This window comes from Doryrhamphus excisus, chromosome 1 (assembly GCF_030265055.1).
Source record: "Doryrhamphus excisus isolate RoL2022-K1 chromosome 1, RoL_Dexc_1.0, whole genome shotgun sequence".
In the NCBI taxonomy this organism is placed as follows: domain Eukaryota; kingdom Metazoa; phylum Chordata; class Actinopteri; order Syngnathiformes; family Syngnathidae; genus Doryrhamphus; species Doryrhamphus excisus.
Genome location: NC_080466.1, coordinates 32,998,136 through 33,142,314, shown reverse-complemented (window position 1 = coordinate 33,142,314; position 144,179 = coordinate 32,998,136). Strand labels below are relative to the sequence as shown.

General features: G+C 43.2%; 4 protein-coding genes and 1 long non-coding RNA gene across 13 annotated transcripts; 2 read left to right on the top strand and 3 right to left on the bottom strand.

Annotated features, from left to right (window-relative positions):
* The first annotated feature begins 82,242 nt into the window (after positions 1 to 82,242).
* Positions 82,243 to 84,328, top strand: LOC131131836 (frizzled-8-like). Its single transcript, XM_058076784.1, has one exon. The coding sequence runs from the start codon at positions 82,357 to 82,359 to the stop codon at positions 84,100 to 84,102; it is 1,746 nt and encodes a 581-aa protein (XP_057932767.1). The 5' UTR covers positions 82,243 to 82,356; the 3' UTR covers positions 84,103 to 84,328.
* On the bottom strand, positions 84,228 to 97,463 carry LOC131131821 (ATP-dependent 6-phosphofructokinase, platelet type-like). Of its 4 annotated transcripts, XM_058076772.1 has the most exons (23): positions 97,250 to 97,463; positions 95,476 to 95,549; positions 95,058 to 95,135; positions 94,781 to 94,970; positions 94,360 to 94,525; positions 94,240 to 94,284; positions 93,985 to 94,093; positions 93,620 to 93,715; positions 92,876 to 92,968; positions 92,662 to 92,787; positions 92,510 to 92,574; positions 92,368 to 92,437; positions 91,169 to 91,315; positions 90,078 to 90,148; positions 89,874 to 89,961; positions 88,909 to 89,061; positions 87,053 to 87,205; positions 86,448 to 86,612; positions 86,223 to 86,284; positions 86,000 to 86,111; positions 85,823 to 85,922; positions 85,632 to 85,737; positions 84,228 to 85,511 (listed from the first exon to the last, which is right to left on the bottom strand). In XM_058076772.1, exons 1-23 carry the CDS (start codon positions 97,347 to 97,349, stop codon positions 85,355 to 85,357), a joined length of 2,526 nt encoding a protein of 841 aa, XP_057932755.1. In that variant the 5' UTR covers positions 97,350 to 97,463; the 3' UTR covers positions 84,228 to 85,354. The 4 variants fall into 4 exon arrangements, with proteins under 4 accessions (XP_057932755.1, XP_057932734.1, XP_057932745.1 ...); XM_058076751.1 differs by lacking the exon at positions 88,909 to 89,061 and having other exon boundaries at positions 84,229 to 85,511; XM_058076743.1 differs by lacking the exon at positions 87,053 to 87,205 and having other exon boundaries at positions 84,231 to 85,511.
* A 978-nt stretch (positions 97,464 to 98,441) lies between these two features.
* Positions 98,442 to 137,379, bottom strand: LOC131127213 (nuclear receptor coactivator 2-like). 6 transcript variants are annotated; one of them, XM_058069459.1, is made up of 22 exons: positions 137,221 to 137,379; positions 119,910 to 120,023; positions 118,762 to 118,934; positions 117,589 to 117,692; positions 116,071 to 116,248; positions 114,553 to 114,750; positions 113,805 to 113,906; positions 113,581 to 113,721; positions 113,364 to 113,511; positions 110,536 to 111,694; positions 108,868 to 109,105; positions 108,589 to 108,774; positions 108,305 to 108,508; positions 108,125 to 108,230; positions 107,844 to 108,012; positions 106,393 to 106,707; positions 106,208 to 106,285; positions 105,600 to 105,789; positions 103,004 to 103,211; positions 102,764 to 102,899; positions 102,349 to 102,414; positions 98,442 to 102,273 (listed from the first exon to the last, which is right to left on the bottom strand). In XM_058069459.1, the coding sequence occupies exons 2-22, from the start codon at positions 120,002 to 120,004 to the stop codon at positions 102,262 to 102,264; spliced, it is 4,206 nt and encodes a 1,401-aa protein (XP_057925442.1). In that variant the 5' UTR covers positions 120,005 to 120,023; positions 137,221 to 137,379; the 3' UTR covers positions 98,442 to 102,261. The 6 variants fall into 6 exon arrangements, with proteins under 6 accessions (XP_057925442.1, XP_057925443.1, XP_057925444.1 ...); XM_058069460.1 differs by lacking the exon at positions 137,221 to 137,379 and adding an exon at positions 137,172 to 137,220; XM_058069461.1 differs by lacking the exon at positions 137,221 to 137,379 and adding an exon at positions 134,254 to 137,112.
* Positions 137,080 to 141,146, top strand: LOC131127296 (uncharacterized). Its single transcript, XR_009129507.1, has 3 exons — positions 137,080 to 137,301; positions 140,740 to 140,938; positions 141,096 to 141,146. It is a non-coding gene; the product is annotated as an uncharacterized LOC131127296 (long non-coding RNA).
* Positions 139,852 to 143,128, bottom strand: lactb2 (lactamase, beta 2). Its single transcript, XM_058069464.1, has 7 exons — positions 142,912 to 143,128; positions 142,309 to 142,469; positions 141,478 to 141,598; positions 141,219 to 141,397; positions 140,733 to 140,881; positions 140,559 to 140,646; positions 139,852 to 140,475 (listed from the first exon to the last, which is right to left on the bottom strand). The coding sequence occupies exons 1-7, from the start codon at positions 143,031 to 143,033 to the stop codon at positions 140,432 to 140,434; spliced, it is 864 nt and encodes a 287-aa protein (XP_057925447.1). The 5' UTR covers positions 143,034 to 143,128; the 3' UTR covers positions 139,852 to 140,431.
* Between the last annotated feature and the right edge of the window lie 1,051 nt (positions 143,129 to 144,179).

The following is a 144,179-nucleotide window of genomic DNA, read 5'->3' as shown; positions in this document are numbered from 1 at the left end:
AAACATCTACGCTGAAGTTCGTAAGCTTGGTTGAAGTGACACTTTAAAACTTGACACAGAAAGGTCAACGCTCCCATAGACCACCCCCCAGGTCCATGCAGCGTTCCTCTTTAAAGGTCGGCTGTGTAAGTGTTGGCATGCCACCCCATCGCTTGTGTGGTACATGAAGGTTGGTGGAGAGCTTTGGAAATAAACTCCATTTTAATGAGACGCCTCATGTCCTCAACAGATTCAGTAGGCCTGGCGGCCACAAGAACTAATCTAATCAGAAATCAATTCATAAACTATCATCATAGAAACAAGAGTCCATCAGCTTTCGCAACGCGCCGCAGAGCTCCACCATCAATGATTGTTGCATAATGTTGCCCCCCGTCCTACCGTACTGAGGAGACCCTGAGAGTCAAGTCAGTAATTGAGACCCATTAACACATAACACCTAACAGACTGCCTCAATTACCACAATGGCTAATAAAATTATATTGAAGGGGGAGGAAGTGGAGGCGGTGGCTTCATTACGAGAACGACCAGCTGCATTTTTCCGTGAGCTAGCCCTCGGCTTTAAATAAACTTAAATAAAGCTGCCACGGCGTGCAGACGTTGGCTCACGGCAGCGGTTTTCTGGGGGCCTCTCGATCAAATCAAATTAAATCGTATTTTAAAGTCTTGTTTTTATTTAAATAATTTTCTTTTGCCTTGTCGGAATGCAAATAACGGAATGGTGTAGAGAAATGAAAGCATGGAATCTGTCATAGATTGATCCTCCATTGACTATGCAGGGATTGTGACAGCAGTGAAAGAGTTATATGCATGGATTATGAAATATTCATTCATTTAAAAAGTCAAATGATAATTTCATTGAAACATTTAAAGGTTTGAGACACATTTCAGAAGCTTCAAACTCACTGACCTCAAGATAAATGAAAATGAAAGTATTATTTGTTATATTGTGGCGCCCCCTGTTGGGAAAAGTGTAAGCTGTCATAGCTATTATATTATATTATACAGAACAGTACAATTGACAAACAAGGTCATTCAAAGCGCTCTACAGAGAAGACGGCCAGAATCTTTCTGAATAATTCCAGAATAATTAAAAGTGAAAAGTGCAAATAAAATACTTTCAGTTGTCAAATGCAAAGTTGAATAGAAGTGTAAGGTACATAAAAGATAAGGTAACATTGTTTAAAAAAACTGCTTAAAATGTATAAATATGGTTAGAGCATTTAAAAGTAGTAATAGTTCATGTCATACATATAGTTCCACATTCAGTTGTAAAAGAAAAAAAGACGTCCTGCAATTTTTTTGTATATGTTTGTTTCTAAAATAACCAAATCTCCATTGTTGGCGTTTGGGTGTAATACTGCAAGGTCCACTAGGGGGTACTAGCAGCGATGGTGGTATAGAGTCGGTGAAAAAAAACGACAGAAGAAGAATAAATCCTGAGGGTGAATATACGTCAAATCATCGTGGATTGTCTTCCTTATTCTGTACCACAGGTTAGTACAAAGTAGAGATAATTTATATTTTAATGACTGTAAAGAGTTTAGAAAGTTGCTAGAGTAAACAGCTGACTGCTAAAAGTTTGTTACAAAATGTGTTGTAGAGCATTTGAACATAAGCGAAATGGCTAATGCTAGCCAGCTTTAATGTACAGTTAATAGCATGAAGCAGGCTAACTGAAAAATATGAAATGTGTCTGGAAACAAATTGGTAATTGTTGATGTTATCATCTTATGATTTCTGAAGTGTTGTTATTTTTGAGAGGAAGAATAAATCCCGAGGGTGAATATACGTCTTCCTTATTCTGAACCACAGGATTTTGAAGGCATACAACCCCTCCAAGTGGTGGAGGGGCAACAGAAGTCTAGATTTTGACTTTGCTAGGGTTGAGGATTGTCGCACATCTTCTAGATTCTGGAAGCATAAAACTGAAACGCGGCCTCACCGTGTTTAGTCCCGACTGTGGGCACCCGCAGCAGACCACTACCTGAGCTTCTCGGAACCCGGGATGGTTCATGTGGTTGTAACATGTCAGCGATGGACTTGGGCACGAGAGCTGTTTTAAAGTCTATTCTCTCAGCAACTGCACAGATCTAAGCACTGGACTAATATGGTCATATTTCCTGGTTCTAGTCAGGACTCGGGCAGCAGCTTTCTGGACATGCTGCAGCTTTTTTACAGCTTGTTTACTGAGTAATGGTAAGATACATTGTAGCTATTAGCGGGCCTAAAGGAAGCATGTACAGATTGAACAATTGTTGACCAGTAGTTTACAAAGCTGCACACAACTTTTTCACAATTTTCACATTTTTATGAGATACTTAATTTAGGGGTTTTCATGAGCTGCAAGCAAAATAAAAAATGATTAAGAAATTAAGACATACTTTCAGTTCTACGGCGCAATCATTCAGGCTGTTATATATGCACTTCTGTCATATATATATATATATATATATATATATATATATATATATATATATATATATATATATATATATATATATATATATATATATATATATATATATATATATATATATATATATATATATATCCACTGAATGCAGACTTGAATCCTTTTCCAATGTTTTTTTAATGCAAATGCTGTTTTTTAATTTTTTTAAATCACACATTCCCCTTTATTATATTTTCATTATATTATAATCCTTTCTTAATCTTACTTTTTAAATCATTTTTATTTTTCATGCATTATGGAAGCAGTGTCAACAGGGAACATTTTCGAATAAAAGGGCAAGTCTATCTTGAAGATGTGGTGCTGCATTTTACACAATCACCGTTAGAGGGCAGCACCTATCAACATACAGTACAGTAGTCTAGTGATGTGTGATACCACTGATTTTGTCAAATTCAGGCGACTGATCCGATAATTCACCTAATGTGTCTGGTAAATTTAAAAAAGTTGTGTATTTCATATCATAACATAAAGAATATAAGGCAGTTCAATAATTTATTGATTAAATGCATTATTAATTTAAAAACATTTTAATAATAATTGAAGTACTGTATTTTTTTAAAGAAAATAAGTCAAACAATGAAACAATTTAAATAAATTATTTGGTGACTCCAAATTGTCCATAGGTATGAATGTGAGTGTGAATGGTTGTTTGTCTATATGTGCCCTGTGATTGGCTGGCCACCAGTCCAGGGTGTACCCCGCCTCTCGCCCGAAGACAGCTGGGATAGGCTCCAGCACCCCCGCGACCGTCGTGAGGATAAGAAAATGGATGAATGGATTTATTCTTAAGAACTACTGTCGGAATGAAAACTTCCATCCATCCATTTTCTATAAAGCTTATCCTAAGAATGAAAACGTAATTCACAATTGACACATGGCTCCGTTTACGATCGGTCATCGCTTCAACAGACCAACGTTTCCATTGCCTCAAATGACTGAAGTATCGAAAGTACCAATATTTTGATTTGAGAATGGAGTTTAGAACTAGAGGAGCTGGTATCGCTACTTCAATATGGTTCAGCACATCACTATAGTATTCCCTTCAGGACTAAAACCTGAGCTCATCAGGGAGATCAAGTGTTTATGGGGAGAGACACATAGAAGTCCTCTTAAAGTCACAGTAACACAACACTAACTTTTCCAGATCTTCAAACGCATGAATGCTTTATATTGTAGAAGTTGGCCTCCATCATTTGACATTTTTCGACTTAAAATAAACATTACAGACTCAGTGGTGCACACGTGTCTATTTTGCAACCATGATGTCCCCATGAGGACGACAACTGCTGATAGGTTGATAAATAAGTGTCTGCGTGTCCGCCTTGTGTTTCTGCTGCAAAACAGTTCATAGCAGTGGAAATGTGTCCAGCAGGTACAAAGTTGTCATCACCTTGTCAGCTCTTCCAGCCAACTGGAGGAGAACAGATGGGGGGGGGGGATTAAAACACCAGCTATGAAAAATATAAAAATGTGTCAATAAAGTTACAGAGACAGGAAGTGCTTGTTGAGAAGCAACGTGAATTTACAAGCTGATGGTCTCAGGTGTCTCGCCTCCATTCATCACAAATATCTCCTCACGATAACCTCAACGCTGCACGTCCGGTCTGACACAGCCTGAAGGTGTCTAGCAGCTGTGTGTTTATGCGTAGGTTGTTGGATGGAGCAGTTCAGCTCAGCAGACAATAAACATGGCAACACGACGCACAAAAAAGGGGCTCAACAAACCCAAGCTTTGTGCTGAGATGCGGCTCATGGTGGTGATCAACTTACATTGTCTAGTTACAGAGTCCAGTTCTCGGCTTTGTGCTCAGAGCGGGTTCACATAAAAGTGGTCGTTTGCCGTCATATTATTTTACTCCCACTCGGAAGCAAAGTGATCTCGGCAAGTGTATTTTACGCAAGATGAGCAAGTCATTGTTATGGAGCACAACAAGGAGTTGAAAAAGATTTACTGCCAAAAGCAACACCACCCCACCCCAATAGAGCGAGGAAAGACCTTTTTCCTTAGTGACAATTTTTCCTTTTCTTTTATTAGAATAAATAAGTGTTTTGTTGCAGTTGATTGCATCCGAGTGCTTATTCCTTCCAGAAATGATCAAATCTATCAAATTATTCTTGCTACTCTCGCCTGCTCTTGATGTCACAGGGAACCGGACTTCCTTATATGGGCTCTGATTTCACAGAGTTAGCACGGAGCAATGGCTTCCAGGATATATTTGTTCAGGTTTGAAGGCGAGCAGAAGTGGTTGGAGTTGCAGATTCCATGAAGAGAAAAATATGGGACTGTTTTGGCAAAGCTGGGCTATCCGCCAAACTGTTGCTATGACGTCCGATGTCTTTCCAATGTTACTTGGACTCAGCAGTGCAAGCTATAAGTAACAATTCATCAGTGTCCTAACTGTGTTTATTTTAAGTAAGCAGTTGTCTGTGTAGCACTATAGAGTGTGCAGACAACTGACAAGCTGACTGATATCTGTATTTGCTAATAGCATTTTTCATAATGGACGTGCTTTGAGAACCACTGCAAAGTGTATGAAATGATGGCAGGTGGGCACGTTGCCCGCGCGGCCGTGCTTTGAAACCCGCCGAAAAGTGTATTAAACTCCCTCCAGAAATGTCAAAAATAATGCCCGGACTGCCTATGCCCCGGGCCCGCAGCGCAGCAGACCTAGAGCCGCTCAGTGTCAAATGAATGGCGGTCAATGAGGAAAAAATATCTGAAAATAAGACAAAGTGTCAAATGAATGGCGGTCAATGGGGAAAAAATATCTGAAAATATGACAAAGTGTCAAATAAATGGCGGTAAATGAGGAAAAAAAATATTTATATATAGAAAAAAAATTTACCGACAAAATAAGAAAGTGAGGTAGTCTAGACGTGTTTGGGAAAATTAGGGAGCGTGACCAATCACAGTGAAGAGGATGTGCCTGGAGGAATAAATAAAAACAGACCATTTGAAAATCCAAGGAAATACAGTCGGAATAGGTGCAGATGCTGGAAGATCTAGAAAGCTTTCTGTGCGGGTTATCGTGTGTAGCTGCTGTATAGGAGTTAAACATGTTAAAAATGCTTTCAATCAATTATCATTAATATGCTGAAGCATATCGTATCCCATATGCATGTCTGAAACAAATAAACCATAACCAAATGATGTTGATGTCCAGTCTTCTAATTGGCCAGTAGCTTCCATCTGGTGCCAAATGAAAGTCCAAATGTTTGGAGTTTGTGCTCCTACACGCCCCGTCCACACTCAGCCTGTTGTTTACTCTGCTAACCATCCTTGACGGCACACCCAGCCGTCAATTTTCATCATCTCATGTGGTTTCAGTCGTGCTCTTCACCAGCGACTGGCAAGATGTGGCCAGAGCAGCGACCGAGCGCTAGCGAGGGTTTTTAAATTAGAAAGCGCTCTCCCGGCTGGGAACGAGGCGGCCCTCTGCAGAGTGTTATTAAAGACTCGTTCTGTTTTCCTATCCCCTGAAATGGATCCTGCTCACAGTTTGTTTGCGTCTGATTCACAACTGGCGAGGGCGGCTGCGTCGGCCGAGGATTAGCTTTGTTTACCACAGGGGGCGCGGCGGGGTCACGGGCTGTCAGACAAAATTAAACACGCAACATCTTCATCTGCTTTGGGTCCACACGTCAACTGCACAGATTCACGGCTTCATCAATGTGATAAGAGTGTCCAAAGTGCGGCAAGGTGGCCAATTGTGACCTACAATCCATTTTTATTGTACTTGGGCATATTTTAAATAAATGACAATAACCATAATACAACAGTGTGATGTATGCTGTGTTATCTTGAGATATATTTACTTAGACCTCCATTACTTTGAACATGTAGCTAGGCTGAATACGGCCCCCAGTGGAAGACGCTTGGACACTGAAATAGGCTATATATGTTCCCAAGAAAAAAAGGTCAGAAGGAACAGATGGAAAAGACATTTTAAGGTCAGTTTGTACTTCTTCAATAGCAACAAAAGGATTAGTTAGAGTTTGATCACAATATGGTCAACAAGAAGAGTTTGATCACCGAGTGGGTTAAAAGGAGGACATAAGGAGGATGAAGAAAGAAGACTGCAACTTAGTGTGTAAAAATGGCGAATGATTAACTAGTCGTCATGTATTCATTCCATCACAATTTAGTCCTGCGTTAACCTGATCTCCCCCAGCTCATAAATCCGTCACATCCCACTCAGGGCTTCAGTAGGACCCACGGGGCGGCCCGGTGTGCTGACATTTATGCGCCTGTCAGCAGTGGTCGCTTAATCCAGGAAGGTGCTAATGGAGCCTGCAGCTCCTCGTCGTCTGCCAAAGGAATCGACATCAAGAGTTCCCCACTGGGCCGGAGAAAATTCATGGGTACGGATCCTATCATTTCCCCTCAACGTTTTAATGTCTTCAGCAGGGGAGTCTGTCTTCCATTAAGTCCACTCTTGTTTGTGTCATGTGGACCTCAGGATCCTCACAGGATGCTGGACAAGCAAGGACTTGGACTACCACGGTGGAAAGATAAACTAGGTTGGAGGCTGTCCTCTGACCCTGAAGCTGACAAATTGAATTTATAATAATGATGACTTTTTAAGGGTGGCACGGTGGGTGAGTGGTTAGCACGCAGACCTCACGGCTAGGAGACCAGGGTTCAATTCCACCCTCGGCCATCTCTGTGTGGAGTTTGCATGTTCTCCCCGTGCATGCGTGGGTTTTCTCCGGGTACTCCGGTTTCCTCCTATGAATGTGAGTGTGAATGGTTGTTTGTCTATATGTGCCCTGTGATTGGCTGGCCACCATTCCAGGGCTGTGATTGGCTGGCGACCAGTCCAGGGTGTACCCCGCCTCTCGCCCCAAGACAGCTGGGATAGGCTCCAGCACGCCCCGCGACCCTCGTGAGGAAAAAGCGGTAAAAAATGAATGAATGACTTTAACTGGTGGGCTGTACTGACCTGTTATTTCCTTTCTAGCCGCTAGGGGCCACTGTCTAACCGGAGAACTGATTTTCTTTTTTTGTGTCCACCCGCCATTGTTTTGCAAGTCCTCTGCTGTGTGGTCACTTCTACTTCTGGAGGTAGTTTGTTTTTAAAGCTTTGCGTGCAGATGTGGCCCGCAGTTCGATGCCGTGACCTGCATGGGAAGTTAATCCAGCTTGTTGTCTTGGATTTGATACCAGCCAGGCTTTTTCTCTCCTTCTTTTTCTGACCCAGCAGGTCTCTTTTAGCACATAAAAGTGCATTCTAATCTTAGTGCACGTAAGCCACATTAGTGCAGCGACGCCTCCATGATACTCATCTTTCTTTGAGTCAGGATGATACCTCGGCCGTCTGCCTCAAAAGCGGTTGAGTAACTAATCAGTCTGGAGCGGCAGGAAGCTGCATGACAGCCGCCACATCAGCAAGTAGTGGAAACAGTTTTTCAAGGGTTATTGTAGTAGACTATTTAGTAGATTTAAAGCCGAACAAAAACACAAACCTGCATACTTTTGGCCAAAGAGGTGGAATAGCGTGCATCAGCCGATCCCCATTTTTTGCATCTAATTCCCAAATCAATTGTAAAAAACAAAAATAATAAATTACAATTTTTTTGATATTATTAAATGCATTTTAAATTGAGAAATACACAAATACTCGCCACTCCGAGTTGACACACGGAGACAAGCAGAGACAAGCATTCACATGGTGAAATATTGAGCCCGGCAAAATGAGCAAGTTCATTTTCATTTGTGTGATGAATTCATGTATTTATTTCCATCTAGTCAACTACGCCACCCTCGGCCATCTCTGTGTGGAGTTTGCATGTTCTCCCCGTGCATGCGTGGGTTTTCTCCGGGTACTCCGGTTTCCTCCCACATTCCAAAAACATGCTGGGTTAATTGGCCACTCCAAATTGTCCATAGGTATGAATGTGAGTGTGAATGGTTGTTTGTCTATATGTGCCCTGTGATTGGCTGGCTACCAGTCCAGGGTGTACCCTGCCTCTCGCCCCAAGACAGCTGGGATAGGCTCCAGCACCCCTGCCACCCTCGTGAGGAAAAAGCGGTAGAAAATGAAAAATGAATGAATAGTCAACTACGACATAAAAACACACATCGCACCGAGCAGCGGGTGCCACTGCGGGCCCCTCCCTCTCTATTGTCTGTGACATGTTTGGGTGCATGCCGTAACCTCGTCCATGCACACAAGCCTGGAATTAAAGTGGACTAACACCGCCCATCACAGGGCAGGTGAGAACCAGCAGGGATTTACCCACAGGTGCACTTAATCCTTCCTAAGGAGAGGCATAGCATAGCATAGCATAGCATAGCATAGCATAGCGTAGTCACACTGCAATGTTCCACCAGAAGTGGGCAGGACTAGTAAGTAAGTTGTACACCACTATTTCTACTTCTATGCCTTTTTTTATTTGGAACGCTTGACGTTCCCGGCTACACGACTTCATGTGTTCCGCCGATGTTGCTGAGCTGCTCTGGTAGAACCAGAGAGATTTTGTTTAGTTTTTTCCATGACAGTTAAAATACCGTACATGAAAAATCCAGGACACTATGAAAAGAGAAAGATGGCCAAAATATGATTGACAAGTATGCTAAATTGTGCTAACTCTCTCAGGCCGGTACAGAACCTTCATTCCGTGCTTTCAAAGTGGACCGCTGCACCGGGAGTGTTCAGGCGAGTCTTTCTAAAATGCCACTTGTTCGCCCGGCGTCATTAAGGCTCGGCCCAAAGCAAACCTGGAAAACATCGGGCCCAGGATTATAATTAGGCTCTTTCTTCTGCGCCCATGACGTCTTCTGAGCGTGTATGCCGCACAGCGGTGCGCTTCTGGCCCCCACAGATGTGAGGATTCATTAGGCGCCATGATGACAGACCCGGAGAGGGTCAACCCGGCGCTGGTTCTGTTTTACGAGCTGCTCTGGTCTCCGAGGGAACAAGGAGGCGGAAAGTGCAAGCGCAGTAAAAGGCCGCAGTCTTCAACTCTGGTTGTGTTTTGCTGCAATCACATGTTTTGCTGATGTTCCATCACTGCTCTCTTTGTGCTTTTTATGATTCCTTCCTTTTTTGTTGCTGGAAATGTTCCATCGAGTGTTTTATTTATGTCCTTCATGCTCTGTTGGGGTCGTGTTTGGAGTCTATCACCAGTTTTCACTTCCGGTTCCATCAAAGTCATCCATGATAGTTCCATCAGCGCTCCATCAGGGTCGCGGTTCCTTTAGCTCTCCATCAGCCTTCTGCTGCATTCTTATGACTACTTTCACGTTGCCATTGTGCTCAGTTAGCGTTCTATCTATGTTCTTCCAGCATTCTGAGTTATTGCATCTGCTCATGTTGAACATGACCGTTCTCCAATGTTTCAGAAATGAAGAGCCTAGGCAAGACATGTCTCGAACTACGTCAATATTGGTGCCTGGATTTTTGTTATTAATTCATTCCAAAATGTTCAACGAAATCTTTTTCCGATATTCAGACACCCGGAAATATAACCAAAAACACATTTTATAGAGACTACTATAAAAGTAGTCTAGAGACTATAAACTACTAGAGACTAGTTTTAATGCAGACAACAATGCAAGATAATTAGAAATGATAAATGGATGGAACCCGTTGATACTGACTTCCCGTACATCCTGGCCAGATTGAAGTCAATAGTGTTTTTCACTCTCTGTATCACAATGCTGGCATTGGTAATGATCTTTGGCCCCATGGCAGATTATTTCACTGTTACACTCAATAAAGGTAGAGACAGTGTGTCAGAAATGTGGAGGGAGGGCACACAATTTCACTAAACAATACAATACAGGACTCACGGATGAATTTGTTACGTGAAATACTGTCCAAAAACACACATTTTCAACAAAAAACTAATCATACGAAAACTAAGATTTGACGCGATGCTTAACCACAGAGTCAATTAGTGCAATTCTGTATCTAACAACATATCTCATTAATAATCTATTACATTTTTACAATATGCCAAGAGCCAATAACAACAAGCTGGGGTCTGAGCATGGCCACCGAGCCACATTTTGGACACCCCTGGTCAAGAGCGTTCTTCACAGCAGTCTTTCCTTCAAAGCTCTTACTTTGTTCATGTCAATTAAGTTTTGTTAAAAAAAAAAGCAGCTGTGCCGGTGAAAAAAAAGTGTTTATAAACATTGTAATTGTTTATGCGAGTCTTGTTCTAAATATACCCCACACAACATGACGACGTGCACTCCATCAGCGCAAGTGTAAACGTTTGAACCAATGTTTGACCCGTCTGGTTCAGAGGTTGTCGTTTTAATGCAACCAGTCATTTTTTTCACCAAACGTGAACCTCTTTTTCGTAGCGGCGAGGTCAGGAGTAGACATGGAGGAGATGAGCTAATGTGTAAATGTCATCCGTAAAGAACTTTTTAAAAAGAGACGATCATCTGGTGTTAGCAGTCCGTTATAAACAACGTTAACATTCAGGAGACACAGCCCACACATTCACACACACCTGCTCACTGAGTAAACACGTACATATATTTACCACTGACTGTGTGTGTGTGTGTTTTTCTCGGCGGTGCAACTAAAACAAGTCATTAAATATGGACCGCTGTTGGTTTGTTTAGAGCAGAGCTTTACAAACTTTTTCCAGTGAGGGCTGCATACATAAAAATGAAAGGATGGTCGAGCCACTTTGATACATTTTGGACATTAAGGATGCTGAAAGCAATCCAATGTGAGTCACTAGCCATGTTTACATGACTTTTTTTTCTTTCCGAATGACCTTTCCAAAAACAATGGTAAGGAATATTCCAATCCCTTGTCTACATAATAAAACAGAATAGTCAATGGGGAATGTCCAGTAAAACGTAAACATCAACATCACGTGATACCGGCTTCAATTAGTTTTTCTTTCACTTGTTGGAATAACTCCGTATTGCCAGTTTTTCCTTCGTCCAGTCTTGAAATTTAGTTTGAATCAAAAACAAGGTTTCTGCAGCAGTCCAGTGCCGATTGCTGGCCTCCATTTTTAAAAGTGAAGAACGTCTGGATCTGCGTGTTACGTCATATCGGAGCATGCGCTGAAAGAACGCACCCGGGATAAATTTAAACAGGAAAAGATCAAATTCAATCTTGCTAATATTTTATAATTAAACTCGGCACATGTTTTATATAGATATATATTTTCTTTTTTAATAAAAGTGGACTTGTGAATGGCGTATAGAAGGGTTTAGATTCTGTTCCACAGATGGCGCTAATGCACACCAAAGCTGCTTGCCAACCGCCAATAAACAACAGAAGAAGAAAAACACCACGAAGAAGAAGGCACCCTGACAACTTTCCGTTTGAGCGGGTACAAGATACCTCAATCGGATTGGTTAAAGGAATATTCCACCTTGGGAATATTCATTTGGATTGTCAGTTTTCTTTGGGAATGAGGTGTATACAAAGGTTACATTCTTTCTGTTTGAGCAAATAAACCCAATGCAATTGGCTCCATGTATACGTGGCTACTATATGCCAAAACATCTGAGTTTGGACGTTTGGTTGAATTGTGACTTTTTCTGCCATAATTTCTCGGCATAATATATAAATAATCGGCATATAATTAGACATGGGTTCATATCAGTGTTGGCTTTCCTGCCAACAATGACGCTGACGTTATGGTGATGTGCTCCACACCTTGCAACAAGCTTGCTATCTTGCTCGGTCCTAAGTTTGGCCTTTGGATTGTAAATATATGTAAGGGTCAAGGGTCAAGGGTCTTTGTAAGTCCACGGACGTTGTGCAAACTCAACACGACAAAAGGACGCCAGCCATGAAGCTCAGAAGTACTTTTTAGCTTACTACTGTTCGTCTCAGCGCCAACATTAACAGCATTCCTTTGAATCTCTGTGAGCGTTTTTCCTGTCTTCTGTCATCGTATGGCACTGGTTCGCAAGCAGGGGGGCGCGTACTCCTCGTGGTACGCCAGCAAATTGTGCAGGGTACGTAGAGACATTTCATTTCCAAGATGATAAGTAAATATTCTCAGTCATCTCAGATCATGTCATCTTCAATATTTATCCAGGAAGTACTTTGGCTTCCACCAGTCCTCCATTTAACTTGATGGTGGATTTTGCAGCATCAGTCTCCTTCTCTTGCACATTCTTGTTTTCCCACCACCCATGGTGAGTTTCGTGCTTGCCTCGGCTGAACATCCATTATTTTGGTAATGTGTCGTGTCGTTCTAGCTTATCTTTTGTTCATGAAAGACGTTATTGAACCAAGCTGCCATCATATCCTTTCATTCCAGGCGGAATCCCAGTTCTACCCCTTCCTCCGTATCTTAGCCCTTACCCCTGGGATTTGCACATTCACAATAATCAAATGTTGTCCCAACTCTCCTTAAATCAAGGTGTGCTAAGTGCTAAGGTGTGTACAGCCTTAGGGACCAAGCGTGGTCGGGGACCAGACTTTAAACGAATGGATAAGCGGATGGGGCTACCACATCCCAGTGGCACAGCAGAGACCAGTGAAGCATATTAATGTCGGTAATTACGCAATTATTGATTTTCACTGTAATGTCACTGATATTCAGTCATTTGCTTCTCCAAATACATTTTTAGAATTGAAATGTTCTGAATTGTTGGTCATAGCTAAGACTGATATCTATTTACTGCATTTCATCATGATTAGATAATGATGACATATTAAAATGACATATTACCCACATTAGCCTGTTCATTGCAAGTTGTATTTTCAAATTGCTCGCTAGCAAGGGGAAGCTACAGTACGTTACATTACATAACTGTTCACGTTTTATATTAGCTCTCTAATAATCCGACCCCCCCCCCCCCCCCCCCCAGTCCAACTGCCACAAGTCCGACAAGCCACCAATATTAATTATTGTGACCAAGCGGTTGCTAGCCTCGGATTGAGACAAAAAAGTATTTTGATACATAATATTATTTTGTGTTTTGTTCATATTATTTTGCAACCCCCATTTGCAAAAATATGCCCCAAGACTATGTTACCCAGCTATTTGCAGCTACCCCCTAAAGCCCCTAAACACGGTGAGGCTGTGTTTCACTTTTAAGCTGCCAAAATCTGGAACGGTCTTCCAGAAGATGGAGCCAACTAAGGTTGTTATTTTGGTTGTTATTTTGGTTGCTAAGATGGAAGAGCAAAGGCTAAGGGATAGAAGTGGGATTCCTAGTGGAATGTGACACAAACATCTACATCGAAGGTTTGTGTTATAAGCGAATTAGTGAATTTAATAATAGATTACATTCATAATCATTTATACATTAATAAATTCCATATTTTTAACAATATGCCAAGGGCCAGGTAAGAACGAGCTGCGGGCCAGAAAATGGCACCTGGGCCGCACTTTGGACTTTATGGTGTGTTTGCTGTGACAATGTATCATTTCAACCATAAACAAAAAGATTTGGTAAATCCATGTCCAGATTTAAGGATACAAATCATTGCAATCGAGAAAATAAAATGTAAATGCTTAAAAAATGAACTAAAAGTAAATCAATATAAACAGAGTACTAAAAAACACCATTTTAGCCAATTAGCCAATGATAATTCTGAGGAAAGTCATTGTGGAAAAGGCGCTCCAATTAGAGAATGGAGGAAAAGGGGAATTAAGGACATGGAATCATCCCAACTTAAGAGGTTACTGTGACATCACAGGAAAGAGAAAGCCTAAAACAAAGTAATCCCGAATTGAACACCAAGTTGGGTAAAAAAATAGCAATTGTTGAGTTAGCGTATGAAGAATAATAGACATGAAGGAACGTTCCCACTGCCTTATTTATCATTTTGGTTGAATTCGGTGTTGTGTAATATGACAAGTTTGTGTTTCTAAGTTGAGTGTGTTTGTGTGTGTTGCGCTTTAAATTGTGCTGGAAATGTCTGGAACAGTAAAAGTAGATTGTGGGAATTCTGGGAAGCGTGTAGGCGAGCGGCGTGCACGTCCCCGTGGAAGGTTGAAACATTCCACGGGGAGGTGACGACTTGACCCAGACGGAACCCGGTGAAACCGCCGACCCCAAGACAGGCTCGCAGTAAACCAAGACGGGCTGACCAGAACCACCGTGGTGGGACAAAGCAAACAGCATGCTTGTCAGGCAAGCAGAAAACCCAGAGTTCCTGCCAGGAGATTGAAACAAAACATTACTGATATGACCTTTCACCCCCATCTACCTCAAGAATGCGGCATTACAGAGCTTGAAAAAATCAATAGTGCTCCTCCTTTAAACTACGCCCACCATCTCTGAATGATTAATGGTATGGTAATGGTAAAGGTAATGGTAATGGTAATGGTTATATTTCATTTGAACATGCATCAGATTACAATTGAGTGCATCCCATAATCCAGGGGTCTCAAACTCGTGGCCCGCGGGCCAAATGCAGCCCGCTAGTTTGAGGCCCCCACCTCGATACCAAAGTTTAATGTTGAAATGACAGCTTAAAGCTGTGTGCACACCGGACACAATTAACATGATTTTGCCCCGCCCATACTGTTACCCTACCCTGTTACCCCGCCCTGTTTTGCTTTGGATTAGCAATGAAGCTAAAGGCTTATGACGCTGGGTACAAATAAATGCAGGAAATGATTTGGAATAAAAGGGAAAATACACGTCAAGATAAAGCATCTCATCAAACATGTTGTTAAAGTTACCACGCTGCTCCCGGATGGAACTGAGTAACTTGCTAATTGGGGAAAATTATTAAGTTTCATTAATGTTCATGTTAAAGGTTAAATAACTATTAATACTGTACATTTGAATCTGAAAAAAATAATTTCTCTACCAACTGTATGTGGTTTCTTACGTTTTTCTTATTTGCTGTTTTATTATTATTTTACTTATTTATTACTGATTGATTGATTTATTGTCTTTGTTCTTAATTTGTTTATTTATTTTTTTTATCTTATTTTGTGTATAGAAAAATAAAAATTAAGATATTTGAGAACAGTGGAATGTTTTATCAGATATTTTGGTGTGGAAAACCGGAACCAAAGTATTGAAAAAGTGTAGGGTATAGCAGAAGCAAAAGCATTGAAGATAGTTTTTTTATTTATTTTTTTTCCAGTTTTTAATAAATGCGTTTTGGGTTTTTTTGAAAACCTGATGCGGCCCGGCTTCACCCAGAACCTAGCTCCGGTGGCCCCCAGGTAAATTGAGTTTGAGACCCCTGCCATAATCAGTTCCCAGTTCCACATGTCCAAAAGGAGTAGGAAGAAGCAAAGCTTATTAAATCCTACCCCTCCATCTGGTACTTTTACAATCACTGTTACATTTGTTCACTTCCTGCTTTCCTTAATACAGTTTAAGGTTTTTTATTTATTTATTTTTTACTTTTTTAAATAATGTACCTGGTACCGAAGTAGGAGGTGATATGAGCATCCAATGCCATAATGGGTACCATAGTAAGTGTCAATATAGTGATATATATAGCACATCATGACTGGTTCAAGACTCTTCATCCTTGTATTTAGCAAACATCAACTGCTTGTATTGTTTCTTGAATTGGCTCATCGTTGTGCATTGTTTGATTTCCTTACTCAATCCATTCCATAGTTTGATTCCACATACTGAAATGCTATGGCTAGCATAACGTAGTCCTAGCATAGAAGTGTTTCAAATGTACTTCTTCCCTGAGATCATATTTCTCCTCTCTTGTAGAGAAGTATTGGATGACATTTTTAGCTAATTGCTTATTTTTAGCCTTATGCATTATTTTAGCTGTTTGAAGATGAACTATATCAGCAAGTTGAAGTATTTGTCATTTTACAAATAAGGAGTTAGTATGTTCTCTGTAGGCGGCATTATGAATTATCCTTACTGACCTTTTTTGCAGTACATTTAGCGAGTGAAGATTGCTTTTATAGTTATTAGCCCATATTTCCACACAATAAGTAAGATATGGTAGAACCAGAGAGCAATAAAGAGTGTGGAGTGATTTCTGATTGAGAACAAATTTTGCTTTGTTCAATACTGAAATATTTCTGGCCACCTTATGTGCTAAAGAGAAGTCGGACCTTTAGCTACCTTTGGCCATCTTGCATTAAAAACATTCTTAAACATTTAAATATAATCCTTTTAAAGTTGCAGAAAGATTTAACCTTTTACCTCAACTATAGGACGGTCATCTTGAAGGCTACGGACACGGGCCACTCCAAATGACAACATAACAATCATCAGTCTCACAGTACGTTGTGTTGATAAGCGTGCTAGACTGGCGTCTTCTTAGTCGAGTGTGTAGAAGCTCCTGGCGCATCGCTGATAAAGTCTGCAGCGACACGTAATTAACCTTCGCTCACCTCCAATCAGCCTGACAACAGGTGTGCTTTAGTGCAGCGCCCAGTCAACATTCGGCCTTCATTAGTGCCATAGATAGAGATGGCAGCCTGGAGACGGACGGCTGTGTGTGTGTGTGTGCGTGTGTGCGTGTGTGTGTGTGTGTGCGTATGCAACGTCAGTCAGCAACAAGTAAAAGTGAGCTCGTCCATCTAGGGAGCCAAAACCAAGAATGTTTTCACACGTCTGCGAGAGTTACACAAAAACTATCAGGAGGGGCGGAGCTTTGACAAGTGTGATATTTACAAGAGGCATTCCGTGTCTCAAATGGAATACTTCCATCAGTAAGTATACTGTGTGCACTGTGTACTTAGTTCCTGAGTGTGGGAAATTTGACAGTGTAGTGTTGTCGCAAATCTGGACGTAAAATCTGAGCGGTAAAAAACATCTGGATCGTACCATAAAATATATGTGCCCCCCCTCCCATTATACAATAATTACAAATTAATTTTTAATGACTCTTTTCATTAGTATTTATTGTTTCCACTACTGCTCATTAGCCGCCATTATTTCAATTTAGCCCCTCCCCTCCCTTAATGCTGTGTTTCATGTGGCGCACTTGTGTACTTACACTTCTTTTGAGTGCATAAGTGCTTTCACACTGAGAGGTATGGCAAAATGCAGTACATGATGTTGCACTCAACACTTAAATTGAAATAATGGCGACTGAGGATAAACATAAACTGAGTGGTGGAAACTACAGAAGAAGAAATATCGCCGTGGTAAGTGAACAACGACAGCACAAACATTGCGACAGCACTACTCTGTCAAAACCGGCACCCACGGGAACAAAGTACACAGTGTACATCAGGGGTCTCAAACTCAATTTACCTGGGGGCCACTGGAGCTAGGGTCTGGGTGAGACTGGGCCGCATCAGGTTTAAAAAAAAAAAACGTATTTATTAAAAACAGAAAAATGAATAAACTTTTGCTTTGGTTCCGATTTTCTACAATAAAAGCTCTGATAAAACATTCCACTGTTCTCAAATATCTTAATTTTTATTTTTCTACACAAAATAAGATGAAAAATAAATAAACAAATCAAGAATAAAGAAAATCAATCAATCAATCAGTAATAAATAAATATAATAATAATAATAAAATGGCAAATAATAAAAACTTAAGAAACCACATATAGTTGGTAGGTAGACAAATTATGTTTTTCAGATTAAAATGAACAAAGCATTATTAGAGCCCTGTAGACATGACAAAACACGACTATAGTCACATTTATACTCTTTTTATTTACAACATATTGCACAACTGCAGGGTCTTGAGACACATGCTAACTCGCAAACAAAAACGGTAGCCTTCAAGTTATTTCCTTTCAATTTAAATAGCCAAAAACTTACCACTTCCACACGGATAGGGAGGATAACTATTAACAGTTTTTTAACCTTTAACATGAACATTAATCAAACGTAATAATTTTTTCTGGGTACATGATACCATACAGCATCCATATCAAACATTAAACTTTCATATCAAGGCGGGGGCCTCAAACTAGTGTCCTGCGGTCCACATTTGGCCCGCGGGCCGCGTGTTTGAGACCCCTGGTGTACTGGCTGAAGTACAACATACCATTTGAGTGTATTGGTAGTTTGAGTGCAACATCCAGGTGCTGACAGTGCACTTCTTTTTGCCCTACTCAAAAGACTAAGTGTACACTTAGGTGCAGCAATTGATACACAAAAACATTCTGATCATCGTTAATCTTTATGACAGTCCTCCTATGAATGCGCCTGTTTCAACTTTGACTTCCTGGTGCCATTTCCCGCCTAAACCTCTCAAAAGAGGACTTTGACCCTTAAGCCCCGCCTACAAAGGTCACACGCAGCAAACGCTCCAAGTGTGGAGACAGAAAACCAAATACATGACACCTTTTGTCCCGTAACGCAATGCAAACATCTCAACTCGCCCACACGGCGACCCGCTAATCTAAGCAGTGAGGGTAAACTGTTTGGTTTCCATGGTAACAAAGTTTTTTTCAGGAGGGGGGTTTAGTTCAAATACTCAGTGGCCACCTCATTGCTTACACAGAGAATATACTTTTACACAGAAAATACCCAGTAGAGAGGTATTGATTTGACAATATGTAAATATATATTTGACACATGGTGAAATATTGGAGGAAGTCACCTGGGACACAAGTTGGACACGAGAATAATGCAACATTATTAAGTTTCACCAATCACGTGTTAGCACCGGTCACGCAGGATGTCTGCTCCGGCGTGGAGTTGGGTTTCGCCACGGGGACGGGCGGAGCCTACGGTCTCAGTGGGGGCTCCCATGAAGGTGTACATTGTTGCCAGCTCTGGGGAGAAAACTGAGCAGTCTGGCAACACAGGCGGAATTTCCTCTACTGCGATGTTATCTGACGCAAGACACTTAGCTGCCGCCAAATCAGGGAGGGGACGGGAAGGAGAGGAAGGTGCACAAGCGATACAGGAGAGGGATGATACACTGTTAATCGTTTGCATGTGAACGCTGAAAAACTTTCATATATTTCACGTATCCCACACAATCACATGACTTACATATCACATAACCACAGGAGTTTACATTCTAGATCAGGGGTCACCAACGCTGTGCCCATGCGCCCACGTGGCCCACTTAAGGCGCCCGCGAGGCATCTTCTAAAAATAGCACTGGTCACAAATTAACATTGTTATTTTGTGCTTTAAATTTTGAATCAGAATTGCTTACATTAATGTATTTTTTTTATCATCTTATAACATCAAAAATTAAAACCAAAATATTTTATAACAAACTCTTACCTCAAGTCAAAGTTCATGTGTGCGCACGCGTCCGCTCACCGCTTTTCCGATATAGTGCAGCGGTGATGAGGAGTTAGCTTACTCGTGCAGTTTAGCCCCCAAAAACATGGCAGAAAAGCGAAAAAGGACTTACATTTTCCACAGTGATTGGGAGGAAGAATTTTTCTTGACGTATTTTGAAGAAAAAATTATGTGTCTTATTTGCGGGACGACTGTTGCAATACCAAAGCGGCACAATGTGGAGAGACACTTCAAAACTTGTCACGAAAGCTTGAATGCGAGCTACCCACCCGGCAGCGCATTAAAAGGATGGAAAAGGCCCGTTTGTTAAAGGCAGCTTTGGACAAACAAAGGACTTTTCACTAGGCAGGTGAAAAAATCACAGAAAGGTGTTCCCTCTGACTTTCAAATATGTGAGCACATAAATCAATGTTTCTTGTTAAAAAATATGTTTTTGTTACCATTATTGTGGAAAATAATGAACATTGATATGTGAGCAGTCGCTTCACAAAGTGTTACTACAGTAAATCGGATATTAATCGGATATTAGTAAATCGGATAGTATATCGGATTCAATTGTTCCCACTGGTTTTGTCCGATATAAATCCGTTATATGCGTATACCGGAAAATGTCCGTTTTACACATATATCGGATTTATATCCGGTATATGCGTAAATCGGATTTTATCTGTTATAAAAAGGCCTTGACTATGTTTCCAATGTACCTGGACTGGGCAATGAAAAGAGACGTAAGGTAATGAGAATTTAACTTTATTGGACTCTGAGCATAACAAATTGTTAATTAAGCTAGGCCCTGTTACGCCCGTCAGGCCTACGTTATTTCCAATAGTGAGGTTAAGATCTCATTCACTGCTGTGCTAGTATTATTGACGTCACTCACTTTTATATTTGTCCTAAATCTGGAGCCAGGAGAAAGACAATAGCCAGTGACATCAACAAGATTAGCATAACAATGCGGCCATCCGATATATGCGAGGGAAATTTAATGGAAATGCATTGGAACGGGACTGGAGATTTTGTCCGAAATAGGCGAAATCCGTTATAAAAAATCCGATATATGCAATGAATTTTTATTGGAAATGCATTACAGAAAAATCGGTTCTTTTTTATCTGTCCGCTGTGAGCGAATTTCCGATATATCCGAGTCCGATATATCCGAGGTTTACTGTACTACTATTCCTTTTGTTCTCATCACTAAAAAGTGATCCGTGCAGTTTTGTCATTTTGGAAGTTCACCGCAAACAGGTCATGTAGCCCTTCATACTATCCATGCTAACAAAGTAGCCCTCAGCCTCAAAAAGGTTGGTGACCTTTTCTAGACTCTAGATCTTACAGAATCTGCACCTATTCCAGCTGGATTTTTCCGAAATCGTTTTGTGAAGTCACAGTAACAGTTCACTTCCAAACTTTATTATTGGAAACTTTGGCATGGTTTAACACAAGAGTACAAACATTCTAAGTACATTTATAGGTCAGAAAAGTGGAAAAAGCATCATAGGTCCCCTTTAATGCCGAAAGGGACACAGCGGTCAGTGAGGGCTTTTAGATGAGACAGGAGCCCACAGCAGAACCAAATGTTCGTTGAGAAGGGTGATACGTGCTTTTATGTTAAAGTTAAAGTTTATGTTTTTATGTTAAAGTTCAAGGTTTTTTTGTTGTTGTTTTTTTTTTTTTTTCAAGATGGTGGCGCCCTATACGGCTGCGGCTGCTTTGGCTCCCGGTAACACAGAGCGGAGAAGATCATTGGGACCCCGCTCCCCCCCATTAAGGACATAGCAAACACCCGCTGCATATCAAGAGCCCGTCGGATCTACTCTGACCCCCCACACCCCCAGCATGGACTGTTTTCTCGCCTGGCGTCGGGGAGAAGGCTCTGCAGCATCCGCTGTAGGACGACCAGGTTTAGAGACAGCTACTTCCCATCCATCCATCCATCTATCTATCTATCTATCAGCTACTTCCCCCGGTCATCAGACTGCTCAATGCCAAATAAGCCCCTCTACCTGCCCACATGCACAACCAAAACTTTAAATTATTGTAATTTATTCTAAATTATTTAAATTATTTGTACAAATTATTGTTTACGCTGTACATTGTTGTTCATATTTGATGTCATCTATTTATTCTTCACATTGTTATTTATTATTTATTATTACACGGGAGCCAGGCAACGACATTTCGTTGGCAATTTCACTGCTGTTATTGTGCAATGACAATAAAGAAAGTCTATGTCTCTCTACGGGAGTTGTTGCTTTTTTGAGAGAGTATCTAGATGGCTCTACTTGCTAAATATAGCCAAGAAGCCTCTCCTGCTGGTCTTTTAATTCTCTGGCAGACCAGGTGGATATGAGGTGTATTATTAAGTAGTTACGTCTACTGAACGGAGGTGGAATGACAAAGTACATTGACCAGCAGTCCCAATATCATGTGTCTATGAGCCCGAGCCAACACAACAACACTGCATCTACTGTACGCTAATGAAGGCTATTCTGCAGACCGCAAGAGTAGCAATGTATGTTTATTTACAAAATGACATCCCCAGCTTGGGGCCTGACATGCACATTACCTTGTTTTTGTAGATCTGTGTGATAACGCCCTCGTAAAAATGGTCCGTTTTTTACTAGGTCATTTAAATGCACCATGAATAACAAGGTACTATCACTCGAGTAAAGACCTTTGAACCCATCATAAAGAGAGATTTCTGAAGGTGTTGAATGCAAGAAGTGACTGTTTTAAGAGCAACTAACACGGTCATAACTAACGAAAGTGAATTAATCCTGTGTTGAATTCACTGTCCCTGGTATTTTTACATTGCATGCATAAATAAGGACGCACTGCAGCAAACAAATTCAATAAAGACAAATATGCACGAGTGTGTTTGCGGTATAGTCGTGGATTTTTGAGTTGTGAAATGATGTTACAGGTTACATGGAGATGAAGATGCCGTTACCGTTACGGTATAGCCGTGGATTTTGGAGTTGTGAAAGGATGTTACAGGTTACGTGGAGTTGACGATGCCGATGACTGTGATGCATTGACACGAAGCTCAGGGTGAACGAGTCAATGTTTGACACATTCTACGCTCTGAGCCGGCTAATGGCCAACCAGGCCGGCATCTGACATTCCCAAATGCTGGATAATGATTATTGGGAAGGTCGGAAGCACTTCACACCACAGTGCCGCTGTTCTGGTTTCTTATTTAGAAAAAGACCAACCAAAACAAAGATTGTCTCTGTTGACGTTTATCAGAAGCAAAGCTGCTGTGACTTTTTAGCTCACATTTTGAAATACTGGAAACTTTCCAGTTGAGACTGACTTTATCAAGATGGAGGTGTTAAATATTTACATGTCATCTTTATTGCGTGTCATTTCATTCAGGCAGGAAATAAGACACCTGTAAAAAAAAATGGAACCATTAAGCACAACTTTCAATGCAGCATTTGTAGACATTAGTGACATTTATAGCGGTTCACCTTCATCACGGTTTGGTACGTCCCTGGCTTTCAAGGTCAAGGTTGGCTTCATTTTAGGTACAGTTACACTCATGGTTAGTTTGGCACTGACTTATTAAACCTTAATCTCTGTGGTAACTATTGGAAATCCTGTCCGCCTCCTCCATTGCCGTTCTAAGGCCTTGTCCACATGGGAATGGAAAAGAACACAGTGACAAATCAGTATATAGTCACATCCACACGGTAACGGGTCGTTCTTGGTGGAAACGATGTAATGCATGAGGCATGCCTACATGCACAACTGTAAACAGACACAAAAAAAAACAAAACAAAAGAAGAGGAATGAACGCAAGCACAAATGGTCCGGTGTCTTCCACTTTTCCGGCTTGTCTAGATTCACAATAAAGTAGAATTACTTCTGCGAGTCACTCTGGAGGATAAGACCCCCCAAAAGATCAACAGAGTTATTCCAATCTCAATATTCTGATTATCTTGACAGCAGTACACAACGTGTACACAATACAAATGTACACATTTGTACACAAATGTGAAGGTGACGGGACGGTGATGTCATCGTTTTCCGAGAGTAGCCATTCGCTTGTCCATAAGAGAATGTCAAGAAGCAGTTAGATGCGAAGGACTTTTTTTTTTTAGTATAAAAATAAAGTATAAAAAGTATTTTTGCTTCCACCACTGCAATATAGAGGCTGTGGTTTGAGTCAAATTTGCCAAAGTGAAAGACATTTTTTTTAATGTCATTTCAGGGCACCCAGAACGCCGTTGCCATGTAGATGAAACGCTGAAACAATAAAATATCGTTTTGAACTGAAAAGAAAAATGCACAAACACACAATCCCGGTTCAGCCCTATATAGGCTAGGCCTCACACACAAATTAAAGACATTTTAAAGTATAAAATGTATAGTTACTCACCACGAAGAAATGATAATGAAAGATGAATCAAAGTCAGAGTCTAGCCTTTAGCCTGGTTGTTAGGCTAGGCTGTTTCTCGAGGGGTCAATTCCGGCTGTTTTATGCTTTCTGCATCCGTGAGGTCGGCGTGGATCTGTACGGACAAATGATGTCCCTTTTCCGTTTTTTTGTTTTTCTAATTACGCGGACAGAGACACATGGAGAAAATTTGCTGAGGAGCAGGAGATCTTTAGTTTAGGACAGACATGTCCAAAGTCCGGCCCCCGGGCCAATTGCGGCCCGTGGACAAATTTTTACCGGCCCGCGGCCTCTATCATGAAATCAATAATATGCGGCCCGCCAGCACTGTTGACCACAGTATAAAATACATGTGTACAAAAAGCTATTTTTCATATTTTTCATTTCACCAGAAGATGGCAGTAGCCTGTGGCCGCACTCTGGCCGCCGTGACCCTTGACCTTGCGTGATCGTTTCAGCCCAGCCCATTTCTAACATGGCGTCTGTAAACAAAAAAAGGAAAGTTGACCGCGAGGGCCGCCGCTTCCAGGACAAGTGGAAATTTGAGTATTTTTTCACTGAAATACGAAACAACTGTGTCTGCCTAATTTGCCAAGAGACTGTGGCTGTTTTCAAGGAATTCAACATCAAGAGGCACTACCAGACGAAACATGCTAGCTACGACAAGCTAACTGGGAACAAACGCGGTGAAAAAGTGAAGCAACTGGAAGCTGTTTTAACGGCACAGCAAAGCTTTTTCACAAGAGTCCGTGAGTCAAATGAAAATGCCACAAAGGCAAGCTACGAAGTGGCAACGCTGATTGCAAAGCACTGCAAACCTTTCACTGAGGGTGAATTTATTAAAGACTGTGTAATGAAAATGGTTGAGAAAATTTGTCCCGCGAAGAAGCAAGAGTTTGCCAATATTTGCCTGGCTCGTAATACTGTGGTACGGAGAATTGAAGACGTTTCATTAGATATTAAGAGACAGTTAGAGGCAAAAGGAACTGAGTTTGACTTTTTCTCGTTAGCGTGCGATGAAAGCACGGATGCGTCCGACACCGCTCAGTTACTGATCTTTTTAAGAGGAGTGGACAATGACATGAACGTGAGTGAAGAGCTTCTGGACCTCCAGAGTCTGAAGGGCCAAACAAGAGGAACGGATTTATTTGTTTCTGTTTGTTCCACCGTAGATGACATGAAACTACAGTGGAATAAAGTCACCGGGATTATTACGGACGGCGCACCTGCCATGGCTGGCGAGCGGAGTGGATTATCAAGCCTTGTCTGTAACAAAGTCAGCGAAGAAGGAGGCAGCGCTATTAAACTCCACTGTATTATTCATCAAGAAGTTCTCTGTGCCAAATATATGAAATATGATAATGTTATGAAACCGGTGATAAAGACTATTAATTATATTCGCTCCAAAGCGCTGTGCCACCGCCAGTTTCAACAGTTTCTTCTCGACATCCAGGCTGAATACGGAGATGTTTTGTATCACACCGACGTAAGGTGGCTCAGTCGGGGGTCTGCGCTGCAGCGCTTCTTCTCTCTCACGGAGGAAATTGGACAATTCTTGACTAAAAAGGGACAACCCATGCCACAATTAAATGATCCTGTTTGGCTGGCTGATTTGGGATTTTTAGTTGACATAACGCGACATCTGAATGCGCTGAACACAAGCCTTCAAGGGCAAAATGCAGTGGTAAGCCAACTGTATTCACACATCAAAGCCTTTCGGACCAAGCTGCTACTTTTCCAAAGACACCTGTCACAGGCGCAGCCCAATACCGCACATTTCCCGTCGCTGCAGGAAATTGTGACCAGTTTCCCACAGATCAATATCAGTGCGCAAATGACAAAGTATGCAGCAGACATCTCATCTCTGGTTGAGGAGTTTCAGCAGCGCTTTCGGGACTTTGCAGCTATTGAAAAGGAGATCACGCTTTTTTCCTCTCCTTTCTCCGTGGACCCTGATGACGCTCCAGACCACCTGCAACTGGAGCTCATTGAGCTGCAGTGTGACGCCGAGCATCGCAGTCGGCACCAACAGCTCCCTCTTGTCAACTTCTACCGCCAGCTGGATGAAGGCAGGTTCCAAGCAATTCGGACATTTGCTAAGAAAATGCTGAGCTTGTTTGGCTCCACATACATGTGCGAGAAGACATTCTCCGTTATGAACATTAACAAGAGCCGCATGAGGACGAGACTGAGTGACTCTCACCTGCGTGACGTCTTGCGCATCAAAACCACTGCTCTTGAGCCAGACATGGACTACATACTGCAGTCAAGATCCCAGTATCACCCTTCACATTAGTGCAGGCAAGACCTTTGTTAAGTCCTCTGAGTTGAATAAATTCTTAAATCTCAGTTAATTAATTTTTTTGTGATGGTCAAAATCACAGTTTGAATATGCAGTGATCATTGTTTTGTTTTCAGCACTTTTCCTACAGTGAGCATATAATAGTGAATAATATGTAATGTTTCACATGAACTTAGATATCCTTTATAGTTTTCTTAATTTTTTGTGGTTTGTGATTTCGGTAAAAACCTAAATGTAAAAAAAAATGTAAAAGTAAAAGTATGCCATTTGTAATTTAAAAAAATCCCAAAAAGTTAATTTGTATTTAATGTTAATGGTTCAAAGAATGTCAGGCTAAATAGTCGGCCCCCACACATTTTCACCTTACCAAATCTGGCCCTCTTTGCAAAAAGTTTGGACACCCCTGGTTTAGGAGATCAGTAGTTTAAGCATAAACAAACCGTGGGTTTTTGATACACTGCCCCCTGCTGTTTGGGAGTAGACACTGCATGGAATTTGGTTATATGAGGTCTCTCGAGCAGATTTCCATGCGGTGGATTTCGGTGGAAGTACAACCCAGCCGTAATGCAGCTCTGCAAGCCACTGTGTTGCCCCCTCAAGCTGTAGGAGAATGCTCTCCTCCATGGCATGCTGAAATAATGCCTGTTGTAATTCTAGTATCAATTTACCATCATACTGCATATTAACTTGACTTCACCTTGCTGCTTTAAATGTATGAATTATCACCATGTACCATTAATAAGATGTGTTTTCTGTAGGAAAAAATCTTGACGGGTTGCAAATGCGGAATCGTGAATACGTAGGGATCCACTAGTGGTCCCGCTAGCCAAAGGCTGGACTGCACTGGATTTGTTTACCGTTAGACTCATGACACTTCGTGTCCCTCAATTAATTTGTACATTTGGGAAATCGGCACACCTCTGTACGCCATACACTCCAAGTGACATTACATGTTTGCATCGTGGCAAACTTCAAGTTGGACGTGCACAAAGCTGACGAAACCAACAGAGATCCATGTGAAAGTGACAAGAAGACTTTTGAGAAGGTAGACTTTAAAAAAGACATTTGGCGTCTCCAAAAATAAACCTTTGTCAACTTTGACTTTGATACTTGAAGAAAAAGTGGCAATGAGGTGAGATGAGCGCTCTGCAATGCAAATGGATGGAAATCAAATCAAGATTGGTGTTGCAGCGTGTGTCGTCATCCCGACACCTGCGATGGATTCATGACTTCTTTCTCATTTACTCACTCTTCAATGCCTGGAATAATATTGAGTACATTATTAGTCGTGCTCGTATCGACAAGCAGAGAAACGTCACTGCTGGTGATGGAAAGTAATAAGAACACTTACTATAAAGCAACGGTAAGAAAAAAAATATTTTAGGCTTGGGGGGTAGTCGATCTCAAAGGTACTGTGGTAAATCCAACTGCACGTATGAAGTAACGTCAGATCAGGCCAATGGTAAATTAATGGTAATGGTAATGGTTTAATTTCATTTGAACATGCATCAGATTACAATTGAGTGCATCCCATAATCAGTTCCCAGTTCCACATGTCCAAAAGGAGTAGGAAGAAGCAAAGTTTATTAAATCCTACCCCTCCATCTGGTACTTTTACAATCACTAACAAATTACAAATTTACATTTGTTCAACAAATTACAAAACACAAAACAAAAAACAACAAAACAACAAAAAACAACAAATTACATTTGTTCACTTCCTGCTTTCTTAATATAATTTGAGTTTTTTCTGTCTTTTTTAAAAGTTATTTTATGAATTATTTTATTTTTTTATATGTTCTTTTTTTATTTATTTTTCATTTTTAGTCACGTACCAAAATACGATGTGATGTGAGCATCCAATGCCATAATGGGTACCATAGTAAGTGTCAATATAGTGATATATATAGCACATCATGACTGGTTCAAGACTCTTCATCCTTGTATTTAGCAAACATCAACTGCTTGTATTGTTTCTTGAATTGGCTCATCGTTGTGCATTGTTTGATTTCCTTACTCAATCCATTCCATAGTTTGATTCCACATACTGAAATGCTATGGCTAGCATAACGTAGTCCTAGCATAGAAGTGTTTCAAATGTACTTCTTCCCTGAGATCATATTTCTCCTCTCTTGTACAGAAGTATTGGATGACATTTTTTACACAATTATTACACATTGATTTTTGTTTTTACAATATGCCAAGGGCCGATACAAAAATGAGCTGCAGGTCAATAACAGGCCCCCAGGCTGCACTTTGACATACCTGCCAGGCTCATACTTCATTGTTTCTGTTTGCAGGTTGCTAAATATTTAGCAACAGGGTATTGTCAGGACAAAGTATGAAAGTATAAAAAGTATTTTTGCTTCCACCACTGCAATATAGAGGCTGTGGTTTGAGTCAAATTTGCTAAAGTGAATTTTTTACGAGTTTGTTTTATACCCTCCACATCATGGAGGCTGAATGGAAACTGAAAGGTCCAACTTAACTTTGTTTACTTAGCTTTAGCAAGGAACACAACAGCTAAAGGTCATTGTTATACTGCAGTGACTTACGAGACCACGTCAGTTTTACGGCCTCGCTAACAGCTCGGGACACTTTTATGTGGGTCATGGCGAGCTAGCTAGAAAACGGCAGCGGTGGAACTCGGCACAAAGAAAAAGGCCGCTTGTGGCCAAGTCAACAGGCCCGGTCCCGCTCCACTTAACTGGCAGACACGCGATAGCGTCCAAATCCAATGTGGAATGGCGGCAGGCTGCAACCTGTGTTTCAGAGGGTCAACACTGAACAAAGACACGTTCTGTGGTCAAAACTTGGAGCTAAAAACTGAGTCGTGTAGCAGAAGATCTGAGCTGCCAAACGTCTAGTTTTTCTTAGCCTGGACTCCAATAAGTGTTGATGTTTGTGTCGTATGTAGGACGTGTCCTCACAAACCAGAATTCCTCCCCCAGCGCAGTAAAAATGTGTGTGAGGTTGCCAACTTGTACATCGCAATGTCATGTACAAATGTACAAATGTCATCCAATACTTCTCTACAAGAGAGGAGAAATATGATCTCAGGGAAGAAGTACATTTGAAACACTTCTATGCTAGGACTACGTTATGCTAGCCATAGCATTTCAGTATGTGGAATCAAACTATGGAATGGATTGAGTAAGGAAATCAAACAATGCACAACGATGAGCCAATTCAAGAAACAATACAAGCAGTTGATGTTTGCTAAATACAAGGATGAAGAGTCTTGAACCAGTCATGATGTGCTATATATATCACTATATTGACACTTACTATGGTACCCATTATGGCATTGGATGCTCACATCACATCGTATTTCGGAACGTGACTAAAAATGAAAAATAAATTAAAAAAAAAACATATAAAAAAATAATAATAAAATACATTTTAAAAAAGACAAAAAAAATTTAAATTATATTAGGAAAGCAGGATGTGAACAAATGTAATTTGTTGTTTTTTGTTTTGTAATTTGTTGAACAAATGTAATGTTGTAATTTGTTAGTGATTGTAAAAGTACCAGATGGAGGGGTAGGATTTAATAAGCTTTGCTTCTTCCTACTCTTTTTGGACATGTGGAACTGGGAACTGATTATGGGATGCATTCAATTGTAATCTGATGCATGTTCAAATGAAATTAAACCATTACCATTACCATTAGTACAATTTATTACTAACGGTAAACGCTGTCCTGCACCAAAAGATTATCCCCACCAGTCAGGGGGTCTAAGTTCACATGCAGTTTTGGGTCCCTCCATTTTTTGCCCAAAATGTACCCCCGATTGTTGTACACTGTCTTGGTTATCACACAATATTAAGATTAAGATAATTAATTAATTAATTTAAAAAACAACGTAACAAAGTCGTATCATTCTGTGGAACTGAGTGGCCAAGCAAAACAATCAATGACCTGTCAATGTCCATGCAGTTTTTTATAGAGTGAAACTGATGTATAACTCCCCATGGGAGAAAAGAAAACTGCGAGTGGCAGCAATTTTGACAAAGAAGGTGAGAAGCACAATTGAATTCAAGACAGAACTCATCGCTAAGTATAAAGATGCCATCCTATGCACCCTCTCCACTCCTTGCCATCTTCACCCACAAGAGTGGACAATAAGGGAAAAGTGATGTTAAAAGTACGGCTGTCAAAAATAATAAAAAATTAGTTTCATTATTTATTCATTTTCTACACTTCTTAATCCTCACTAGCGTCGTGGGGGTAAGCTGGCCCCCAACCCGGCTGACCACTTTGCACCATGTTTATTTCATAAATTACTTTGAATGTTTTTTCTGTTATGACAACAGACACGGGCCCGTTAGCTTGATTTAAATGTTCAGGTCATTTGGAGCTGTTAATTCACACAAATATACGTACATAATCATGTCCTATCATTTCTCTCGTTTCTTTTTCTTACAAAACATTAAAACTGGCCATATTTCACACAGTTGCAAATGGCAATTAATCATAATTAATTAAACAGATTCATCTGATTAAAAATCATTGGGCAGCCGCAGTTAAAAGTTTATTTTTCCATACATGCTAGGTTAATTGGCGACTCTAAATTGTCCATAGGTATGAATGTGAGTGTGAATGGTTGTTTGTCTATATGTGCCCCGTGATTGGCTGGCCACCAGTCAACGGTGTACCCCGCCTCTCGCCCAAAGACATCTGGGATAGGCTCCAGCACCCCTGCGACCCTCGTGAGGAAAAAGCGGTAGAAAATGAATGAATGAATTTGTCACTTTGAATATATCCCTTTCTTGCATGTAAAACTAAATTATTCTGTATAAAATGTATTTTTTGTTCATATTTGGGGTGTCTAGAACAGATAATGGGATTGACATTATTTCCTACGGGTGTATGCAGTATTCTGGTCTTGAATAATAATAATTCTGGTATCAGTAATGTTACATTGATGAGATATGACATGATATTACATGCATTGCACACGGACATATTATTTCATGTCCTCCCAACCCATGTACAAGTGGTAAGAAGTAGGAGTAAGTTTGTTTGAAACACTTTAGAATAAGTACTTTGGAGAGGCTAACTAGTTACCTCAGTAGCGTTGTATGTTAGCAGCAGCCGTTTCGTATGTCCCTGCAGTGATCCCGTAGACTACACAATGCGACGTAAACAAAGACTAACAGGAGTTGGTCACCGAATGCAAGACAGACAAACAAAAAGCAAAGCTGTGGTTCTCATGTTGCGGATCATTTTCCAAAATGGTGGCAGTAAACCAGACAGTTTCAAGAAATGTCTTTTTTTTGTGTCATCTTTTGTGTGTGCATCAGTCCCTAACATTGGGGGGGCTCCTGAGCTCCAACACGTGCACGCTTTCCCACACCAAATTGAGGATTGGAGCGCTGACAGAGAAAAGAAGAAGAGGAAAGTCCTGTGAAGTTTTTGAACATTTCCATGCCGAATGTGTTTTTTCACCTTTGTGTCTATTTGTGGCTTTCCTTTTCTCTCCTCCTCGTGGTCTAGCATGTCCTCTTTCCTCATTTGTAGCTGTAGGCCTTTCTCCCATTCAAGCCGCTGTCCTCTTCACTCCTTTGGTGCTCTCAGGGGCCTCATTATGAGCCCGCATTAAATAAAAACATTTAGATTTCTCTTCTATGTGCTCGCCGTGGACAATGTAGGCTCTGGATTGGCCCCCTCTCTCCTTCTAGCTCAGCGTCCATTCACCGAGGGTCTGCCGCTCTTTGTCATTGGCTGGCCCAGAACTCCTAGGGGGCAGTAATTGTGTCTCATTAAGTCGTACAGTCGTCGTGAGCAAAGGGGGGCGGCGGGGGAGGGGTCCTTAAAAGGCCTGGCAATTGGAAGTCCCAGAGAGCTTGAATGGGGGTCCTAATCAGGCCACAATGGTGGGGGTTCCCTGCCTATTAGGCCAAAAAGGAAGTGTTGCCATTGTCCAAACACACATGCATGCGCACACACACAAAGGCAGGAATGCAGGCGGCTCGGCGGGGAGCGATGTAGCGGCGAGGTGGCGTTATCCCGCGGGCCAATTTGGAAAAGATTGGAGGATTTAGGAGAGCTTTTCACTGCCTCAGTCACGACACACGCAGGCATTCTACACAACACACACACACAGGTGCACACACGCACACACACACACACAAGCTAAAACGAGCCTCATTAGCCACGTAGAGGACGAACTGGGAGTCTGTAGTGTGTTTGCTCATTTGTTGCTCTCTGATTCCCACTCACAACAGCTCACGTCTTCTTAAAAAAAACAACAACACATTCCCTGCAAGGAGCAGTCAACAAAATGAGCAGGCGGCGTCTGTGCAGGATACATAAATAATAACACAGCACGCCCAGCTGGGAATGCACTCAGTGTGTGTCAAATACAAACAATCATATTCCACTCAACGCTCTCTCGGAAAAGAGGGAAAGACTGGAAACTTTGCAAAGCCGCCCTCTTTTTGTTGTTATCTGCTTTAAGGAGCAGAAAGTGTCTCTCTGTTCCCACATTTATGCGAGCGAGCGGCATTCCCAGGAGAAACACTGGCTACTCCTCCTTATCTCTGTTAGCGCCGAGTGCTTGCGCTGGATTATGAAGTGGATTATGCAAATACGCGCCGATATATTCATGGTGACAAAGGTTGAGGTTCATCAGCCCATGCGTGGAATTTATGAATACGCACATGTAGGAGGAGTGGGGGGTGCGGGTAAAGAAAAAAAGCCAAATGTTATTTCATTAAAAGTGACGTTATTAAAATGTGTTGAATTAGCTGCAAGTGCCAAATGTACTTTTGTGTATAGTTTCCATTATTTATAATGGCCGATATGTCACAATATAATTTTGTGGTTTTATTTTGAAATACAAACAACAATGGTGTTGACTCCAGGCTAAAAAAAATGATCTCCAACCTTATTTACATTTGTTTGAAAACTAACTGGAGTGCTTTTTGGTGTTGTTTTATAAAGAATGTCAATGCTGGCATATTCCTGAAGGTCAGAGGAAGCGTCCACACATTCAGCGCCCGCTAACTAAATCCTTTAGTCCTACTTTTTCTGGTGATTTGCCTCATCAAAAGTGTGATGGTTGACTTTCAAAAAGCAAAATTCACTTGAAATGTGACTGATGCTACAGACAAACATGGAGTATATGAGGTCTGTACAGTGTGAGTATTTCACTCACATATGCGCCAAGAAATTAGGCTGTGAGTGGAAAAAAACAAAAAGGCAGCATTCGTGCAAGTACATTTTTCAACCCTTTTATTATCTTGATGCTCGATGACGTCCCAGCCAGGTTAGCTCGTGCTAACTGACTATGTAAACAGATAGATACTGGAGTGTTGCAGGAAATATGACTGTTCTCTGTGCTGTCCCACTAATGCTAAAAATACTTTTTTTTTGTTTGTACACATCGGAACTCCGCTCCGAATTCCCATGCGCAGTGCATTAAAAAAAGAAAGTGAGGAAGTGTTTCTTTCATTATGCATTTACTCCTTAACAAGCGGTCACAAGAGGCTTGCAGCTGGAGAGTGCCTCCATTAGCCCGGTATGTGTGCACTACTGTGGAAGCCTGCAACGAGCCTCTGCCTAATAGTCCCACGAAAACACAGCATGGACACACTAAAATGCTAACGCTCCCTGCTCCCTGTGAAATACTGTATATAAACCTCATTTATAAACCTGGAAAAATACAACCAAAAAGCATAACAAGAAGTAACTAGTAGACAAAAAAAAGTGTAGACATACAGAGTCCGAAAAAAGTACATTTTGCCCAAACCTGACACCAGCAAAATGTAAGAAATGTGTGTTGCTTTGTGTTGTGTTGCCCCATTAGTAATGTAATGTGATGTGATGTCCGTCATGTTATTTGAATGTAAGTATATCGTAGTACATGTGTGTACAGGATGTAGTATGCCAGGGTATGTATGATACATGACCATATTTCCTCACTATGAGGCGCATTTAACAGCCTCTAATTTAATCAATAATCAATGGTGAACCTAATGTGTGCACTTAGTTCCAAAAAGAATGGCGGCACAGTGGTCGAGTGTTCAGCACGCAGACCTCACAGCTAGGAGACCAGGGTTCAATTCCACCCTCGGCGATCTCTGTGTGGAGTTTGCATGTTCTCCCCCGTGCATGCGTGGGTTTTCTCCGGGTACTCCGGTTTCCTCCCACATTCCAAAAACATGCTAGGTTAATTGGCGACTCCAAATTGTCCATAGGTATGAATGTGAGTGTGAATGGTTGTTTGTCTATATGTGCCCTGTGATTGGCTGGCCACCAGCGCAGGGTGTACCCCGCCTCTCGCCCCAAGACAGCTGGGATAGGCTCCAGCACCCCCGCGACCCTCATGAGGAAAAGCGGTAGAAAAAGAATGAATAATAATAGTTCCAAAAAGTATCTGTATCTACTTGAAGTGTTGTCCGAGCTTTGGTGAAAGCCGGCATCATTGCCGAACAGCCACTTGAGAAGACAATGATGAGAGGGAATCTGACATTTTTGGTAGCAAAATTGACCAGCTGTTCAATTCAGATCCAGAAGATGAGGACCTTGATGGATTTGTGGGAGAAGATTAATAAAGAATACGGTGAGTGTATAGTATATAAGGTCAACTAAACTCACTGTTTTGCTTCTGATGTCTTTCCATTGCTAGGGGGGTGGTACATACAGTAATTCACCCCGGAACTACTAAACTTGAGGGTGTTGCCACATGAATGGTTCAAGCAGTAGAAGCAGAAGAACCATTTTGTTGAGGTTTTGGGCTCGCCTTTCTCTGAGTGTAAGTTCATGTTGAAGGACAAAATAAGGTTTGCTCCCGTCCGTTCTTTGACGTTTCAAGCGTATGTTTTAGCATGCACCTTATAATTAGGGTTGAATTTGAGTTATTCCGGTTCCAATTCCGATTCCTCATCTCGATTCTGGTTCCAAATGATTCTGACATCTCCACTCTGGATGCTTCTGTGAACTGAGTAACACTTCATGTGGTCTGTTCAACTTCCTAAATCTAGCATTAACCTCAGGTCGCTTGTCCGTGAAAAAGTCCATATCTTTACGTTAGCTGGACATTGAGTTGGCCATCATATTTGTTTGCTACCTCGATATTGGCATCGGATCGATGTAATGTATTGTTTAACTTACCTTACCTTAGTTGGAGGAAGTCTGACGTAGCGCATCAAACACAAGGTACTCACACAAGGTAATTTCTAGGTGTTTAGTCATGTTAGTGGCGCACACTGCCACTTCTTCTTTGTTGGTGTCATAAGGTCGTTTTTTTTTTATTCTGGGAGAAATAGACTGTTAGACCCAGTTCCCATTGATGCTCCATCCCAGCCCTACTTACACCTTATGTGTCTGTTGAGTACAGAAATAATCGGGTGCGCCTTATGGTGCGGAAAAGGCAGCGTCAGGTTGTCTTTCACATCTCTTTCCATCATCTGCCAAACTGATCCCAGATCCTAACAGCTAGGAACCAGCGTGCGGTGTTCGGGTTGTGGTTCTCTTGTTGTGGACATGGTACAAGCAGCAGAAGAGGGCTATCAGTTTATGGTCGGCTTGGCAAGGGAGCGTGGTCTCTTGGGGGACAGCGATGTTGACTAATTGGTCTTGTCAGCATTTTAAACACAATTAAGGACAGTTCCTTCCCTAATTGCAGCTGATAATTATTGTTTGGGACCTAATCTACGGCAATAATTAACAGATGTATGCTGACAAATAGCCCCACTTGATTCTTTGCAAATCCCAGCACCATTGTGTTGGTAATTGGGCCAAATGTAAGCAGATACTTTGACATGCACCACCCCTAAACCCCTCTGCCCCCTCCCTCGCTGCTCTTCATTGAATGCAATCCTAATCTCCTGAATCAACAGCATCTACCTCAGGAGGACACTGTGGTTTCCCCTCAGTCTACCGAGTCATAATGTAGCATTTACTCAACACGTTTTACTTGCTTGGTGTACAGTCATCTCTCTTTTATCGTGGTCAAATGGTTCCAGACCCAACTGGGATGAGGGAATTCCCACCAAGTACAAAGTCTGCATCCTTTTAAATGCAGTTTTTAACATTATTAGAGCCCTCTAAACATGAAATACAATCTCTGTGTGGCGTACCGCCCGGGTACTCCGGTTTCCTCCCCCATTCCAAAAACATGCTAGGTTAATTGGCCACTCCAAAACGTATGAATGTGGGAATGGTTGTTTGTCTATAGTATGTGCGCTGTGATTGACTGGCGATCAGTACAGGCTTTCAACCAAAGTTAGCTGGGATAGGCTCCAGCCTACCCCCACGGCCCCAGTGAGCATAAGCGGCATAGAAAATGGATGGAGAAACATGAAATAACATCCCAGTTGTCACTTTTACTCTTGTATAACCCAATGTAGTAGACAAGAGAAAGTAAGACATATAAGACATAAATAAGACATCATGTAAACTCCCATCTTCTTAGTATTGGAACAGTTCCTTCTTGTTGTTGTTCCTTTTTTACTGGTGGTTTCTTACTGTACTTTCTGCGGTGACAATTGTCTCATCAATGTTACATTACCACAACATGTCTTTGAATGTGTCTACTAAGTTAATATAGCCATTTTTATGCTTGAAATGTTTATTCATTCATTCATTCATTTATTTTTTACCGCTTTTCCTCACGTTCTCGCGGGGGTGCTGGAGCCTATCCCAGCTGTCTTTCGGCGAGAGGCGGGGTACACCCTGGACTGGTGGCCAGCCAATCACAGGGCACATATAGACAAACAACCATTCACACTCACATTCATACCTATGGACAATTTGGAGTGGCCAATTAACCTAGCATGTTTTTGGAATGTGGGAGGAAACCGGAGTACCCGGAGAAAACCCACGCATGCACGGGGAGAACATGCAAACTCCACACAGAGATGGCCGAGGGTGGAATTGAACCCTGTTCTCCTAGCTGTGAGGTGACAATGACAATTATTTTTAATGTGTGAAACCAAAGAAGTGAAAATGATGTGACTTTTTCGACCCATATGCACTCCAACCACTTGTTTTATAGTTGCAGCTCAGATACAATCAAACAAAACACTTCATTAGAAACTTGCAGGACGACCTGATGTCAAGTCCCAGATTGAAGCGGCTCAAGACACGTAAACCGTTGCCGTCGGCCAGGAGCTTCCCACTCGGCCGCACAAAGGCGTCTTAGCTGAGAGGCAGTTTGTTCGAAGACATTGGGACCACCCGCTCGCTCCCCCTTACTGACCCGCTGTCAGTCAAACAGCACAAAGCCCCAACCCCAACCCCCCACCCTATTTACTCAGCCAGCCCTCCCTGCCCCGCACCCACCACCCACGCTCCGGACAACAAGGAGTGGCGACATTGTGTTGTTTTAGCGCTGAATGCAGGCCATTAGTCAACAGCTGGGCTGCCATTCACTCCGAGTCCATGTCGGGTCGAGTCAAGACACAGCGGCTTTGCATGACAAGGCGGCGGGACACGCCAAAGAAGCTAAAGCGCATGAATACCGAACATCCCCACAAAGACAGCCCACACCGTGTCTTTGACACGAAGCAGCCAGAATAATCTTCGGATGAAGAGTCTGTTGAGCAGAAGGTTCGACCAAACGCCTCCTGAAGGCACCGTCCCTCTTCCTGTCACAGTTTGGAAGCATCCATTTTTAAATGAAGTGTCATCTTTTTATTGTTAGGTACGTAACTAACAAGCAACATTCCTCCAGAAGGAGTTGGACCTTCAATTGAATCAAATTTCTGGTCTGACATGATACTCATGCTCCTTGTGCACCTTAGGATGGTCCTAGTAGTAAGACTACATGTTTGCCCGGGTCCAAATGATGTAAAGCTGGTTTATTGACCAAACTTATCCAGAGCATCACAGTTGGGCGAGTAGATCAGTAATCATTTATCAAAAAGAGCAGTAAAGGTTACAAGAGCACAACAACATGGCCTATAGGATTTCAGGGAGCTTCGTCGAGAGATTTTGGCCCCAGCAGCATCCAATCAGAAGCGAGCTAGACCTTGGAGGTGGCATGATTGGTGCCTCTGGCAAAGCTGACCGCTGGCGAGGCAGGAGTCATGGCTTCAGGCTAAAGCCGACACTCGGGCTGCTCCGCCAGGCCAACCTTTTCCATAATAGATGAGGAAATAAGCTGCTTCTGTTTTCCACTGCAGCTCAATAATGAGCCACATAGAAGACTGAAAACCCCAGGACATTTTCTCAAGCTGCAAGGAGAGCAAGAGTGAGCGAACAACCAGAAAATACTATAAAAATATGAAATGTGAAGAAAACCTCCAACACCGCATGTCATCCCTCTAGCTTGTATTACTAGAATGCTAATGAGAGTGAATCCCCTGGAAAGAGTGATGGAGTGATGGAGTGATGGCCCACCCAGATCTCCTCCCTGGTCTCCCTGTGAAACACTTAGCGGTGTAATTAAACAGGAGCAACCTGAGATCAATGAAAACCCAGACCACATCCCAGACGGATGCCATAAAAAACAGGTCTTGCTTTACTTTAATCACCGCAAGAGATCATGTGACGACACAGCGGAATTATGACCATGTCGTCTCAGTGCTGCTGTGTTTTTGAAGCCAGACCTTTGTCTGACAAGAACCTGGAATAAATACATCTTCTTGATATTTATGTCTACTGCATTATCACTTGCAAGGTGCAGTAAGGTGTCCTCCCAGCAGGTGCACGTGCTTCCCATTGAGGGACTATTTGGAAAAAGCGTGTAGGAGCTGATAAACACTTGAGTTAGCTGCAGGCGGCCCATCCTTCCTGCTTCCATGAAACCTTAGACGTGTTTGTCTGATCACATAAACATCTGTATGTGCGGTGGCTCCCATCCCACGGACGACCTTCCCCGACCTCCTGGACCAGCTCCACAGGGAAAGACAATGGGAAACAAACACGGCATTCAGGAGGAGCCACTGCTCCCGGGAGGTCGACATATGCAGCGGGACATTCCTATCCATTTGCACTAATAATATGGATGGAAGATGCAACGCTTAATGCGATTAGCGGGGAAGGGACAGCATCCCGTGTGAGGAAGTGGCTTGTTGCGACTGTGGGAGTTCCATTAAATGCATTTCCCAGAATTCCAAACATCAGGTTGGAAGTTTTCCCCGTTAACCAGGAGAAAGCTGCAGATGATTTCATGCAGGAATTTTCCAACTAACTATGAGGAGATGCCACAGTGACATAAAACAACATGCTAACAAGAAGGTCTGCTTGATGCCAAAAGACCTCACAGGACCACACAAGTGAGAAGAGAACTTTGCAACTTTTTTGGAGAATTTCTGTTGGTGGGAAACTTCTGGCAATTCCTTTTCATTCTTTATCTTCCCTGACCTTCAACGGTTAACACAGAAGTGGACGGCAGCTTTAGATACAAATGTTACATCTCTGTGGCCTTGGAAGTTCTGCTACAAGAAGCAAAGCATGATAACGATCAAAAAGCATGTTGACGAGAAAAACTTTATTACTCCGGCGACAAAGGAGTCTGATCCATGTCCGTGTGTTATCAGGCGGAGCTGTCTGACAGGAAGCGGAATCCATGAGGGTGCGCGTGAGGCTTGCGAGAGGCGTGCAGCAGACAAAACCACATCCATGCGGGGCTTCTTTTCATGTGGTCTCTGTGAGGCTCCCTTAACACATCACTGAGCCCCAAATGGAACCCCCCCTCCGTGGCGCTGTCTTTTTAGAACTAGGTTCCAAATTGCGCAAACCACAGACGCAAGAAAGGATACGTGGGTACAGCAAAACCACTTTAGTCCTTGAGATTGGCAAATGACCCCTCTAAAGTTGCACAAAACTTTCACATTTAAGTATGACGTCACTTGTGGATGTCACACCAGCTCAGTTCTGGAAGTTCTTCCAAAATTAGGATCAGAAGAGGAAAGACAGGAAGTTAAGTGACGTGTTTAGGTATTATAGTATTACAGTTTTTCTCGATTGTTTACACACAATTTGTGATGCCTGAGACCCAATGACCACAACATAGAACCAATGCACCAACTCCATGTACCAAGTCTGCTAAACTATAAGCACAATTTCTGCTTTACACTCAGACTGCAGATCTACAACACACTTTTTTCAAAACACTACACACAATTCTCTGAGTTTTGGCACAATTTTCATGAAGTAAACTTCTTGTTTTCACAAAGAACACAATGCCACTCAAAACAGTCACATTAATATTCCTATTATTCACACTGACTCATCACATGGGTAAACACCTGTCACATATTTTTACAATTAGCAATCAGAGCTTTAGCATAAAACGTCAACAAGTGAGTTTCTCTGTTTTGGAACAATGGATGCCAACATTGAAATCAGAGGGAGAGCCAGAGGTGTGAGAATGAGAGAAGGAGGAGGACGAGGAAGAGGAAGGATGAGGGCCATAATCTGTGATGAGATCAGGGCCACTTTGGTTGACCAAGTGGTAAACCATAGTCTAACAATGAGGGAGGCTGGGCAAAGGGTCAGAAATCCACAAACACACAATCCCCTTCTCCAAGCTATGGAAGATGCATGTAGAGAGATTCCAGCGGATGCTTTCCATGGCTGGATTGGCCATGCTAGGCCATATTTCCCCCGCTGCTTGGCCAGAGAAAACCTTGCATGTGATGTAGATGAGGTGCTGTGGCCTGACCCGAACAGAAGACGTGATGCAGGATAGTCTTTTGTTTTGTTATTGATTGATTTTTGTTCATTATTTCTTGAACTGAAGCTGTATACATTTAGATGCAGACCACTGTATGTGGAACTTTGTGTTAGCTGTGATGAACACTTCGTACATTGTTTTTCTGTGAAAAAAAATATATATATATATTCCTGTGTAATTTTGTGTTCTGAGTCAAAAAAATACAAAAAACCCAAACAACAATTCTAAAATATTTTGCAAGAAGTGTCAAACTGAACACAAAAGTCAAGTCAAGTCATGATGAATATGATGTAATCCCAGTGTTTTACACTGAGCACATCAGTGTTCAAATGGTTGATATAAATGTTGTTCATATAGTGGTTTGTGTGCGTCATTTGGAGACAAAACACCATTTTGAGAAGAATGAAGACTGTTTTGGATGTAAAGTTTCATTTTGCAGGAGAATTTACGGGTTTTCAGAAATGTGTGAGTGATTTTTTGATTTGTGTGTAGAGTTCTGAGAATATGAGAATATGAGGCATCCTTTCAGAAAATGTGTTTAAACAATCGAGAAAAACTGTAAAGGAACTAGATGCCACTGGTTCAAGGTTTTTTTTTTTCCAACCAGAAAACATAAGAACACCACCACCAATCGTGCTTTAAAAGAACACACTGAACAAAATAACAATTCCAAATTAAACTGCATAAATGATTAGCTGTAATAAACAAAGCTAATGCCAATGTGGAGGAGAATGAGGGTGGAATATGTTTCCTGAAGCTCCTTTGAAAGCTACCAAACTGTTTCTTAAACGGTGTTTACTTCCTGCTTCCAACTTCTTTTTGCACATGACAGGTAAGAATGTTTCAGAATGAGATGCTGCATCTCTGCCATGATTCACCTTTGCTACCTCCACCCTTCATCATTAAAATCTAATAACTCATTCATCATTTTTACATCTCCAAATTGCCAGGGTTGCACTTCTCTTTATCTACAATTAGGCGCCACCTCCATGCGTGGACCCGTACGACCATCAAAGCCAGCTGAAGACGTTCTATTGTCAATGCAGAGGGATCACACATCCTGACACACAGCTACAAAATAAAGAATCAAAACTACGGCACGCAAGCGGCGGGAAGAGCGAAGCACAACGAGGCGTCAGCGTGTTGCCGCCAGCGCTCGGCAGAACCCCGCTGAGAGGAGCGTCCACTGTGTGTGTGTGTGTGATTGTCAAGCATCAGTCACAGCGCTGAGGTGCGTAAAAACACTTCACATGGAGAAAACAAAGTCGACTTGCACTCACTGTCAATGACGCTCAACCGGAGTTGAGAATCTTCAAGAAAGGTGATCTCCTGGCGTCAAGCGGGATGACTGACAGCAGGTGACATTTCTGGGCTCATTATTTGTCATGTCTTTAAGACTTACTTTTTTATTCCACTCTGTAATTTCTCTTCTTTGTGTTTGAAACTTTCTTTAAGTGCTGACTTTTCAAAGTCAGTTCATCACGACTGCCCAACGGCACATCAAGAGTTCAAACTTGATCATTTTTCGAAGTTTTAGCCATACACGAGTCTGAACATCCATTCATTCTCTTCCGCTTCCTGGTCTCCGGCCACCTCAAGTTCCACCGGAGGACCACCAAGATGTTACCAGGCCAGCTGGGAGCCATAATCCCTACGGCAAATTTGAGGTTTACCCCTGGGCCACACCCTACGAAGGACACTCATTTCAGCCGCTTGTATTTGCCGTCTTGCTCTTTGGGTCGAGACCCAAAGCTTGTGACCTTAGGTGAGGGTAGGATCCATAAATACGACGGTCCGACCACATGACTGTAGACGCTGTCAATCTCACGCTCCAGCCTTCCCCCACTTGTGAACAAGATCTCCAGATACTTGAACTTCCACTTGGGGTAAGACTTCACTCCCAAAACCCTGGCCAACAATGGTTGACTGTTCTGGAGCAGAGCCAGATCTACTGATCTACTGATCTCCTGATCGACTGATCTACTGATTTTGAAGTTTGTTTGACGCGATATGACCGTGTTCCAGCTGATAAATCAATGTTAATGAGCTCATCTCCGACTGATGGACAAATGTCAAGGCCAAGGTGTTCCAATGTTCTTCTCACCTTATGAGGCTTATCCAGGACCAGATCAGAACTCTGAGTCAGGAGCTTCCAAGATGCAATTTAGATAGCGAGAACGTCTCAAACTTTGGTTTTGCTCTCGATTCAAATCTCATCTGCTGCCTCTTCGTCCTCCTTCCATCGCCTCGTAACCATTTTCCCCCTGCAAGAATGGTGACCTTCAACTTCTTGCCTCTTCTGGCGCCTCCCTCGTGAAGATGACACCTCCATATGAGGAGGAGGATGAGTTGGTCGGTCCTATCCGACTGTATCTCCCATCACCTTGTTTTGTTTCACTTTCAACTCTTAATGAGCAGTTTTATCTGCACACCTCCTTTTTTCAGCCTTATCTGTCCTGCATCGGTCGCCAGACGAGGACTCGACAAGAGCCGCCTTATTCTCTCTTTGCCGCCGTCCCGTGAGAAAATGACGTCGCCCCCTGTAGGTTAATTAGGGACTTGACCCCACGGAGAAGCGTCTCTGCACGTATTTACATTTAGAGTGAATCTTATGGCCCTTGACAGCAACTTTACGACTCGCAGTTCAAAAAGAAAAACACGTGCTGAAGTGGAGGCTTTTAAAAAGTCATTAACCCCTTTGTTGCTATGTCACCATTCCCGTTCTTTTCTTTCTTCCCAATCATAATGAGGGAAGGACACAGTTCATCTTTATTATCCACTTACTTACGTTCCTCCATTTCGTGAACAACATTTCCTGATTTCCAAGTCAGTCATGCATGTGCACAGCACACATTCACACGCCACTCCAATCACGGGTGTATATTTACATAACACTCATATATGACCTTTGCCTCTTAACCTTTGATGCTCTCTATGCACGTGTCACCAATAATGATGACTGGAAGCATTCTGTCACCTCCCTGGAGAACTTACCTGGAATACTTACTATATACTCAGCTAAATTATAAGCTGCTGATTCAATCGGAGGGCTGCACTGTGGACGAGTGGTTAGCACGCAGCTAGGAGACCCAGGGTTCAATTCCACCCTCAGCCATTTCTGTGTGGAGTTTGCATGTTCTCCCCGTGCATGCGTGGGTTTTCTCCGGGTACTCCGGTTTCCTCCCACATTCCAAAAACATGCTAGGTTAATTGGCCACTCCAAATTGTCCATAGGTATGAATGTGAGTGTGAATGGTTGTTTGTCTATATGTGCCCTGTGATTGGCGGGCCACCAGTCCAGGGTGGACCCCGCCTCTCGCCCTAAGACAGCTGAGATAGGCTCCAGCACCCCCGCGACCCTCGTGAGGATAAGTGGTTGAAAATGAATGAATAAATGAATGAATAAATGAATGAATAAATGAATGAATGAAATCAACTCCTCCCATGATGCGGTTATTTACAATATATTTATTCATTCATTCATTTTCTACCGCTTATCCTCACGAGGGTCGCGGGCCTGCTGGAGCCTATCCCAGCATTTATGCAGTGATCTGATGTAAACAACGAATAATAGTAGTGTAAACGTGACTATTCAGTCATTCATTCATTTTCTGCCACTTTTTCCTCACAAGGGCCGCGGGGGTGCTGGAACCTATCCCAGCTGTCTTCGGGCGAGAGGCGGGGTACACCCTGGACTGGTGGCCAGCCAATCACAGGGCAGATATAGACAAACAACCATTCACACTCACATTCATACCTATGGACAATTTGGAGTGGCCAATTAACCTAGCATGTTTTTGGAATGTGGGAGCTAACCGGAGTACCCGGAGAAAACCCACGCATGCACGGGGAGAACATGCAAACTCCACACAGAGATGGCCGAGGGTGGAATTGAACCCTGGTCTCCTAGCTTTGATGTCTGCGCACTAACCACTCGACCGCCGTGCTGCTAAACTTGACTATTGTGGTGTTATTTCATGTCTACTAGGGCTCTAATAGTGTTACAACCCATATTTACAAAGTCATAGGTTTTCTATGCTCTAACTATAAAAATATTCAGTTATTAACATTGACTTTTGTCTCCAACTATTGTCTTGAACCAATTAACCACAATAAACAAACAACGACTGTACTTCCATGTACATAATACTCGGATGAATTGTACCGCATAGAATAAACAAAATAATTTGAATTAAATTCAGTTCAATGTTGGACAGTGTTCAATATTTAGTTTTGATTGATTCAGACAGCGCTGAAGGCGCCCCCAAGGGATTTGCTACATTGTTGGCAGGGAAGCCCCCTAAAAGTTTGCCTGCTGGCACGCGCCGCCTCTGGTTATCGGCCACCTTCACTGCTAAAAATTGGTATCTGTATCGGTCCTGAAAATACATATTGATCGATCTCTACAACAAAGTTCAAGTGAGCAAGTATACCGTCCACGCGTTGAAGTTCACTTTGGACTAGAGTAAAACAGCATCAACGTGGCTCTTCTGTCTATCCGTCTTTCCACTTATCCATCTTGGCTGGTCTTCAGTTAAGATCATTGAAGTGTTAAATGTTAATTTATCTGTTTCATTTGTCATTTATATGTATTTCACATTGGGGCTTTTTCATGCACACCTATTATTGTCTGTAAAATGTGGGGTTTTTTTGTTCACATTTGTGGGTGTCTGGAACAAATTAGTTGGATTTACATGATTTTTTATGGGAAAAAAATGATTTGGTTTTCACTTTCACTCCACTGTATAAGACACAATGTTGTGTGGTGTTCTGCTGGAGGCCATTTAAAAAGACTTTGTGCAACATCACACTTCTTGGGCCTCCTGCCGTGTGGTCATGACCTTTAGTATGTGACTGATTTTCATTGGTGTCCTACTGACTGCCGAGTGATGCGCCTATTACAGAGGTCACACAGGTCAGCTGTGTTAGACACCCCCTCAGCCCCCCCACCTACACTGCTGAGCAGCAGTAGTTATGGCTTGTCTGAGATTCTTCTTATCCATCCAATCCTTGTACAACGCAACTTAAATTTTCCACTGCAAATTTCAGCATACAAGGACAAGTGTTGGGAGATGATGGAGATTTTTAGCAACAACAGTTTCCACCCTCCTGGGAAGACATTGTGTAAGATTTGTGAGGGCTTCTTTATCGACGTACTGGGAACAGAAAAGGATCTTCCCACAAACTGGAAGCATACAATTTTAAGTGTGTTGTTACGATGAAGAATGAAGATTCAGCGACAACTAAGAACTGGTTGTGTCCTGATACTTTTGTGCACGGCATTCCAATGTTTTGCGGCAGTATTTTTGTTTATAAACAAAAATACTGCCGCAAAACATTACACAGCTCATTTTGCCTCCTCTTATAAGAGGAGGCAAAATGGCACTTTTGATGGTAGAGGTTGTGTCAGTGACTCATGATGTAAACTCAGTTTGGCCCAGCGGGAGTTTAAAAAGTCTCACATTTCTTTAAGAAACTCAAGCTGTCAATCACCTCATGACTTGTCACATCATATTTTAGGACAGCTTGAGAGCAGAGGACATGTGGACGGCCCACTGATGGAATCCTGATCATCTCCCCCGATTTCTGATCTGACCTATATTTTAAGACAGAAGGACCCTCAAGACGTTGCACCTCGCCAGACGTCTTTGTCTTTCACATAGAACATTGACCTCATCCCGACGCCTCCTGCAGGAATTCATCCAAACTTTGGAATAAAAATAAACCAACTCTGGCCGTGCGTTGTAATGGATCCCTGGGAAAACTGGGCTTTCCTGAGCTAACTGGGCCACTCACATGGAAGCGCTGCTGGAACACAATGACTGACATTCATCGCAACCTCGTAGAGCTGAGAAAATAAATAATTGTTTGGCTCCGGCTCTGACTTGCCACTACAATAACATGTAGTCTAGAAGCTTAGCGTCATCCGCAAAAACTGCATGTTTGTGTCTGAACATGGAAAGGAGGAATGACATCATTCTGGGAAGGTGTGGTTCACCTAAACACACATTTAGAAAATATGTATTTTATGTTCTATTTTGCCAGATCCAATACTGCAGCGGTGTCCAAAGTCCCTGACGAGGGCCATTTGTGGCCGACAGCCTGTTATTTTACTGGCCCATGGCTCATTCCCAAAATAAAACCAAACATGGCCGCATTAGAATTAGGCCCTGTCCATACGGAAATGTTCCTGGGATTTTTAGACGGGACTAATAAAGTAAAGAACTGGACAAACATACTTTTTTATTGAATTGAGCCACAAAACAATACAGGTACATTTGGAAATGTACAATAACTACAGTTTGATAGAAGTCATATACAGCAGAAGACGTTAGAACTGTTAGAAGTTTGATCAAATGTAGAATTACTACAGCTTCTGCTTGGACATGACATCACCTCACTTGTTGCACCTTCTTTATCAAATGCTGGCACTTAGAGCGTTCTTTGGTTCCATTTTGGGTTATTGAGGTGAGGAACACTGTTGAATTCAAGAACTAACTCATAGAAAAAACGTGAAAATAGTGTTCATCATGTCGCCATTATCCATATTCATGTTTAAAGAAAATGCTCATTATGTATTCATTTTTCATGCTCTGTGATTGGCTAGTCAAAAACAGCGATCGCCTCTCCCTAGACCACAGAGGAGCTAAGCGCTGCCTCATTCACATACACGGTGCAATTGGGAAGTTTAAAGCGGCTCGCCGTTTGTCACAATGCCTCCACTTTATTAGGTTTTCTTAAGCTCGCCTCTATTTTGGTTTGCATCTAAAATTACTAGGTAAACTTTAGATACAAATATGTGCATGTAGCATGCACGGTGCACAACGCTGTGCGGACACTGAAAAACTTAATTGGGGTAGCATGACCGCATTTTTTCCTTGAAATGTATTTTATAAAACAGGCATGCTACCAACAATATAAGAACTTGGTTAATTTTCAGTTAGCAGTACATAGGCAGCGGTAACGGTAACCTGCATTGACTGGCCACAAGATTAAGTACACCTACACAAAGCATCCTGCATGTATGGCTGACATGAGCGTGATAAAATATTACAACCCTCTCAATGCGTTTCAGTATGACACCTTGCAATCTTAAACTTGTTTCATAACTTATACGGTGCATTTCACAAGACAGCGGGCACAATTGTTATTTAGTCACTGACGGTGTTCATAAATATAATAATTATAAACAAGACTTGTGATCAATCCGTGTCAATTTCAGCCTTAAAACAATGTACAGATTCAAGCCATGCCCACTTCCGGTTTATGCCCCGCCCACGCTGAGTAAGCTACGACACAGATCATTTAGGTGGTTGAACAGATACAGATAGTGGTGTACCCCAAATAATGTTTACATGCCAAAACTTAACACACACACATTTGACTTCAGGTTCCTGTGTCGTTCTGTTTTTGGAATCATTTTCCTGATGCTTTTGGAATGTTTTGAATGTCTTCCTTTATGGATGGTATTTTGTATCATATCAATTCTCTTTTTCCATAAAGAGAAGCCATACTCTAAAATATGTTACAAGCTTTTCTTTTGTGGGTGCTGGGCGTCGCCACAGGCTGCAACTGATTCCTATCTGCAATCAATCTGGCGTTATTTAACAGCGTCCCTGGCTCTAGTGTGTTGTTGGAGTATTTTCTTGCTACAAAGCTTATTTCCTGCCTTGCTTTGTGTTTCAAGTCTCCCAACTCCATCCGTCAAGCGCTACCAGTGAGCCTTTTTGTGTTAGTGCTGCCACACCCTTAGTTTGTATTCTGCTGGTGGTTTCACCCCAACAGCACGTTATTTTGTTACTTTGTTTTTCCTTTTTTCTGAGTTTTGTCTCCTCTGTCCTCTTTGTTCGTGTTTTTTGTTCCCTTTACCATCCATAAAGTATTTTTGTGAACTATCCCTTGCTTCTAACTTCTATGTCTGGGATTTCACTCAAACTCACCGTAACAAAATGTATGAAAGATACTTGTTGAGGGTAATAACATAAAAATCTATGGGCCTGCGTTAATGACACACATGTCACATCACAAATAAAACCAGTGAAAGTCCTGAAAAGGTCTAAACCTAACTGGGAAATGTGTAAATCTATGTAAATACGTGTGTCTTAAAGAATTTGACATCCTGGAAAGTCAGCAAGGTGCTGGAATGCAGTGGGGTGGCGACGTTCTCATATTGTGCGTGTTTGGTTGAAAAGTCTTTTCCTTTGTGGTGTTCAGGAGTACGACCACCAGTTGTCTTTTGTTATTTTTCCGATCCATTTATGTCGTCGTCACCAGTGCCACTAAATGGCTTCGTGACAAATTAGAGTGTCGCCACAAAGGAGGTTCACGGTTAACAACGCTCGCTTCTTAGCCAACAGAGGAGGGAATTTCCAACGCTCCTTTTCCGTCTTTCTTATTCCGACGTTCCACACCGCGACACCGTGTGAACTACAGTCAGTGTGAAAGGAATGCTGCACTTTTCCCCGGCTAATGGGCCCGTCAACAAGAGGAGCGCGGCCTGGCAGAGAAGCACACAAAGGGGAGGGGCGGTTCTAGAGGAGTGGGGGTCAAGAATCAAAATGAGAATGACATTTGCCATCAGCGCCGTGTTCTTTGTGCCGCCTTTCATGCGCCTTTTCCAAAAGTAAGCCTGCCAGCGCACCATCTGCATTGCAAATTGGTGCTGCACAAGTGGACAGGGTGGGGGTTCGGGTGTGGGGGTCCCGGTTCCCACACCCCCCCGCCCCCATCCATCAATCAACCCCCACTCACAGCCCATCTCTTTCCTACCCTCAGCTTGCCCGGATGCCCTCACAGACACCATTGAGGCAGTCTCGCGCTCTCCTGGACCAGGCCTGTACAGAAGTAGGCATTGTCCCAGCCAGGAACCAGGGGAGGGTCCCGTGTCAAGATGGACTCTAACTAAAAGGTGAAGTGTACAACATGCACCCCCACTCCCGCTGAGCGGCATGTTTTCTTGTTTGTTTTGTGTCCGTGTAGTGGTCTTTTTAATGTATAGTTTCCATCCTGCGAGGCGGCCAATAGCCCCACACTGGAGCCTTTCACGGGTGTGACCACTTTGACCCGACATGAGCGGCTAATGACACAGTGCTTCACTAACATTTTACCAACATTTGAAATGCAATGATGAAAAAGTGATGCCTAATCCAACAGCAGACATACACCTTGTACTCCCATGGAGGAAACCCCTCATAGTTTGTAAAAACAAACACGGCACTCATCATTATTTTCACTGTCATTTTGGGTATTCAGTTTTTGCTGTTTGAGTCCTAATGACACCACATCTAATGCCTCAGCATATAATAAATAGTGCCCTCCTAATGTGACACAAGTATCAGTACTTGTTTTAATGTTTGATGGTGTAGGGCGGTAAAATTGTGCGGTAAAAGTGTCTCCAAGAACACGATTCAAAGAAATGAAAAACAATGATAGGAAGTCTATTTTGTGGTTACAGAAAGAATAAGAGAACTGGTTCACTACACTAAAGAGGGTTTTGTCCGCTTTTGTTCTTTTTAGTTAACTCTTTTCTTTCTTCATGTTTCTTTTAAGTCTGCGTCAAAGGGAAGGAAAGTGAAAGCGAAAATTCAAGTGAAATGATTGTAAAATGTTCTGAAATTGGAGAAATGAACATTGGCTGAATGTCCGGTCAAAGGCTGTGGCCAACAGGAAGATGGAAACAAAGATGGCGTCTACTATGAACATTTGATATGATCTGGTCACAATAATACGCTTTGTCACCGATAGCACAAAGCTGACATACAGGCTGTTTTTTCTTTTGCAAGACATCCCTCGTTCATCACGGTTAATTAATTCCAGACCTGCCCGTGATAAGTGAATTTATTTGAAGTAGGATTATCATCTTCCAAATACAGTTTTTAACATTATTAGAGCCCTATTAGACATGAAATAACACCCCTATACGCCTTCACACTCTTATTATGCAATAAAGACAGAAAAGACACCCCTGTGTGAATGGATATTGAACTTCTGCTGTGACGCTTTTTGTGTCCCGCATGCACTCATCTTTTGTGAAGTGATATCCTCGTGCACGGCTGTGATGTGCTGTGCCGTGTCATCGCAGCGTTTTACATTTATTTGTTTGAGACGACCCACCACATGTAACTTAGCGACTAGTCAGACCCTTCTAGGTACTCTTTTAGTAAAAAGTGACAAATCTAGCAAAGAGACTTCCTAAAGCTTTGTCTTGTTTGAACAAAAGAAAAAAAACTGACGAAAGAAAGTTTATTTGTACTTCTAAAACATAATTTTTATGTTCTTACTACTTTTTGTGAACGTGTCATGGTCAAACCTTCGAATCAGATGATACATCATGATGTCATATCCTGGCAGTACGAGCTGGTCAGTTCAGGTGCATTTAAGGTAAAGTATGTATTTAGGACTTTTAACAAACAACAACAAATTAGGATGGAGAGGACGCCAGCTGTGGCTGACTAGTAAATCACCCAAACAGCAGCGTGGTGCATTTGACAGTCTGCTGGTGTTTATTTAGGAGGTGCAAATGACTCCTCAAGTGTTTTGCAGCTGTCTGCACTGAAGGACGGGGGCCATTATTGACGAGTCTGAGAACTCACGTTTGGGATGAGGTCCTAAAAGTCTTTGTCACAGCTTTGAATACAGAGAGCTTTATTGTCGGCCTTGACATTGTCAGTGTTAGCCACTGTCAAAGGATGGCGGGGGGGGGTCTTTAAAGCATCACACTCCCATCCGTACCCCATCCCATTACTGATGGAGGAATACTTTTTGAAGGACCTCAACAGCAGAAGACAGTATGATGGAGAATACAATCAGCATTCACTCTGACACAAATTTGTCAAAACTAAGTATTTTAAAATTAAAAAAATACAGGATAATACAAATAAAGTTAAAAACCAACATGTTTTACACGTTAAAGTCTTTATTTGTCTTTATCATGTTTTTTCGTCAAGAGATGGCAAAATATCGCACTTTGGTAGACCTTGAATGCACCATGGCTGTGTGATCTGATGCTGCCACATCTCAATAAATCCAACACAAAGACAAATGGTTCTGTTCTGTAACGTGAACAAACAGATCTACACTTTTGCCACTCCAAACCAGTTCAATTCCAGGAGACAGCTCGCAACATTTGAGAGTCTCTCAAATCTGTCTTCCTGTGATCTACGTCTGGAAACCTGAAGGAGGCGGTAACCCAGAGGCGCCGCCAGGAATTCGGTGCCCCATGAAAAAGAAATCACCTTTCCTATTTACTGGAGCCCCTATCAATCATGGACCCTTCGTAATTGTCCACCCCCTCCCCCATACAGCACTCCTGGGGTTACCTTTGCTATTCCCCCATCGCCTGCCATGCTCTCACCCATCATCCCAAGCTGGGATATTTAGTGTAGCGGGTGCTCGAGTTGGACATAAGACTTTTAGTTCAGCCACTTGTGTTTAGCTAGGTGCGCTGCAGGCAATGAGTCACAAAGGTATTTCAAAAAGTCTCCTGTGCTTGTTCAATGAAAGCCTTTGGACAAATGAAATGTGGATTTAGTGAGTCATTCCATAAACCCGCCCATATGCCACACCATCTGTCCTACTGTAGGGCCAGCCCGGACAACCTGGCGCACAATCTGGCAACCTCACAGCTCCAAAGTCCAAGTGTGTGCTTTCACAGGAAATCATGTGTGCATGTTTGTTCGGCAGAGTTGGACCTAAACGGTTTGTCTTGGCCAAAGTTGAGCATGCTATTAGCAGGGCTAAAGTGCGCTTGGCTTCTAAGCGAGGTCCACTTAGAGAGGACGGTCCTGGAGGACAGTGTCTGTGCTTGTGTTGGCTCAGAGTGCCGGCCTCGTTCCACAGATTTGACCTTTTCCAGATGAGTCCACCAACAAACCCTGGACACCCAGGGTGGGGGAAGACCAACATTTTGTTTTAAAACAGTGTTACACAATGCCTCCCATTACATGATCCATGATCTGACATGAGAAGAATGTACATGGACTTTTTGAGCTAATGTGCAACAATACAATACAATTAACTTCTACAGCAGCCCGTCTAGGCTGCAAACTAGTTGGGCCTATTTGTCTCTTACGCCTCACAGAGGCGGCGTATTTATTTTTTTATTAAGTACCTTTTATCAGAATATGAAGGACATGCACCCTATCCTTCTAGCCAAACTAATTCTTGCTATTTTTAGTCAGCCAACATTCTCAACATGACCTCCGCATCCTCTGAGATGGCTGAGAACACGGCTGTCCATAATTGAATCTTTTCACAGCTCACTAAGTGACAAAATGAGCCACAACCAAGGAATTGGTCGCCACTTGTCTCCAGTCTTGTTTGCTAAAGACTTTACAGATATTGACATCAGATGAACGATTGTACATATGAGCATCGGGTCTGTCACCTGTCTGACGGTTTGTGATGCCACACACTCGCTGTGGGCTGCACCCTGTGGAATGCATGTGCATGAGTGAGAGCTGTCACGTTTCTTCTTTCATGTCTCCTGCTTTCACCTCCACGTAAACTCTTTGCGCAACATTTACTGTAACACCGCCGTTTAGCGGAACTCTACCAAGTTCAAACCAACAATCTTTCAATGAATTAATCAACTTGAGGAGTTTTAGGTATCGGGGGGCTCCAAATGAGAGAGCAGTTGAGAGAGTGTTGTCCATCCTTTTGGCTACACTAGCTGCAGTTTGACTGAGGAGTGTAAGCTGCACCTTCTCCATTATATGTATGCATGAGTATTGTTTGGCTTTATTTGATGTTTTTGTTATGCAACTTTTGAGCGGCCAGGACCGGAGCAAGAGGGGACAGAAAAGAAGAAAAAAGACAACAGGGAGGAGTGTGGGGACAAGAGGAGGACAATACAGAGAGAGACCAAAACAAAAAGCTTTTTCACAGAAATCGACCACGGAAATACTGACCTATCGGACCAGCCATTGTTACAGTTGTTGTATATGTATGTGCATGCTGTGTGTAATGGGTCATGAATATAATTCATTCATTCATTTTCTACCGCTTATCCTCACAAGGGTCACGGGGGTGCTGGAACCTATCCCACACCCTGGACTGGTGGCCAGCCAATCACAGGGCACATATAGACAAACAACCATTCACACTCACATTCATACCTATGGACAATTTGGAGTGGCCAATTAACCTAGCATGTTTTTGGAATGTGGGAGGAAACCGGAGTACCCGGAGAAAACCCACGCATGCACGGGGAGAACATGCAAACTCCACACAGAGATGGCCGAGGGTGGAATCAAACTCGGGTTTCCTAGCTGTGTGGCCTGCGCGCTGACCACTCGACTGCCGTGCAGCCTGTCATGAATATTTTGTATTATGTATTTATTCGTGCCTGCTGTCATTTACAGTAGCTCACTTTCTCACTGCACAGCTGCTGGATGTCTTTCTAGGATTGGACAAAGCATGTTCACAGATGTTAATGCTACTACTTTTTTTTTCTTAAATAAGATTTGGGGATACCATCCACTAGATGGGTGAAGTAGTTGAGGCCATACGACATAGTTTCAATTTCCAGACTGGTCTTTATCTTTAATGTGATGCAGTACAAGAACTATGAATATGTATATGTAAATCATGTTCAATTTCAAGAGGTATTTCATTGAATCATCTGTTCATAACCACAGTGACTACCTCTATGACAGTCAGTTATGCTCTACGCCCCCAAGAAGGTAAAATTCAATATTTTCTTTTACAGAGCAACCTTGGTTAGCGTATTGTTCAGTTTATGTGGAAAATATAGAAAGTAATTGTGGTTATGTGGAGTTGCATAATTTCTTATTGTAAAACTAAATTTGGTTTGAGTAGTTTCTGTTAGAGTTGGACATTCTGGAAATGATTTATTATGCTTAAGGTTTCACTGTACTCTCCATATTGCATCAGATCATAGTAAAGGTGTTGTTTGAACCACAAAAGAATGGTATTTTAGTACACAAACTAAATACGGTAGATTCTCGCATATTTGTAATTCAACATTCGTAACCCTGCAATTTTAGGGATTTTTATGAAATAATAATTACATTTTTTCCCCACCAAAAATAGGGCATTTTTTAAGCATGCAAAACACTAAGCAGACATGACTTGTGGGATATTTGTCTGGTGTGAATTTGGGGTAACTGTGGAGGAACAATACACTGGGCTATAATGCGCTTATGTTTATGTGTTTTTTTTATTATTTATTATATTTCATCAGCTGAATCCCCCACAATACACACACAAACAAACACACGCTGTGCAGGTGTGTATGCACTGCAAATGTAACTGTAGAGGAAGCTTGAAGCAAGCTGTAAACCTCGGGGAAAAACTGGACCGTGTACCTGATGTGTACCAGTGAGTGCACGTCAATGTGACAGGATGCAACAATGACGTTCCAGATTGTTCCGCACAAATAAACACGGTTCCACAAACAAATGTGCAGACAATGCATGCCATGTTGTGTACGTATGTGGAGTGTGTGGATTCTGAGAGCAGCGTGACCTTTGAGGAATTTGATGAGTGGAGGTCTTCAGGCCCACAAGGGAGAGAGAGGGTGAAGGTTTTTCGGGGGGGGAGCTGGTGATGAGAGTGGAGCAGGGTGGGGTGGGCTAGGTCGGGGGCGGGCAGGATGTCAGGGAGGTCCACTTGGCCATGAAATGAAAAAGAAAATGCAAGACGATACAAAGAAAATAAACAGGCGAAGGGCCTCCCTGCATGCTGGGTGTAAACAGGCGAGGTGATTATTGAATTGTGTTGATTGTTTCCTGGCGCACACAGCAGCCACAGCACAGGGCTGCCACATGCAACTTTAAATGACACACTTTTAAAGCTGCTAAAAATGCAAACCTCAAAATGACTCCCTGAGACATGTTGACTGACAGGCGCAAAATAAACTTTGCACAGCTCATGAGGGACATTTATGCCACAAACAAAGACGATGTCAACACTTTCATACAGAATGACAACAACAACAACAACTTAACCTCAAATCTTCTTGCTAAAATGCTGCTTCAGTTCCTCCAAAGCGGACTGAAGTGGCTGATTAACAGAGTTGTAATTGAACAGAGCAGGATAATGATGGCGAGCATATTGCTTATTTCCTCTTCAGCTCACTGGCTGACCTCTCACCCCGGCCTGTCATTCCCATGCTCCATGTGTGGTGGTGAGCTGAGCATTGTGCACGCTGGCTTTGAGTGGTGCAAATAAACCTGCAGTCCATCAGGATGTGGCTCAGTTTACAGAACATCACCCACCAGACCTTTAGAACCAAAGCTAACAGCGACCCCACATCGAAGACGTCATTTAACATGTTCAGAAATGAATACAGTTCCATGGATGGAAACTGTCTTCCTGTATAGTTTACTTACTTATACGTAAAAATGTGCTGACGTAATTTAAGGAAAACACGGACAGGAAGCCTCTGCTGATTCCGGCTGGCACATGTGGCCCGATTGCACCACGACACAAGAATTCACACTGGGCTCGTACGCCGCTTGGCCATCGACAGCTGCACTTTTAATAAAAGCTCCGAGATTAAATTACTGGCCGCTCTCTGCTCCCAAACCTTATCAGATGGGTCGCACAGGAAATTGCCTCTCACTGTGCGAAGGCGCTAACTGGACTGCTGGACATCGAAAAAGAAAACGCACAACGATTCTGTCGTTGTGATTGTTTGCTTTTTGGCATAATCAAGACAAAGTATCCTCTTCATGCTGTCAAATGTTTCACCAGTTGCCATTTTACTGCTCCAAACGTACTTAATATGTCCTGATTTTTATTTGCTTGTATTTTTCTAATACTTTGCGGATCGAACCGCAAGGTCCCAAAGATCAACTGGTCCATCGCAATGGTCCAGTTGACAACCTCTGTTATGTGGACTTGACTTAGGCGGTAGAAAGACCTCGTTTTAAAAAAGGCAGACGGACAGTTCAGAATCCTAAAGGATGTGGGCTGGGGTGTTACGGGCTGGGGTGTTACGGACTAGCTTCCAGACAAATGTTGTGGTACTCTTAAATTGAATGACGATAACTGGCTCCAGGTCAGTTATCAGCTACATTCTGACAACAGCCCATCTTCACAAATGGTTATGGTTTGGCTATAAGAAGAGCTAAGCAGAGGTTGTTATTGTTGAGGTCATCATCTCTGGTGGTCAAAGTGGAACATCTCCTTTGACATATCAATTGTTGGCATACAGAAGCCACATGAAAGAATGAAGGGAACTCCGTTTTTCCAAGGAGGGAGGGAAGAGCATCAAGCTGCCCGTTTCCTTTTCCACTCTCACCTCACACACAGTTTGGCTGCGTGGTGGCAGGTTTCATCGACTCCTACTAGCTTCTACGATCTGTTTTCTTTGGTCAGGGAAGGAGGTTGGAAAACTGGAGCATCCCAGAAACATGAAGGAATAACAGTCTGTGGACAAATGATGAATGCCCTCCAAGCAGCAACATTTAAAAGAGATCTGAACCGCCAGAGCAAAAGGAGCGCATGGAGATTTTCTGCTGACACTCCTGCAAGAATCATCGCTGACCACATGACCGGGAAGACGGAGGAAAACCCCTCCTGGATTGGTGCAGGAAACAGAAGTGCCTTCACTCTCTCAGCAGAGCTAAATAAATAAGCAAAGAGCCACGGCGAGCACATTCCTGCAGCTGAAAACTGCCTTTTATTATTCTTGCTGCCATTTGGGAGCCATTGAGTGGCATACATATTAATCATGATTACTGAGGTCAGAGCGTCCTCTGGGATGGTGATGCTTCCCGGTCATCAATTATCATCCATCAGCAGCCTCTTGTCAAGACTTCCTGCTCGGCTCCTGCAGCGCTGTTGCTCCAGATGTTTGTTCGATTACTTTATTGTCTTGTTTACCTTCACTTGGGTGTCTCCTCAAGCCTAAAGGTTCTTTTCCATGCAGATACTTGAATAACATTACTTGGAATTACATTTGCTCCGCAGTTATGCAAACAAGCACAATTTCAACTATTCTTCACATAAAAACCTGACAAATTGTAGTTCTGCATATTTAAAATGGAAAAAGTGGTGGCTTCCAGCTTTGGGCTTTTGAATTGGTTTCCATGTTGCTTCGTATTGATTTCATGGTGGTTCCATGAAAGCCCTGAGTGAGTCCTCCGCGCAGATCAATGCTGTCAAGGTTAATATGTCTTCAGGCTGTTTGTTATTACTCCGTCCCACACTATTAGGAAGCCAGGAAAAAGAAAGCCACCCGCTGGGACGGAGCGCTACCATGGTGATATTACTATTATCATTATTGTTGTTGTTGTTGTTATACAGTGAATTAATGCTGCAAATGTAGTTACAAGAGGGTTGGAAGGAACTAGAAGGAATCTGATGCTGGTAGAATATCTCTCTCTACATCTGGACCACCAATAATGCTTACTGCCTTCTTCTTCTACATTGTTAGACTGCAACCTGAAGATTTATATGTGACCCTGCCACTCCCCTCACAATCTGTGTGTGAAAGAACATACCTTTACATCCCTGATGAATATCCGCTTTCATGAACAGGTTTTCCCAGATTGAGTAAGAGGAAATGGCACGCGATCTCCAAGGCGAGTTGAAAGTGAACCAAGAATGAAAGCCAAGCGACAGTTTGGACATGAATGGGAAGATTAAGTCGATGTTGACACTGTTTTTGTCTTTCTTGTTAAAAAAACAAGAAATTATATTTACGTTTTAAAGTCATGTTGTGCACACTCAAAAAGCAAAAGCTCATGCATTCAGCGTGGAAGAAGAAACCTATATATATATATATATATATATATATATATATATATATATATATATATATATATTTTCACGTCAGCATGAAAAACATTCATATGTTCCTTATATGCTCTCTTTGCATATCTAAAATAAACACGTACCTTTCTCCACTCAGCTCCTCAACGCTTTGTTAGTATGGCTGTAGTGGCTCCAGAGCGTTTGGGGGTGGGGTGGGGGTTCAAGTCTTTTACACCAAAACTACAACAGGTTCCCCATTATTGGCTGCAAATGAATTGGGCACTATGGGCTGGTGGAGGAATGAATGGAGCTTTGATTGCTTTAACTGAATACATGAGGTTCTGCTCTGGCCAAGCAGCAGTCCCCTTGGAGCACCACCAAGAATGAAGTTATGGCCTCGCAGTGTGAGAATGAGAAGTATGTGTGAGAGAGAGACAGCCAGGCCATTAAAACACTGACGGCTGAGGGAGAGCTTCCGACCAAACAATTGACCCCTAAATCTTACATCCTCATTCCCCAGTACTACGTCGGGTTGTTTAACCACAAGTCACCCGGCCAAGCCAGCACAGCGTCGCTAAGACACTTGCACTGATTGATTTACATCAAAACCTTAAATACAACATGAATATGTGACAGTAACTCTGCTAGTCAAAGTAGTCAATGTGCTGTTGAAGTAGGCGGCAGACAGGAACACCTACGAGCATCTTGACTCAGGTTCTTGTTCTAACAAGACCCCATAAAGTCTTCATACCCCAGAGGAGAGAATGAGGCTGTACTGTGCTGTCCACTATTCACTATCCACTATCCACTATCCACTTTGCAGATGATTGGGCTGCTGGCAATAATGGAATGGAGGCCAAAGTTCCCTCAGCCTGTCAGCCACAACTAGCCAGGATGGTGCATGACCTGACAAATAGGGGTTGCAGAAGGTCAGTGGGGAGGATGCCAGTAACTGGTCCATCTGGGTGGTGGAGGTATCTGCTGGTTCACGAGACTGTAATGTATGGCGAGGTCTGAGAAGATTAAAACGTGACGACATTTCTCATTTGGAGAAAAGCTGTACTGTGAGAAGTGCAGCCAGAAGCCAGACTGTGACCTATGCATCACTACATTGAACGCTTTACCTTGCAATCCCAGCATCAGCGTCAGTGAGTGACGTGCGGCTGTTTTTTCCATCCAAGTTCAACTGCTGTCACTGTTTTTATTGTCCAAGCACAAGCTGTCATAAATCTACATTTCATCAGAGTTGCATTAAAAATAAAAGTCAGGAAGTGTTTCTTTCTTGAAGTGTCTGCTGCGATTGTACGGAAGTATCGCCATGCTGGTCTAAAAGCTGCATAACCTCTAGAGACCCAAGAAGTTTGGACATATCACTCCATCGACTGGCAAAGACTTGCCTTCCTGGCGAAATTGCAGAAATAAAATAAACAAAACAAAAAGAGTGGAAAGATAGAAATAAATGTAACTAGAAAAATAATGATACTAATAATTGATGGATGGATGGATGGATGGATGGATGGATGGATGGACAGACAGATTGATGGATGGATGGACAGATGTATGAGCAGTTGGATAGATGGATGGATGTACAGACGGATTGATGTATGGATGGATGGACAGATGGATTGATAGACGAATAGACAGATGGATGGATGGATAGAGGGACGAACGGATGGGTGGATGGATTTTTTTGTTGTCAAACAATGTAATGGTAATGGTTTAATTTCATTTGATTACATCAGATTACAATTGAGTGCATCCCATAATCAGTTCACAGTTCCACATGTCCAAAAGGAGTAGGAAGAAGCAAAGCTTATTAAATCCTACCCCTCCATCTGGTACTTTTACAATCACTAACTGTTACATTTGTTCACTTCCTGCTTTCCTAACTTTTTTGTCCCATACCGTAGTATGAGGTGATATGAGCATCCAATGCCATAATGGGTACCATAGTAAGTGTCAATATAGTGATATATATAGCACATCATGACTGGTTCAAGACTCTTCATCCTTGTATTTAGCAAACATCAACTGCTTGTATTGTTTCTTTCTCATCCTTTGTGAAGTGAAGATTGCTTTTATAGTTATTACCCCAATGTAGACAATTATATTGTTCAGTGTCAAATTTTGGGACAATAATACATTTCAAATGCACCTACATTGTTCTGTGAATCAATTAAATGTAAATTTGTTTATTCAGCCATGTTTTTCATACTTTCATCGTTCATTGTACTGTCTTAAAATGATAATTATCGCAAAACAAAACCAGCAGCATTAGAGGACATACAGAATGTGCGACCTGCTTGTGAGGATCACAATTCCTCGCTCGCTCGATTGGTTCATAATTAGGAAGTGTTGTGTTGGAATTGAACAACACTGCTAGCATATTAAGATACAAATAAAGAGAGTCAGACTGTGCTCCTCTGTCAAGACTTACAACACAACATCAAACATGGCCAATATCACCATCACTCACTTGTGGCTGGTGGCTGAGTCTGCATTTATTTAGCACCAAAACGTCTGTCTGGTTACTAACGTTAATGTCAGCACCACTGCCACAAAGGAACCAAATTTTGGTACCCATCACTCCTCTTGCACCAGAAGCTTTCAGGACTTTCAGCTCACTTACTTTGCTCTTCCACTGTGTCTCAAGTACGTCCTCGTGCACTCTGGCATCCAGACGCCCATTTAGGCGCACTCTCACAAACAGACGCAATCATCCATATGAAATGTTTTGTCTGGCAACCATTAGCCAGCCCACAAGGCCACTTCAGAGTTAACAGGTCGTAGGAGCGTGCAAGGCAAGTCCATTTGCTCATGCACTCACTGATTCAGGTGAAACTGGTGTTTTTAAAATGCCACATTTGACAATGGTTGGTAGCAGCAACTTTAAGACACGCAGTGTAAGCTGGTCTCACTAATAAATCATCGCAAATCTAAGCCTGCATCTGCCAATCAGTAAGAGCCAAATGTGACAACCTTTCTATTACTGTTGTACAAGTATGCAGTAAAACTTGGTTTGTGTACTCCTATTTTCCATGCAGTATTGCACGTAACTAGCCTATTTGCTCTGTACTGTATTGTTCCGACAAATCAAGTGCCCACACAAAGCACCCTATGCATTGTTGACTCACTATTTATACTAAGCGTGACTGCTAAATAACCCGCCACGGGGTCAAAGAAAGTGACGAACAAGGCAATCAAGAAAATGAGAAAAACTATTGAGTTCAATTTTGCCAGGATAAACAGGAAGTAAATGTCATTTTTTTGTATAGTTTCTGCATAGTTTTTATTTTCTATTTTGTATAGTTTTCGGCCCATCCTGTGTATGAGTCTGTTCAAGTGTCACCAATGAAACAGGAGAATGTTTTCCCAGCTGCTGATGGTCCTTTTTACTAAGCAGCACATTAATCTATTGAAGACAATTAACAATCTTTTCTTTGTCCGTGCTTAAACAGCTGGTCAAAGTCATTTGCCGAGGATGAATTAAAATGGGAATAGTTTTGGAGTCTGACTGTAATCTTAGTCAGACGAGGACAAGCTCACAGCGGAGAGGAAGAGTGGAAAGGTCAAGTGGACAAGCTAGCAGGTGGTCAGCAGCGTTATGAAGGAATGCATCTGTTCTCTGCACTGTATCGCCTGGAAGTGCCAGGGATGAAATGTGTGCCATGTCACTCGTCACCGTTCTGGAAAGCTCGCTATTTATTTTGTGAACAATTCCTGAGCCTGCAGGACCGTTAACTGTGCACACGTCATCTCCTCTTTGCTGAGGTAATCAGGTCTGCAAGCCAAGCAATTTTGGCTCCAACGAGCTGTGGAGGCAAAGACATTACGAGTTGCCTGCGGTTGACGGGGAAGTGTTCCCAGGTGTTGCTCCGGGGAATTTTGTCTGTTTTAGTTGGAAACCCTACCTGAACCTGAGGAAGGGTGATCGGAAGGCGTCCAAAGGTGTCTGATTTACGTCTCTCACTACTGACGTCCAACGGACAACGCCATAAGCATTTCTGCGGCCCTGTTTCCCACACTGTGTTTTTCTCGCGGTTGCCTGCGACATTTAAAAGTGACCAGCATGTGCACCTTCACACATATGTTTGACCATTTGTGCAGTCCTCCACAAGGATGCAGGCTGGACAACACGTGGTTGCTATGTGCTGGACTGGAGCGTGGACGGGTACCAGATTATTTGGACTCTGCAGGACTGGCAGTGTAGCACACAACTGCAAAAACTGCCCCACCAGACGCTCGTTTCATTAGTCTGCACACAAGCTGACAGCCACGTTTCATAACTGGCAAACTGGGATTTATTTGACTTGTTGAGTACATTTAGTGCTATAAGTCCATTTTTAGTACCGGTGCCTCGCTGTCAGCGTTAGAATCGAGATACAGTGGAACCTTGACTCATACAACTTGAATGGTTTGGTGTCGAACATCTCAGAAGTTGACTGAAAAGTCAAAGACTCCAATTTAGTTTCAACTAGGAACGGCGCCAGATATCTAAAGATAGCCATGATTTCTACCTGTACACAAAGTCCAAAGGTTATGTTCAAGTTCCAGTTGCGAGTCAGATCTCTTACCTAATTTATACCCAAATTCACCCCTAAGTCAGGGTGAGTGAATGGAAAAACATCTAGGCGTTATAATAGACCACAAGTCAGAAGATCAGGAAGACCTGGGTTCGAATATCTGCTTGGGCATCTCTTTGCGGGGTTTGCATGTTCTCCCCATGGGTGGGTTTACTCCGGTTTCCTCCCACATTCCAAAACCAGGCACATACACGTTAATTGGTGACCCTACCCAACCCATCACCCATAGGCTGCTGGGATAGGCTCCAGCCTGCCCCTGTGACCCTATTATGTACAGGAAAATGGATGGATATCCATACAGATTTGTAAAGCTCAACACATTGTTACATCTGTTAGCATGTTCTTCAGAACTGGCAAGGAGATCATGTGGAAGAGGAAATTAGCAAATGTATTAAGAATTTATGTCAAACAAATCGGGGGTAGGATTGAACAAGCTCTGCTTCTTTCCGCTCCGTTTGGACATGTGGAATTGGGATATGTGATATATCATTAAGTGAAATGAATGAATTACCATGCTCATTATAAATCACTCACTCAAAGAGAGCTGGGATAGGCTCCAGCATACCACGGCCCCAATGAGGATAAGCGGCATTGAAGATGGATGGATGGATGTTACGCACTGCCACCAGTTGAGTCTTAGTTGAGCCTTAGAAGTCATAATGGAGATAAACAGTTCACTAAAAAGAACAAAAGTGACACTAGCCATGTTTACATGAGGAGTTTTCCTCTTTCCGAATGGAATCTTTCCGAATGACTTTTCCGAAAACAATGGAATCCATGGAAAGAAATATTCCAATCTCCTGTCTACATGCGCCGCTATAATCAAACAGAATAGTCAATGGGGCATGCCCAGTAAAACGTAAATATCAACATCACGTGATACCGACTTCCCTGAGTTTTTCTTCCACCCGGGGAAAGAAACGCCCGAGTTTCCCGTGAGTTATCCCGCATGAACGCACTTGGGATACATTTAAACAGGAAAAGATCAAATTCAATTTTGCTAATATTTTATAATTAAAGTCGGGACATGTTTTATATAGATATATATTTTCTTTTTTAATAAAAGTGGACTTGTGAATGGCGTATAGAAGGGTTTAGATTCTGTTTCACAGATGGCGCTAATGCACACGAAAGCTGCTTGCCAACCGCCAATAAACAACAGAAGAAGAAGAACACCACGAAGAAGAACGCACCCTGACAACTTTCCGTTTGAGCGGGTACAAGATACCGCAATCGGATTGGGGAAAGGAATATTCCACCCCTGGGAATCCCATTATATATTCATTGGGATTGTCAGTTTTCTTTGGGAATGAGGTGTATACAAAGGTTACATTCTTTCCGTTTGAGCAAATAAACCCAATGCAATTGGAATATTTGACTCCATGTATACGTGGATACTGTTCCTATTCTCGGTGTAGCGATGCCACCACATGTTTCTCTTCCAGTCTGCCAGTGTAGAATTGATAACCCGTGGACCACCCAGGCGGGCCTTACAATAAAACCTACATGAGTGTTAAAAGTGGCAAGTTAAGAAATGACCATAAATTAGACTAAAGGAACATCCAAAGACGTGGCAGGGATCTGGACTCTATGAGACAAAATAAAAACCATCTACAGCAGAAGGGAAGCCTCCCCAGATATTAAAAAGTTGATATCTGTGTATGTGTTTACTCGTACAATCCTGCAAAGTTCATGGTGTTGATTTACAGACGTTAATACATGCCCGACTCCCTGGTACACCACATTGAGTACACCAGTGATTTTCAACCACTGTGCCGCGGCACAATAGTGTACCTTGAGAAACCGTCAGGTGTGCCGTGAGGAATTATCCAATATCACTTTTTATAATTAACATTGATTAATCATCATTTGCAAATATTATGTCAATAGCCATTATGTCAATAGTATACATGGACCCAAATATTCCAATTCACTTTGATTTATTTGCTCAAACGGAAAGAATTGAACAGGGATGGAATATTCCTTTAACCAATCCGATTGAGGTATCTTGTACCCGCTCAAACGGAAAGTTGTCAGGGTGCCTTCTTCTTTGTGGTGTTTTTCTTCTTCTGTTGTTTATTGGCGGTTGGCAAGCAGCTTTCGTGTGCATTAGCGCCATCTGTGGAACAGAATCTAAACCCTTCTATACGCCATTCACAAGTCCACTTTTATTAAAAAAGAAAATATATATCTATATAAAACATGTCCTGAGTTTAATTATAAAATATTAGCAAGATTGAATTTGATCTTTTCCTGTTTAAATTGATCCCGGGTGCGTTCTTTCAGCGCATGCTCAGATATGACGTAACACGCAGATGCAGACGTTCTTCACTTTTAAAAATGGAGGCCAGCAATCGGCACTGGACTAAGCAAAGTTTGTTTTTGATTCAAACTAAATTTCAAGACTGGACAGACGAAAAACTGGCAATACGGAGTTATTCCAACAAGTGAAAGAAAAACTTGGGGAAGCCGGTATCACGTGATGTTGATGTTTACGTTTTACTGGGCATGCCCTATTGACTATTCTGTTTGATTTTCACGGCGCATGTAGACAAGGGATTGGAATATTCCTTTCCATGGATACCATTGTTTCCCGAAAGGTCATTGGGAAAGAGAAAAAGTGGTGATGTAAAAACGTGGCTACTGTGGAGTGTCTGTGGTGTAAAGACTGGCAGAGCAATGTAATATTGGTTCGTGTGGCAACACCTACCTTGTTCCTCCCATAGACTTATTGATGCACGTGTGAGGTCGTGGTGACATTTTGGAACATTTTTGGTTAGTGGTGCGCCACAAGATTTTTACAATGTAAAAAACGTGCCGTGGCTCAAAAAAGGTTGAAAAACTCTGGAGTACACAATGACAATGAGACGTGGGTTCATAGAAGCAAGTCGAAAGTCAACAGCGGCAAAGCATGCAGGCGTCAGTCAGGTGGGTGTAGGGTTTACAAACTCCGTGTACGTGTTCATGTAACTGCTGACAAGACGAACGCCGTGACAAAGTAGTGGGAAGATTGGCATCCAGAGCTCTCCCGCAGGCACTCCATGCCGGATGCTTTGCATTCCGCATGATGGAATAAGCGTCTTGTCTGTCTTCCGAATGGAACGCTGTCATTGGAAGGGATGTTTCTAAGATCTCGTGAGAGAAATGTTACTCTGTGAGAAAGCTCGTCTCAGGCTTTGTTTCGTGGGCCACTTTTGAAACAAAGTATCCCCACCATGAGAACGCCGTCTCCTGCAGCAAAACACCCTCTTGCTGTTCTCCCGGGGAATGTTTCCCTCTTCCTTTCCCCATCTGCTGTCAGGTGGTACAAAGGAGCTGAAAGTTGAGCAGAAGATTTCCATTCACAACTATCAGAGCTGCCTACATGACCAGATCAAGCAGATGGCAAGTGGGCCGCATAAAAAGGCCTGAAACTGAATCTGGGGGGCACCTGCGCCTCAGCGGGCCGGACCGCCACTGAAAGCCAATACACGGGCCTCAAATGGAAGCAGGAAACCGGAGCGCTAAGAGCTCTCGGACAAACTTAGAGATCAACTTTGCTCTCTTTTGCACTGGCCATGAATGGGGGCTTTGTGGGCTTTGGTTTGAATTCTCTAAGTGGATGAGTTGTTAACTGGTACAGTCTGGTACCCAGAAGAAGAAGTTCAAGATGTTCTTCAAATACAGCCAGGTTGTTTTCATACAACCCTGTTTGATTTTGTTTTCATTGAATTTTTGTAACCAAAATGGTGGTAATAATAATTTGGAGCCGGTTGTCATGCAAATGTAAAAGTAGCGGCAATCAAAAGTCTTGCTCTCATTGGGTTTGCATGTTTACTTTCCATGATTGTGTGTTTTTGCAGGTCAGGATCTCCTGGCTGTGTGGGTTAAATAAATACCTGCCATGTGGAGCAAAGGTAACAGAACACCTTCTAGAACAGTCATCACTGAAACAAAGATGTCAATCATGTCCAGCTACACACATCCACCGAAGCACTTCACTCTTCTACCTTTGTGGAATAAAATCATTCATGAGTCACACAAGGGCAGCGGTGCATTATGCAACCCCCCCCACCCCACCCCCGCTCCCAGCCATTCAATGCTAGACCCTCCAGTGAAGACAATCTCAGGCTTTAGTCCTTTTTCTAGCAGCAGATTTGCAAGAGACACAGTCCCATATGCATCATTGTGGGGCGGATTAGATGTGTCAGCCTGAGGAGGGAAGCCCCCCCCAACCCCACCGCCGCTGCCCTTCTCCTCCGGCCGCCAGTCCGCCATTGGAAGCTCACCAATTAGAATCAATTGGCTGTATTCTCTGGGGTGATTAGCATACATGCTGCACTCGCAGGGCTTTGACACTTATTGAAGCTGTCCGGTTTGAGAGGTAGCGCTGCTTTGTGGCCTCGCTGAGCCTCGGCGATAATAACCGGCGCTAATGAGCAGGCTAAGACGGCAAAGAAGAGGCTGTGTGACACCAAACCTGTGCTACGCTGCAGTTCATTCTCACTGAGGCCAAAGCTTGCTTGCAACAAATGAACACCATGAAATATGTCCGCTGTTTTAACGATGACATTGTAGAACGATGAAAAGGTAAACTGCAATAAATAATCTAAAGAAAGGCTTTCATCAAGCAGCAGAAACTAAATGGGTCTGAAAATATTGAAATAATAACAATACACCCTGCTGGAAAAAACAGCATAGACCAGCATACGTTTTGTGCTCATGTTGTATGATGGTCATACCAGCAAGACCAGCATACGTTGTGTTTTCGTGCAGCATAAAAACAGCATGAAAACACAACGTATGCTGGTCTTGCTGGCCATGCTGGTAGCTGGTCTAAGCTATTGTTTTCAGCAGGGCAGTGGGCGCTCATTTTTCCTATTCCCTGGTTTTGGTAGAATTTGAATTTCGACAAAAATTATTACCGTAGCCAAACAGTGGTTTATTTGTTCATGAACGATGAACAACTCATATACGTATGTCTCCTTTCTTAACAGACTAGCATGACCGACCATTTGAACTAGGACAAAGGGCATCAGCATCTTCCAGATGAATTCCTACTTCAAACTACACAAGTAGGAAACTGTTACCATTGAAGTTTCTATATGAGAAGATGTGCTCCACAGAGTTCCACAAGGTGGATGGTCCATAACATGGTCCATAGCAGTGTAATCATGACGCTTTTCCTCCCAGAAATGAAGCTGCAGTCCCAGATGAATGTCATTAAATACTAAAGTGCCACGGGGCGCTCAGTGTGAAAGCACCTGCTCGTATTACTGGCTAATTAAAAGACAATATTGCCTCCACTGAATGCACATTGCACATAACATGCACATAACACACTCGTCATCTCAATTAGCTACCCTCAGCTCATTGCACGGTACAGCCATCACATTTAGCGGCTCTGGGCTGGGTCGATAAAGTGGATCCAGTGGCCTCTGGCACAAACGGCGGCATAATGAGTCCAATGGACGCCTTCCAGCCTGTGTTCATTAGCCGCCATGCAGCTAAACATCTGTCGCAACGGTGCTTGGCAGTGGCCTGCACTAATTAGCTAACCGCCCGCAACAGGTTGTGTTAGGAGATAAACAGGATGGCGCCGCAGCCAGAAGCCAAGCATATACTGGAGGCCGACACTATTTGTGTTTGAGCTCCAAAAACTTGAGCTCACATGTTTTACTCTTACGGTGGCATCTTCAAAATATAAAAATGTGCGTCTTCTGCTGAGGAAAGAGTGCAGCATTTTCACTTTTTTAAATGAAACAGGAAATGTTTACTTTCAGATAATTCCTCATCGTCAAATTTTAATGGTGGATTCGGGAATTTTACTCATTTTAAGGCTCGAGGCCCGCGGGCCAAATGTGGCCCGCAGGACACTAGTTTGAGGCCCCCGCCTTGATATGAAAGTTTAATGTTAGTGCGGCCCGCGCAAGTTTGATATGGATGCTGTATGGTATCATGTACCCAGAAAAAATTATTACGTTTGATTAATGTTCATGTTAAAGGTTAAATAACTGTTAATAGTTATCCTCCCTCGCCGTGTGGAAGTGGTTTAAAGGAAATAACTTGAAGGCTACCGTTTAGGTCGCTAGCTCTCTAGTTTGCGAGTTAGCATGTGTCTCAAGACCCTGCAGTTGCGCAATATGTTGTAAATAAAAAGAGTATAAATGTGACTATAGTCGTGTTTTGTCATGTCTACAGGGCTCTAATAATGCTTTGTTCATTTTAATCTGAAAAAAAGAATTTGTCTACCCACCAACTATATGTGGTTTCTTGAGTTTTTATTATTTGCCCTTTTATTATTATTATTATTATTATATTTATTTATTTATTACTGATTGATTGATTTTCTTTATTCTTGATTTGTTTATTTATTTTTCATCTTATTTTGTGTAGAAAAATAAAAAGTAAGATATTTGAGAACAGTGGAATGTTTTATCAGAGCTTTTATTGTAGAAAATTGAAACCAAAGCAAAGTTTTTAAAATTTTTTTGTTTTTAATACATGCGTTTTTTGTTTTTTTTTTTTTTTAAACCTGATGCGGCCCAGTCTCACCCAGACCCTAGCTCCAGTGGCCCCCAAGTAAATTGAGTTTGAGACCCCTGTTTTAAGGTGTACAAAAATGCAACTTCCTAGATGTCTGTAGACCAGGGGCAGGCACAGGCGCAGGTACATGTGCAGGCGCAGGCGCAGGCGCAGGCGCAGGCGCAGGCGCAGGCGCAGGCGCACCTGCCTTGCACCACGCCTACACCCTGCCAACAAGGTGTGGCCAGCGCACTCTGCAAATTTGGTGAGCAGCACAGTCTGGCGCAGCGCCACGCACCTGCGCCTCCATCCTTTCCACAAGTGGCAAAGAGGGAGGAGAGAAGGCGTGAGAGGGTTTAACACAGCCCAGTGTCATCTTAACCAATCAAATGAACGCCTCTCCTTGCCTTTAAATGCGCCAGACTGAACTGTTGATTTTGGGGGACAAGCCATTTATTTAGGGGGTCGTTGTGACCGTTTTGTCACCAAATTGTCAATGCGCCAAGCTGAAAATGTGTTTCTGATGATGTTTTGGCGGCATGGGGGTCATTGGGGCAAAGTACATGTTACATACACCTTCCAACAGAGACGCATTGTTCTGCATATCATTAACTGACAGGCTTATTTGGTCATTAGAGGGGACATCAGGTATCTTATGTCATTTTCACTTCCAGACTACCAGTGTGAACACACGCTAAATGCATAACAGATCAACTTAGATCCAAACATGCCGTAGTGACAAGTCCCTCCTTTTCTCTCTCAAAGTTCTCAAGTCAAGTCATTTAGCTTAGCAATCAAACAAACATGCAGGTAGAACCCAACCCCCGCATCCCAGACACCGGAAGCCTTGGCCTCAAACAAAGAAACGTTGGAATGATGGCAGATGTTTATCAGGGCACGCACAATGGCGCACGGGGACGAAACAAACGCAAACAAAAAAATGCCAAGCCACTCAGTGAAGGCGAACAAGCCAACACACGTCTTGACCTCCTCCTCCGTCTGAAAGACAAATCAGCGCCAAATGAGGATCGGCCATTAATTCTCTGTCCTGTCCACAAGCGGGGGGCAGTTGGGGGGAATAATTAAGGACTAAGTCTACGTTCCTGTTTCATTTCTCTTTTCCTCCTTTCACCATTCTTATTTTTAGGTCTTTTCCATAAATGACTTTTTCCAGGCTTCTCGTTGGCTAAAAGGGCCTAATGTTTGACACCGTGCCCCCCACCTCGCTCCTCCCTGCCAGGAGTTTAGTCTGCACCTCCTTTCCAGCGCCAGGCCAGGCAGACACCCAGATCCTGCTGATTAAGTGTAATACAGGAAGCCAGCATGTAAACATGTGAGACGACAAGCAGGCTGCTGCCGACGGCTCTCATGGACCATTGAGACCATCTCGTCCCACTTGAAACGTCTATCAGATGTTATGGCGAGAAAAGTGGGGAGGGGCTGCTGATCTTCTCGGTGATTTCCTTCAGTCAGAAGGTGAATGAATGTCCTCCCTTTTCCTGATTGCATCCCACCAGCGTATCGCATTGCCTTTCCAAGTTTTATTTAGCCTCGGGACCCAGTGGGCTGCTGGGTACCGGAAGCTGGGGGCGGGTCAGAGGCGGAATCGGGGGCCACACACACACAGATGTAGAAGTGTGCAACAAACACACTTATTCACACGTACAGGAAATTCTAAACCGCAAATGCCTGCACAGTGGCATATATATATTTAAACACACATCCTAAATGTGTAGGCAACACACACACACACACACACATACACACACGCAGGAAAGCCCTCAACCACAAATTGCTGGACACGGAAACACAGAGCAAATGAAGACAAGTGTCCAATCAAGAAGTCTAATATTTCCTTCCTGAGCTTGACCGCAAGTACGACAGCTTCCTGCTTGGTCGGCTAACGGCTGGCGTACGAGTTCGGATTTTAGGAATAAGGCCTGCAATGGAACTTCAAGGACGAAGACACTCCTTAAGACAGGGGTCTCAAACTCAATTCACCTGGGGGCCACTGGAGCTAGGGTCTGGGCGAGGCTGGGCCGCAAAAAGAAAACGCATTTATTAAAAACTGAAAAATGAATGAACTTTGTTTTGGTTCCGATTTTCTACAATAAAAGCTCTGATAAAATATTCCACTGTTCTCAAATATCTTACTTTTTATTTTTCTACACAAAATAAGATGAAAAATAAATAAACAAATCAAGAATGAAGAAAACAAATCAATCAGTAATAAATAAATAAATATAATAATAATAATAATAAAAGGGCAAATAATAAAAACTTAAGAAACCACATATAGTTGGTGGGTAGACAAATTATTTTTTCAGATTAAAATGAACAAAGCATTATTAGAGCCCTGTAGACATGACAAAACACAACTATAGTCACATTTATACTCTTTTTATTTACAACATATTGCGCAACTGCAGGGTCTTGAGACACATGCTAACTCGCAAACTAGAGAGCTCGCGACCTAAACGGTAGCCTTCAAGTTATTTCCTTTAAACTTAAATAGCCAAAAACTTACCACTTCCACACGGATAGGGAGGATAACTATTAACAGTTATTTAACCTTTAACATGAACATTAATCAAACGTAATCATTTTTTCTGGGTACATGATACCATACAGCATCCATATCGAACTTGCGCGGGCCGCACTAACATTAAACTTTCATATCAAGGCGGTTGCCTCAAACTAGTGTCCTGCGGGCCACATTTGGCCCGCGGGCCACGTGTTTGCGACCCCTGGTTTAGGTTGTACATAACACTTTTTTCACCCTTTCCTTTGGAGGTAAACGTAGAAATCTTACCACTGGATTCCACTGGAAGTGTTTCATGAAGTCCTTTTTCAGTTTCCAAGGCAAAAATCCTTGCTTGTAAAACACATTTTTTGCCGATATATCCGACAGCGTTCACAAGAAGACTTTGTGTGGATTACTCCTCCAGGCATGTTGAGAGAGTTGTAGTCGCTGGCTCATCAGATATGAAAAATGAAAATGGTTCACTTAAAGGAAAATAAATCAAAAATATCTCCAAGACTTGGGAAAAAAGTAGAATGAGTTCAAAGCATGCAGGAGTACGCAGAGACAAGTCTGCACGCCACAGAAACAGGAAGCAGGATAGCAAAGGAGCAGGGTAGGACCCTTTAAGGCCATCTCCTCAGCCAGATTGGCTTTTCTTTTTTTGGAACATTTTTAAGTAAAAACAAAACCAGCTCATTAGGTTTTTATGCAAAAGCTGAATTTCTCTGCACCCCTTCCTGGGCTGGCTGCTCATGGTCAGACTAAGAACTTTACTGATTTTAAAGGCCGCCCGTCCAAGATGTTTGAGGTTGCTGAAGTCGAGCGTCATGTAAGAACAAGCAACATGAGAAGTTCATTTCCAAGTGTTGCATTCTACTGATATAAATGAATCATGGACATGGAATAGAACGCTTAGCAAAGGCTGTCCTTGCAATTTCACGCTGCAAAATGCAAAGCGAGAAAATCTTTAAACTTGGCATCAATTCTGCTTCCCAGGAATTATAAAGAAAATAGATCCAATGGCAGACCACCCACAGTCACGTGCAGGACCATGTCAACAGTGAATTGGACCTTAATTGTGAAGCTTAAATCCATACGTTCCTATACTTGGACTGTATGTATGCTCCATATATCGCTGCAGCAGCGCCTTACTATAGACAGTAGATATGTACACATGTGTGTGTGTCTTGGCAACATAAGAGCTGATGTTACAAGAACAGGCTGACACGAGGAAGGAGAGACCGCCCCCCCCAACACCCACAACCTTCCTCCTGTCGCCAGCACGTCGCCGTGGTGAAAGCATTTCTTCAGCGGCGAGGCAGCTGTTCGCATTTCCTGCGTATTGGATGACGAGCAGCGGCCATTGTTGCTTTGCCTGGTGCCTTATTAACAGATGGACTTCCTGTTTTTTATTGCGCAATATTGGGAAATGCCCGAAATGCGGAGTTGCGGACTTACACACATAGACATACGTCTGAAGCAGCTGCTGTGGCAGCTCAAGTGATGCGTAGATGTGGATGTATGCGTCCACCTCTGTGATGCACACCTGTGTGTGTGGGGGGGTCAACTATATGGCACAAAAGTCACCACATGACCTTCTCCTAGTTTCATGGCTTTGAGTATGAGTACATGTCAAAGTAATCCTTCATAGTTTCTGAGTACATGGCCACCACAACAATGCAAATGTATATGGGCTGGATAACTCCATTTGCACTAAAACGCCATCTAATTTCAAAATGCTTTTAAAAAAATACAAACAAATGCAGACATTCTACAGTTTGAGGTCAATCGTGGGACTTCCTCCTCACTGCCTTAGACGGCGTGGCTGGATGAAGCACCTTTAGGGATGATTTTCCCATCCATTCATTTTCTATCACCAACTTCTATGGGTACACCCTGGACTGGTGGCCAGCCAATCACAGGGCACATATAGACAAACAACCATTCACACTCACATTCATACCTATGGACAATTTGGAGTGGCCAATTAACCTAGCATGTTTTTGGAATGTGGGAGGAAACCGGAGTACCCGGAGAAAACCCACGCATGCACGGGGAGAACATGCAAACTCCACACAGAGATGGCCGAGGGTGGAATTGAACCCGGGTCTCCTAGCTGTGAGGTCTGTGTGCTAACCACAGCCACTCAATAAATTCAATAAACAGGATATTTTCTTTTCAACTAAATCACACTGCGCTGAACTTGGTGTGTGTGTGTGCATGTGTGTGTGTGTGTGTGTGCGTGTGTTTGCATATGTGCAAAAGAGAGTCAAGAGTCCAGTTTGTTGAGAGTCCAATCGAGTCCATGAAAGAACCAAACAGTAAACACAAATATGGTACCCCCATTATTTATGACTTCATGATCACTTCCTGTTCGAGCGAGTATCTCCAAAAGAACAATGTGAACCCAAGCTGAATTGACGAGAAGAAGCAAGTTGTTATTATCATCATTCTGCCCAATAAAGGCTACCTGAAGACGATTCTAAAACAGAATACGTTGTTGTCTCTTTGACTTCCCGAGGATTAACTTGGCATTCCGACGCTGGCAGAACTTGACTCATGACATCCTCTCCATCGTGCTAATGTTCTTGTTCCATTCATCAGCTGAGTATGTAAACACAAGCCAACGCTTCCTCCAGGTTGGCGTTCTTAACCTCCTGAGCGGGACATAAAGCAGGCTGCTGTAAAGGGAAGTCAGACGCAGCCTGGTTTATCTTCAGGTGTCTCCTGCCATCCCAAAACTTGTTTGTTATCTCTGCCAAGCACACAAACTTTGGACCGACCGCCTCTTCTTCCAGAACAAATATACAGGAGGTCCTCGGTCTATGTACAAGTTCTGTTCCTACCGTGACCGGTTTAAGTGTAAACAGAACTTATACCTTCATTATACTGAATAACACCCCAAAAAAGACCCCAAGTAATTTATTGCAAGCAAGAGCGTGAAATAGGCTGTTCATCAGCTGATTAAATGTTTAAAACCAAAGTCTTTAAAAGCCAAACTCTTGGCCAAAATATGGATTCAGTGTCATTTTCGGTAGTTTCCGTCACTGTCATGATCGCTTGATGGCAAAGAAAAACAGGTTAACTCTCTACCAGGTTAATTCTCTAACAGGTTAACTCTCTTTGAAAGCGCTCAGATTGTTGATTGCTGCTGATGTTGGATGCAGAAAGTTCTTCAAAGAACCCACATAAATATCACCAGCCCTGAACAGGATTGGCTGTCCATCAAGACACGGACCTCCCCTCCACCCAAATGACTGGCCAGAACATTAGGTACACTTGACACATCTCTCAATACGTTGCAGTATGCACCTTGCAATCATAAACTAGTTTCATAACATACACTGTGTCTTTAACAAGACAACAGGCACAATTGTGCATCAGTCACTGATGCTGGGGTTTTTTTTTCCATCTGCTTGTTTTCTGGTGATATAAAATCAGTTGGGGCCACACGGTACAAAAGGGGTTAGTGCTCAGGCCACACAGCGAGGAGACCTGGGTTCGAACTCTGTGTGGAGTTTGCATGTTCTCCCCGTGTGTGGGTTTTCCTCACACATCCACATGCATGCTAGGTTCATTAGCCACTCCAAATTGTCCATAGGTATGAATGTGAGTGTGAATGGTTGTTTGTCTATATGTGCCCTGTGATTGGCTGGCCACCAGTCCTGGGTGTACCCCGCCTCTCACCCCAAGACAGCTGGGATAGGCTCCAGCATACCTGCGACCTTCGTGAGGATAAAAGGTAGAAAAAGAATGAATGAATTAAATTGTCAAGGCTCACTTACACAGCCCCGCCTATTTCAGGTTAAATCACACCCACTTCCGGCAAATGGCATCTGGTGATGTGGAGGCGTTGTAGGGGGCGTCCCTCATGACTGAAGACCAAGGATATCTTCAGGAGGAGTAACTTCACACTTTTTGACCATTGTGCGTGTTGGTCTGATCTAAATCCAGAACATTTGGAGGATGGATGGATGGATGGCAAGGACAGTGTACAAAATGGACATCAGTTCCAGACAATGGATGCCCTCCGTGAAGCCATCTTTACCACCTGGATCAACAATCCCACGAGGCCCCAGTAAGCAAGGCATCAAGCATGCCTAAAACAGTTTTTGAGTGAATAACCTCATTTGAGGCTCGACTTAAAGATCCTTAGGATCCAACTGTGCAAATGTTAAGTCTTGACATTTTTTTAAACTGGTCTTAAAAATGTATTTTATTTTATGCACATAATGCAATATGCTAAATATGGAACCATCGAAGTTAACTTGAAATCCTCAGTAGTTTTATACTTCCACACTGGTCCTCCGCCTAAATGTTTGTGTCCCATATTTTGGGGATTTGAATGTAATGTTGGCCTCAAATGCCAAAAGTGTTTTATAATGGCATAAGTGCAATGCTCCTGCACCCCCTGCCATTTACACAAACAAGAGACTGAGCGTGTCCCGAGGCCCGTTGGCATGGCGACAGCGGTGGAAGGGTAATGACAAGCTGAGGGTTTTGGGCCGGGCCGGTTAGCGAGACCTGAGTGGAGTGCCAGCTGTCCTGAGAGGACACCAAAAGTTAACCCTGCTCCTCTCAAATGGAGCCTGACGTGGACCATCCATCTTGGGGCCGAGGCCAGTGCCAGATGAGCTGACAGGATTTTATTGGGACCGTAAATCTGCTCACAAGATTTACCGTCTGCTCTCAAATGAACTAAGCTGAGTTGTGATGCTATTAAAACATATTTGCTCTTTCAAAAATCAGGTGCAGTGTCTGGGTCCATCCTGGCCAGGGTGCCGCCATGCAGTAGAAAGTCACGTTTGCCACCTTTGACCCCAAAATTGTCCCTGGAAGATGTCTCTGTCTTTGGACCTCCAAAAACATCATCTGGTGCTTTGTAGTGATCCTCTACATCTCCACATCACTGATGGAGTCATTTGGCACATCCAAATACTTCACATCCAGTGGAGCCAGCTAAAGTGGCTCAGTTATCTAGTCAGGGTACCTCCTGGATTCCTCCCTGGTGAGGTGTTCCAGCATGCCCGGCAGGGAGGAGACACCCAGTCCAGACCTAGGACACGGTGGAGGGATTATGTCTCACCTGGCCAGGAAACACCTCTATGTCCCCCCGGTGAAAGTGGAAGAAGTGGCCAGAGACCAGGAGGTTTGGGTCTGAGACTGAGACTGCTGCCCTTGTAACCCCGATCCAGGTGGGAAAGATGGTTCAAAGAAAATATATCATCCAATATTGACATCAGCACAAAAATACAGCGTATCGATGATATCGGCCTGCATCTAAAATGTCTGATTTTAGCACTCCGATACAGGAGGTCGATTCAGACGCCACACCAGTAAATCAATCCAGCAGCGGCCAGATAGAAACCACATGACCACAACAACAGCGTGTGCCAACACGTTAAGCAAGTCCCGTGTTTTGTACAACCAAACTCATCCCATATTTGAGAGTCAATGGTGAGTAAAGTCGGCTTAAAACACTGAATGGAGCTCATTAAATATTCAAAAATATCAATCAAGCTAGTGTTGATGTGATAGGGATAATTCCCTTGGTATGGATACAATGAATATTTGTACCACACCTGATTGTGTTTGTTAATGAGCGGAAGCAAGGTGAAGAAATACACGTGTGTGTGTGGGGGTGGGGGGGGGGGGGGGTGAGTGCCAACCTCTGACTGATTACTCGTCACTCCTTGTGTAAACACACAGCTCGCTGAGGAGGAATCTAACCTCTGGAAGGAACAAGAAAAGGAAGGAAGAGAGGGGGAGAGGAGAGGAGAGGAGAATTCATCCATCCATCACAAATACTAACTCCAAGGAAAAGGTCCAACTGACAGGAAAACACAGACACAGGCTGTCAACTTGATCTTAAAACAAAGATGTTGCAATACGAGTCCTGACTGTGAGACCATTTTAGTCCGAAGGATGAAGGAAGTGATTTGTGGGAAAGACACAATAAGAGAGGTGAAGAGAAGGAAAATGTAACTGGAATGATATTGGATTCTATCGGAAAACTAAAAAAATGTAAACTCCATCAAACCCTGGTTCTGTACTGGGTAAATCAGCATTCTTCTCCTGTTAGTCAAATGAGTTATTAGTATTAATATGTGATATTTCGGATGTGAGTCCAGGCTGGGTTGTTTCTCTAAGAGCAAAGTTTCCATCCAAAAATGAGAAAGGCAAACATTGGAACATATCAATAACTCCATGAGAACCTCCTGTGTCCCATTTGGAACGTGAACTCTTGAGAGTCCGGGGGGAATGTAAGGAAAGCATGGGGGGGGGTCGTTGGAGGGGGAGGGTGGAGCATCCAGGAGAATACGGTAGAAATGGACCTCCAAGCAGATGCACTAATTCCATTTCCACCCGCTTAGATTTGCTATGCTGGGAGGTGTGTGGAGGGGGGGGGGGGGGTCGGCACGTAACCTGAGACCCACTATCGCCATGGCCGCACAGAAGGCGGCCAGGGTGAAGTGGCGGAAGGGGGGAAGGGGTTCGGTCCGGGGGCAAAGTTGACAGTTGGTGGCTGGGCCAGCCAACGGCTATCAGCCTTGTTAATCAATATGGCCTCCACTCTGTAAGCCATGCTCGGATGCCAACAGGCCACTTACACCTGTGCCTCACAGGAGGGGGGGGGGCACAAGGATTGGATAGATTGGACTCTGGAATCCTCCTCTCACTGGTCTGTTATTCTTAGTGGTTCTGGTCCTGGGTTTTCCATGCTTCTAACGCCTAAAGACCAAATGAAAGTGGACTGTGAGGGGAACACGCCATTGACATGTGTCACCAAAGTAAGCAAACAGTAACCTATGTTGTGTTAGCATAAGCTAATATTAGCACTATACGTATTTCTGCATGCGGCTAACTGGCTTTACGTGTAATTATTCTTCTATTATGACATCATGGCGTCAGGTAGCAGCTAATCGTTATGAACATAAGCAACACACAAAAGTTGTTGGTACGGAATAGTAGGGAATAGTAGGGAATAGTACGGAATAGTAGGGAATAGTACGGAATAGTAGGGAATAGTACGGAATAGTACGGAATAGTAGGGTGTGGCCCACATGTCCTTTCAATCAAGAAGACGATGATAAAATCCCATCGTCATTTACCCATCATGTTAACTACTGACTGTTGAAAAAAGACCTTTTGTGGGTTTACCTCCACCAGTTCCAAGTTCATGATGCATCATGTTGTTAGCAGGGAAAACCTGACTTGCATTGCCTCCAATTCATTCATTCATTCATTTTCTACCGCTTTTTCCTCACGAGGGTCGCGATGTGAATTCATACAGGGCTCGACAATAACGATGTACCGATGGTCCGGGGCAAGTTAAAACAAAATTGGGGCAAGTAAATCCAATGAGTGATATTCCCGTCGGGCAAGTGCACTTTGGCATGCCATACTGCCAAGAGTTTTTTTAAAAGCGGTTCTTGTTGGGTGTTGGTAAAACACGGACTGCGTAATTCCGCTGGTAATTTGCAAACCAATCCTTGCAAACCTTGAAATGGACCAATCAGAATAGTTTATTTAGACCACGTTTTACCCACACCCGTTCTTGTTCACAATCAACCAATCAGCGATGGTTTGACTAGGAAAACATCTATCATGGCGTCCCTGCCAACATGGTCTAAATGTTCAACAACTTGTGAAGGAAAACAGCAAAAAGTGATGAACCAGTGCCTCCTAAACAAGTATTTTATTAGCGGCAGCAAATCAAATGATGGCACAGGTGAGTGAATCACATTGCTGTGACAATTTGAAGTGGTCACAATGAAACACCACCGATTAGATCCAATACCAAGTGCTGATTTTGCACAAGCTACAAAATCTAGCACTTCCATTTCTCTGTGGATTTTTCTCACCTTTGCTTCACAAATTATTGTTTGACCATTGAGCATTTTTTTCTGGATGAAAAACACTTTGCTAGTACACAAATGTGTCTATTCAATAATGTTTCATTGTGGTGCACAACTTATAAATATCACTGCTTACTACGACTACCTTACTACTATATGTGTAAGGTAGTATGGCATGCCATGTTAACATACGTTTCACACATTCCTCCAAATACTATGCGTCAGTACTATTATCTGATGAATTATCAGCATATATTGATATATGATATCATTATGGAAGTCTTTTCATTTTACATGGGGCAAGTTCGGGCAAGTAGTTCTCACCTTAAGGATTCCCCATGGGCAAGTCATTTTTCTTTTTAATGTAGAGCCCTGTCATATTTAAGCAAAATGGTGTGTCTCTGTTATGAAGGTGGTGATCCAAATTAGGATTGTTTGACCTAAACGAAGGTCTGTGCTCCACTTTGAAGACTCCAGAATGAGCGGACGACACCGTGACACTTGGAGTCAAGTTGTGACACTTGAAGTAGTTTGTCATCATCTGTTGATGTTTAACTGTTGAACTTAATTTGAATTGAAACTTGAATTCTATCGCCCTGATGAAGAAGCAGCGGCCACACGAACGCCAAACAAGCATCCTTTAGCAAACACAGGCGGGCCGCTGGGCTAATTGCTTTTGATAGAACCTGCGGATGTGTTTGAGCCCGTCTGCCAAAGTGTCTCGGCACCGTTGGAAGCTGATGAATCCAATAAGAAGTGTGAATGACTTTAATTAGTGCTGTCACAATGTACTTATCTGCTCATGTTAGCTTGTTTTCTTTCGGGCAGGCCTCTTTAAGCACACACACACAAGGGCTGTGTTGCAGCAATCAGTCGCCCAGCATGAAACATTCGCACTGCAGTTAAGACAAACAGTAACCTCCCTTTGGAGCAAGACGACCCCCCGCAGTGGGCTAACAAGACTACATTCATCTCCCGAACACACACATTACATTACACACACACACACATTACATTAGGCTGCAACTTGACAATTGAACTCTGGAATCAAACTCTTCTGTCTGACTGATGAGTTCTGGAAACGCGTACGAGTCTTTTAAAGTATCACAACTCCTCCAAATGTAGTACATGATTCTGATAAAAAGAGCAGTAACTAAGTGTAACTAACAACATGTGGTGCAAATATCTGCAACGGTGATGGTGGTTGACTTTCCTATAGTCAGTCTGTTCCCTGAATGCAACATAGTAATGTCATGGTAATGGTTTCATTGTATTTTGAACGTGTGTACAAGTTAAACTACACAGTTCCAAAAGGAGTAGGAAGAAGTAGAGCTTATTTAATCTTACCCCCCCCCCCTTTGTTTCACATTTGTTTCAGTACATGAATTCACTTCCTGTAGTCCATATGTGATTTTTTTAATACATAGAAAAGTGGTAAGCTAATGTGACAATATGGTGATGTTATGAATAATAAATGGAAATAACATTTAATCATCAGTGCAGCAATAAATACATAATGTAATAACAGAGGTACAAAACTAGTTTAAGACTCTTCATCCTTGTATTTAGCAAACATCAACTGCTTGTATTGTTCCTTGAATTTGCGTATCTTGGTGCATTGTTTGAGTTCCTTACTCAATCCATTCCATAATTTGATTCCACATACTGAAATGCTGTGTTTTTAGCATTGTTCTTGCATATAGTAAATGTTTCAAGTTTTCCCTTAGATTACATTTCTCCTCTCTAGTAGAAAAGTATTGTAGTATTATAGCGTTATGCTGTATTTTAGGTGTTTGACAATGTACTAAATCGGTGAGTTTTTCAATGTTTGTAAACCATTGAATTGAATACAAGGAAGCCTTGACAAAGACAAGCTTCACATAGCGTATGATGTTATTCATGTAATTATTATATACTGTAACATACAATATGTGATATGAGTGAAATACAGTACGTTAATGGCCGCTTCATTGTTTAATTACAGGAGCCGGGATGTGTATTGGCCTCCACATTATAATTAAGAACATTTCATTGATACCCCCTCCATCCAGGACCCTCCTAGGGGGCGTGTCCCGCCGTCTCCTCTATAAAGCCGGGCCCGCCCACAGCGCAGGCAGCGTGCAGAGAGCCACGGAGGAGCACACGCACGCAAAGACGCACAAAGACACTCCAGCGTGAATTCGGAGCCGAGCATGACTTGTCGTTCAAGCTTCGCGGACTGAGCGGGACCAGCCGGCGCCATGGAGAGGAGGCTCATCCCAGCCTGGTGTGCGCTCTTCACCCTGGTGGTGCACCAGTCTGTGTGCTGGGGAGCCAAGCAGCTCCAGTGTCAGGAGATCTCCGTGCCTCTCTGCAAAGGCATCGGCTACAACCACACGTACATGCCGAACCAGTTCAACCACGACACGCAGGACGAGGCCGGCCTGGAGGTGCATCAGTTCTGGCCCCTGGTGGAGATCAAGTGTTCGCCGGACCTGCGCTTCTTCCTGTGCAGCATGTACACGCCCATCTGTCTGGAGGATTACAAGAAGCCGCTGCCGCCGTGCAGAAGCGTGTGCGAACGGGCGAAAGCTGGCTGCGCCCCCCTCATGAGGCAGTACGGATTCCCCTGGCCGGACCGCATGAGGTGCGAGCTGCTGCCGGAGCAGGGCCAGCAGGACCTGCTGTGCATGGACTACAACCAGAGCCAGGGGGCCGCCGCCACCACGGCCGCGTCGCCCGTGCTGGCCAAGCCCACCAACCGGCCTCTGAAGCCCTACAGCCCGCGGAAGAAGGGCGGCTTCGCCAAGCACCAGCCGGCCGAGCCCCCCTGCGAGCCTGGCTGTCGCTGCCGCGCTCCGCTGGTGCCTCTGCCCGGCGAAGCGCACCCTCTGCTCGGCCGGGTCAGCACGGCCCAAATCACGAACTGCGCCATGTCCTGCCACAGCCCGTTCTTCAGCCCGGAGGAGCGCACGTTCACGGCCTTCTGGATCGGCCTGTGGTCGGTGCTGTGCTTCATGTCCACGCTGACCACCGTGGCCACCTTCCTCATCGACATGGAGCGCTTCAAGTACCCGGAGAGACCCATCATATTCCTGTCCGCCTGCTACCTCTTCGTGTCGGGGGGATACATCGTGCGGCTGGTGGCCGGGCACGAGCAGGTGGCGTGCACGCGCGAGCATGGCGTGGAGCACGTGCACTACGAGACCACCGGGCCGGCGCTGTGCACGCTGGTCTTCCTGCTGGTCTACTTTTTCGGCATGGCCAGTTCCATTTGGTGGGTCATCCTGTCGCTGACGTGGTTCCTGGCGGCCGCCATGAAGTGGGGCAACGAAGCCATCGCCGGATACTCGCAGTACTTTCACCTGGCCGCCTGGCTCGTCCCCAGCATGAAGTCCATCGCGGTTCTGGCGCTCAGCTCCGTGGACGGGGACCCGGTGGCGGGGATCTGCTACGTGGGCAACCAGAACCTGGACAACCTGCGAGGCTTCGTGCTGGCGCCGCTGGTCATCTACCTGTTTATCGGCACCATGTTCCTGCTGGCCGGTTTCGTGTCGCTCTTCCGGATCCGAAGCGTCATCAAACAGGGGGGCACCAAGACGGACAAGCTGGAGAGGCTCATGATCCGGATCGGCGTGTTCACGGTGCTTTACACGGTGCCGGCCACCGTCATCGTGGCCTGCTACTTCTACGAGCAGCACAACCGCCAAGCCTGGGAGGTGGCCCACAGCTGCGGCTGCCCGTCCGAACCTGGCCGCCCCCGGCCGGACTACGCCGTCTTCATGCTCAAGTACTTCATGTGCCTGCTGGTGGGCATCACCTCGGGGGTCTGGGTCTGGTCCGGGAAGACCCTGGACTCGTGGAGGACTTTATGCACTCGCTGCTGCTGGGGGAGCAAAGCCTCGGGGGGGTCCATGTACAGTGACGTAAGCACCGGTCTCACCTGGAGGTCTGGCACGGCCAGCTCCGTGTCTTGTCCCAAACAAATGCCTCTGTCGCGGGTGTGAGGAGACGCTTTGTGGAACTTCCGGTCTGTTCGTGTCAACAATGTGACGTCATCAAAGTACGCCATGCCAGTAGCACAACAATGCAACTTTAACACAAACACACGGACTCCTTACGGGTTTCAGAAGGTATTTATATTATTATTGCTGCACACACAGATGATGTAAATATGTATAATTGTCACTTTGATAGAAGAGTTTATTTTGAGAATAAAACATTTGTATGGAATGGTTACCACTGTGTTCTGCTCATTGGATTTTTAGGAGTGTTTTGGCGAACATGGTCAGAAAGCTATTCCAATCCAGATCTTCCCGATCCCCTGCCTGTGCGGCCAGCATGCTAACCACTAGGGCACCGTGCGTCCCGGAGAGATATCCATGCTCATATTGGAATATGTTAAGTGCCAGCACAACTCAACTGTGTTGTGCTTACGAGGGCAGCACTTTTATATTCAAGCTCATGAGATGTGTAAATCCTTGATAACTTTTGGGTATTTTTTCACAATGTCTTTAGATTATCACTTCTCACAAGTACAATTTGAGTTAGCTTGTCAAGTGATAAGTGATACAAGCTGCAGTAACTTAAATATAGATGCAAATGTTTACTCTAGTAAAGGTCCCTAAATGAGGCTATACTAGTTAACTTGGCACGTTGTGTTGGTTTAGTCCACAAATGGTGAAATCCACACTCAAGTACAATCCACATCATTGATGGTTGGAAGCTACCCAACTGAAATTGTACTCTGCTGCCATCTAGCGGTCAACGATGAATAAGATTTTGGAGGGCTACAAAACGTTGCACGATGGCGCCGCCTATTATAATTTGGTTCAGACGGGGATCCCAAGTTAAAGCTGATGATGCTTATGATTATGAGTACAAAGATAATCTCATGAGCACAATCAAAGCTTTAATACTGCGCACACACCTTTACACAGTTAGATGCTGGAGACACTTGGAGGCACTGCCAAACTAACAACGTCCACTGACAAAGACAAAAAATGGACACAACGTCCTGTTGTACACCCAAAGATCACACAAAACAACTCTTACACATTATCCAAACCAAATACAAGCTACATTTTAGTGCTAAAACTCAAATACAGTACATCATTAGGAGTGCATATTGAGATCATATATATTAGAATTTATGAGAATAATAAGTTACTTTCTTAAAGTGACAGCAGCTATGACTTTAGTGACGTTAAAAGACCTCCTCAGCAGCCAATCAGACGAGAACATAGAGGTGGGGCCAGGTCAGATGGCCGAGGAGGCATCCCCGTCCTTGGCCCGGAAGCGGCTAACATGTTCCAGCTGACCTGAGTCGGACACGTCGTAGCTCGTTTTGTACTTGGCCAGGATCTTCATCAGGGGACGGAGCTTCAGCCACCACTGCTCCTTAGGAATCCTGTGTCTGGGGGCACAAGGGTCAGGGTCCTTTCAGGATCATGATGACCGATACTAATAATATGTGACCAAACATGTCCATCAGTCATTAATAAAGATTATTTGAGATAAAGACAAAAGTTCTTACTCAAAGTCTGTCTCGTCTCGTATCTTGGACACAGGCTGAAAGACGAGCGCCCGGCGTCTCATCCCCAGAAGACAGGCGCTCTCCTCAGAGTTGGCAAACACTCGTCCTGCGTTCGAGACAAGAAACATTCCAAATTTATGCTGAGATAGTTCACACGTATTTTTGGAAATTTGGAATATGTCCATTTGTACCTGCTTTGTATGAGTCCTTCAGGGTCTTCGTGATCCACTGGACAGCCTTTGCTGCTACTTTGGTCCCGAAGTTTCTGTCGAAGGGAGACGGAGCTCCGCCCTTTTCAACATGGAAGATTCCGTTAGTCAAACCATTTGTGTATGTACCATTTGTGTGTGTGTGTGTGTGTGTGTAACCTGTTGCATGTGGCCTAGAATGTTCTTCCTGCAGTCAAAAATTCCTCGTCCTTCTTCAGAGTACAGCTGGTAGATGAAGTCAGTGGTGAAGTTCTCATTGCAGCTCTCATTCCTACACGCATACACTGGCTGGTTTTAGTCATCAAATCACATGACTAAAAGACTTAAATAATCCCACCTCCCCAACAAGTCAACAAGTTAGTATAGCATGAATGTGTCTTACCTGAGCACCAAACCTCTCTGGATGGTCGTCTTCATCTTCTGTGTCAGATGTTCCACGTTGGCCTGAAAGTAACATTAAAAAAAACACATCAAATTTATATTTTTGTTTTCTTTTCAACGTGGTCCTACTCTTCTTTTGTAAAGTTTAGTTTAGCTTAGTTCTTTTATTTTTAAATAAGCCACATGGCAACAAGAATGGGGATGTGGGCCACTACAGGCCTCTGACCTGCAGGTCACGTATGTCAAAGGGCTCCTCATAGATGTAGACGGTGTCGGCGCCCGCTGCCAGCCCCCCTACGGTGGCCAGGTACCCGCAGTAGCCGCCCATGGTCTCAATGATGAAGACCCGCCGCTTGGTGCCGCTGGCCGACTGCTTGATACGGTCGCACGTCTGCAGGAAACACCGGAAGGAAAGGTCAACAATTAGTACACAATTAGTACACTTTGTAGTATATGTTAAAAGCCCACTATGAGCCACAGCTCAATGGTCATGATAAAATGTCTCATTAAATATTAGATTATGTGTAATGATACAGGGCCATGCAATCAATTTCATATTTTAGGTTACGGGGTGGGGGGGGAGCCGACCCCCGATCTGGGTTTGAATTTCCGTTTGGGCATCTCCGTGTGCGTCCAAAGTCAGCTGGAATAAGCTCCAGTGAGGAAAAGTGGCATAGAAAATGAACGAAAGACAATTTCAAAATATGAAGAGTCCATGTCAGTTTGTATGAACATGGATGAAATATTGACTTTGCCATGGTGACATCAAATCCAACAACAACAACATGCAGGCCATCGTTCCTAAACACTAAAGCGTCCACAGCCACTTACCTCCACGATGGCATTGAGGGAGGTGTCAGCACCGATGCTGAGGTCGGTGGCGGGTACATTGTTACTAATGGTGGCGGGCAGCATGCACATGGGGATGCAAAATTCCTCGTAGTCTGCCCGAGCCTCATACAGCTGCAGCAGGCACTCCAACGCCTGGTGGCGGTACCCAGTTAGACCACCAGGGGACGACAGGCATCACATCTCATGTCACTGACTAGTTTAGTCCGTTACCATGGAAACAGGTTGCTTCCTCTTTCAATATATGCGTATTGGCTCTCTCTTTGGCTTCTTATTGGGTGCGATTGGGGGGGGGGGGGGGGGGGGCAGGGACTGAGTGGGTCACGCTGTCTCACACATCCAAGTGTTGACGTGACAGATAAAAGTTGGAGGCGGGGCCAGTGAGAGACCTTCCTTCCATGCTGACGCTGTGTTTGCAAATCAGGCCATGATTCCACAGGCTGCATTCCCGGCATGCAAACATGCATCCACACACAACACAAACACTTGGACACCGCACTGTTTAGCACACATGGGCCAAGGTCACGCTAACAACACTGCATGCACACTACCTCAAACTACAGTGGCGTGAAAAAGCCTTTCCCCCTTCCTGATTTCACACTTAAATGTTTCCGATTGTCAAAGTAATTTAAGTGACAACGCAACTGAACACACAAACCACCTTTTTAATGTCAGACCACAGCGATTGTCCTGATTCTGCTATAGAAATGGCTTTATTGTTCACGTTTTTCCGCCCTTGAAGGGCACCTATGCTTCTTGCCACTTTTCTGACCTATAAATGTAGTCCGAATGTTGCATTGTGGTGTTGACCCATGCCAACCTTTCCAATAATGAGCTTCATGCATTTGGAAGTCAGCCATGAAAGAAGTTTGGGATGGCTCTGACTGCTTGGTTTCAGAGTCTTCTAACATCACAGTCAGCCAGACGTCCTTATATGGGCGTGCCCGGATACAAGCTGTGCTGCACTGAGTGGTCATGCCAGAATGCAGACCGTTGGTGGAATTCCAAGGCAATACGGCTGAATTAGGTGCTGATTTTGGAAGATCTAGAATGCTTTCTGTGCAGTTATTGTGTGTAGCTGCTCTATTGGGAGTCCACAACTCACTCCATGGGGGCGAAAATGAGCATAATAGGCCCCCTTGTATAATAAAAGTTTTGTTTTGTGTTAAGTTGTGTTGTCTTAACTAATATTTCATTTAGTTTGATGAGCTGAAAGATGTGTGACAAATGCAAAAAATAAGAAATCAGGAAGGAGCCAAACACTTTTTCCACACCACTGTAGCTTGATGCTACTTTGTAACATCCTTTAGTGTCATTAATTAATTAGGAAGATTAACTTTTACGGCTGAGATTAGAGTCTTTGTGGTAACATTTAACTTCTATGTCTGATGTCAGTATGTTTATGCGAAAGCTTTACATTTCTGCTTGGCACGAATGCTGTTTACACTGAAAACACTTTCAATAGCCAAAAAGAACCTGCACTCACAAGCTTTAGGCTCGCTGTTCCATTGAGGGCAAGAATTGTGGTTCATATGGTTATGAAGTATAAACTATCAATACAAAAGAAACAAATAGAAGAAAAAGAAAACATAATTGAAGAAGTGCTTTAGTCCTGAATATCAAATATCCAGGAGGGGGCGATATCTAGGAGCTACAGTATGTGCCAAGGTCATTTCAAGGTTTTATGGAAGACCAATCAGGACATTCCGAGGGGGCGAGGTGACCCAGTGAAAGACAAGCTGCCTGTCCACAAGACCGCATCTTGTTACATAAGCTATCAACCATGCCTCAGAAAGCACACACACACACACACACACGTGCAGACCATCTTCACTTACATCCGTGATGGCATTGAGCGCCGTGTCCGAGCCGATGCTGAGGTCCGAGCCCGGTATATTGTTGGACACCGTGGCGGGGACCATCACCATGGGCACGCAGAACTCATCAAATTTGTCCCGCGCGGCAGAAAGTTCCAGTAATCCCACGTAGGCCTGCAGCAGCGAGAGCAACCGGCATCTTATTGGTTGATTGGTTGTTAGGGGATTGAGGGGCGGGGCCAGAAGGAGATGAAGACGATGACGATGTTTGGGACAAAGGAGGCGCACACGCAGACGGAGACACACGAAGACACACTTGGCATCACGATGCATCCCTGCACATGCTTATGCTCGTAAGGAGGCTAACAACTAGCATCAGTTATCCATCTTCACTTCCTGGTATGAAGCAGCATGACCTTTGAACTGATTAGTCCATGCCATCTCCAGATGTTCACATGTAGACAAGCAACGCTGTGGAAGACCTCATGAAGACACAGCAGGCAGTAGGAGGGGCTTGGAGGGACAGGGGAGGTCAGCAGGTGGGTGGGGCTTGTAATGACATGCGCAACATGAAAGAAGCCAATGACGACATGGGAGGGGCTTATATGGGACGCATGCAGGGGTTCATAGTGTGGGAGGGGCTTGTGGCTGATGGAGACAGTGAATGACATAAGGGAGGGATTGCACTGATGGGAGGAGCCAATCGGAGAGAGCCAATCAACGCACACAAGAAAGCAACAAGGAAAACGTTCAAGTCACAATCATCATTTTCCAAACGGGGTTGCAAGGTTATTAAACTGTTACTTGCTAAGTTTTGTAAACTGGTTTAAAAGGCTACAAAATGCTTCTTTTAACTTTGCAATGTCAGCATCTGTGTGAAACGTCAACAACGTTAAAACAACACAAAGTCATCGTCACTGATGAAATGTAACAGATTGAATAGTTCATATTCATATTGGAATAATGAAATCATAAAGGTTGCATACTTCAAAGCCACCGATGACGAGGAGCGCGTTGATGTTGTGGATCCTCATCTGCTCGGCGATTTGCTCCAAATGTTTTCCAGGGAGAGTCCTACAACATAAACCATTTTCAGGGTTCTTGACAACTACCGCAAGAATGCACATGCTGGGAGACCACCATAATGTATCTCGCTGGGCATCGCTCTTTAATATCCATAGGACATTCACCTCTTTGTCCCAAGAAGAGAGCCTCCTTGGCCTGTCCAGCCTCCGACGTCCCCCCACTTGATCTCCTTGATCTGATTTTAAAAACAGGGACAACGAATTAGAGCTCCTTCAGATATTGTATACCAATTGTGTGAATTGTTTTAATCTAACCTATATATTGCTGTGTATTGCTATATATTGCTGTATATTGCTGCATGCCACACGCAGAGCTGTGGCACGCTCACTTCCTGCTTGGCGCCACTTGCCACGGTGACCCGTGAGGAATGTTTCTTTCCTTTGGGTTTAATTTAGCGCTGACTGCTCGTTGTTAGCTTATAAAGTAGCACACGAGGTCTGAGGCTAAGTTTAGCACTTTGACCACCAAGGACAACGGAATGCAGAAAGTCAGCTTTGATACGGCTACCAAGGAATCGTGTAATCACTAAGGTGGAACCCAGTGTTGCCAACTTGGCGACTTTGTCACTAAATCTGGCAACATTCCTTTAACTCTCTTGGTGACATTTTTTTTTCTGCAGAGTTTTCTGGTATGTGGGGACTTAAAAGTGAAAGCACGTATTGTTCACCAGTTCCATTACACTCAAGTCTCATTTGGAGTCAGTCACTTAACTGTCGATGTGTGATAAAAATGAAACAAGCAGTCCTAAATGCAAGATAAAAGATGGCCGGACATAATTATTACGCTGGTTAAACTTAAGACAGGTGCTGGCCGAGATAAAATATTGCAATTTTTTTATTTTGATAAAGTGATTGCCAATTTTGTATTAACAAACCAAGAACCAAGTTTATAAGCAGTTCTAAATGTAATTAAGATGTTTTACTTATGTAGGTTACACTTTTTTTCCCAAGGCATCTCATCTACATCATATGCAAATAAAAATGCTAATTAGCCGATGACATCAGCTAGCAACTTCCAAGACAGCCAATAGCTGCTTTTCTTCTGAGGAGTGATGGAACAGTGGTGGAAATAGGTGACAGTGGACGCTAGACTAACGCTAGACTAACGCTAGACTAACGCTAGACTAACGCTAGACTAACGCTAGACTAACGCTAGACTAACACTAGCCTCCCACTAGCCCATGGTCTCGTCTCACCTGCCCTTTGTAGAATCCTTCAAAGCCGTCACTCACTGCAAACATTTTGTGTCCTTCAGTTATTCCCACCCTGACGGCCGAGCGCACAGCGGCGTTCATGCCAGCGGCGGGCGCGCCGACATTCAACACGGCCACGTTGAAGGAACTCTGAGGACGACAGAGCACAGTAAGTCCCAAGCAAAGGCTTCGGAAATATTCCCTGGCATCCCTCCAAGCAGGATGAGCCGGGCACAACTTTTCCTCTGAGCAGACCCAGGCTGGGTTGATCCCGCATTTAAGAAGCGCCATACGAGATGCAACCAAGCAGCAGCAAATACCCTCAAACCTTTGACGTCATTCCAATGCACACATGGTCAGGAAATAATCCATGCACCAGAGATGGGCTTCCCCCCACACAAACAAGAGCGTTACCCACAGCAACCAGACAGCTTGAGGGGGGTGAGGGCCAATGAACTGGCGTTGTTGACTTTAACATGTCTAATCATACAATGTGGAGAAAGCAAGAAACCAACAAAGGCTGCTGCTTGTCCAATTTCATTTTCCATAGAGTGGCAGCACTTTTGGTAAAAATGTGGAAGTGTAACTTTGGAAGCTGTGGAAGTGGACCACAGCAGAGCCTGTTGGCTAGCTACCCACACGTCCTTGCATGTCCAATGTTGACACATGCAAGGAAATAAGCACTGATCATCATGTGTGTTGGTGGCCCTGCGGCTTAATCTTGACTTCATGTATGTAGTGATGTGCAGATTGATACTGAAATATCGATACTTTCGATACCACGTCTCCATGCCCCAAAGTCCATTGTCAATTAAACTATTGATACCTTTGATACTTGAGTGATTTGAGTTAATGTAGTATTTCATTAAAAGGAACACAGTGATAAAAGAGTACTTTAGATCCTGTTGACATCAGACGCGGTTGGTGGGAACTACTTTTCACATCAGAAATGAAATCCTTGGTATCACACATCACTACATGTATGAAAAGACTACTTCAGCGCAAAAGTGTGCATAAGTTCCGCCTCCTGCTCACTCACTGGGACAGTTAGTGAGACGAAAAGACCAACAATGCATCTGGGCAGGAAGTACCTTCATATGCTAACCTCAGACTGGCTGAAGGAAAGAAACATTGCAACATTCAAAACTATGTTATTCTTTCATGTTATGAAGAAAAAATGTTCATAAACAAATGACACTAACATTTGGAATCTCGGAGTCAGCTTTACGGTTGGAGAGAAGTCTGTAGGTGATCAAGTTGTTCTCAAAGCTCCTGCAGACAAACACACATTGTTACTTCATATAAAGTGTGCCAAATACACACGACAGCGGGGAAATGCTTTACCTGCCACGCAGCCTCACCGCCTCCTCAAAATTCTTCTCATCCATGGCCTTCTGCACTTCCTGCGTCTGAAGACACCATATGTACGTGTCACTTTATGTGGTGGTTTTTTTGTTACACTGAAAAGCATCCAAAGCATGATAGAGGATTCTTACCATCTGCACACACTCCATGAGAGGCAGCCGGACTGCCTGGTTGCCAACCAGAGACACCACGCAGGCTGGAGTGCCAGCAGAAGCCTCTAGTAAGGCCAGCACCGCCTCCACGCCCATACGACTGGCCTGGCATGGACGTGTTAGGGATGGTTGGGACATTATGAACCTAAACATGATGGCACTCATGAACACAAGAAAGATATGGAAGACCTACCAGGATCCTGTCGAAGGCTGATGGTGTCCCACCCCTCTGCACGTGGCCCAGGATGGTCACCCTGGTGTCGAAGCCCAGGTTGCGCACCACCAGCTGTGTGACATCATCATCACATAAAAAGTCAACATCTATAGGTTGTTGCTTCTTCTTCTTTCTCTTTGGGCGTTTCCCTTCAGGGGTCGCCACAGCACACCAATCTCCTCCATCCAACCCTGTCTTCTGCATCTGTCTCTCTCACACCAACTACCCTCATGTCCTCCTTCACTACATCCATAATCCTCCTCTTTGGTCTTCCTCTACGCCTCCTACCTGGCAGCATCCTTCTACTCCTCCTCTGGATATGTCCCAACCATCTGAGTCTGGCCGATAACTGACTTTATCTCCATGTAATGTCCCTCTGATGTACTCCTTCCTGATCCTATCCATCCTGGTCACTCCCAATAAGAACCTCAGCATCCTCATCTCTGCTACCTCCAGTTCTGCTTCCTGTCTTTTCCTCAGTGGCAATGTCTCTAGACCAAACAACATGGCTGGTCTCACCACAGTTTTGTATACCTTTCCTTTCATTTTAGCTGAAACTCTTCTATCACACATAAATCATATCATGTCATATCATATCACACGCCTGACACTTTTCTCCACCCGTTCCATCCTGCCTGCACACGCTTCTGCATGCGTCACAAACCAGGAAGTGACATATTTAACATGGTAAGAGTTAATGAGGATGTTGACCAGCGTACTTACGTCTTTAATGTAATCCGGCGTGATGGCCTTGTTGTGGCAGTCAATAGCGCCTTCAGCTACGATGATGATGTTCAGTCTTTTCTTGTCAGCACGGTTCTAGAAGAGCACATAAGACTTTTAAATCATGACAGAGGACAACTGTCAGACTCTCCTAATCGAGCGCGCACACACAGCGTCAGAGTTTACCGTGCTTATTTCCGGGAAATGTTACATTTGTACTGAGGATAGCCGGCATATCTAGACAATGGATGGATGGAAGGCACAAGCTAATGTGCTACTTCTGACAACTGTCATTTGTTTGCTTGTAAGGCTATATTGTGTTACACACCATGTTGCGTGCGTGTGTGTGTGTGTGTCTGTGCTACCTCTGACAGTTTCTGACACATATTTTCCTCCCAGCCGTCTTCAGGAGGCATTTCTGGAAAGAACACCCAGTCTGCCCCACATGCCAGAGCACTGACCAGAGCCAGGTAGCTGGAACAGAGAGCAACGTGAGAGTGAAAAGTGAAAAGATCTCATGATGAGCAGGCTCGACAGCGCACTGAAAGGTTGTGGGTTCAAGTCCATCCAGAGTCACTCTTTTGTGTATGATGTACGTATGTATGTTACATCTGACCTACCCACAGTGGCGTCCCATCACCTCGAGCACGAACGTCCTCTGGTGGCTGAAGTGAAGCAGAAAGGTGACATCCAGTCAGTGAAAAATGACAAAACAAGACGGGTTGGTCTTCCTGTGTCACCTTTGAGCAGTGGTCATGATGGCGTCCACCACCTCGATGATGCGGTGCAGCGCCGAGTCGGTACCGATGGTCATGTCGGTGCCGCAGAAGTCGTTGTCGATGGATCCCACCATGCCCACAATGTGCAGCACAGAGTTAGCACGCATGGCGTCCTCACTGATGAGACCTGCAAGGAAAATGTGTATTTGGACTGGAGTGCTACTTCTTTAAGGTCCTGCCCCCCCACTAATTTTCCACTTATTGGACAACTTCCAGAAATTACGTCATTGTTTAGGACTATGCTGCTGTAATTTCCTTTTAAAAGTGCCTGCTTTGCATGTGAGCGGTAGTGGGATTGATGCCTGCATTCTCCAAATGACAGCACTCCTGCCCTCGCTAACATTGAGCACAGTTTCAGTTAGTCCCTCTCACGTGGCGTCACCTTGCTGCAGGAGTTCATCCAGCAGGCCGCTCCATTCCTCCCGAAAGAGGTTAGCTCCAGTCAGACTCCCATCCCCTCCAATCACACACAGGTTGGTGATGTTTCTCTCCACCAGATTGTGAGCGGCTTTCAGGCGTCCATCGTGGGTACGAAAGGCTTTACAGCGAGCGCTGCCGATGACCGTGCCGCCCTGCCCACCAAAACAAGCAGCTCACATTTCAACACGGCTGGCTAACAAAGCCTGCTAGATTTGCTTTGAAAACCAAACGGTGCTCACCACTTGCAACATGCTGGAGACGCTTTCCCACGTGGCCTCCTTGATGTTGTCCCCACCATCCACCATGCCCTGGTAGCCCTGTGGGATGCACCATCATGTAAAACCATCACGGGTCTTGGAAGAAGGTTAGTGGATACATTTCCTTATAAGGACATCAGTCAAGAAAACAAACAAAACTTTTCTGCTTCTTGGGAGGAACTAGGCTCCAAACAACACCAAAATAAAAGCACACAGTGCGTGTTGTCATCTCCTGCGAAGGACAGTGGCGATGAGAGGATGAGGGCGCTGATCCAATTATACATGCACTGAAACTAGATCACCTCCACCAGCCTTTGGGCTATGGCACTTTTCACTGGAATGCTTCACTAAGATTTTATCTGTAATGTCACCGCATCTAGGCCTTATGGCCATGTCTCACCTCGTGGATGAAGTAGACTTTGGCTCCCACATAGATCCCCATGCGGACCACTGCTCGGACAGCAGCATTCATCCCTGTCAAAGGAAGACAACACTTGCCAATTCTGATATCATTTTCACCTTTTGTATGAATAATAACCATTTCATAATGTATATGTTTAATGTGAATGCAAATAATGGCTGTAAAAAAATAAAACTTGTGTGAATGATTGCGTTCTCCAATGCATACAGCACATAGAATATATGGTTGGATTAGTGTTACATGCATACAGCACATAGAAAATATGAATGGATTAGTGTTACATGCATACAGCACATAGAATATATGAATGGATTAGTGTTACATTCATACAGCACATAGAATATATGGATGGATTAGTGTTACATGCATACAGCACATAGAATATATGGATGGATTAGTGTTACATGCATACAGCACATAGACAATATGGATGGATTAGTGTTACATGCATACAGCACATAGAATATATGAATGGATGAGTGTTACATAACATGTCTCTATACACAACCTAGACATACAATATACAGGAGATGTAGCTTAACGTGTTTCCATTAAGTGCAATCATTTCTATTTTGGGGATCTCGATGAGACATTAAATGACGGTTTAGATGACATAGTTGTGTCAGGCAGCACCCTGGCCACTTGCTGGTCCTCACGTAGGCGATGCGACTCTCGGTGGGAGTCGTCATCAAGCAACAGAAGCGCACAAACCGGAAATCCCACCATGACTTCAATGTAAAGGCGTTCGATTGAGGCTAAACAAAGCATTATTTTATTGCGACAGTCCCAAGTTGGTTCAGCTTTTGTTTGCCCATTTCCGTTCGCCTACCGACTCATCCTCTCGACGAATTGAACTGTATATTAATCATTTGTTACGCGTTACTACATCTACATTTAACCTCCATTGTTATCACATCGCATGTTTGCGCATGTGCAAAGACAGTGGTTGTTTAAACCGGACATTTATTATTAAGCAATGGGCTTCATAATTACACACTGCACGATAGTATAATAATAAAGATTAACGTTATTGCGATTAATAACCGCTTAAATATTGACGTGAAACGTGCACACACATAGTAACAACACACTATTAATAAGTTAGCACTTGTTGATTTACTTGTGACGTCACATAAACTCATTAAATGTTAGTTTTATTACCGCCGGGTTGTCTGGGCATTCACGTTTACCGTGTGCGTGTGCGCGTGTACGCATGTACGTGTGAATCGTGCATTCCGGTTGCATAAGCTCCTCACAGAAGACAAAGACTTTGTTTGTCTAAATAAGAATGCTGTCCTCGATGTTACGAATGTTTGTTGCTCATGAATGTTTTCGGGCTACGTTTGGTGGGGTCCAACACACCCAGCTCGAGCAGCCTCATCCACTTGCAGTACGGACGGGATGTGTCCATTATCGGACAGCTCTGCAGCAATGTCACGATGTGTCCATTAGCTTACATGATCTTGTGTTAGCTTCGGTACCTGTGGTATAATTAATTAAGAAAATATATATTACAATATAATTAAGAAAAGCTGACAGAACCTCCCCCAGCTGGAGCAGAAACCATGGGGGTAGGAGGGCGGTTTCCTAGGTGACCAACTGTCCAATCAATGAAACCAATGCGCCACAATCAGGAAGGATGATGTTATGAGGATGAGGTAAAAGTGGCCTCAATGATGTTTCATCTCAATTCCACTTTACTATAGGACTTCACTATATCGGACTGTTGTGCCCGATAATGGAACCCTCTTACCTTGGGCATCTCCGCCGCTGGTGAGCACAGCGATGGACTTCCCGGCACCGGACAAGTTCTCGAAGAACTTCCGCGTGTCCTGACGCTTCGGTGCCGACATGTCTGCTGACCCCCTTCCCCGCAAAATGCAGCTCCAAGGGTTCCTGGGGAGTCTGGTATCGTGTGGTCTGCTGGACCAACGGGCTGTAGTAAGTAACGGTACCGACTGCAGTGGTTACCGCCCCCTACTTTGCCCTGGGTGCCCGCCTCTTTTACAAAGATTGCAGCACAGTAGAGAAGTCTCACTACGTGTGCATCAGCACAACCGACAGCGAGCAAGCGATAAATGAGGAAATAACGTAGAAATTAACACTCAATCACATAATTGTGTAGTAACAATAAGCCTAAAAATACTTCGTTAAAGTCTTTCTTCGTAGTGGTAAAAGGAAAAAAAGCAACAGAGTTCCCTTCGTGTCTCTTCAAATGCATCTTCACGCAAAAATCCTAGCAGCAATGACATCAAGTCCATGCGAGCGATTGACAGTTCCATTGTCCAATGGGCGTCAACAACACGTACTGAGGAAATGCACGTCTGGCTATTGTGAAAAAGATTGATAGAATATTTCCAATAGAACTAATTGAATAAACTTGAGTAGAAGGTGAATGTTTAAAAAAAATGTATTTGAATTACAACAATGTGATTAAAGATGTTCATCATTTAAAAAAGTATATGATTAATGTATTAATTATGTATTAATGTATTCATTACATGAATTGTATTACTGTATCAAGTGTTCAATTGTAGTCCTGTTTTAGTCAAATGTTTCAGAAGTATCTTAATGAAAGAGATGTGTGACCTTTCCTCAAGTTCATAACCTTGAGCAACACTTTGTACGGCACTATTGTCATCAATGTCACAAGTCTCAGTTACCTTTCCCAATTTCACATTCATGACTGAGAGCCAGGAAAGAAAAGAACATTTGTTTAAGGGAGAGAGTGCGACAATGCTGGAAGGGTTTCAACATATCTCACGCCTTTGTGTTTGCACAGGAAGGTCACATAGAGGTCAGAGACCACTGGAACAGTGTCAAGAACATGAGCACAACGACAAATTCATGAACCACTTAAATGTTTTCTTCTTCACCAATCAGTCATTTTAATAATAATAATACCACAATGTTGAAGAGTTGCAATGAAGACAGAGTCAGAGGAGTGTTTTGAATAAAAATAATTTATTTACAGTGGCATCAATCATAAATTAACAAGCAGCGTGGACAAAAGCGCCATTAGCATTGACAACTTGCTTCATGAAATAGCATCAACATGATATTTGGTGGGTTTTTTAAACAAGTGTGGAACATAAAAAAAACACACTCTGTAGTGTTTTTTTAGCCTGGGTTTAAATACCCTGACGCTAAATTAAAAGTTTGTTGGATTTACGATCATTACTTAACATATTTATTTATTGGCTTGTTAACACAAGATGGATGACACAACACTGTCGTCACAGACAGAGTTATAACGGTTTTTGTAGATAATCTATGAATAAAGACATTCACTCAGCAAATAAAACATACTAAATGTCAAACAATCAAAACGTACACTCACCCATTTCTAAGGCATTATTATGCTAGCGTGTTAGCATCAAAGGTTCTTGCATGAAACAGTATTCTTGCAGCCATAAAAAATATCATCTATCAAGTAAGAAAAGTAGTGTATTTATTTCGTACGTGCGCTACCAGAGGCTTTATATCCACTCACAACATCTGAATGGCTTTCCTCGTTAAGTCTTTGGGTTTTAACCACCAGAAAAACAACAATACCAACAAAAGATGAAAAATCAGTGCTAAAAGGCTAACAATTCATTTCAGTATGTCATCATTGGTGTTTTATACAAACAACCTGTGGATCATTTCAGCAGCGTCAATAGAAGCGACAAAGATAGGAGAAAGCACCTCAAACAGCAAAGGGACTTGCGAGTATTCATCCTCAAACATACACAACAGGGGCGTCCAAAGTGTGGTCCAGGGGCCATTAGCGGTCCCCACTTTAAAAAAAAATCAGTCCTTGGCATATTTTAAGAATACAGCTACTAAAAAAATGAAAAAAAGAGCATGTAAGGAGAAAACTAAATAACATAGTCCTAATAACACAAAACTGACGTGCATACTATTTTTCTTTAAATATATATAACGGGTTCCATACATTCATGGATCTGTGGCAGCCCATAAAGGTTAAATTGAGACCGTCACAGATATATTTGGCGCAACCCGTTTTTAATATTTAAAAATATTTCACGTTTTTTATTTTTTTTTTAAACACAAACCAAAAAGCTGGCATTGTTTTACCCACCAAGTTGGAGTATTTAAAAATCTACACTCTGGCCAGCATTGTGAGTCATGGCCAATTGAGTAGCCTCACCCACTTACTTCCACAGGTAGATTACAGTCCTGTGGGATTGGTTTTAGCCCCACTGACATCCTTTGCACTGAAAGCCCCCCATTGTTGGAAAATGTTTGGACACCCCTGGTCTATCAAGTTCCAGTAGGTTTAGGACCTGATAACTTCGGTAGTTTTTCTGTCCAGGCTTTGTACATAAATACACTCCTTTTTAAGACTGCAGTATCATTGCGTCCTGTTCTGTCTGTCAGCATAAAAATGAAGTTTCAGTGAAATGTGGTTAATCTCTTTGAGCAGTCGAATGAAATGCTAAGACACTAAATGCTAATGTTGGCGAGTGGCCATTAAAGACAGTTAAGGCTGAGGATATGAACTTCAGCGGGGGTGTCCAAAATATGGCTCAGGCAACTTTTCTGGCCCAGAGCTCATTTATTTATTGTCCCGTGGCCCATATGCTGAATACAGAATTAATCATGGCCCACATCAGAACATCACAAAGGAGGTTTAGGGCCACACAAAAAACACCCGTTAAAAAAAAAAAGTCAGCATAGCATAGCATGCATATGTTGCTCAACGGCGTTGAACAAATGTATTAGAGCGCCACCCAGTGGAAGGTTTATGCCACAGCCGCCCTAAATTAACAATATTTATAATGACTAAAATAACTTTTTATGGTTTGTAATGGTTAGAGCTAGGGATGCTCCGATCGATCCGTCACAGATTAGTATGGGACGATTTTGGGGAAAAATCATGTGATCGGCATTCAACGGCGATCACAACAGCCAATCAGCTGTGGCGAGGACTATTGCAGCCTGCAGCCATCCAAGTGGGGATGCCGTGTCTTGCCCGAACTAACGTCTTTGCCATTGTGCTCCTTTGACTTTCCTTCATCATGTCTGACGTGTTCAACTTGACTACCAACCCATGCCATGAAAACTAGCTTGTGGGGGTCGCACATTAATAAATGACGAGTTGAGTATTTTGTATGTTGACTTTTTGAGTTTTCTGTGATCGTGAGTGAATCGGCAGCTAACCCAGCCTCGCCCGTACGAGCGACACAGAAGGCTAAGATTCGAACCTGAAAGAAGTGAATTAATGGGATGAGATGACCAGTCTTTCCCAGCGCTGGAAGACACCAGGTTCACCGAGTACTCTTTCACTCACCTGGAAGTCCTGCTAGCGCTCCACCCATCAACTCTCACTTCCAAAATCTCCTTCAAGGTGTCTGAAGCTACACGATATGTTCTCTTCAAAAGGTAAGCCAAATGTGGCTTCTTTTTGTCTAATTGAAGGTGATTCTTTCATATCATATGGCCAATAGCACTTACCATAAATACATGGAAAAATGTATAATTAATCCCTGTGATCGGTATCGGATGATATCAGTCCTGGATGATCGGTACTAGAATTGGCAGCATAAAACCCTGATTGGAGCATCCCTAGTTAAAACACCAGTGCAGAACGGGTACACTGTAATTATTGTTATGCATGAATTATCATATCTGCTTGTACAAAAAATAACAAAAATAGTATTAGTACAATATTATTAATATATACGTTTTAGGCAAGATTTAAGTAAATACTTGTATTCATGAACAGGAAAACATGGTTTGCAAGCTGTTATCAAGACCACAAGAGGTCATCTACGCTTTATGAAATATGATGTCAGGTGGTCTAATAAATGTGCTAAGTACTTGGATACTGTACTGGATTGCTTTTCGGGAGCTGGATCACAAAACAGGGGAAGAGTATCCTACATCTCCTGCCATTTGTCAGTATGCAGCTCTCACAGTAAAAAGTTTGGACACCCTAGGTCTAGCATGGATTTGCCTTCACATCGACTTGAACTGCGAGGCTGAAAGTCAAAAAGCTTATATATCATCTTTCTAGAAATACATACAATAAATTAGTTGTGATTGAGCTTAGCCAACCAAATAAAAATAAATCATTTTGGTTCAACTGAAGCCAGAAAAGTTTTTTTTACTTTTTAAAAGTAATAAAGTGATGGTTTTGAGGTTGGATCTTGTGTTTGTCGCCTTTCCACTATACATTGCTGGTTAGTAATACCACTTTAGGGAATATAAGATCTATTTACATCATCTGCATAACCCTCCTCCTTCCCATGGCCAAAAACTACAGCAGTCCAAATATATTAGTCTATTTTTAAGATCAACAATATACAAGATAAACTTTCATCTCCTTTAAATCGTATAAATAGCTATAAAATATTAGTAGGAGTGGAATTTAAAGGATTAGAATTAAAGCTTGAGATTTTTACATTTCTGTAAAATGTTGATCGGAAAAGCAATGTCTTAATAAAAGTTGTATATGTGTGTGTGTGTGTATGTGTTATCTCTAATACGGGATGTCCCTAAAGTCTGGACAACAGCACAAAATGCATATATTATTCACCATTGTTTTTTGTTTTGTTTTTTTTTACGTTTTAGATGAAATATAGACATGGCTATATGTGTTCTTGTCTTACATTATCAATTAAATGATTTTTTTAACCTATTTATGACATGTCCAGATTTTAGGGGCACCCTAAAGTCAGGCTTTAGGTATTTTGGTAAAGACGACATTTGGACCTTTTCTGGTTGAGATTAAAACAAAGCAGGATTTAGCGTCCAGAGTCAGCAAAAGTTCTAGAAAAGACAAAATGTCCTCGTTGAGTTTTTTCTTCAAGTAAACAAACGTAAGAAGAAGGAAGCTCAACTTACCGAGTTGATGTCGGCTTCCTGTGTTAGCATGTCCAACTGATCCAGGATCAGACTGCTGTCACTCACCTGTGGGACACATTCAAACTATAAGTCTGTGTGAAGGGAAATTGTCTTGTCAGACTGTCATCGAAGGCACCACCACACTCACTCCAAATACAGTTGTCCCTCGCCATTCCATTTTCATGGCTTCGCACTAACTAAACTATATTCATATATAATGCTGTTTTGTGGTGGAATACGGCCCATTATTTGTACAAAAATATGCATATTGAGGGAAATTTTAAGAGTTATTTGCTTAAATTAAGCATTCTTGTCATAAAAGGGAGGAGGAAGAGTATCAAGTGGATCAGACATGTTGATGAGATGGAGACGTGGAGAAAGGGATCTGACTGATCCAGGTGTGGTTTAGACTCACCTGCTCAGAGGTCATGGGGGTGATGTGACCTGGCATGTGGTTTGTGTTGCCCCCTCTAGGGGTCATGTTGTTGTTGCTGTTGTTGTACATGCCTCCAGTGGTTTGTGACGTGAACTGAGTTTGTTGTTGGTACAAGCTGCAAACAAACAGCCATTATAATAATATAATATATATTATATTCATTTTATATTAATATAATATAATATAATACATTATGATAATAAGAAGCGACTTTTGTACCCGTTGCTGGTGTTGGCGGGCTGCATCCACCTGCTGAGGTCGCCACCGCTGCTCGAGTAGCCTGAAGCCCCTCCCTGCATTTGAGTCTGGTTCTGCTGCATCATAGCACTCTGGGCCTGTGCCATCCTGGGGGACAGCATGGTACTCTGAGGGGTCCCGGAAGCACAGGAAAAGCCTGCCGTGGCATCCTGGTGTTGCTGACTTATGCCTGAAGGTGGGACAGAATTAATTGGATGCTTATTGAAAACATGTACACACGTGGACAAAATGGTTGCTACCCCTCAGTTAAAGAAAGAAAATCCTACAATTCTCACTGAAATCACTTGAAATTTACAAAAGTAACAATAAATTAAAAAAAATTGAAAATTAAACAATCAAAATCAGCCATCGCTTTTGAATGGTTGATTAACATAGTTATTTAAAAAAATAAACTAATAAAACAGGCCTGGACAAAAATAATGGTATCTCTTCAAAAGATTGAAAACAATTTGACCAGAGTCACATGATTATCTCACGTGTGTCCTTTAATTGACATCATAGGTGTCTTCAAACTCATAATCAGTCATTTAGTAAATTAGTCAGTCTGCCTATTTAAAGGGTGACAAACAGTCACTGTGCTGTTTGGTGACGAGGTGCGTACCACACTGAACATGGACAACAGAAAGCGAAGGCAAGAATTGTCCCAGGACATTCGAAAGAAAATGATAGCCCAACATCTGAAAAGTAACGGCTATAAGACCATCTCTAAGCAGCTTCAAGTTCCTGTGACAAACGTGGCACATATTAGTCAGAAGTCTAAGGTCCACGAGACAGTAGCCACCTCCCTGGACGTGGTCCCACGAGGAAAATTGATGACAAATACAAGAGACGGGTAGTTGGAATTGTATCCAAAGAGCCCAGAACAGCCCCCAAATAAATTAAAGGTGAACTCCAAGGCCAGGGTACATCCGTGTCAGATGGCACCATTGGTCGTTGTTTGAGTCAAAGTGGACTTCATGGGAGACGAGCGAGGAGGACACCACTGTTGAAAGCAAATCATAAAAAAGCGAGACTGGAATTTGCAAAAATGCATGTTGACAAGCCACAGAGCTTCTGGGAGAACGTTCTATGGACAGATGAGTCAAAACTGGAGCTTTTTGGTAGCACATCAACTATATGTTCATAGACTGAAAAATCAAGCCTACAAAGAAAAGACCACTGTCCCTATTGTGAAACATGGACGAGGCTCAGTTATGTTTTGGGGCTGCTTTGCTGCATCTGGCACAGGGTGTCTTGAAGTTGTGCAAGTGTCAGAAAGCTTGGTCTCAGTCGCAGGTCATGGGTCTTTCAGCAGGACAACGATCCAAAACACAGCCAAAAGCACCCAAGAATGGCTAAGAGAAAAGTGGTGGACTATTCTGAGGTGGCCATATCTGAATCCCATCGAACATCTGTGGAAGGAGCTGAAACCATCTGGAGAAGACACCCGTCTAACCTGAGACAACAGGAGCATTTTGCTCCGGAGGAGTGGGCCAAAAAGACGGCTCATTGACACTTGCAGAAATCGTTTTAATTGCAGTGATCTCCTCAAAAGTGCAACAAAATATTAAGTTACAGGTACCATCATTTTTGCCCAGGCCTATTTCATTAATTTGTTTTTTAAAATAATTATGTTAATCAACAATTCAAAAGTGAAGTTTAATTCTCAATAATTTTTTATTTATTGTGACTTTTGTAAGATTCAAGTGATTTCAGTGAGAACTGTGGGATTTTCTTTCTTTAACTGAGGGGTACCAACAATTTTGTGTATGTGTATATTATTCATGAATTGTATCATTTTCAAAATATGTCTATGTATACGTTCTTTCCATTGTTTTCCAAGTTCCATTTTGTTGCAATACTCCTTTCAGCCACAAGAGGCCAGCGTGCGCCATAGTCTCATTCATTCATTCATTTTCTACGCTTCGCGGGGGGTGAGCCTATCCCAGCTGTCTTTGGGCAAGAGACCCTGGACTGGTGGCCAGCCAATCACGGGGCACATATAGACAAACAACCATTCACACTCACATTCATACCTATGGACAATTTGGAGTGGCCAATTAACCTAGCATGTTTTTGGAATGTGGGAGGAAACCGGAGTACCCGGAGAAAACCCACGCATGCACGGGGAGAACATGCAAACTCCACACAGAGATGGCAGAGGGTGGAATTGAACCCTGGTCTCCTAGCTATGGGGGCGGCAATCAACCGCCGTGCCGCCCCCATAGTCTCATGTTTCAAATTAAAAGCGTGCACTCAATAGTGCACACTGACACCTGTAAAGTCAAGCACTGGCAAGTAGAACAAGGGTGTCCAAAGTAGTCATTTATTGTGGATGTTTTGCTCAGATAGCTTAGCATACAGTATATTGTCATACATTGGATTGCTTTTAATATAATTCATGTACCCTATGTCAAGTGCCTCACTTGCATTCTTTAAATGACCTAGATGCATTTGGACACCCCTGTTGTAGAACCATAATAGTTTCATCAAAGGCAACATGCAATAAGATGCTAGTGATGTCTGGTGTATACAGTATAATGAAAACTATACAGGAAGTGGCATAGAGTGTTGGTACCGTAGCTGGGGGCCGGGTAGGGGAAGTGTTGCGTGTTGCCTTGAGACAGACGTGAACCGGGAGAAGCCACGTTGACGGCCATCATTGTACGCTGCTGGTGCACATGTTGTTGTTGCTGCTGGCGTTGGCGCAGGTGGTTGCTGAGGTACTCGTGCTGACGCTGAGCCAATAGCTGAGCGTTGAACGATCCCTGAGGAGACACACATGGCAGGGCTTTATAATTAGCTTTACTCTTATCACAGCACTGCTTCTTCTTTTAAGTCACATCATGTGTTTGGGAATAGCCACTTGTTGCTAGGCATAATTCACAGGGCTCAAGGTGAACTAAAAAAAAGGTGCATTGCCAGTCACACACGTTATTCTGTTGTATGACAAACTAGGGGGGCTGATATCGCCCCCTGGACAGGAACACAAACTTAAGATAAACTTTACACAGAATTATGAAAGTATTTAAATGCACGGCCAGTCCAGGGTGTCAGCTGGGATGGGCTCCAGCCTCCTCCCGCAACCCTAATGAGGATAAGTGGTATAGAAAATGGATGGATGGATGGATGGACAGATATTTAAATACAATTAATTCCTCACAGTTCCCAAAGAAGAAGACTGACCTGGTTTGGAACGTTGGACCTGAGAGGTAGATTCATGCTGGACAAGCCACCCATCTGGTTCACCATGGGCTGGCGGTTCTTGATGCAAACGTGAATAAAAGCAGACATTCATTCATACAAATTGTCTTCTAGCAAACCACATCCAGAGCAAAGATGATTTTCTAGGAATGGTTTGAGCGTCGTACCAGCTGGGCCTGCAGTCTGTGCTGCAGCTGCAGCCTCAAGTTGTTGGGCTGTGGAGGCACTACAGGGTTTGGACCACCAGGTCTCACGCCAGCCGATCTGGGCCCAGCACCTGCAGGTATCCTCATCATTGGGGGGTAGCCGCTGACTCTCTGCTGCCCCATGTGGGTGCCAATAGGAGGGCAGAGGTAAGAGCCGTCAAGAGGCATGTCGCCATAGCCCGACTGAGCAGCGTAGTGTTGGCTGTACAGAGGCGGCTTCATGGAGGACGCCGGGTCAGGGGAGCCGAAGAACTGGTCTTGGTCTGATAGAGGACCCTGACAAGAGGATAATATTAGCTATATAAACATTTTCTTTCATGTTGTTGGCACATTGGGTTTGTGGTGCTCCGATCGATCGGCCACCAATCGGTGTTGGCCGATATCAGTGAAAAAGGATCGGCTGATACTTTAAAGCGCTAATCCCCTCCGCTGAGCAGGTCCACCCCCACTGCAGCAGTCAAAACAAGAACATCTGCCATGTGGGGGACTTCCCGTCTTTATGAGAGTGATATAAGTTTTGCACACTGCAAAACATGCCTCAAAAATGTCTCACTGGGGTGGCGCATTGAAAAGCTTGGCAGGGTGTAGGGACTTTGAGGCTCGCAATGTGATCATCCGTCAGGGATGCCTCGATCCTAACCTGCTGTACTTGCAAGTGTGGGCAACATTTGCATGAATTACGCCTCAGTGCGGATTTGGGAGCATGCAGACGCAATGTAGCACTTTTAGTGCAGGAGGAACTTTTTTTGTGTGCGAGTCTGCATCGGACTCCGGGGGATGCGTGACGCACAACGAGTGTGACGCGTGACGAGTATTTGAAACGGACATTGTGCACACTTATATCACATTCATATTGTATCTCCTCTCCGGGCGGCACACAAGAGGGAGGCGGCTTCATCTGCGCTTCAGAAGGCAGCAGATGCGGCTGGATGAACCCAGTAGGTGGATAAACCTGCTTTTCAATGAGGTTCTCAGGTTTTCAGTTAATAATGTGAGAAGACTACAAATACATGAATTGGGAAATAGAAAGGGTGAGTTGTGGATACCAGCATTTTGTTCATGATCATTGGCTTTGTTTGGCTTGAAATAAGCTATGAAAATAAATGTTACAAAAATAAGTAGCTCTTAGCCATTTTCATTTAGTAAAAGTAGCTCTCACAAGAAAAAACCTTGGTGACCCCCAATATAGCCAGTAGTACTTTAAACATTTTTAAACATCCCGGGACCGGGATCGGCAGCGTAAAATTTTATGGGAAGTTGAGTCACAAACACAAATGTGCCATTTCCTTAGCTCCGTCCTTGAGGTACCCCGCAACTGTGCTTAGTACCTCAACAGTGGGTATTACTTAAAGTGGTATTATTTTGGCTGCCTTTCAGTACGTGCTAAAGTAATAAAATAATACACAACTCACCTGCCCAGCCAGTGTGGGGATCCCTAACATCTTGTCAAGTTCTTCCAGTCCCTCATAGTCCTTTAGCACTGAGCACAGCTGGTTCAGAAGGGTTCCTTCATCCGCTGAACCCTCGAGCCCAACCCCACAGCAGCCCATCCCGTCTTCCTGAGGGAAGCCGTATGACGACCTGCGATTCAGAGCAAAGTGTCACAAGTTGGTCATAAGGAGAGTACAGTGATTGAGTCATGAGTTGAAAACATAACAAAATCATACCAAAAGTCAAGGAACTACTCCCTAACCTGCTTTGGTTTCCGTAGTGATACATCATCATCCTGTCAGGCCACGGAGCCGTATGATTGGACGGTGTGTGCTGCTGAGGGTAGGTGGAGTTAACCATCTCGATTTCTGATGGACAAAAGCAAAATATTGAAGAAGATACAAAATGAACCTTTGCTTATCTAATGGTGCTTTGCTCTCACCGCCGCCCATGTTCTGCATGTTGACCATGGACTTTGATGGGGGCACACCGCCGCCCCTAGATGGTATAGCACTGTTTATGTTGGAGACCATACGGCCCGGTCTGACACCTTGGACCATGACTGCCGCTGGGGTGGTCCCGGCAGGCCCCTGTGGGCTCCATTCACGCTGCAGGGAGCCCCGTATTGGCCCACCACCCAACATGGCTAATAAGCACATAAGAGTATATCAGTTTATACTAATGTATAATAGTTATTTCAAGTTGTGTGTTTTTTAGCGTCCTCACCATGCTGGTTGTTCGCTGTGCCTGCATAGCTTCCCACCATGCCTTGCTGCTGCTGTAGTAAAGAGTAGGGGTTGTTCCTGTGCTGTGTGGGGAGGGGCCGGGCGGGACCAGGGGCCATAGCACCATCGAGAGACAGGCTTCTCGCAGGAGGAGCACCTTGAGGTGGGGGGTCAGCCCTGGTGCCACCTGTAGTTGTTGGAAGGTATCAGTGGAGCATATAAAATAAATTGCCCCAATGCAAGCAGACCATAACAAAAACAACCACACAATCTGATGTACCTGCAGTGGAGGGGAAGGCGAGCTGCTGAGGAGGTGGGCTGCTGTGGCCGCTGTGGCTGCTGTCCATCATCTGCAAGATGTCGCCGATGATGCTCTGCTTGTCCATGGAGAAGCCAGGCGCCGCAGAGGAAGAGGAGGCTGAAGCTGGGATCGGGCCTTGGGAAGAAGGATGCTGGGGGAACAGCTGCTGCTGGCCACCACCCTGAAGATCCTCCAGAAGCTCCTCCAGCTCATTGGTCTGAGAGCAGCCAATGCAGGAAACAGCGTAATATATAAATAAATAAATAGTTTAACATTTCTTTACATTCTAAATTTAAAATGTACATTTACAAATAAAAAAATACAGGTAAACTATTTATCAAGTTGAGTTTCACCAGTGTGAAACATTTGTTTTTGTTTTTTTCCAAATGACACAGAAACGCATGCTTACTTCCTGCGGCCATTTAGCTGATGAATTAAATAGGTGCTAAAAATACACTGTTGGCTCCAATAATGAAGTCATGTGTGATGTACAGTGAGTTGTACGGTCACAGCTCTATTTAGGGCATGCTTTATTCCCAACCTTTCCTCAATGCACTTCTGTGTGTGTGTGTGTGTTTTGGTTGCAGATGCTTCAAGCCTGCAGGCTACAAATTACAGCTTTGCATGTTTAAGTACTGTACTTGCGTTACAGACAGACAAGTAATGAGTGCAGTTGCACACACACACACACACACACACAAAGCATACTGTAACTTGTGACTTGCAGTCAGCTTGTTCTATTTAACGTAACATGATATGATGTGTTGCTGGTGCAAACATGTCGTGTGTAATGATCAGCTTGTCAAGTTAATATTCTGTTGTGTTCCTTTCTCCACCCTCTTTTAAGCAGCTGGCAAGGTTCTCTCTGCAGATGTCAGTCATGAGAGCTCGTTAATAAGAGCTGTTAAGTGAGCCCACACATCAACTTGTCAAACCACACTTTTTTTTTATGGCAAGCTAATTGAGCACTGGTCTTCAATTAAAATTAAGTAAGGTTTGTTTATGCTATTTTTTTCACAGAGAAGGTTTGGACGTTATTGTGCCTTAAAATTGTGTCAAAGAGACAAAGAGACAAGCTCATATAAATATCAAATGTATTGGAACCCCTCCATCAGGGGGCCCGGTGAACTGTTGGAGGGGGGCCCTGCCAATTTGTCTTACTCAGCATGCAATGTGAATATGCTTGTATGCTTCACTGCTCTCCATTTTGTTGCATTTTGCTGGTTTTAGTTTTGAGTTCAGATTGACAGTACAGTTAAATTCATGGATATTATCGGATATTATTAACTGCCCTACACTTTCACACCTAAATTGCATTTAAATGAACACAGGACCAAATGTCAGAAGAATGAACACATTGGCCATATGAACATATTGGTCTGTCTTTTGACTTTTAAATATTCCATTTTCTCCACCAACCTCTTACTTCCGAGAAAGCCATGGTCCTATTCAAAGATTAGCGGCATAGGAAATGGATGTATGGCTCGTTCCCCGTAAGTAAACACAACATTTCATTGGCTCATTTTTGAATGACGTTGCTGCATTTGCTGTCACATTACCCGTCATAACTCAGGTAATTACGGCCGCAAATTGCAGCTGCGATCGATCCTCGAGCATGAGAATATGTTCAAGTCAACACTCACTGACCTGGTCAGCCATGTTGTAACCTGCGTCCGGTTTCTCCTTCTTGATGTTGGGCAGCTTTGGAGCGTCGATGGTCTCCATCTTGATGGCTTTATCCAGGATGCCGTTATCATCACGATCCAGCAGGTAACGCAGTAAAACGTTGTCCTTCTTTTTGGGGCTCTCCAAATCCTGTTTGAGTCCCAGCTCACCCATGTTGTCATCCGTGGCAGAATCAGGGCCGGGGGGCTCTTTCCCAGTGGCCTCAGCTGTCAGCTTGGCCAGCTCCACGGGTGAGCTGCTGTTCTGCAACAACCTGTGCAAAATTTTGTGTTTCTCCTGCAGCGAGGTGGAGTGGTTGTTGGGTCCCACCCCTAAACACCCACTGACCCCTAAGCCAGCTAGGTCTTTACAGTTCTGCTCGTCCCCTTGGGGAGACGAGCAGGGATCCGGGGGTTCCAATTTAGTGGTGAGGAGCTGGAGCAATTGGGTGTGGCCTTTGGTGCTCAGAAGGCGGTCTGGGGTGTCACCCAGCTCACCCACACTTCTGTTTCCTTCAAAGCTGTCAGGGTCCTCATCCTTTGCCTGGACCAGCTTGCACTCCTGGTTTTGGGGTGACAAGTCCTGCTGCTCCACAAAAGTTCCAAGCAAGTCTGCCTCTAAACTGAGATGGTCCTTGTCCTGACTGCTGGGGAGAGGGCTGTGCAGGGGGCTGTGCGGGCCAGGAGCTTTACTGTCAGGAGAGAGGCCCTGTGAAGGTCTTTGGCCCTGGCTGAGGGCCTGCAGGGCACCAAGAGGGTTGCTACTGAAGCTGTGGTTGTTTGCTGTGCTGCTGCAGACGGACACAGGCGAGTGGAGGCCATCAGCAGGTGAGAAAGAAGCAGAGAGGTGTTGGTGCATTTGGGGGCTGCTACTGCTGCTGCTCGCGAGCATACTGGGGCTGTGGCGATGGCGAGGGGATAAAATGGCACCCCGGCCCCCCGAGGTGACGCTGGGGCTTCCCTGCGGGGCTAAGGGGCTGCCCATCTTGAGCACTTGGCTGTTTCCCTGCGGCGTGGGGGCTCGACCAAAGCCGCACACAGACGTGGTGAACTGGTTGGTGATGACGTCTGGGCAGGTGCCGCTCAGGGTGACTGTCTTGGCCCCCAGGCAGGCGGTCACAGCCATGGCGCTCATGTTCTCCCTAAAACAAACACACTTGAGGTGAAGACGTGTGTGTGTAAGTGGCTGGTGGACCACACAATGTGAATTTCTCGTCAGTGTTTGCGACACTCTATCTATCTATACTGGAGTCAGTTGCAGAAGAACAGGTTCTGACATTTAATAAAATACGTAAATTCTTCCTTCAGGCATGGTTGTTAAATAACTTTTTAAATGAGTGCTGACATTATTCCGCAGGCGCAGCATAGACTTAATGTTGAGCTGGAGTTGAATGTGTTCAGTGTGAAACTAGCATTAATGTTAAAAAGGATGAAAGGTAGGATAAGGTTTGCCACTCCATCATCATGATTCATTTTGCGTGAATGTGGGAGTTTATTACCACGCTATAGCGTGATTTATTCGTAAAGTCACTTTGTGATCTTGTGACCATGGCAGAAGGTCTAGAAGTGACTTTGGATCATAAACGGTCCTTTATGCAATAATATCTGCAGCACATTTTACAGACTGGAGCTTAATTTTCAGTGAAGGCTTTGAGGACATGTGAGGAGCAAACAACATGAACATTGGCCTTACTGTAAGGCGGAAGTAAACATGCAGTAATTATACGGGGTGGAATGATTCATGGATATATCGATTTATATTCCTATGATCCAACTACATCGATCTGTGTCCAGTATAGTTTCCATTCAGGACGACATATAGCGATCTAATGTAATTGGAAAGGAAATCAAATCGATTGAATCAATACTAAATAAAACATAATAAAACAACATAAAACATTGTAAAGATGATTTATATGTTTTTTTAGCACTTTTAATGATAGACATCCAACTTGCGTAAGTTGATTATTGATGCCTGTTGAGTGAGTGTGGTTGCTTGGAGCCGGCACGTGGAGTTTTTGTCCTGTAAAGAGTGACACCTCAGACGCCTCAGTCTGCCTGTGATGTCATTGCCACGCTTTATACCCCATTTAAACGTATACAGTATAATTTATATTTATATGGTGTCAAGAAGTTGAGTTTAACTTTAAGCCTTTCAAACTCATGGATCGAATAGTGACGTCTACATGAAATGATACTTGACTTTCTGATGATGAAAACAATGTGAATGGCTACCCTGTTGACTTTTACAACAAACGCCACAGCCTAGGTTATGATATATTTAGTAGTACGGTTGCACTTGACAAGGTCTGTGGGTCGATCACAGCTTGACTCAATGTTAAAGCAATGGGAAACAAAGGTACTATTTCCCGGAATGAAATATGCTCAAACGTTTTTAATACTCGGGATAGAGAAGTATCAAAGGTATCAAATTAAAGTTCAAGTCATGTAGATCAGATACACTAGAATGTTGGTTCTTGTTTACTTGTTTGTTTTATATCCATAATTAATTTAATTTAATACCTGATGCCATTCCAAAAACCAACATGAATCTAGGAAACTTCACCTGCACTGTTGTGTATTCAGGTGTTTATTTCACAGTCAGACTGGTTGAATTTAAAATTTTTATTGAATCCTTTTGGATCGTATCCTTCTATATGAACCAATATCGTCCTTGAATTGCATCAGCAACCATGAATCGTTATGAAAACTAATCTACACCCCTTGTAATTATACAGAAGTCTTGACGCTTATCCAGGTTGTAGGAACAATAAATAAGAACGCCACTTTTACGTGGTCATTAGTTGTTACCTCTGCAGGATGTGCAGCGATAAGTAGAACTGCGGCTCGTTGGTGGCTGGCGACCTGACCAGTTTGCTTTTGGTGTGAGCTGACACCACGGCGCCGTCCGACAGCGAGAAGCGATACAGGGGGCTGAGCGCCTGGCCATTCGTCAACACTGCAAAGATGAAGATGAAGTTGAGATATAACAAGTGAATAAAACATCAGCACAACCAGTTCTCCTCACCTTCTTGCTGGTGTCTCTTGGCGAAGGACATGTCACCATCATTCTGCAGGTGGAACCTCTGGATGCAGCGCCGTACCAGGTCGTCCCACCCCAGCTTCATGGAGGCCCGTAACAGGCTGGTGTCCAAAGATGTAATCTTACCTGGGACAATAAAATGAAAAATCCAGATGAATTGTATCAATTTGTCTTAATTTCAAATGTGGTGCATCACAGCTTGCACACACCTTGAAGGTCCTGGCGCGTTGTGAAGCTCTCGTACGAGGCCATGGCAGCTCTCTCCTTCACAGGAACTCTTCTGGCCACGCAGATGAGACAGGACTGCAGATCTGTATGTTGAAGGAACAAAGTATGAACAAAAAAAAGCGGCATTCGTGTGGACACCTTTTACGCCAACAAGATCTGTTTTTTCAAGTTTTTTTCTAACAACTTGGCAAGGAGTGGGAAAACTGGACCAGCGGTGACCTTTCACCTTGAAAGACAGCAGTTAAATGCAAGAACTATACATGCTGGCCTAAATCTGTCCACCAGATCTCCAGCTGTCCAAGGAGACATCAGCACAATATCTGCTCGTCAGATATCTAAAATTAGCATGTCAGACACTTTCTTTTCCCTCGCGTGGACGTGTGTGTGAGTGTGTGTGCGCATGTGTGTGAGACAAGACGGGAGGCTGACGAGGTGTCGTACACTAATTAGCCTTTCCCAGAGAATGGGAGGACACGCAGAGAGAGTGGTGATGAAAGGGGGACGAGACACGAGAGAATGCGGGGAAGGGGGGGGGGGGGGCAGGGGGTGTGGCAGTGAGAGTGATGTGGAATGAAGATGGAGACGAGAACAGAGGCTGGACGGCAACCTGGACTAGTAAAACCAGAGGAGAGAATCCACAAAAGGAACAAAATAAACCAACAGATTGAGAAAGATGAAACTGATCACATGTCCATGTGATGTGTAAAAGACATTCATACGCTGGCGTACTTCGAGTACCTTCTCCCTCCTCCCTCATGGACTTGGGCTCGGAGACAGCAAAACACTGCATGGTCTCATACTTCTGCTGGGACGCTTCCTGCTGCTCTGACGCCTGCCGCACGTCACCGTCCGTGTGCGGGTTAACCAGCATGCGACAGGTGAAGGTGTGACTGTTCCTGCTCGCAGAATTGCCGCTATGATGATTGACTGGACAAAAGAAAACAAAAAAGCAGCAAAAATGTATGCATTTTTAATAGATTGATCAGCTCTCATTGTGTAAGACTTTGTGAGAATCCTCTAAATTAGGGATGACCAAACATTTTCCACTATAGAGTATATAACATCGCTTATTAATGAACTTTGTGCACTTTATTATCTCCCAAGCACAAGGCAGGCTCTTCTGGTGGACCGCCCAGATCCCTCCTCTTCCTCCTCCACTTCCCTACCCTTCATTCCTTCATGGAAGCACCCCGTGGTATGCATCATGCTTGATGGCATGGAATCTTTATCGCATCATACTTGACGGCATCCCTTGGAAATCCACCGAGAGGATGAGACGTCAACCTTCGAGTGGTAACACTGGTTCACTTCAATGCTCATGTAAGATAGAAGCTCCTGTTTTTGGGATACTTTGGCCTGCTGCCCTCTTGACGGCAGCAGCTCTACGGGGATTTGCCCTTCCCTCATCCTTGAAGCCAGAGCTTCAATAAACCTTCTTAACCCACACGAGGTGTCTGCAATTTGGACGTCAACCCACGACCCCGACAGCAAGATCTGACAGGGACAGAAATACCGAAGCACGATAGTTTCATTTGTTCTACTTCTTCCTCCCAATAAGCCACAGAGTAAAAGTAATTATTATTAATTATTGTATCTAATCTTTTTATTAATGTACTGTATTGTCTGTCCTTTATGTGTCCTGTGTACAGTGTGAGGTAATTTAGCTATACTTTAGTATAAAATGCAACTTACATCAATCACACTCTAGGAACGGAACTCATACTATGTATTCTGAAGACCACCTGTATTAATATTTGAACCTTTTTCATCAACATTATGAATTTGTTCTAATTTTTTAAATAATTTTGTGTGGTTTTCTTGTTCAATTAGAATTTTTAGAATAAGCCCCAGGCAAAGTCCTGCTCTAAATTCTTGAAGGCACACTAGTGTGAGTCAGTAACATAGTTAATATTTATGCCAATGTCGGAAGTAATGCCATGTTAACAAATACAACTTTGCATCGACAGTATGTTCTCGTTTGTCAAGGAATGTTTTTTTAAATCTGCATGACATTAGCATCGTTTGCTCTCTCTCAGCGTGGCCAACTGGTTTGACAACTTTGAAGGTTGATCATGACAAAATGACCAATCAAGCTAAAAGTTCAGGTCCCTGATGCAGCAGAAATGCTTTGTTTACTAGATACATAAAACAGAGCTAGTCTAGACTCCAATACAGCGAATCCTCACAACTTGCCTGCAATTTCCGGCTAGCCCTAACCGATGAAGTTAAATTATTTTCTGTACTCACCGAGGCTTTTGGGCAGAAGGTTCTTGATGAACTCTGCGTGATCGCCAACATGCAGCACGCTGTACACGCTGGTGTTCATCAGCTCCTCCTGCTGGTAGAGCAGATACTGGCTGACGTTCTCCGACACAAACACGATGTTGCCCTCCATGTTGACCACAAAGAAGAACCCATCCAGCGCCTTCGAACCAGGAAATAAACAAGGTCAGGTTTCTCTTTTACCAAAAAAAACATCTTGAAGGATTATCATTCTGTCTTGACTACATTTGGTACACTGGTAAGTGTAATGGAACACACGTGAACATCTAGTAACTTGCAGGGTGAGGACCACACTCACGTAGTGTCGTTGAGAGCAGTGGTGTCCAAAGTGCAGAGCCCGGGAGCCATTTACAGCCTACAGCTCAATATTTATTACCCCTTAGCATATTGCAAAAATAAAATCACTTCATTATTGAGATATATTATTAGATAGTACACTCGGGGCCACTGGCCAAATTGGGGACTTATATTAATTAATTAATTCATTCATTCATTCATTTGCTACCGCTTTTTCCTCACAGGTCGCGGGGGGTGCTGGAGCCAATCTCAGCTGTCTTGGGGCGAGAGGCGGTGTACACCCTGGACTGGTGGCCAGCCAAACACAGGGCACATATAGACAAACAACCATTCACACTCACATTCATACCTATGGACAATTTGGAGTGGCCAATTAACCTAGCATGTTTTTGGAATGTGGGAGGAAACCGGAGTACCCGGAGAAAACCCACGCATGCACGGGGAGAACATGCAAACTCAACACAGAGATGGCCGAGGCTGGAATTGAACCCTGTGCTCCTAGCTGTGAGGTCTGCGCGCTGACCACTTGACCGCCGTGCCGCCGGGAACTTATATTAAAAATATTTATTTTTAATTTTATCAGAAGACCCCCCCCCCACGTGCCCTGTGATTGGCTGGCCACCAGTCCAGGGTGTACCCCGCCTATCGCCTGAAGTCAGCTGGGATAGGCTCCAGCATACCCCCGGGACCCTCATGAGGATAAGCGGTGTAGTGAATGGATGCTTTGTCACGAATAACCTAAATATTTTCCTCTTCCACTCACCCCACTCTAGTGAAAAGAAAATAGAAGAAAGAAGAAAGCTGAGGGCGGGTTTGAAAATCACACACATCAGGCGGCATTGTGGCCGCTGACGTTTATAAATAGCACAGTAGCACTTGTGCGCGGTCCCTTATCTTCCAATCTGCTTTTCAGGGAGGTATTAATACTTCGCCGGGTCCATGTTGTACGTCACAACAGTGACGCCAGAGGAACTGCTATCTCGCAGAGCGTGACTCCATTTAGAAACAGGAAAGCTGCCACCAACACTGATCACATCCAGCATGTCACTGAAACTGTGACAGAAACTACTGTGCTGTGCCTGAGTTGGGTGTGAGAGTGTGACGTCTGCGTGGCATTCACAACCCACACGTGTGATCCTGTGCTATGAATCCTCATCACGTGCTAACAGTGATTGGACCACTTACCTCCAGCATCATGGGCCCCAGAGTATCCTTATCAATGACACCATGCCCTGTGGACGAGATGTCGGCCTTCTGTACTTCTTCTGTGTTGGCCACTGGGGCTTTTTCTGGAAAAAGAAGTCAAAGCAAACCTTTGTGATGAACCTATCCACAAATTGGAAGCATGCTAGATAAATGTGAGCAATCAAGATTCAAAAGTGATTCAGTGGCAGCCAGGTCACTGACAAGTAATCACCCATTTCACTCAAAGGCCACATAAAAGTTCCATACTTCTGGTGTCAAATGTACAAGTTACTAGTTGAAGTGTGTTCACACCCTGTTAGTGGTAGGCAAGACACATCAATGATGTGGCAAATGGCATGTCCAATGCTCACAGCGCGAGACTGTACCCTCATTAAACAAATTAAAGTTTGTGGAAAAACTGCTCTTTTTTTTTTTTTTTTTTTTTGCCCCCGATGGCCAGGAAACACTATGCCATTTTAACATGCTCCTCCAGAGATGAACTGCTCTGCTTGGATCATCGTGTGGCTCATGCTAACTGACGCCTTGTGCTTAGCTGTGAGACAAGTCGTCTGCCTTCGAGGAGGAGGGGGGGGGGGGGGGGGTGTCGCTAATGTGCAGTGCTTCCCTCACACACACACGCATTCGCACATGCACACCCCTGGCTGTGCTGCTGGGACGATAAGCCTTCGATGGCCCCATTAGGCCACATAGCTGGCATTCCTGGTGTGGGACCAGAGCTAAATGTCTGTGTGATGGCCATGCTGATTAGAAGGTGTTGTTTAATGGCTTTTTAACTCACTTGGACACTTTGGGACCTAACATGAAATAAAGTACTTGCAGAAAGTGTCCTGTTGCTGCACGCCACACAAAGCTAACAAATCCTATCTGAAAATCTGCCTTTGTATTTGCAGTGTGTTCATTTGAAGTCTTTTTCTAGCTCAATGACTGTAGGAGCAAAAGGAACAGAGATGAAGACGGCAATGTGAAGTAAAAGAGGGACAAAGAGGATGAGGAGGAAAGGAAGCTGATGGCTGCTTGCTAGATTATGCAGATTTTGGATGACCATTACGTCACAGTGGAGATGTTACATAAAAGCCTCCTGTCTCATCACCATAATTTCTGTCATTAAAGTGTCAAACACAAACATACTAGCGCACACGCACACGCACACACCTTGTTCTTTGATCTGCCGGATCTGCTTCACCGTCTCCTTGAGGATGGCACACTTGTCAGGCTTCACATTCAGGTCGTCCATGTCATTGATGTTGGCGAAGATCAGCTCGGCCAGCTCCTCGATGTACTTGTTTTCCTGCTCCCGGTTCCTCCTCTCCATGCTTCTCTTGGGGCTGCAAGACAGGATGAGAGGAACTTTCACACCAGAAAAACGAATCGCTACCTTCTTGACACACTCATTGTGTATTTATAACCTATACATCTGGGGGCTCAAACCTTGAGGATTAAGCTGGGCCCCATCAAGCATTCACTCCATCCGGTTCGTTTCAACCAGACTTAATAAGTACTGCAAGGTAATGGTAATGGTAATGGTAATGGTAACGGTTTAATTTCATTTGAACATGCATCAGATTACAATTGAGTGCATAATCAGGTTCACAGTTCCACATGTCCAAAAGGAGTAGGAAGAAGCAAAGCTTATTAAATCCTACCCCTCAATCTGGTACTTTTACAATCAAACTGTTACATTTGTTCACTTCCTGAAGTAGGAGGTGATATGAGCATCCAATGCCATAATGGGTACCATAGTAAGTGTCAATATAGTGATATATACGTACGTATAGCACATCATGACTGGTTCAAGACTCTTCATCCTTGTATTTAGCAAACATCAACTGCTATTGTTTCTTGAATTCGCTCATCGAGGCATGCTGCTCCCAGCAAGGCATGCTGGGAGCAGGCATACTCCCTTTCGGCTTCCCAGCATGCATTGGGGTACTTGTTACGTTGTAAAAAGTTGCTACGGCATTTAGCTATTATTCCTCATAGAAGTGGTTGTCTGTGTGTGTTTACTTGCAACATGTTGTGCTGTCACAGTGTTTCTAGTTAGTGTTCGAACTCGTGACCCCTCCCCTGTTCATGCTACTGTGTGACAAGGTTACTGCCAGTTCGCTATTGGCTTGTGTTTGCCTTACAAGTGCTTCTGAACCCTCTCTCTGAAATATGGTCCACGAGTTTGACACCCGCGCTTTTACTAATAGACGGCGGTAATATGCATTCCAAACTGGCTATAGACCAAACAGATGAAGGAACATTGGTAGTATTGGTGGTATTGTAGTAGACGTTTGTCGTGACAATCATTGCCTAACCTGGGCCCGAGCAGGTCTGACGGACAGTCTTTCCTCTTCTGGGACTCCACACCTCTGCCGAGCTCCGGGGTGGAATGCCCCCCGCCACAACTCATCTTCAGTAGATATCAGCACCTGCATGGACAGAAAAGGTTGACCAAAACACTCAAACGATTCTGAGGTTGAAAGACCAGAATTTGGTTGGAAAAACTAAAACTAAGAGGGTGTGATTGTCACGTATCATCAAAGATGACTCATGAAGTCAACACAGCCTTGCAATATAATATGCTTACAGACAGTATGTGGGAGGTCTTGTGGGAATGCAGCAAGTGTCAATCATTACTTCAGCTAGTAACAGAGGAACCAATATTGCCTCATGTGTGCAAACAATGTCTTCAAATGAAGTGATTGGTTGAATTTGAAAATGATTAGAAAAGAGAGAAATAATGTCAGGGTGATTTTTCAATAAAAAGGTCATCACAAAGGTAATGGAGAACCTCTGGTTAAGGGGCAGGCTAGAGGAGCGTGGGCCTTTAAGGCTCCCCGAGCGACCACAGCGTCACCTGACTGTTACATAAGAGGAGGGCTGTGGGGTTAATGCTGAGTGGAGGAAGTAAGAAAAGAGGAATAAAGGAGAGAGAGGAAGGGACGGGGTAAGGAAGAGAAAAAACTAAACATGGAAAGGGAGATGGGTGATGGAGATTAAGAGAAAGGCCTTGGTCTGAGTAGGAAACAGACATAAAGCGGGTGTAAGTGCAAATGTTGTCACAAAAGACAAAAACAGGAGGGTCATCTGTCACTCTTGATGAATCATTTGGCCATTTTTATGGGGGAGTGTGGCCTCGCTATTGGAGGAGAGAAAAGGATGCAGTAGATGAAATGATGCAGGAAAGGTAAGGACAGAAAAGGGGATTTTGTAGAACTGAGGGTAGAAGTGGGAATGGAGGCAAGGATGTAGGAGGTGAGGTACTGAGGGGACAAGGTGAAAGTGAGAAAGTGGAGGAAAGGTCATAAAAATAAGAAAAGGTCTTAAATTCAATTCAAGTCAGAGTACTTTTACCCACAACAGCTATGAAAATATTTGAAGTCTCACATTAGAAAATCGCTGGATTTATACTACATGGGCAAGTGACACAAATTACATATTTTTCTCACATGTCCCATATTTGTCTTGAATCCAAAATATCATCAGATTGGTATCACGCCTTAATTATAGAGTAGGTGAATTAGAAATCGGACAGGAGTGGGACATCTCTCAGATAATAGTATACTGATACCTTAACAACATGACTTAAAGGCAAATACAGACTGCCCACTACCGAGGGCAGCAGTGGGCAAACCTTTTGTCCCGCAGGCCACATTGAGTTAAAAAACATCATGGGGGGTCCAGCTAGACAACATATTACAAAACATCTAGAATTCTAACAGACCACCTGAAATTATTGATCTTATTTGAGCTATAAAACCTGATGTACAGTATGTGCTTGGGTCCTTTTTTTCCCTGCCATTGTATTCAATATCATAATTATATTTAACATGGCAAGAAAGATAATTCCACATAATTCCACAATAGTTGTACATAACCTGAGTACCGATAACATGTCAGTCAAAATAGCTCCGTAGCATTCATTGGGACGCACAGTTCATGTTATGTCCAGTTAGTATTGCTGTCAAACATTACAGATGTACAAGAACTTAAAATGCTTATGCAAAAAACTAAGTCAATGCAACATATCAAAAAGGTTTCAGCAATGGGCACATTTTCCAATTCAACATGAAATAAAACTAATGGAAATGGAAGTGTAAAAACGCTCAGTAGAGGGGTCAGGACGCAAAAGGAAAATTATTTTTTCTACACAACTAGCTCTGCAAGTGAAAGGACTTTTGTTTGAGATACAGGCATCTTACCACTGAGTTAGTTACTCAGAATAGGAAAGATGAAAGTTGCACCTCTGTGTGTAGCTTGGGGAAGCAAGAGTAAATCAGGAGGGGTGCTTCTTGTCAGCCGACTGATGTCATATGACATCTACAAAGTGACATTTACGCGATCGACACAAACTTAGCGATCTACCGGCAGCTGGCAATCAACATAATGGGCACCCCCGGTTTAACACAGCTAGACTCTATATTGGAGCAGAAAACGACACTGAAAACAAGGGTCTCCACGGGCTGTAATCATATGAGCAACATGTGATCGTTTTTTTTGTGATTGAGAGGCATTCATCGGCATATGCTCATGACTTTTTACGAAAATCTTCTGATACTGATCAGTGGCTGATCGCAAAGTCTCTCACTTCAGAAGCATTGGAATAATTCCAATAGTTCAAGATTTACTGTAATTTCAAAATAGCTTTGCAAAACCAAGTGCTATTATTTGGAAACGTCCAGCAGGCTGTGTTAAAAAGCTTAATGGGCTGTAAATGGCCCACGGGCCATACTTTACCCATGTCTGACATGGAGGAACAGGCGGTGTGATATGTGTCGAATAGAACACGACGAATGCAGGCGGCTGTGTTGAGCCCAATACTAATGCAATGAGGGGAGACATTTCAAAACAATCTTGAGGCGGGAGGCAGGATGTGCCTGCGGGATCAACATTGCCATTAAGGAATTAAAGCTAAAGAACAAGCTGCTGGAGTGGGCATCGTTGTGACTGCGCCTCATTTTCGTTTTTCTGCCAAACCACATACAATACAGTAGTATGTTATGATCATGGTTACTGCATGTATGAAGTTGACTCATAAAACTAATATTGTGACTGCCAAATGACAACCACTTAAATTGTCTCTACATATGTCATTGGACAGTGACAATATTCAGTCATGACCTTTAATGGAAGAGAATGAGGACTCAATTGTAACTGTGCAAAGACGTCAACAGTAACACAAACGTGTGTAATTTTCACGCCTGCAGTCCTTCATGGGATGGCAGTGTCATCTTTCATTTACCCAGCAGCCATCTTTCAGGTGTTCAGCTCTAAGCCGTACTGCTGTGGTCTCCACTTCCTAGTGTGGCCTAGGTGAGGAGGCAGGTGTCTCCTTACAGCCAGACAGACAGGATGGGGGGAGGAGAGAGGCAAAAAGAAAAAGAATAAGAAGAAGGACAAGAATAAGAAGAAAAATAGGAAGAAAAATAATAACTAAAAGAAATGATGCCATGTCAGCAGACATTGCGTGTGAATTCTGAAAAACTGAAGTGAAACTCAAAACGCTTTGAAATCAAAATTTTGAATGAACACAGGAGCCGTTTGGAGGCTGAAGCTCGTCTAAAACACTAAAAGTAAGAAAGTAACACTAAATTGGCAGTTTGAGCTCAAATCAGGAATTGAACCATCTCTGGATTGAACCATGTCTGGATCCAAGCGACAATTAGGGTAGCAGTAGAGTATGCCAAATAAGTCCAGTCCAATCTCTCATCATGGTTTGCGGCAATGATCTTTAAATGGTTGTTAATATTGCGTGTTTCATGTTGTGTATTCATTTGATTTCTTGTCATTCCATGTACATCTACATATATTTAGTTTTTTTAATTCATTCTATGTACATAAGTAAATACAGAGTGTATATAAATACAATGTGTGTATTTACCTAGTATTTGTTCTCTTCTATTTATCTGACACCATGACTATAGTTTGTGTTCTGTGCAGTTGTTCCCCCCTCCCCCCTTCTGCTTGACCTGTGATTGGCAAACACTTCAGTTCTCCAGCCACTTTGTCAATTGTCTGTTAGCCCGAGTTATAAAAGGAGCCTACTCCAGTAGGCTTAGAGCAAAAGGTGGCCATTGCTACGGACGTAGGTAATGCCTTTTTTCCAAAATCAAAGATATATATATTTTTTTTATGTCAGTTTACCATCTTCGTTCAACCATGGCCTCTAAATAATTGATAGGTGCCAGTGATGAGATTACAGTGCCTTACGTCTGATGTAATGTCATTTTTAAAGTCCCATTTAAAGTCATTTTGGACTTGATCTTAGGACCTCCAGATTACAAAGCTGCTCTACTAGCTGAGCTGTACATCGTCCAGAAAACCAAGCACAATGTGCGCAATAGTAAGGTTCCCATCATGCTTTGCGGCACTGCTCTTTAAATAGCTGTTAATGTTTTGTGTTTAATGTTAAGTCATTTGTTTTTGGTCATTCCGTGTAGATAAGTACCTACACTGTGTGTATTAAAATGTGATTAAGATTAAGAAGCGAGTGCTCTGCTAACCGAGCTATACACCTGCAATTGATTCAGCAGAATGTGCGTAGTCATAGGCTCTGTAATTCTATTAGCGATTCCCATAATGCATTGTTGCACTGCTCTCTGAATAGTTGTTAATATTACGTGTTTAATGTTATATAATTAGATTTTTTCCATTCATGGTGTATTGGTAGATGTCCTGGGTGTATTTACTTACAGTATTTATTTACTTGGTTTTAATGTTATACCTTTTGTTCATCTAACACGTTGGTCCGAGTGATCAACATTTTGATGTTGGAATTGTTTGAATTGGACGAAAAATGAGGTGGAATAAGAAGAAGTTGTAAGAACAGGAGAAGTAAATAGATAAAAAATGGCTGACAACAATAACATATGTGCTTTCAGCATTCGCACAATAATTGTTGCCAAACTGTGTCTTGCAAAAGCAACCAGACGACCTTTGTCCCTCTAAAAGGACACTAAAGTGACACACTTTGCGGGTGAAATGACAATAAGAGTCTGAACAAATGGAGGCTGATGAAGATGTTGGCCCTTCCTTGTGTTGGCGTCTAAGCTTCTGTCAAGGCCACACTTTAAGCCCGCCAACATAAAGGAGATTTAATACCCTGCTGTGGCGGGATTAGGAACACCGGCTTTTACCGTGCACGCCCAGAGACCTGCAACGTTCACATGGTGTGTATGTGTGAAATAATGACAAGACGTCATCAGTGTTTGATGCTGCCGTGATGCTGCTCTCATCCACTGGCTTTATGGTCAGTGACTGTTGCCTGGGACAACAAGCAGCTCTCATTTATCACAGTGAGTGTAGTGGTGAGTATCCCCGCCTGTCATGAGGGAGATCCGTGTTCAATTCCCAGACTGGAAGTGAACGCTTTAGAGGGCTGCGAGTAGAGCCCCTCGGTCAGTCAGTAAGGACTTAATTTGGTGTGTAAAGTGGTGGTCAAAAATGGCAAGTGCTGCTGAGCAAGGCATCAAGCCTTTGGGAGGTATGAGACAGTTAAGTCTCTCACTTTTTAAATGAAACAAAAGGAGAGCACTGACAGAGAGCAGACCTCCAAGGCCAAACAATAATGTCAGATAGCGGTAGATTTCCTCCTTGCAATCTTAGCAGCTTTTGTAAGAAGAAAGACAGTTTAACCTATTGTAAAGCCGCCGTTAAGAGAAGTTCCAGAAAGAAGAGTCCTGAAGAACTGCACTCCTTTATAATAGATAAGGTAATCATACAAAGAGGTTTCCAACTGCTAAGTTACTACAAGAGAAGAAGCCATACTCATAAGGATATGTGTCAAGGATTGCACCGGTCATATCGGCACAAAGAAGTCTTCTTTACTCCACAAAATATCATAGAAATGAATAAATACTATACTTATACTTATACTTATACAAACCAGGAAGTCAGTCGCACACAAACCACCAAACCACATGAAAACATTAACTTGTGCGTTGTGGAGGTAAAAAAAAAAACAAAGCATGTACAAATCTCTGCTCTCTTCACCTGGCAGCAGAGCCCTTTCTGCTGAGTCGTTGTCAAAGCTCACAAAGACCCGTAACACCGAAGTGGAAAGCAAACACTTTTGTGTGGGCAGCCAGGAAAGTTACCTTCCAAGCACAGGTTCCGCCCGAAAGCACACACCATTCTCTCGACACGTAAATGCTAAGCTGGGCCGCAAGCTGAAAGAGCTCTTAACTTTCTGCATCTTGATTGTATGTGTGCATGAAGAAGTCTCACATAAAACTTGAAAAAATGTAAACGTATGTAATGTAAACAGAGTAAAGAGACTGACATGAGCCAATACCAGATACCGGTACTGGTCCTTAAAACTAGGGATGTCTGATTATATCGGCCACTGATAATTAATTGGACCGATATCAGCCTGAAAATATCCAGTGGCATGTACCACAAACATTACATCTTTAGAGATTGCAGCAAAATGCAGTTAGTATTGTACCGCTTAAACATTCTGTGGGATGGAAATAATACTTAATAATAATACTAGAACAACAGAGTTGAAAATAAGCTTACCAGCTTTATCGGAGTGGCGGGTGGGTTAATATTCCACATACCATTCTTACACAGTGTCTTAAAGAAAGTGCTAAAACATCACTCAGCATTGGAATAAGTAGATAACAGGAGACAAGACACTACCAACAAATAATGCAGAATAACCAACAACTATTTGAGCTTTAAACATCCAAGTTATTAACCATTTACAACAACAGTACAGGAAAGCACGCTGGGAAACAGGAAGTGAGCCCGTATAAATTTTAGGGGCAGTTTCATCCCACACAAATTTTCAAACCCAGAGACAGCACACAAAGCCCGTAGGAAGAAAATTGGGATGCTAATTATTTTCTGCATGCAAGCAGGAAAACCTTGCAAGCAGCCTGATCGCAAGGGGAAGGCAGGGAGGGGTGAGTGCGTCAAAAGTTTAAAAGTACATGATGTACATTGGCCAGCTTTACACTTACACTGTGGTTCTCCCTACCTCGGTGGACACACAGCAGCATAGCGCATCCGACTCTACTGCACCTTGCTCGGCCAAGGTGGCGGCTTCTCCCAGCCAGCACCACGGTTCTCCCCACCTCCGTGGATGCACGGCAGCATAGCATATCCAACATAAATACCCCTTGCTCGGCCACTGTGAGTGGCTTCTCCTGCTGTACACTCAGATTCTGCCGTAGGAAGCCGGTACATCCATCTTGCAATGGAAGTGAGTGGGCTGCACAAGCCTCCTACGATGTACACACAAGTACGTCCCCAGTTAGTGAAACATACCACGGCCTTACATGAAGCACACCTAACGTGAGTAACTCAGACTACCCTACTTCCTCTACATGCTGGCCTTGGTCAACACATTACTCAAAAATTGCATAGCCTGTGTGTGTGGTAACATCTAAGTTGGGATGTAACTCCCGCTTTCAGTTAATGCCTCTTGTTTATACATTCAAAGGCGTGCATACTTGGGAAATAGTTCAGCAACAAAAATTAAACGTATTTGAAATGGTTACTTTAGTGATCCCACACAGCAGTAATAATTCAAGCTACAGAGCATCAGCTATAGACACTTCTGTGTTAAAGAAAAGGAAAGTGAAAGTGAAATTACATGTTGTAAAATGCTCAGAAAGTGAGAAAAATATGTATATCGGCTGCATGCCCGGTTGAACGGGCTGAAAAGTCTTGACCATCATGAAGGATAAAAATGCTATCGTTGAACATGTGAGAGGATCTGCCAGTATGAAATGGACAGTCATAATTAAGCAGTGTAGTGGTCTCATTATTGAGGGATAAAAGTAGGATTGTTTTTTTTTTTGTTCATTTAAGAACAAGCTCCGACTTGCACTAAAACGCCACTTACAGTGCTGTTGTAGGAACAGAACTCATACACAGACCAAGGACCTCTACCTCGTCCCAGCAGCGAAACATAACTTCATCAACAAAAGTCAGTATTACAATTGAATCAAATATAAAGACATCATTAAACTATTGTGCTGTTTGAGATACGGTCAGAAGTTACAATAACGTCATGTTATATGTCAATGTAAACATAAAAAAGCTGTGTAAACACTGGCCAACTTTGTAGCAGCATGACAAAGTGAAAGCACATTTAAAAATATGAAAAGTGTGGGGTCAGAGCACAAACTCCACCTTTAACTCCAACTTAAGCTGATAGGTTTATTGCTGGTGCCTGTGAAAATTAGCATACAGTCGCAGCTGGACAACCTCAGAGGACGCTTGCAGCCGTGCAGAAAAGCCAATGTACACAGGCTAGCCAGCTAGTGGGTGAACAAGTGAAAATAAGCAGCCGTGTTGACTTCCATTTGAACTAAAAATAGACAAAAACAGACTTCAAACAATGATTTTACAATTGTGAAGTTGCCAAAGAGCAGCCTGAGAGCAACAACAACAACACCAGAAGCCATTATTTGACCGGTCAGACCTCAGAGCACTGCTGAGTGTGCACTCTTCATTCAGGCCCTGGAGAGGCCGGCTTCAGCCTGGAACGGCAACTCAACTCACCTCAACCCTCAGCCAACACATGGACATGTCCCCATTGAAACCTGAAACATTGTCAACATTATGTCCCCGCGATGCAGCAAACACGACATGACACACACACGCACACACACACACACACACACACACACACACACACACACACACACACATGACAGTTCAAAGTCCAAGTCAGTCAGACTAAGAAAATCAATCAAGTGTTGGAACATCCAAATATATCGGTCATGCACTAACTACCACTACAGAACATTATTTCTAGCTTAATTTCCCTTTGGAAGATGCAAATCAATTGACACAAACAAACTGTCATTTAAATATATCATTAAAAAGTGTCATGAATAAGTAAAACAACATCCTACAAGCACTGGACTTTATAAAAATGAGCCAATTTAACATAACATTTCCATATGCATTGACAAAACCCAACATAATGGAATAGAATATGGGAGCGAGAATGAGAGAGAGAACGAGGGAGAGAGAGAGACGGGCTTACCGGTGTTTAGATTAAACCAGTCCATGACCAGTCCACAACGAACCAACCATTCCATTACCAGTCTGGCCAACTGGTTTCCTTAACACACGCAAACACTCGCAGTTCACGCAGCACTTCACGGCAACACACACCCGCGCTGTGCGTCCACTGCTTTCTCTGTGGGAGACTACCGCTGTGCGTGCGTGCGTGTGCGTGTGTCACCTCCGCTAATGACAGCTGACAAACTACATGCCACAAATCCTCTCGCTCGCTCTCTCCTGTCTGTCCGTCCCCTCCCCCATCGTGTTCACAAGCTCCACCCACAACACACTCCACACTCCTACCTATTAGACACACGTTCATGTCAGCCACTGAGAGGTGATTCTCACTTCTTCACACGCTAACAACATCTCACATGCTTCTCACACACAACATGCTAATCATGCTTTATTTTGAAAAAACAACACTTTGACACTAAGGTGTGCTTCCTGGCTGCATGAGGACCCAACACTCACTACAAGATAATGGTCCTGCTTACTGTCACAAGAATTATTGGCTAACTTGGTTGGCTAGCTTACCGGCGTTGTGCATTGTAAGATGTTTCTGACAAAGATCCAGGATCAGATGTATACATGACTTTTCACAACCTGTAGGCATCCAGCAAAATCTCACCTAATACTACCAGAGAGAGTTGGATCATGACCGACAATAACAAGACAACCTGCTGCGTTTCCCAGACTCAGAGACTCGGATCAGTGTGGTGTCTCTGCATGTCCACAGAGTTCCCACTGTCTTGGTTTCACACATTGACAGTTTCACCAAAAACTTGTGTGGTTTTATTTGTACAGCTGAAGCCGTGTGGAAACGCTCTACGAGCGTCCACCTGCTATGTGGGTGTCTCAGTCATCTTCAGGCCGGATGTCGCATCTCCTCCCTAGTGGTCACATCCCGTCTCCAGGATTTCTTCCCCAGTCAGAAAAAAATGGCTTTGAGAAGATGCCTTTTGAAAGATGAAGATCATGTTGCAGAGTTTTTGAGGTCCTGCACCAAATCACTGAAGAAACTTCACTGCAGGACGTCTACCCCCCCATAAAAAATGTAGAACCTACGGCTTGTTTTTATGCGACTTTCCACAGCACACGTCATATATGCAACACATTCTAAAAAACTTGTCGACTATTCAATTATTTGATTCAAAGAAGCCTGATTTGACTATCAAGCTCACCATTGAATCACATAAAAAGCAATACCATCAACAGTGTACCAGTCTGACTACATGGGGGCTGCCAAGCTTTTTTGTTTGTTTTCATAATAAAATAGCCTATTTTGATGTGAAAGCCTAAATTGTGCTAATAAAGAAATAAAAACAATGTGTGTGTTACCAGAAGACCAATATTATCATGCCTGCGCAAGAGACTAACTTGCACGGTGGGACCCAAACTTGAAATTTTAGGAGCGCAGGCAGAAAATTTAGGAGAGCGCACCAAAATCCCCTTGCAAATTAAATATTCACATTTAATCTAATTTTCAATGTATTGCTCAGAAATAATTGATCAATAAATGGCAACTTCTCCCACCACGCTGTTTCCGTCTGTAGCTTCTGGAAGGCCTTAAAATACACCTTAAAAGAAAAGCACATTTCATACGTTATGAATGTGGTACACAATTATTTATTATTGCTTCAATATTGACTGTAGAAGAAAAACACAGCTTAAAAAGGGCCTATTATGCTTTTTCCACTTTTCTGTTGCCATCAGAATGTTGTATTCTCGTGTTAAATAATGGCAAAGTTTCAGACAATGATGTTTGGGATGGCCCTGAAAGCTTGCTTTCAGAGAGCTTTTTCTAACACTGGCTGTTTGTGATGTCACAGGGAGCCAGGCTTCCTTATATGGTCATGTGCTGTAGGCCAGATAGGCTCTAGGACTGCCCTCCCCACAGCTCTGCTTTGCTCCGTTTACGTTTGTTAGCCATGGGTCCCAGGAAATCTGGGTGTTGGTGATTCCCAGCAAGAGAAAAATACTTTCATCTGTCAATGGCGTTTCACACAGGACTATTTTTGTGAACATGAACGTGAAATATGCGTCACACTGTTGCTGAAGGCAGAAGCAGCGCACTGTCGCTCCAAAAGTTACATCACTGTTTTTGTCTTGTCCATTTGTCTTTGTGTATTTATGTCAGGCCTGTCCAGCTGTCCTTTGATATGTATAATTTAAAAATTCATTGATGTATATTTGAGGGTTGATTGGTGTGTGTGTTGACAGGTCATTGTAGTTAAGGACTCCAAATTACATGTATTAAAAGCGTTTTAGTACATTTTTAGTAACAAATAAGAAGTGGTTTTTTTGGTGAGCGTCCATATCCAAAACATCTGCTGGTTCTTCCCCTCCTGGAGTGAGTGTTGTTACTGAGTGCACGTGTGGTTTGTTGTGTTATTGTGTGTTTGTGTCGCTCAGTTGGACTCAGCAGGCTGGAGCCACTTTAAGAGGCACCTGCCACCACCAGTACACACTGTTGTTACATGTGTACATGTGTGTGTGCGTGTTCATGTGCATGACAGCTGATTTTCAGCTCAAAGGCCTACGAGCAGCCCCAGTGCAAACATGACTGTAGTCAGATGCCAACATTTCCCATACATTCATTTCACATTGTAATGGGACATGTGTTTCCCTTGTGGCAATTCTTATTTTTTTGTCTCTCCCACAATGTTATTCCTCTCTTTTACAGACAATGCCACCATCGAGCACCCCCAAACCCACCACGACAAATACAATAAACTAATAACTAATAAACATGTTCATCATATTTCTGTGGCAGGTGATATAAATATGCACTGCATGCAGGTTAGTTACATGTCACTTATTTTCACAGTTCAATACAAGAAATGAGCCAACTATTTTTTTCCGCATTGTCCTCAGTTGCCTGACAGCATGCTTCCTGCAGCACATGAAGCCTGCTGAGTCAGCCTGAATGCATGTTCCTATAAACAACATATGTTCATATTATTCTCTAAGTTTCATCACATGTCAAAAAGTTATATGCTAAACCGCTGTTACATTGTGCTTCCTGTTTGTTATCTTTCCAACTGTGACTTACTGCAGGCTAAAGATACATTTTAAATAAATGTTAGCAGCGCCTCATGTTTCTTTGTTATGAAAATTATTGGAATCCTCAAGAAATTTCAAGTGTTAAATAAACATTCTTTGTGGTAACTGGAAAATGGAATTGTCTGGTTTAGCTCAATTATCAAGGACAAGTGAATGCTAATTGTAATGCTAACTTATCACAGCCATAGCAGCTAGGCAGTACGACAATTAGGACTAATGCAATGGCAGCAAGGCTGCATCTCGCTTTCTGTCGTCCAGGAACATGCTTGCACTAGCAGGCAGGAAGACGCCACAATTAGCTCTGGCCAAAAGCCTGTTATGCTATTAGCTTGTATTAGCATGGTATCGGCCCGCCGCCTCTGGCTGAGCTCTGCTGTCACAGCTACGGCTAACCAAATTAGTCCTTGTTATGCAAGCTGCTAGACTTGGCTCCCTGTCTGCAGCTTTAACTCCTTGTCATGTCACATGTGTACGTTGGTTGCTGTTATCTCAAGACATTTCAAACAGGAATTTAAGTGGCAGGGTTACTAAGTGTAAGAATTATTGTCAGGCTGATTACATATGGCCAATTATCGATATCAATGAATATGTAACCGCTATCTTAACTTTTTTTGCTATGCGGACATTCTGTCGCTCTGTTCTAGTGTCTCTCGCTGTGCTGCTCCCTACCCGACTACCTGGTCCCCCCCCCCCCCCCCCCTCCCCCACATACAGGCGGACCAGCGAGGTGGCGCTCTTTCTTCCTCATTCACTCGGCTGCAGCAGAGGAACGGTGAAACAAACTACATTTTTTTTACACCATATGATCTGTGACTTTGTAAAACAATATAACACTATAATTTAGTGCCACATTGTCAGGGCCCATCAAGGAGAACATTCTGATTTTTTTCATTCACATTTTAGAGAGCGTATCATAGTGTTTTAACATTGTGTACGCTGTGAGAAATAAATAGAAATACAACTATTTATTGACATGTCCACCACTATCTAAGACTATAAAACAGTGTTTTAAAGTGAAACTAGATAATAATAATACATCTTATTTGTATAGCGCTTTTCAGAGTACTCAAAGACGCTTTACAGTAGAGAAAAAGAAATAAAGAAAGAGGTGAGTAAAAACAGAGTAAAAGATGCATAAAAATACAATATCCAAACATTAATTCAGAGCTAAAACAAGGCTAAAAGTGGGGCGGGCGCAGCAGTCAGGTATAAAAACTTAAGACATTAAAGACGGATTTAAGCAGGTGGGTTTGTAGTTGTTTTTTGAAGGAGGGAAGGTCGGGGCAAGCACGGAGTGAATGGGGCAAAGAGTTCCAGAGGGTGGGGGCAGAGATGGAGAAGGCTCTGTCTCCCCAGGTTCGGAGCTTGGTCTTACAGGGGAGTGCCAGGAGGTTAGAGTCTGAGGAGCAAAGGGGACGCGGGGGATTGTGTGGATGAAGGAGGTCTGTGAGATATGGGGGGGGGTTGGGGGGGGGGGGGGGTCCAGATTGTGGAGAGCTTTGTAGGTGAATGCAATGCTTGGAGACATCAATGCGTGTGAATGCCTGAGCCTGCAATGTGACGTGAGAGGACTGTACTTGTATTTTGTGAGGGAAAACAAAAAATACTAATTTGTTGAGAAATGTAGAAGACACATTGATTAAATACAAAGTGAAGCAAATATTCAAAGTCTATTAGAGATGTAGAGAGGACAGAAAAAAACCATAAAAGACTAAAAAACTTAGTAAGAGCAGTATGAATGTATGTCATTATTATCAAAAAATCTAGTGTATATCGTGGTCATAGTAAAGGAAATTAGGAGCACAGGAGTTACACAGCCGATTTGTTCGCAATTGGCCCATCACTATTTTAGGAGGGGGACCTGGGGGAATCGTCAGAGAAAAAGGCCCACACAGCATGCGGCAGACCAAAACAAATGAATTCCCCAAAGACTTGAGCAATCTGTCGTGGGTAAAGTCTGAATCGGTAGAGGAATGTGCAATGCAAATGGTGGAAGTTTGAAAAATGGCCCATTCATTTTCAAAGGCAACCATTCTGTGAAAGTAGACAATCTGGATTGTGCTGAAATTGTTACAATTGGTAACGAGTGGCGTTGTAGTGGCGCAGTGTTGGTGACCCCTAATGTACAGTATATCCTGTGTATATCAATGCTCGTATTCCATACATCAGCCAATATATTGTATTTTTTAGCCCCCATTACCTGTATCGGCATCAGCTCTAAAAATATCATCTCGGTCAGCCCAGTAAGAATTCGGCAAGTATTCAGTCCCCTCGAGATGCTCTTTTTCCAATAAAGCCACTAAATGTTTTAACTTTTCCTGTTTTTTTCTCGCACACAGTTTATTCCTCTCTTCTACAGCTTCCATTATTCCAATTACATGCATATGTGCCATTGCCATTTATGCAAATTAGATCCTTACATCATCTAGAACCCCATCTCCACTCCATGTCGCCACAAATACATTGTTGTCCTGTGGGAAACACTGACATTGCTGCATTTTAAAATGGTAGGCTCATCCACATCTTCAACTATGTACTAACAGGAAGAAGAAACTTGAGCAAGCTCACCACAGAACTCCGGTCTCACAGAAGGGGGCAGGGTAAACACAGAGTCAGAAAAGCACACTGACATGTTGCAATCCTTTTCAAAGTTCACCGTGTGGCTGCTGAGAAGAGCAAATAATCCTAAAAGAGTTGAAAATATCACGAGTCCACCCATGACAGATAACATATCCACGGGAGTCCGATGGCATCAGTCACGTAGGCAAACCTTCACATTCTCCAAAGTAACAAAACAGCAAACATTGATAGGACCCTGAGTGCTTTGCTATGAAATAACGAGCTCATTATGCTGGCCAATCCACAATGACAACAGTATGTCAATGACAATGCACACCATACTGTCATGATCCGTGTTGTCACTCTGCTGCCGCCTGTCTGCTGTTCCTTGTAGTGCACGTGGCCCTGCTGAGGAAAAGCTGCCAGCCACACCTGCTGCCAATTAGTGCCAGTCCCCTTCTTCAGTTGACTGCAGGCAATAGTAGTTTGTGATATTCCTAGATAAAATACAGGGCCAGTTTTGTTTGTCTCTTTTGGCTTTTTCCAAATTTCAGTATCACAACTACTAATACTAATAATAATTAATTATTAATTAATGTTTAATTCATTATTAATACTAATAATTAAGGTGGATGTATCTTGCCTGGGTTTGCCTGCCAGCCAGCCGGCCTATCGTCTTCTGTGGGGGTTTTTGCCACTCTTTAATAACTTCATTCTGACCTGAGCACATCAACAGCAGTGCAAGCCCATAACCACACACATATCCCTAACTCAAACACTCTCTTGTCAGCCTGTCTTGGGAACAACACCTCCCCGCCGTCACCAGACAACAGGTGCATTCACTGACACTCTGAAAATCACAACAGCATCCTCGTTTTGGTGCATGTGTGGTCAATGTAATTAAAGGATACACTAAGTAGCACTTGAATTTGAATTGTTAAATACAAAAGGTGAGTTATGGATACCAGCATTTTGTTCTGGTAAAACAGGTATATTGGCTTTGTTTGGCTTGAAATTAACTATGAAAAGAAATGTTACAAAAATCAGTAGCCCTTGGCCATTTTCATTTTGTAAAAGTAGCTCTCATAAGAAAAAACCTTGGTGACCCCTAATATAGCCAGTAGTACATGTAAATATTGACTACATGTACAGTATGTGATAGGTATTGGTATTGGCCACTTTCACTCATGGATTACTGGGATCGGCAGTACAGAACCCTGATCAGAATATCCGTACTACCGATGTGTGCATCTTGGGGTCCGTAACCACGCTAACTCATTACACATACATCTTACATTCTGCTGCAGAGAGGAGCAAAATAAAAGACCTCTTACATTGTATTTGCACATGTATTTGTGCTACAGCGATGTGTAAATCAGTGGCGGACGGTGCATTTGGTACCTTGGACCATCAATGTACACAGTAAATGACTTCCAGATCGTCATTGTTAATAATAATTTCAGTCCTCTTACCGTCCAATACATTGCCTTCCACCAGTGATCGGCGATACATCAGCGCTCGCAAAACTGCTGCTCAGTCAAACGTAACGAGCATAAATACGGCTCGGTTATTAAAGACCAAACATGTGCACTACAACATCACCTGGAACAGTTCCCAATCAATTAATAAATATCTAGTATAGTAACATGACAAAATATAAAACATTGTTAGTAAAATACATCTACGCACCAGGATGTGAATTTCTACTCAGTCAACCAATGTGGACATAACTTTGAATGTAGAACAGTTTTGCTGTGATCACCCAGAAAAAACAAAAGTAGTGATGTCACTGTGAGAGAACCTGAAGTCTGAAACGTGACATGGGTCAACACTCCTGAATCCAAAAGCCCCTAGCAGATTATCAATGGCAAGACATTGAATCTGAAATATGATTGGACTAAAAATATTTGACACACATCTATAACCATCAAAGGCCTTTATGGAACTGGCTTGAGATTAAAAACAGCGTTTCAACCAGAAAATATACCACCACCACCAGCTAGTGGTTTAAAAGAAAAGATTGTACAAAAAAGAACTGCATTTTCACAATTACGAGTTAACTGCATTTGTCATCACTTCAGTTGCAGCTGATTAAGATGGATGTCCGTCATGGCTGTCACTCACAGCCGTCAAATCCAATAGTTTTCATTTTGAAATAGCTCACCGGAAATGTGACAGGCTCGTGTGTAATGTCTTTGATGTTGGATGAATCGCGGAGGATGTCTAACCGCACATGGCAGTTGAAAACCACCAGTTTCATCTTTGAATTTAAAGAAACATCGAAGCACAATTAAAGATCGCAAAGCATGTACGACTTGTGACTAGTAATTTACTTTTAAGCCACAAAAATAATGGTCAACTATGGTGCTTCAAATCCGCCTAAATGCACCTTTATTCCATTTTCACTAATAAAATAAACGTTTCACACATACAGTTAGTGGCAGGTTAAAGCTATGTTTTACCAAAAATGTCTAAAATGTTTTTACATTAAGAAGTGTCACAAAAAAAACAGACCGTCACGACAAACACTCGCACTGCCCATTACTTCAACTTCACCTTTAAATGTCGAATTGAAGGCCAACCTCAAAGTAACTTTCTTGTCCTAACAAGCTTACATCAAACAACATCTTCTTTTTCGGGATGTCTGAGCAGATCAATTCAACAACAAACACACGTAAATGAAACCTGTCACTTTTTGACAGTCGCTAGCTTGATGAAAATGTCACCCTAAACAGGCACCAGCTCATGCCCGCTAGCAAACACTAGAAACTAGGAAAACCTTTGATTCAATTTAGCCAACTTCACCATGACGTGTTGTATAAATGTTATGAGGACACTTGTTGTTCACCATTCATCATAGAGTTCAGTACAAAATGCACCGTAGCGTGGAACAACATCGACGAACAGACGGCCATTAAATATATTACCCCGAGTCTGTAGGTCGGTGATAAAGGCGGGAGCTGACCGGAAACTTACCAGACGGTTGAGCGACTGAGGGATAAAATGAGCAGAGAGGAAGAAGGTGTCGCCTCTTCGTGGACCGGCACCGCCATGTTGGTGAGGTCAACCGTGCTCACAACCTGCCGTTTATCTCCTAGCAGCGATTAAAAACACACACCTCTCCCCCACTTCACACTTTCACCTCCTCTTCGTGCTCATGTCAGAACCACTTGAAAAATAAACTTAACCGCCCTACTTTTACACACTATGTATGATATATACTGACGGGCCACATCATTAGGTACAGCAACTAGTGAGGTCCAACAACCTGATGTGAAATATGCTTTTTCTCTCTTCTTTTAGATCAGGGTACATACTTTTTTCAGAGAGGGTTGCATACGGAAAAGAAGAAAAAGGCTGTGGCCACTTTGATACATTTTTTCATGAAAGACATCATCTTTCAACTTCTTAGCTGCACATTATAGCCGAAGCAAATGCAAATAAATCATAAATATCTTATCAAAACTGAATATGATTTTATTTTTATGCCACGGGCCAATAAAACTGTGGGCCACAGCTCCTTTTCTAAAGAGGTCTTATTCAGTCCTTATTGATACACTTGCAGGCCAAGTTTCTCCAAGTTTAGAGGCCAACATGTCTGATCGCCATAGTTACCAATGACCTTCAACCTCTCTTGTTCTGGCACACAAGTAGATTTTTGACTGCCAAGTTATTGTTCAACTTTTGTGAACTTGTCCAACAACTAGTGTACTTGTGTCTGTACTGTACTGTCTGTGTCGGACTGGTGGTTCTCAGTCATCCAGGTCACGGTGATCCACAAGGGTTGAATGGAAGCAACTGGACTCTTCTCGTTTGTTGAAGATGTTTCACTTTTAGCCTAAAAGGGTTCTTCTGTCCTAAATTTTTAGGGTGAGATATGACATTGAGGACAAACCTACCCACACAGACCAGTACCTGCTCTTAAGACTCCCATCACCAATTAGACCCCAAGATAGGGGTTATCAGACACCTCAAGAACAGAGCATAGAAGATCCCACCACTGACAACAGAAGACAGAAGGAACTGCGGGTTTCCTAACTGGTGGGCCTTTGTCAAATCCGCCAGGAGAAGAAGGGGCTCTACACCCAAGCCTGAGGATTGAAACAGGAAGCCAAGCGTGGTGGTCTTTTACGTGGCTGGTTCGTCAGAAACATACGGGTACATTTCAAACCCACAAACACCCTACGACCAACGCTGGTTCACCACAAAGACAAAATCCAGAGCAGAAACCTCACAAATGTTGTTTATGCATTGCAGTGTAGTGAGGAGTGCAATAACCTCTACATTGGAGAGACCAAACAACCCTGATACAAATGCATAGCATAACATAAGAGAGCAGTTCATTTCCTTCTCAAAAAGAAGAGACATTCCTTTGAGGACAACAAAGTCTCCATTCTGAATAGACAGGATCGCTGCTATGAAAGGAGGCGGTATAATCTGTTTACAACAATGTCCTAATATCTATCCCCTGAAGACTATCTCATTCCACAGGAATAGTGGCCACTAAGGCCACCGGTCGTTCATCAGCCTCGTCGGCAACAATCACTATTGTGGCCACCCATAGGGTATACCGGAGACTCAAACCAGGAAACCCCACACTAAAAGAAATGATACTGCAGAAGCCTTGTTGTAGTTAGAATGTTGTATTATTGTGTTAAATGATGGCAACTTTTGAGATAATGAGGTTTGAACCCTGAAAGAAATTTGGGATGGCTCAAAACTATGAAGTAAGATAGCTGTCTAAAAGGTGTGCGCATGATTTTAACCATTCGTATTCGTAATCTTACTTCATAAAAGACCACATTTTAAAAAGATACATCACTGTTTCTTATCAACTCCTATTCTGTTCGCAGCTAGCGGCACAAACCGGAAGTCCTATTATGCACTCACGAGTGTGACCAACCACAGCGGAGTCTACAATTAACCCAACATGCATTTTTTTGGAATGTGGGAGGAAGTGACAGTATCCACAATATCCATACGCTAATGGAGATTTGAACCGGGATCTCCTGACTACAAGTCCGGAGTTGTTGGCCAAAGAATAACATATGACAGGATAATACATGCACGCTTTTGTCTAATGGTGGTTGTGGATGCTTGAAATGAACGTAACACAACCTTGCAGTCTGGATGTCCTCCAGCTCCTTTACCGACCGTTGTGTTGCAACATGGAGATTGATTCATGCACTTCTTCATTATGAAGCAGGGAGGAGTAAAGTCACCTCAGTCCAGTGAGTGTTTTGTGTAAAAAAAGACACACATGCAACCGCCACACTTCGGCCCAAAGTCCTCTTACAGCAGTGGTGTCCAAAGTGCCGGCCTGAGGCTATTTTCACTCCACAGGTTGTTTTTTAATGGCCCTCGTGTGAAAAGGAAATGATCCTAGATATAGTACCAGATATTACACTTACACCTATTTGCTTTGTCACATACCACATGAAGCTAAAATGTGGATGTTTTGTTTAATAGCTTAGCATAAGTGGATTGTTTTAGCTTCTTTAATGTACTAAATGTATCACAGTGGCCTCACATAATTTAATCTTTCTGTCTGCAACCTTTGCTGGAAACAGATTTACAGAGCTGTCAACCATCATGAAGATAGTTCAATTCATTTAAATTTTATTATTTTCTACAGGACACTCATGTTGAAACTGCTGTAGCTTCCTTTGATTGCTTCGGTTGTCATTTTTAGGAACCAATATACAGTATAAACACCCATTGGGATCAACTATAACTAATATGTACATCTTGCTACATTAAATCACTTCTTATTATACAATAACATGACATTCATTGCATTCAAACAATTATGATGGTTTCCAAAAGCTGTCTACAAAGAGGTACAAGTAGCAGATGCTGCCACCTAGTGACTCAAATGATTTACTATGTTTTTAGGGTTTTAATACAATTTAATACAAGTACTACCCCACCTCTCGCCCGAAGACAGCTGGGATAGGCTCTAGCATGCGACCCTTGTGAGGATAAGCGGTAGAAAATGAATGAATGAGTACTGATTGTAACACTGAAATTACAATTCTTATGCTGATCCGTTGGATAAAACACTAAAATGTTTATTATGAACACCCACTGAAATGATCAAACACATTGATTTGAAAATATGTTTTAGTGAAAAAAACTAATTAAATCAGGCACATTCTGATCCCTTTCAGTCATTATTAGAAATCCATCACAAGTTGCTCTTCCATGTGCTGATCTGTGATGTTTCCGTCACTGAGGGGCAAAACAATACTTCATAATAGTACGAGTACAAATTGTGGAATGGAGTAGTCTGTTATTGCAGTCTGTCAACTCACCTTGTCTGATCTTTCCTTCTTTCTCCATTTTTTTTAAGTGATGCAGCAGGTTCACGTTGGCTGCTTCATGCAGATACTCAGGAGTGTCCTGCACAGTGAATAAGGAACAGTTCAAATCTATTGAACTATATGAGAAAAATATAGCATATGGACAACAGTGTTTTGTTGTGTGACCTTGTAGACAATCTTGACAAGCTGCATGGAGGAGAAAGACTTTCCCGCTCCGGCTTTAATGGCCTCCAAGATCTGTTGTTCTCGCTGGTCCCGATGGCTGATGTAATGTTGGATCTTTGAACCAGCGTCCTGAACCACCGGACCGTGACCTGCATACAGCAGAGCTTCCCTCATCTGACCTCAACTTCCTGAACCCGGATCCTAATGTAAAACCTAAACATGTACCCTTTCAGAAATTAAGTAAAGAACTGATTTTTTGATTAACTATGTGCATTTTTAATGTGTTTTTAATTTTTTTTTTTACTTATTTGTATGTTTACTTTTAGCATTTGTATTGTTTAACTTTTTTTTTTTCGTCCTCAGGGCGTCATTGCTTTCAACTGGCCCTCCGTGAATAAATAAAGGATGAATGGATGAATGTCCTGGTCTATTTATCCACACTTTAGTCACTGAGAAATAAAAGACCATGTCCTTGTTTCCACTCACCAGGATAGATGAGGTCGGCTTGGACCTCAAGCAGGATCTTCAGTGACTTCATGTAGTCGTGGAGGTCCTCAAAGACAGCCGTGCCTTCTCCCAGGATGCAATCTCCTGAGAAGATCGCTTGCTCCTCCTCTAGAAAGAGCGCCATGTGGTCATCTGTGTGGCCTGGCGTGAAAACAACCCTGAGATAAAAAAATTAAAATTATGTGTTAACATCTCCTCACTTTATTTTAACCTTTTAACTTCCAACATCTCAGCTGACTTCAGCGTTGCTCCCTCCGTCTGGACTATATCGCCATCCTTCAAGTATGTGTACTTGATGTTTTCAGATGTCTCCTGAACCTGGCTGGAGCGAGGAAGTTTCCCAACTCTGACATCACAACCTGGCAACACAAACATGATATATGGTAATTACTTTTGAACTATTACAATAGCATTATTGTTATGAAATTATGAAGGGGGATTAACAAGGACCTATTATGATCATTTTCGGCCTTTTGTATTGAGATGTGGTCTCCTATAGAGCAGCTACACAATTACCAGCACAGAAAGCTGTCCAGATCTTCCAGAATCTGCACCTGTTCCAGCTGTATTTCCTTGGATTGTTTTAATTTATTCCACTCTGGGCACGCCCATTCCACTGTGATTGGTCCCACTCCTAAGTGCTTCCAAGGACTTCCGGACTACTGTAGAACCCCACTTTCTAATTTTGCTGATAATAAATGAATAAACCCTTTTGGAGATCTACTTGAAACGTCTTTAGGAGCTACTGGTTGGAGACCCCTGACTTGACAGACAACCGCTTAATTACACACTGATAAATTATTACTCCTAGCTTGTGCTTCTGACTCAACATGACCAATTAACGTTGGAAAGCCATCGGACTTCAGCAACAGTTTGCCATATAGTCCAGCTTCGCCCATGCTAAGCCTACAGCTTATAGTGGGGCATGCCCATATAAGGAAGCCCGACTAACTTTGACGTCACAGTTAGCCGGGCTTCCTTATATGGGATGTTAGCAAAACCTCACTGACACTGATCGTTCAGAGCCAGAACGTTTCAGCAAAGTCAGAAAAGCGGAAAAAGCCCTCACCAGTGATGTCTCTGCAGATGTCCCCGACGCCGCCTGTGTGGTCATGGTGCCAGTGAGTGACCAGGATCTCTTGAATGCTGGTGTTGAACTTCCTCAGGGCCTCCTTCAGAGTGCTGATGTATTCAGGGACAGCAGGCTCACCAGTGTCTATGAGCACCCGTCTGGGGAAAATACAAATAAGATGATGTGGACTGATCCTATGTTCATAATTTACAGGCCTTTAAGTACATTGAACATTACTCCCACCACATTGAATGCAGACGTATTTTCCTATACATATTTTCATAGAAGAAATTGTACCTTAATAATTGCTTTTAATCATTTTGGTGCATTTAATAAACACCCCAAACACGATGGTATAATGATTCTATGTATCTTCCATATGCATATGTTAAAAATACGCATAGTGGTTTCAGATACTGTCGAGCAAACCTAAACTTTGTTAAAAATCAATGCGCGTATTGTACATAAACACGTGAATAAATATTCCACTCTTAAAAGTAAACATTGGAGGACACGTTCTTCTTATCCAAATGCTTATCATCTGTGATAAACTCTTTTGAAATGAGAAAAGGAACATGTCTGACATGTCCTGCATGTCACCTGTCCCCGGTGCCAACCAGGTAGGTATTCGTTCCCTGCAGCGTCATGGGTCCAGGATTACAGCCCAAAACCCGAATTACGCGGCACGACAGCTGCTCTATACGCGGAATCACTGCAGCCATAACGGGGACTGAACAGAAGAAACGGCACAAAAAGAAGCTCAGAACAAATGGGTAAAAGGGCAACTGACTTGCAGGAACTTAAAACGACCAGGAAAAAATCCGGAAATGGCGCGCGGCAATGTTTACTTCCTTTGCCAGGTTGCCTTCAAAATAAAGGTTCTGACTGAGCCTCAGGATAATATCCTACAAGTGAGAAATTAAAGAAAAATAGAGAAAAAACTCTATCGATGTATTGTTATTGCAGCTACAAATGTAACCCCCTCTAACTGTTAGATGATACCGTGCTGTGGCACACACTATACACGTGATGGCGCTATTGTCTGTAATATTTATCTAATGGAGTCATCCAGCTCGCTCTCCATCTATCCGTATCTACAATATACTGTATATTTATATACGTCTGCCAGCCCAAACACAACACAAGTCATTCCATCACGTTTAGCAGTCATTTCTCTTAATGTCTTGTTTGATAGTTGTCGAAATTAATGTTCCACTCCTACCTAATGTCAGGTGCGTGTGTGGGGGGGAGGGGGGGCAATATTTCTCTAAATGAAATAGGTGCTGACATCCGAGCAGCGGAAGACACCCCCCCCCCCCCCAAGACACCCCCCACACCTCTCTTTGTAATTACACAACATAATGGCGGTGCAGTCGGCCCGTAATCTCCCATTAGAATCATTCTCGGCTGCCTCCACTGGCTTCTAATTCAATATAAATGCAAATGACCGGGGGGCGGTGGATGGGGGGGCTAGGGTGTTGGGTACAGGAACAGTGTTATGGAGTGCACGACACCCCCTTACTGTTTACAATACATACTGTTGGTTCCCACAATGAGGGTGAGGGGGTCTCAATGCTTCGTACCAAAACTGACTGGACCTGCTAACATGGACTCAACAAATACTAGAGACACTTTAGGACTTGGATCTTTAGCTTGTTTGATTTGAGAAGGAAGGCCATAAAACCACGTGTGGATAGGAATCCATGTTTTCCTTGGGGTTTTCTTGAGGTGAGGCTGAACTTGTTGAGGAACCATGTGGAGGAGAAGGTTATGTGGGTGTTATGACACGGATGAACCAGCAGGGGTCGCGGGCATTATGGTGGTGACCTAAGGCCCACAGTCAGCTGCCAGCCTGTTCTAAAAATATC

Excerpts from the sequence above, each read along its gene's own strand:
- LOC131131836 (XM_058076784.1), top strand. The coding sequence starts at position 82,357 with ATGGAGAGGAGGCTCATCCCAGCCTGGTGTGCGCTCTTCACCCTGGTG.
- LOC131131821 (XM_058076772.1), bottom strand. The coding sequence starts at position 97,349 with ATGTCGGCACCGAAGCGTCAGGACACGCGGAAGTTCTTCGAGAACTTG. Across the intron at positions 95,550-97,249 it reads CAGCGGCGGAGATGCCCAAG|GGATGAATGCTGCTGTCCGA; the intron begins GTAAGAGGGTTC and ends TTCCTTTGACAG. Across the intron at positions 86,613-87,052 it reads CCCTCAATGCCATCGTGGAG|ACGTGCGACCGTATCAAGCA; the intron begins GTAAGTGGCTGT and ends TGTTTCCTGCAG.
- LOC131127213 (XM_058069459.1), bottom strand. The coding sequence starts at position 120,004 with ATGAGTTGTGGCGGGGGGCATTCCACCCCGGAGCTCGGCAGAGGTGTG. Across the intron at positions 116,249-117,588 it reads TGGGGCCCATGATGCTGGAG|GCGCTGGATGGGTTCTTCTT; the intron begins GTAAGTGGTCCA and ends CCTGGTTCGAAG. Across the intron at positions 114,751-116,070 it reads CCTTCTGCCCAAAAGCCTCG|TCAATCATCATAGCGGCAAT; the intron begins GTGAGTACAGAA and ends TCTTTTGTCCAG.
- lactb2 (XM_058069464.1), bottom strand. The coding sequence starts at position 143,033 with ATGGCTGCAGTGATTCCGCGTATAGAGCAGCTGTCGTGCCGCGTAATT. Across the intron at positions 140,882-141,218 it reads AGCCGACCTCATCTATCCTG|GTCACGGTCCGGTGGTTCAG; the intron begins GTGAGTGGAAAC and ends TGCTGTATGCAG. Across the intron at positions 140,476-140,558 it reads AGAAGGAAAGATCAGACAAG|TGACGGAAACATCACAGATC; the intron begins GTGAGTTGACAG and ends TTTGCCCCTCAG.